Source organism: Sander vitreus, chromosome 7, assembly GCF_031162955.1.
Source record: "Sander vitreus isolate 19-12246 chromosome 7, sanVit1, whole genome shotgun sequence".
NCBI lineage: Eukaryota > Metazoa > Chordata > Actinopteri > Perciformes > Percidae > Sander > Sander vitreus.
Genome location: NC_135861.1, coordinates 25,968,436 through 26,094,694, shown reverse-complemented (window position 1 = coordinate 26,094,694; position 126,259 = coordinate 25,968,436). Strand labels below are relative to the sequence as shown.

At 39.2% G+C, this 126,259-nt stretch overlaps 11 protein-coding genes across 14 annotated transcripts; 2 read left to right on the top strand and 9 right to left on the bottom strand.

Moving 5' to 3' along the window:
* Positions 1-3,532: 3,532 nt before the first annotated feature.
* Positions 3,533-20,304, bottom strand: spats2 (spermatogenesis associated serine rich 2). Of its 2 annotated transcripts, none has more exons than XM_078255658.1 (13): positions 20,194-20,304; positions 17,542-17,828; positions 16,794-16,873; positions 15,900-16,008; positions 15,283-15,332; positions 14,923-15,145; positions 14,220-14,399; positions 13,893-14,028; positions 10,627-10,685; positions 6,670-6,779; positions 6,301-6,403; positions 4,361-4,506; positions 3,533-4,251 (listed from the first exon to the last, which is right to left on the bottom strand). In XM_078255658.1, exons 2-13 carry the CDS (start codon positions 17,564-17,566, stop codon positions 3,994-3,996), a joined length of 1,479 nt encoding a protein of 492 aa, XP_078111784.1. In that variant the 5' UTR covers positions 17,567-17,828; positions 20,194-20,304; the 3' UTR covers positions 3,533-3,993. The 2 variants fall into 2 exon arrangements, with proteins under 2 accessions (XP_078111784.1, XP_078111785.1); XM_078255659.1 differs by lacking the exon at positions 20,194-20,304 and adding an exon at positions 18,665-18,810.
* Positions 20,305-21,635: 1,331 nt separating this feature from the next.
* pym1 (PYM homolog 1, exon junction complex associated factor) lies at positions 21,636-26,152 on the top strand. The gene is made up of 3 exons (XM_078255662.1): positions 21,636-21,957; positions 24,472-24,565; positions 24,781-26,152. Exons 1-3 carry the CDS (start codon positions 21,879-21,881, stop codon positions 25,283-25,285), a joined length of 678 nt encoding a protein of 225 aa, XP_078111788.1. The 5' UTR covers positions 21,636-21,878; the 3' UTR covers positions 25,286-26,152.
* LOC144521228 (transmembrane protein 198-like) lies at positions 25,658-38,249 on the bottom strand. Its single transcript, XM_078255661.1, has 5 exons — positions 37,988-38,249; positions 36,009-36,314; positions 32,419-32,994; positions 32,168-32,295; positions 25,658-31,993 (listed from the first exon to the last, which is right to left on the bottom strand). The coding sequence occupies exons 2-5, from the start codon at positions 36,166-36,168 to the stop codon at positions 31,850-31,852; spliced, it is 1,008 nt and encodes a 335-aa protein (XP_078111787.1). The 5' UTR covers positions 36,169-36,314; positions 37,988-38,249; the 3' UTR covers positions 25,658-31,849.
* LOC144521227 (matrix metalloproteinase-19-like) lies at positions 27,246-30,388 on the top strand. Its single transcript, XM_078255660.1, has 9 exons — positions 27,246-27,362; positions 28,245-28,333; positions 28,481-28,611; positions 28,710-28,922; positions 29,087-29,332; positions 29,425-29,523; positions 29,656-29,820; positions 29,939-30,066; positions 30,149-30,388. Exons 1-9 carry the CDS (start codon positions 27,246-27,248, stop codon positions 30,386-30,388), a joined length of 1,428 nt encoding a protein of 475 aa, XP_078111786.1.
* Positions 38,250-51,465: 13,216 nt separating the features above from the next.
* LOC144520362 (thyrotropin-releasing hormone receptor) lies at positions 51,466-53,823 on the bottom strand. Its single transcript, XM_078254040.1, has 2 exons — positions 53,047-53,823; positions 51,466-51,861 (listed from the first exon to the last, which is right to left on the bottom strand). Exons 1-2 carry the CDS (start codon positions 53,821-53,823, stop codon positions 51,466-51,468), a joined length of 1,173 nt encoding a protein of 390 aa, XP_078110166.1.
* A 1,822-nt stretch (positions 53,824-55,645) lies between these two features.
* On the bottom strand, positions 55,646-61,377 carry ocstamp (osteoclast stimulatory transmembrane protein). The gene is made up of 3 exons (XM_078253886.1): positions 61,340-61,377; positions 59,086-60,085; positions 55,646-58,996 (listed from the first exon to the last, which is right to left on the bottom strand). Exons 1-3 carry the CDS (start codon positions 61,375-61,377, stop codon positions 58,649-58,651), a joined length of 1,386 nt encoding a protein of 461 aa, XP_078110012.1. The 3' UTR covers positions 55,646-58,648.
* A 1,451-nt stretch (positions 61,378-62,828) lies between these two features.
* slc13a3 (solute carrier family 13 member 3) lies at positions 62,829-72,685 on the bottom strand. The gene is made up of 13 exons (XM_078255656.1): positions 72,127-72,685; positions 70,612-70,877; positions 69,208-69,386; positions 68,273-68,342; positions 67,571-67,750; positions 67,358-67,483; positions 66,882-66,974; positions 66,670-66,774; positions 66,425-66,522; positions 65,202-65,314; positions 64,657-64,818; positions 63,830-63,967; positions 62,829-63,746 (listed from the first exon to the last, which is right to left on the bottom strand). The coding sequence occupies exons 1-13, from the start codon at positions 72,232-72,234 to the stop codon at positions 63,564-63,566; spliced, it is 1,821 nt and encodes a 606-aa protein (XP_078111782.1). The 5' UTR covers positions 72,235-72,685; the 3' UTR covers positions 62,829-63,563.
* A 5,015-nt stretch (positions 72,686-77,700) lies between these two features.
* Positions 77,701-85,100, bottom strand: LOC144521224 (uncharacterized). 2 transcript variants are annotated; one of them, XM_078255654.1, is made up of 6 exons: positions 84,997-85,100; positions 84,701-84,838; positions 84,345-84,567; positions 82,869-83,035; positions 82,598-82,734; positions 77,701-78,433 (listed from the first exon to the last, which is right to left on the bottom strand). In XM_078255654.1, exons 1-5 carry the CDS (start codon positions 85,021-85,023, stop codon positions 82,642-82,644), a joined length of 648 nt encoding a protein of 215 aa, XP_078111780.1. In that variant the 5' UTR covers positions 85,024-85,100; the 3' UTR covers positions 77,701-78,433; positions 82,598-82,641. The 2 variants fall into 2 exon arrangements, with proteins under 2 accessions (XP_078111780.1, XP_078111781.1); XM_078255655.1 differs by lacking the exon at positions 82,598-82,734 and having other exon boundaries at positions 84,997-85,099.
* Positions 85,101-86,979: 1,879 nt separating this feature from the next.
* On the bottom strand, positions 86,980-93,381 carry tcf15 (transcription factor 15). Its single transcript, XM_078255651.1, has 3 exons — positions 92,905-93,381; positions 92,111-92,326; positions 86,980-91,459 (listed from the first exon to the last, which is right to left on the bottom strand). Exons 1-2 carry the CDS (start codon positions 93,379-93,381, stop codon positions 92,264-92,266), a joined length of 540 nt encoding a protein of 179 aa, XP_078111777.1. The 3' UTR covers positions 86,980-91,459; positions 92,111-92,263.
* An 18-nt stretch (positions 93,382-93,399) lies between these two features.
* srxn1 (sulfiredoxin 1 homolog (S. cerevisiae)) lies at positions 93,400-103,469 on the bottom strand. Of its 2 annotated transcripts, XM_078255653.1 has the most exons (3): positions 103,161-103,469; positions 101,752-101,995; positions 93,400-93,492 (listed from the first exon to the last, which is right to left on the bottom strand). In XM_078255653.1, exons 1-2 carry the CDS (start codon positions 103,392-103,394, stop codon positions 101,786-101,788), a joined length of 444 nt encoding a protein of 147 aa, XP_078111779.1. In that variant the 5' UTR covers positions 103,395-103,469; the 3' UTR covers positions 93,400-93,492; positions 101,752-101,785. The 2 variants fall into 2 exon arrangements, with proteins under 2 accessions (XP_078111779.1, XP_078111778.1); XM_078255652.1 differs by lacking the exon at positions 93,400-93,492 and having other exon boundaries at positions 101,260-101,995.
* An 11,634-nt stretch (positions 103,470-115,103) lies between these two features.
* Positions 115,104-119,538, bottom strand: scrt2 (scratch family zinc finger 2). The gene is made up of 2 exons (XM_078254039.1): positions 119,385-119,538; positions 115,104-115,903 (listed from the first exon to the last, which is right to left on the bottom strand). Exons 1-2 carry the CDS (start codon positions 119,536-119,538, stop codon positions 115,104-115,106), a joined length of 954 nt encoding a protein of 317 aa, XP_078110165.1.
* Between the last annotated feature and the right edge of the window lie 6,721 nt (positions 119,539-126,259).

The window sequence follows — 126,259 nt, the reverse complement described above, 5'->3', positions numbered from 1 at the left end:
TGGTTTAGAGACATTATTATTATTGGTTGTCTCAGTGCAACTTTTTGCAGTTAGGCTACCAGTTAGGATAATAACATAAGCTGGAATGGACAGTAACTATTACTTTATATTACTCAAGTACTGTACTTAAGTAGTTTTATGGTAGTTTGAGTATTTATTTTATGATATATACACATTTATATTATACATTTGAGGGAAATTGTATATATTCTACTCCACTACATTTATTTCACAGCTATACTTTTCAGATGAAGATTTGACATAGGCCATTGGACTAAACTACCAAACTCTATAAAGTGCATAGACTAGCTCTACATTGACCAGCTACAACTGCAAAATGCTGCTCATGCATCCGTATTAACAATTATGTAATCTATCAATCCCAGGAGCCATTTTTTTTGCACGAGTACTTTAAATACATCTGCCGTTTTGCTTAAATAGGATGTGCAGACTTGTACTTGTAATGGAGTACAAGTAAACATACACTACATTGTTGTATTGGTTATGAGAAAGATATGAATAGTTTTCACTATTGCTGATTGATGAGGTCCTCCACCAAACCTCCCTCTAAAAAAATAAATAAATCACATTAAACATTGTTCTAAGAGTAATGGTGCCCTCTGCTGGCTGTTTCAATAGTTCAGATTGTTCTAGTTAATTCTCGTTACTGCATTTAATAATAATTAAAACTCAAAGTGATAGGTCACGTGCAGCACATAAGCAGGAAATATGTTGATAAATTACTGCAGCTGTATACCTCCATATCCCACTATTGTTTACCTTGTTAAACATAAGTGTAAAACATTGTAACCTCTGCTTCAGCTCCTGGTTTGCTTACTGACAGACCACTACATCAGAGTATAGCTATAAACATTTAAAAAAAAACAAAAAAAAAAAAACACACACAGTCAGTATTGCAAACTGTTTATTCGTAGTAAATAAAAAGTGTGCAATTCAGTGAGTGGGGAGAAAGAGAGGAGGGGGTGTTGGGGACGTTCGATGTCTTTGGTCCATACTCTGGTGGAGGGGACGTCAATGAATCAGTGGGAGACAAGAAAAGGCACTTGAGTAAACAGTTGTCTCAGAAAGGTTGTCTTGAGAAGGAGGACACAAGGTCTACTGGAAGAATGAATTAACTAAATGTCTAACCTCCATTATGCCTAATATGAATATCACATACAAAATGCCCCATGTGAGCACAAAATTATATAGCTACATATATGTATATACAGTAAGGAATCAGAAAATAAAGTAGTATAGGAAGAAAAGGTGAAGTGTTGGATATATCCCCTTTGGAATTCTTCACAGGCCGAGCAAAAAAACAAAAAAAACAACTAAAACGAACAGGACGAAATTATTTCTTTGGCGATAACCCAATATTCCTACAGTTTGGAATGTAAAACAAAAAAAGAGGTTAAAGTGAGGCAGACACAATCTACTCTCTTTGAGTCACGATTGAATAAATCCAGCCCAGAGATATACTGGAGTAAATGAAAACAAAACGAAAAAACCATCTGCAACTACTGACGATGAGAACCGCAGGTGTAGTGGGCGAGCCCAAAGAACGATGCTCGAAAACAAACTTCTACAAGCGACACAAAAAAAAAGAGATTTATGCTTTGTCGGAAGCGTTTTCAAACTGTAAGAGAATACGCGCATTTCCCAAAATGTCAAACTATTCCTTTTAGTCCAAACGTGCCATTATAGCATATATTCACCCAAGACTGCAAACAAGTTAACGCTCTTCTCCCCACAGTATTAACTAATAATTACTGTTTTTTTTTTTTTAATCTCTCAAATAAGAAGAAAAATCTCCCCATCATATGAAAACCCACAAGGAAACAAAAAATGTGTGTGTGTGGGGGGGGGGAGAACATGTTATAAATTCATGTTTTCCAAGTCTGCTCAAAGGAAGACCACATTATGGAGGAAAAAATGCAGCAATTATGTAACAACCAACCAGTCTGACATTACAGCCTTGCAGCTTCACATGCTGTATGTACATAACTACAAGAAGAGGCATCACAGGGGGTCCCTGTCCCTTAAATAAGAGCCCACTGCCAGAAGACAGGCCATGTCATATCATCAGCACTGAGGTACTCACCAGCTTTCTGTTAGAAGCCGTGGACACTACTCTGAGACATAACCCCAACAACAAACCTTAAAGCGTCGACTTGGCAGCCATAGAAAAAAGGAAGAAAAAAAAATAATATATATATTCTGAGTTCAATACAACCTTCTAATTCATTCATCGGTTTGATCAGTTTTACGTTCATGGATGGGATACACTGAGAATATAAAAAACGGGGAAGAACAGATCTTATTCTCACACATAATTATAAATCATCCGCTCTACGAGTACCATCGGTTTAGAAAGCCGTCATGATGCAGACATCTATGTCTCTAGAAAGGCAAATGTGAAGTCTCTCTGTGACTAAAGGCAAGCATGTCATTAATATGCCGTCCATGTGCATATAACAACGCAACAACACAAAGGAGAAACTGTGTGTGGAAGAAAATCCATTTGAATAATTGTCAAGGACTAAATATAGAACAGCATGTAGACAGTTTCCTTTGTTGTGAGTTTTGACATATTTTTTTAACAGTATTTTACAAAAAGTAATGAGCCCTCTCTTTGTTACAAAATAACAGACAGCAAGCCAACAACAGCACACACACGATAGCCATTGGCCAGTGGGAGGGCGACGCATCACTGTCCTAGGCAATATTTAAAGGAAAAGCTCCTCATTTTGAGAAATGTGCATCTTTGTTTTCTTGCAGAGAGTTAGATGAAAAGATTGATACCACTGTCACGTCTGCACGGTAAAATATGAAGCTATAGCCAGCAGCCGCTTAGCTTAGCATAGCTTAGCATAAAGACTGGAAACAAGGGAAACAGCTGGCTTTGCTCTGCCTGCCTGGCACATAGCAACCCCCCCCCCCCCCCCCCCCATAAAACCACAACTTATAGTTTTTACACTTCAGTTTTTGTATACAAAAAAAAAATAAAAACAAAATAGAAAGTGTTGATTAACTTTAGCTGCTGGCAGGCCGATTTTGTCATTGGTCAGGTAACAAAGTGGTTTGCACCTTATTCCAGTCTTTGTGCTAAGCTAACCGGCTGCTGTTGAAAGCTTCATATTTATCGTACAGACACGAGGGCGGTATCCATCTTCGTATCCAAACTCTTGGAAAGTTAGGGAACGAGCCATTTCTCAAATGTCGAACTATTCCTTTAAGGCGGCAACCTCTCTGTTCACAGAGTTACTCTCAAACACCTAGTCCTAGTGTTAACAAGTCCCCTATGGTTTGTAGCAGCCATACGAAAAGCTCTGGATTACAGTTTTGATATGCTTCATTTCTTTTTTTTTTACATTGTAAAGATTAATGATAGTCTGTAGTGTTGATTGCAGGTCTACTCTCATGATGACAAAAATCTCTGTAAATGCTAGAGCTGCTTTTGCACTTACACTACGCTTTCCACGGTGAAGGCATTGAAATGGTTCTGGGAGACGAGAAGATTTATTAAAAAAAAAAAAAAATAAATAAATCTGACGTGCAAATCAGAGAGCTGACATAAGCCACCGCAAAAATAGAAATAGAACTAAGAGCTCAACTTCAATAGTGCACAAATTGTTGCAGGTAATCATGGCGGTCTCTGGCAGACAGCTTAAATGTAGAAAATAATAACAGAGACTGGCAATAGCATAGCAATGAGATCTCTCAAAGGGAGCCTAAAGATAGAAGCGGTTACCTTAACCAGGATAGAAGAAATGCAAAAAGGACGAGCGATTACAGGACAGTGAAAGCGTTTCAAGTTTGATGTAGAGAGGTGGCACTACAGCTCGACTCACAGAAATATGTAAACTTGTATTCTATTCTTCATTGAAAGGAGTTAAGTAGAGGGGAAGAGTGTAGAAGGCATGGGGAGGCTATGGGGAGACGAGTGCAAGGGTTAGTAGATGGGTTTGATTAAGCACGGGGTTTCCAATGTCAGGGGCATTGCGTCCGCGGAGGCCTTTGGGGCAGCCCGTTATGAGAGGGTCGGTCTGGGTTGTAGGAGGATGTGGAGAAATGCTGGGGACCTCTGGAGCTGTGGGAGTGCTGCGAAGGACCAGAAAAGCCACTGTCACTCTGGTAGCGGTGGTTAGCACGAGCGGCGTTCCGGTCATGGTAGGAAGCGCCGTTATACCTCTGAGCACCCGAAAGATACCCTTGTCCCTGGAAAGTACGCCTGTTGCCTTGGAAAATCTGAGACGAGAATTGAAAGTCAGTGAGCGACTACGAATTACGCACATTGCTGAGGTAAAGTCAACTTCTTTGTGGTCTGAATGAAGACACAATTGCTTTCGCAGCTGACCTGTTTGTTTGGTGGAGGGCGGTGTTCACTGGGGGTGCTTTGGGTCTGGGTGGGAGGGGGCGTTTCCAGCTGGCTCGGGCTGGTGACAGAAGAGGATGTGGAGCTACAGCGGGACCGGTGGGAGTAGCCTGTATGCGGATGGTAAACTGTAAAAGAAACAAGGTCAATCACTAACAGTACAAGCTGGGTTAAAGTCTCTCAACTTTTGTCCAAGAAATCTTGCAGCGACAAAAGACACGCTGCGTCAACATTTATGAAATGAAGCAGAATGAAATGACATCTGAAATGACTCCAAACTGATACTACAGTATGAGATGATCATATATTAACGATCTAAGTGCACGGAGTGAAGCGCCTGGCGCAGGTGCGTTTAGGGCGTGTCCAAATCCACTTTTGCTAGTTTGACGGCGGAAAATAGGGTCCGTGTGGCGGGCGCATGGTTCAAAAGGGTTGTACTTAGTGTCTTCATTAATTCATAGGTGTTTTGGGTGTAACATGCAATAAACCAATCAGCGTGTCATCTCTATTTCCCTTTAAAAGCCAGGCGCGTTTGTACATTGGCGCATTGCTATTTATGATGGAGGATTTGCACCGTAATATTTTTATTTGTAATCTTTTGCATGTTTGTGTGCTGCTGCGCTTCCCTGTGTGTGTAACAAGCATAGTGTGTGCGTGCTGTGCACAAGCCTAGGGGCATTTTACTAATTTGCTGTTAAAATAACAATGAAATGCTGCGTTATTGACTTTAGACCAGGTTTTTGTTGGTCAATGGTGCAATCACTTCTCGCTGCCTCAAGATAGCAAGACGCCAAGAAATCACCTGAACACACCTCCCTGTAAGACCAGCACGCCCAGGGGCGCAAAGATGGGCGCAGGTGCATTTGCTATTTAAACGGCGTGGGCGCTGGACGGGAAATTGACAACTGCGTCGGTCTTAAACTAGCAAAGACACTTGCGTCGGGCTTTGCACCGCGCTGGGTGCAAGATAGGGCCCAGATTGTATGAGAACAGTGTAATAAAGGTTTGGTCAAAGTGTGACATGCAATGACCTATGTATGATATGTGGTCCAAGGACAAAAAGGTGGAAACAGAACCGTTTGCTCTATTAAAAAGGCTGCAAATGAATCAGTGTGCTCCCGTTTTTAACTTGAAGTCGGTCTGAGAAGCACCTGACAACTTAACAATCCTACTTTATGAGACAGATCCCTGCTTTAGTTCAGCTACGTTGTATCAATTGTACATTTGTTTGTGTTCCCCATTAACAATAGTGATTAACTATTGATTGCCGTATTACTTCATGACACGTTTATATGCAACCCAGAGGAAGATCAGTCAGACTGAAACATTGCTGAGAATATTAATAATTCCGTGGACAATATTTTGTGTGCCCATGCTTGGCATGTTTTTTTAAATTATTTTAGGTGCCAAAAATAAACCCTAGATGCCTGCACAAATGTAAGATTAAATTGTACCATTTATACATCAACCCTAAATGTTTTAAGTTTGGATTCTTATGATCTTCTGTTGTGGTGGGAAACGTTTCACCACAGAGAGCTGGCAGCTAAACCAACACTGACGCATTTGAGAAGATAAAGCATTTTTAAAAATTAAACAAAAAGGTTTCTGAAGGAAAAAAAAAAAAAAAAAAAAGTGTTTTATGTGTCTTTTGGTATTTTCAGCTTTAGCTAACATTTTGGTCTCGTTTTGACATCAGTGAGCCACTGTGAGTGTACTTCCAGTCTGCTGACCAATTGTGGACATGAGCTTATAAAATGCTGAAACTGAGCAGCTGAAAGGCTTGCTTTAGTGATTTGTGGGGAAGGTGTATTGTATCATTCAGGATTAATAAATAGAGATAAGGAGTATTTTTCCAGAGGTTTTCACTTTGAACCCATAAAAAAAAAAAAAGGTAAGCTAAATGGATGAAAATCATACTTTACCTGATCCAAACCCTAAGATGCTCGCCTTTAGCGGTTCAAGATCAAATGTAAATCTTACAGCTTTCCCAAGGTCCTCATCATATTTACGCTCACTCACAAAGTGCTGCAATAAAAAAAAAAAGAAGAGACAACGAATTATATTATATAAGCATGTCCAAAAATGCAGCTAAAATGTATTTTAAATTGAATTAGTTTTCTGCTTGTAATTCACCTTGAAAAATACAACACCACCACTGCTACAAATTAGCTTTTTAATTTGCTTTCAATTGTGGGTTCGACAATCGACGCCCGTTTCACATGTAGTTGGCTGCGAGTCAAACATTGTGAGAAAGAAACAGAGCGGCTGTGTTGTAAAAAAATAAAAAATACCTTGATGTCCGCACGTAGTTCGGTCAGCTGCTCCTCAGACATGGATGCTGACTGGTCGGTCAGCCGTCGGAGCTCCTCCGCTCTCTTCTGCCGGGAGTCCAAAATCCCCACTGAAACACAACAAATGTGATCTTTAACAGATGTTAACAAAAGGTGAACACGGTTTTATGAAACCAACAAGAAGACCTTCCATCTTTCTTGCGCATGGTGTCTCTGCTTCAGAGTGGAATACAAATTCGGACAGATTATGTCCAATTAAGGGGCTCTATGTAGGCTAATAATGAAATACCCTCATGTGCTATGTCTTCTACATGCCTGCCAGCGAGCTTGATTATGTTCATTAGCGATTAATCTGCTAGCTATTTTCTCAATTAATCGGTTGGTCTAGGAAATGTCATTAGCGGTTTCCTGAAGGTGGTGCCTTCAAATGTCTTCTTTTGTCCAAAAAAATAGTCCAAAACTTAAATTTACTTTTTTGTCACATAAAGAGAAAATCAGCAAACTGAACAGAACTGGCTTTAGAGAATATTTGGTATTATCCTTGAAAAGTGACAAATGATTAATCAATTGTTTTTAAAAGCTGCAGATTATTATAATTCTATTTTTTCCCCGTCCGTTTCTGTACTACTGATTTTCCCTGCAGTCCCAGTAGGTTTCATTTTCCCTGTCAGAACTCAGCTGTACTTTTTTTGATATGACCAGTTCAAAGTACAGTTGACTCAGCATCTAAAAAAAAAAGGTAAAACAAGGGTCAAAGATACAGCTATTTGCACATCAAGATACCATGCACACTGTCGTTCAAAAGTTTGGAATCTCCTGCCACAAAAGCTTGATTGAGTCAAGTCGGACGGCTGAGAGGACAACTCTACGTATACTTTTTAGTAGTCTTTCATGTTTTTAGGTTGTAGAAAGTCCTCTATACAAATAGGTTATTTAGCATGAAGGGTTTTTTTGTAACTAGAGAACAAATGCTGTACAATAGTTCCCTTTTCAAAAGTGAAAAGGGCAGAAAGAGACAAAGATACCTCTGAGCAACAGTTCAATAAGAATAGAAGCAATCACTAGTCACTGGTAAAAGAAACTGGAAGCTTAGCATCCAAATAATTCACTGTACTCGAGTACAGTACTTGAGTAAATGTAGTTACTTTCCACCACTGATTATGAACATGTGATGGGCATTTTTTCACTATTTTCTGACATTCACGCAGAAGTCTCACGGTTATATTTGATCATGCTATGTATTTTGATCAACATATCAAATCATTAACCTGTACATGTTTCTTCCAATTAAGAAACCTTCCCAAACCCAGGTCTGCAGTGTGACAATCTGAGCTAGATATGACCATTCACGCATCTATATCATCCCATCCTATAGCAGTTCCCTTTTCACCTGCCTCAGCAAGTGGACTAGGGTTGGGCATCGAAAACCAATTCCTACTTTGAATCGTTTCAAAAATTACGATCATTTCTTTATTGGAATCGTTTAGAGGATTTGGTTTCAAATCCGATCATCGCTTCCCAATTTAATATGCGCAAGTTTTGGTTTCCGAAGCGGCCAGGCGCCTTGGAGCACAGTAAGCAGCGCTCTAGTGTGGCTTTATTTTACGTTGAAAAAGCCCTGTAAAATTGCAAACCACCATTGAATCAAAATAAAACTTTACTCTTATTTGTGAAAATAGGAATGTGACCCGTTTCAACTCCACCCCTCAAAGAATCGGAATAGAGAATCGACAAGAACCGGAATCGAAAGGAAGAATGAGAATTGTTAAAATCCAAACGATGCCCAACCCTACCCTTGACCGTCTACAAGTTGTCTGTCTCAGCTCGACTCAGGCCAGCTGATGGTTTCGCTGCGTACGTAAGAGACGTCACCCGTTTCAACAGCCAAAAGAAATGTCAGCTGCTAAAGTCAGCTATAAACTATAGACATAAAATGATCCATAATCCATTTTATTTTTATGTTACAAACAGCTGGTCGAAAAGGCAGAGTTTTAGGCGGAGCCTCAACGACCGCCCGAAAGCACGGTAACGTTATATGGTCGAGTAACGAGTGTGACTGAAGAGAGAGAGAGCGCCCAGCGGCGTTCGAACAAGCCGTGACTCAGAAACAAAAAATGAGTTTTCGCCGATTCATCACTAGAAATGCAACTGCAGCAAGCATCTCAATATCACTAACGTTATCCACATTCATATTTAGACGAAATAACATATCCAGCTACAAAAAAAAAGCCTAAAAGTCGGAAGTTAGAACAGAAGTACAAAGAGGCGTTGCTATGGAGATGATACACCGTCTGGTCTCATAGTATTGGTGTGAACTGGCAGGTTTCAGAACGCTGCAGACCAGCTCGTTGCAAGTTTCAACTCGTCTAGTCACGAATCTTTGTTCTGAACTGGGCTTAATACATCCATGGACCGTGCCTTTAAAGGGGTGATAGAATGATTATATAGGGTATTTCACACTGTTCCTTAAGGTCTCCTAATAGGGTATGTAACATTGATTGGGCTGAAAAATGGCCCAGGTGCTATTCTATGGGGCCTAATGCATCCCTGTGGAATGGCTCTATTTGGAACGAGAGTTTTTCTTCCAAATATGGTATGCTCATGAATATTTAGATGAGCTGCGCACTGATTGGTTGAGCGAAGCACATACACATACAGTGGAGAAGAGACAGCAGGTCTCATATTTCTGCGAGACCTAGATTCACAAGACAAACTAGTCCCAGATCAGTCAGTGGCCTATGTAAATTTTGGGGCGTTACAAAGATAGAGCCAAATAAGGTTGAGGAGTTGACATCAACTTTTAGCTTTGTTGAAATTTGCCCGTTTTCAGCAGCAGTTTCCAAATTGTGAGATTTGCAGAGGAAAGCGGTGTCAATGGGACTTTGAGGTTCTCTGTATGTCCTTTTCACCCACCGAACTGTCGTAATTCAACTATGACAAGGTAAACTCGGTTTTGCATTCTATCACCCCTTTAAATAGGGACACTGTGGAACACCCTTCCTATTGTCTTACGTTCTGTGGTCTCTGTTGACACTTTTGAAAAGCAGCTCAAGACTCACTTCTTTAAACTCTCTTTACTTGAATTACAATATGCTGAACGATTATTATGAAAGTTTTGCTCAACGACACCAAAAATAAAGTGTCTACCACAGCTTTAAATAAACGCATTATCATTACTTTATAGACCAAATTATTCATTGATAAAATGAGATTTGCAGATTAAAGCGGTAATTAAAATAATCGTTGGTAGCAGCTACAGTACTCTTGCTTAGTAACACTGGTTACAAGGAATGGACTGCACTAATCAACACTGAAAACATCCTTTTTGTGGGGTTTGGATTCTTTGATTTTTGCCATTTCTATATCTACATTATAAATTTATCAGTTATATCTTTTCCTGCAGGAGATCAAAATGTTATAAAAGAAATGCATCAGTTAAACAAGTCTAACACAGGAAGGGGGTAGGTAGCAGGTACATTTTGAGGAAACCTGGCTTATGTAATGTCAAAGAAATACTAGTTTCTTCGCTTTCCTCTCAATTCCCCAATCACCTTGCACAAAGACAGCATTGAGTCTCCCTCGACACCTGACACTATTCACTTTGTCCAGGCCTGGAACACACAGCACTATACAATTGACAGAAGAAGACAGAATGGCCTACTTGTACAAATATGCAGTCTTGACTTGCTCTGTCATGACTGACACACACGCACGCACACGAATGCGCACGCCTGCACACACGGTATATCAGGACCCTGGGGGCACCACAGCAGTTCTGTAGAAACTGGGACACAGCTATCCCTTTTCCTACCTCTCCGGAAGTGATTCAGGTCATATTCTCCAGGCCCTCGAGTGAGGTCATAATTATATGTGAAGAATACTAACAGCTCCTGGGTGGTAAATAACAAGCTAAGTTTTGGTTTAGTCTACATAGTTAAAAAAAAATACAGTACTTACTGGCCTCTGCTTTCACTTTGTCCATCTCTCCCAGTAGAGTCACTTCTCGGTCCATTAAACTAGAGAGGAGGGGGTCATTTTTCATGAATCACTCCGAGATAAGAAGAAATATTATGAACACTAACTTTGAGCTGAATTTCCAATTACCACAAAACATCAGAAATACAGCAGGGTCAGTGAATAACAATGCAAAACAGCCAAGTGCAATACAATTCAACAGTTAGTTATTAATACATGAAAGGAAGTTCTATACTGTGTGATATTAGCAGTAAAGTATACTGCAGCTCTCCCTGGTGGCATATGAGTGCCATTATCAAATGATAAATCATAACCTTGAGAATTATTGTTATCATACCAATTTGATTTCTCAGCAGCTAAAAAGATACAAAAAAATTGAGCCCATTTGACCGTGGAATTCAGGGGTTTGCATCTGACATTTTCAAAATTTTCCAAAATAAGACAATATGACAACCACACCTATTTACGCAACAATTGGCCAGGTGTGCAGAGGTGATGGTATGCAGGTATTGACCTTCTCCCTCAGGCTCTCTTCCCCCTCCCCAAATTCTTTACACAAACACCCGTTCTTTCTTGCGTGTACAAACAAGTCAAACACCATGAATGGCTTTGATTATCCTAATTTCTTACTTTTTTTTGATCATGTAATGCAGCCAGAAGAAGGCTTCTCTATGTGGAGTGTTGTGCAACCGCATCTCAATCCGTGTGCGCGCAGATTTGTAAATCTTTAAATGCGTACTGAGATTTTTGAAAGTATACAGAAATCTGCAAATGTGTATTCAGAATCTCTGCATACATAATCAGATTTGTATATGTGTAGACAAATCTGTAAATGCATTCATACATCAGTAAATACAGACATATACACACACATATACATATATATATATATATATATATATATATATATATATATATATATATATATATATATATATATATATATATATATAGTGTGGCAATTAAGAACAGATATAAACCATGCATCTATTAAGAGAACTGATCCTGGTGCGGCTACTGGTGTTTCAGGATAGCACTCCATTTATACCAATAAAAGCTGTTCACTGGAAGCCAAAAACTTTTTCCACACTTCCTCAGACCTATACAGCTTTTTAAGACTTGATTAATTTTGGACCTGATTATACAAAGACCACTTTTGAGGTGTTTGACTCAGAAAATTCACTTCTTTTTGTAATGTTGGGGGGGAGGGAAGCATTTTAGGAAAGTGTGTGTGTGTAACATGATCCTGCTACCAACTGTGGCCACTACACCAAAATCCCCTCACAGTCCACAATGGTTCTTGGGAGGCTTGGTAGAAACACTTTAAACGGTGGGATGACACATTATTTGACCTAGTTAAAGCATGTTGAGCTTTTATCAGCCATGATCTCTCTCTACCTCTGGTGCAGCCTTTCTGAAGCCACAGCAGATACCCACGAGCGATGTCCAAAATTCACTTTTTTTAAATCACCAACCAAAAGGACTGGTGGATCCAAGGTTTTTTTTTTTCTTTTCTTTTTTTTAATTGGCCAAAATAGATATTTCCTTATTGTGTCACATTTACATTTGTTTCAGTACGATTCATTGAGATAATGACGTGTTATGTTGAATACAAACTAAAAGAAGAAACCAGCGCAAAGGTGAGAGAGAGAGAGAGAGAGAGAGAGAGAGACCGAGAGAGAGAGAGAGCCCCTTGCACTGTGCTGGCTTAGAAGTGAAAACAAAATGACAACAGTATTTCTTCAGTTTTATATTAATGGTTATAATAATAATAATAATAATAATAATAATAATAATAATAATCTACACTGTAGTTAGTCTATATTATTTGACTTGTCACATCAGAGGCGTCATAAAAAAGGTACTGGAGGTTCAACATATCTATCTATCTATCCAACGTCTGTTACCTATTATGCAAAGCAACCATCCCAGTGTCATCAAGTAGGACAAAGGTAAGAAAAATGCCCTTTTACACACTGATGTAACAGCAAAACCTACAAAAATGCAACGACATCCATAACGCTTTAGTAAACAAGCAACATGACCTAAAGAAAAAAAAATACAAGACAACTAGGCTTTTTCAACCAAATAGTTGCGGAAACTACTGAGCCGGAGGAACTAAGCTCAGGAATTTTTGCGCCTTCTTTAATCATTAGTAATCAGGGCTGGCCATCACTCACTGTTGCTTACACACTTCATAGATAACTACTAGCATATGTAAGAGAAAAATCACGGTTCACCTCTTCTTGGCTGTAATAATCAATTTAGGCCATGATAAGTCAGCAGGACGAGGACTCGACTCCAAAACCTTAATTTAGCCTCAGAAAAACACAAGCTTAAAGAGAGATGTCTGCATTCGTATGCATTCCTCAAATATATAGTTTTAATTAACTATAAAAAAAAAATTTTCAAAAGTATTATTAATACGGGTTGTATTTCATGTCATAGTGCCCAAGTTTCTGAACATTAGAAATACTAAAACATTTTTAGCACCTTGAACTATGATACAGGAACTACTGTAAATTCAGTGCCATGAGTTCCTTAAAAGCTTCTTGCAGTAGAAATGCCCTACAAGTGTTTGTGACTCACTTTAACATGCTTTTTAGAGCACTTGCAAATGACGTCATATGGTCATTTTCATATTGGCAACATTGTCACACAATTATTTACATAAAGCTCAGAGGTTGTTGGTTGCAGAGAGGGAGAGGTCAGTAAAGCAAAACTTGGAGGAGCGGCTTGTCACTAGAATGAGAATACGTCCATCGTTTATTCACCGAGAGATAAACCGCACACAGACTACACTGCTACGTTCACAGCTCTACCCATGTTAGATTATGGTGACTCTATATACAGGGTTGCTTGCAAGACAATTCTTTCAAAACTCAACACTCTTTACCATTCCGCTATCAGGTTTGCCACAAATCCCCCCCCCTTCAACAATACACACCACTGCACTCTATATTCACACTCCCCCCACCCTCCCCAACTCAGTCGCTTACATTTGGGCTGCAGCTGCCACTGTGTGCGCAACATGCAGTGTGTGTGTGTGTGTGTGTGTGTGTGTGTGGCTGTGACACTGTTTGTGACCTATGTACGCGAACCATCATGCAGCCCGTGTGCAGAGGACAACGAGCGCATGCCCGTCCTGCGGTCGGCTCACTGTCCAAATGCCCTCCACGTTGTTCTGATGCTCATACGCTGCGCTACAGCCATGACCAGAGGCACATTTTAAAAAGACATGTACTCACGAGCTCTGGAGCTCAGCGAACGTCTGCTTCATCCTCTTGATTGAGGAGTCCATCTCCTCCTTGACCACTATCCTGTAGCGAGTCAGTGAGGCGGTGCATCTCTGCAGGTCCTTCACAGAGCGGTCAATGTTGGGAGCTGAGGGACGGACATTAAACATGACTTAGGCACACGCTGAAAAAGAAGTGCTACGACACATTTTGTCCCAGATTAGGTTTAACACGTGCCTTGGTAACAGGTCATTGTGCATCATTAATCATTGTATTGTGATAAACTAAATGCAGGACCAGATCATTTTGGGAAGGTAAGAGGTATAAAAGGTGTCTAACCCATCTTCTTGACTCCTGACGATCCGTGCTCATCAGCGTTGGGTGGAAATGAGGAAGGGAGTGGATGTGAATTGGAGCCTGGCCTGTGTCGGTTCTTGTTGCCTCTGGGACCCTGGTGATTCCTCCCTCCTTGCTGTAAGGGGGGACTTGGAACGCTACCTTGACTTTCTGCTTCTGCACCTGTGAGAAGATGGATTAGTAGTTTATAAACCAACTTTCCCCAAATAACTGCTTAAAATAGAGATGAGCCAAAGTAGTCCGCAAGTCGGTCAGCAGCAGAGTATTAGACCGTTTCTTTTAAGATTCTCCAAGTGCAACATAAGTCATTGAAATACAGCAACAAAAGAGAAAATGGCAGGATTTGATATATGCAGTTACTAAAAGTAACCACATGGAAAAGCATTGGGCCTCACTGAAGAATATTTGATCCTTATTATAATCGATGGCCCCAAACTGCTATATAAGGCCACCTGTTCTGAGCAAGTTTCAGTCACAAAAATATTAAAAGTAAAGGCAACATTTTCAACAGAGCTGAGCTTCAACTTCTGCTGTGGGAAATCAGAAGTCATATTAGGGGGCCAAAAAAAATGAGAAGCAATGTACTCTGACAAAAATAAAGAAGGAAACATTTGATATAGTCAAAATGGGACATGACGTAACCCTGTCTTCTTTTGGCTTGATCATTTATAAGAGCTGAGATTACCGGTGGTTTCGGATGTAGCAGGTTCAGAGTCCAGCTCAGCTGCATCCAGGGAGGCAGAGTCCAGCTGTTCACTCAGAGAATCAAGTGACTCTACGTCCATTACTGATCCGTTGGCATGAAAGCCGTTGACCTCATCCTTGCCCTCCTCAGGCGATGCGGCCTCAGGTGGAGCAGGCTCGGCTGAAGCCTCTGGCTGAGGCTTGGGCTTCTTTTTCTTCTTGGGCTGGACATGAAGAGATATTAATGCCACTTTGAACATCTAACTTTAATAAGTACAGTAAATACTTTCAAATCTAGGGCGGACATGAGTATGCTTACTCAACAAAAAGGCATTCAAGATGCAGGCTTTCAGGTTCTCACCTTCTTTTTGCCGGTGACATTCCACTCCTTCAGGATCTCAACTGCACTGCCTGCATTGTAAATCAAACAATGACGAAGGTGATGCATGACAGACTCAAACCCTATCTCGATATCGGAATGCCCTGAGGTGGTGTTAAGATGCCGCTCAATAAGGAACAAAGCAGTTTGACGTATGTGGTACAACCTTCTTGTTCTAATTTTAAGCCTGCAAGTGATACAAATGACGCAAGCAGGCTTCTGTATGCAAATGACATGGCATGCACGAAAAGAAAAGGTTGTCAAGGTCACATAAAGCACAAGAAATGTGGGCGGCATGCCAGGTCCGACTTAAGTACAGTAAACAAGGTAGGGCTGGAAATTACAGTAACACCATCAGAGTATTTGCAGAAGTATGCAGGTAAAGTGCATCAGACAATACTAGCATAAAGGTTCTCTTAAATCTTTTCCTCATGTGGTGTGATTATCTACTTTTAAAAGGCAAACTTGTATAATTGTTCTAAAACATGCAATACTACTAGTTGTTTGGGGAGATCATGTAACTACAGTCAGTCACTTTTTAAGCAAGCTTTGAGGCCCATAATTCACATTTTTGAAGTCAAGCAGCAACATTTTCATACCTTCTAAGAAAGCTTGAACGGCCTTGTCAACACAGTTTTCGAAATGCTGCAACACCAGCACTATCTCATTGTTACTTTTGTTGGGCACAACTGCCCTGACGGCACTGATCTGTAAAAATAGAAAGAAGAAAGGAAAAAGTATGAGACGAACATCATATTGAATAGCTCAATGTGATTCAACATTCATGATTCCTCATTTAGTAATGTGTCTTTTTCTCTCTCTTTTTTCTTATATTATGTGTAAACAAACCACCAGCTCCAACGCAGATATTAACAATTTCATTTCTATTATTATTTGTTTTAAAAGAACCAACATATTTGTTAGCAGTTTGTGCTCTACTTTTTTCACTGCCACTTAGGTTCAGTGTAACTCAAAATGTGCTTTAAAGCATGGAAACCCCCCCACACACTGTTTTTATTTTTTATTACACTGCAGCCCCATTTTCTTTAAGCAGTTCCATTATAGATTAACAGCTTTAAAGAGGACAATGCTCGTCATTAGATTACATAATGATTTACCTTAAGCAAAATTATTGTTGAGCTAGTGAATATCTAAAATACTAGACATAGTGAACATCTAAATACTACACTTATAAAAAACTCCCATTAAGACTGGCTCTAAAATGTTGGATTTTTCCTTTAGCAATACTAGAACTGTTGCTCATGCTGACATCTTGTCCTCTTGCGTTTACTGGTTCCAAAACTGCTGTACAGAGCCCACAACTAATGAAACTGAATGTCAAAGCTTAGGAGCAACTCCCAACGACACAACATTTTTTTGACTTTGGGAGCAGATTAGGATCATGCATATTTCGATTTTATGTTTCAAAACCCTTTACTGAAAACCCCTGCAGTCTCTCTGTGTCAGTCACGTGCAGTGTGTATACGTCTTACCTTCTCTTTCATCCTCTCAGCTGTTCCTCCCTGGGACATGGCCATTTTTGAGCGTGTGTCAAACACCACCCCTGACGTATCTGAAAATAATATAACAAACTCCATCATCTGTTCAGGCCTTGAGTCCAATTTGCAACCCACTGTAGAGCACCATTTGCAAAACAAATGGGGGGCGGCCTCTAGCTCACCCTTTTCTGCGTGTCATCCCCTCTCTTTCTCTCCCCCTTTCCTGTCTATCCACTGTCACTATCGAATAAAGGGAAAAGCCCCCAAAAATAATCTTTAAAAATATATATAAAATAAAAGCCTACAGCCGAGTATGAAAAGGCAGGGTAAAGTCCGCAGTTAATCTACGGCCATTTAAAGACAAGACGGGGTGGAAAATAAAATGCTGGCAGAGCATTCTTGAAAAAGAAAATGCCTTGTAAAAGTTGTTTTTCCCGTGCATGAAAGTAGGTTAATGTCACTGTAAATGTCCACAGCTTTTCCCTTAACAGCTATTCAAATTCAGTGTAAAAAGTATTGCCAGCTGTTAGACCACCCTTTTGATTTTAGGACTAAATTAATTAACAGATATGCACAGGTTTATTTGTTATTTTATCTTAAGCTATGGTCTACCTGCAACTTAAACCTTCAAGCCATTAAAACAAACAAAACAAGAGAACAAAACAAATAAATATACAATACATACAATATAGATTTTTATTTTTCTAATTTCTTTAAAACACTTCAAAAAGTCAATACATACCCTTTGGGCTGTTTTTCTTTGCCATGTTGTCACACAGAGGTATCCAGGAAATGTTTGGTTGCGTACTTGCTCAAGACAGTATTAACGCTTCAAATGTGTTTAAGATGGTGGTCAAATAAGGGCTCCAAGAGTGGCCACTTTCCCACAGTTTTTCTTGTTAGACAAGATGCCAACAAGGCTCACAACTGGCAGGAGGGTTGGACGAATGAGGTTCCAATCAGTCCTCCATTCCCATTTAGGAAAAGATTTGGGGTTTCCTCTCGTTTCTCTACTAAGTTGAGCCAAATCTGTAGGGGGGGTCAAAGGGAGAAAAGAAAATTAAAATGGTTTTGCGCCGTGGACTAGAATGTAAAAAAGAAAAGAAAAATCCAAGTAATCGTCGCTATGCTGTACGAAGCAGAAAATAACAGATGGCAAATCTCCACTTTTGCAACATCTGAAAATATGAATGCAAATGAAATCCATTTCCTTTGGCTATGAAATATAAATGAAAAACAGATTTCAATAAGTTACTGTCCGTCTGGCAGAGCATTCTCAAAAGAAATCTGCAGTTAATTTTGTCCTTGGCAGAAACACTGCATGTAATAGTAGTTATTAAGACTACAGAGAACCCCATATCTGAAGGGGAGTTCCTTGTTCTCAGGTCTCTGTAGGAATGGCGGGTGATAATGTTGTAAGGGCTACGCAGAATATTCACAGTCTTGCATGTGCAGATGACAAGACAACTGTGTATCTAAGAATTTGACACATAGACAAATGCTTTTAATAGGCATGATCAAGAACCTTTTTTTTTTCATAGCCAAACTCTTAACCAACGGCACAAATGGTTTTTGACTATGTGCCTTTGGACACCGTTTCGCCTTGCAATGGGATTTTCATTTTTTAAACTGAAACTCTCAAACTGCAAATTCAAATGAAACTGAGAAAGATGACTAGCAGTCACACTAATAAGACAGAAAGGAGCGGTTTGTTTTAGGCAAATGTTTCAACCCAAAATTCAATAAAATGCAACTGTTGCCATTTCAGCACTTAACATAGCCGGAAAAGTAATACACCTGAAAGTCCCAAAACGTCTTGGAAATGATGCCATCACACTGCTGATTAGTCAATATTTGACTGGTACCTTAAAATCTCCTGCTGACTGCTGCTGCCCTGTCCAAGTCTGCTTCAATTATGTCCCCTGTAGTCTTAAAAATGCTTCAACCAGACCTGCAGCAATCTGGATTCATTTTATGGGCCAGCTGTTTCCCCACTTTTAGGTTTCTCTTTCTGACCCTGGTTCTCTAGAAAGGGAAACTTACAAGCTGTACAAACCCACACCCTGGTGATTAGGACTTTGCGTGCCAAACAGTCCTGATTCCACCACACCTCTACGGACGTCAAACTACACATCAGCACAGTCAACAAGTGACACTGCAGCAACCACTAGGATGCATTATGTTTATCAAGAGGGATGGTGCTTGAATCTTCAAGAGAGAGCCAGGTGTACTTGTGATGCAACACAGGAAAAGTGCTAACTCAGCACTCAAATGGAACTAAAAAAGCTGTTAGATAAATGAAGAAGATGGCACATTTAAAAGGTGAATGTGTAGACATCTAGAGGGGCTTCTTTCCCAGTAAAAAAATAGATAAGATACACCTTCATGATCCCCAGCTGTTGTTGCAGCAGTACAACAGAAACACCATACATTAAAACAGATCTGCATAGATATGCATAGAAAGTAAGTAACAGAAATAAATAAGGAGGTACATAAACTACAATAGAGTAAATGGCAGAAATGATAAACCATACAGAACATTTGGAGACAGATGACGTGTTAAAGTGACCGTGGTATGATTAATAGCAGCAGTCTTAATATAAAATGGTCAATGAAACATTAACTTAGTATAATATGGTACATTGTGAAATAGTGAGGGGAATGACACATAGTATAATGTGCAGTAGTGTTATCATATGAAATAGCATAATAAGCATCTTAAATAATATAGTAATTCAAAGTCCGTGCAATCCTGCTTGCTGCAGAAGTCAAATCAGCCTCCCGATTTTACTGCAAAATAGCTGTAAAAACATATCCTAATGTCCAGTTTCACTCAAGCTCAGGAAAAAAATACTTTAGCTTCCAGAATAACCATCAATTATCCAACTCCGTGTTAGCTAACTAACCCTATTCAATTCCTTATGAAACATCTGTTTGCAGCTTAACCAACCTTTACATATATTGCTAACTTCTAAGTGAATTTCAGGCTCTCCCGTTCAGTGTTTCTCATTTTACATAGCTAGTTGGCTGAAGTCCGGAGGTAATGTTAGCTTGCTAGCAGTAACAACCGTTATGTGCTTAGCTTTGCGGGGCTCTGGGTTAGTGACCGCGGTAATTTGCCATTAACGTTACATTCTCACAACAACACTGACAATTACTAAATGCAACATAAAGTATAAGCGCTGTCTTTAAGGACGGTCCTTTGAATGCAGCCTTAGCTAGTACGCAGCTAGCAGACTGCTTTTATTATTCAATGCTATGTTGTAACGTTAAAGCTAGCCATCCCTTAGCTACTCAACTTTGACGTTAAACAGCTAAACTAATACTAAATCATTAGTTATTAGATTAGTGACTGGCTCAATGTGTTAGTAGATAAACATTATTAAATACGTACTTGTGTTGGCAAGAAAACTGAACAGTAGATTCTGGAAACAGGTCACCGCAGCTTCCACAGCCAGCCGTCTTTAATGCCAAGTAGTCTCTAGTCTGCTGTGGGCATATTTTCCTCCTTCGGGGTTGCCAGGTTGGATTCAAAGAACCCCCCTTTTAAACCAAGAGTTTTACCAAAGGCTTGAGACCACGGTACTTCATTTATACAGTGGGGGAAGAAGTACGCATATGTTTTACTTAAGTAAAAGTAGCTATAACACTTAATAATAACCATCACTAATATATGGTAAACTGATTAAATGTGAGTTGTTAATTACACTTGAGTTAGTTATTTTACTGTTAATGTTACTAATTATGAGTGATGTTATAATTGATGGTATTTTTAGAGTTTATTGTTGCACACATCATACATTTCTATATATCATATTAGGCATTTGTTAATGATTACCAAATGATATGTAAACCTTTAAGAAATTATTTGTAAACCGTCAATAAACATTACATGGTTGGATATTATAAAAGTTTGAAATGAATGGCATCTATAATCGTGCATAATAAATGGCTGAAGCTAAAATGCTATAATATGTCAATCAGTGGGGGAGGAAGTATTGAGATATTTTACTTAAGTAAAGGTACTAATACCAGTACTAATAAAAAAAATACTCTGTTACAAGTAAAAGTCCTGCACTTAAAATGTTACTGAACTATCAAAAGTAAAAGCACTCAATGCTGAAAAATGTCCCCTGTGACCGTTGTACTATTATAAATTCATTCAATTATCATTACTTGTGCAAAAGCGGAATTTCACTGTTGTAGTTGGCTGATGTGGAACTATTTTGTAAGGGACTGCAACTAATGATTATTTTTAATTGATTGATTGGTTAATTAATTGATTGATTGATCGGTGAAAATTCTGCCACATTTACCCAGAGCCTAAAGTGACACAACAGTACAAACCTATACATTAATAATAATAATAATAAATTATTTTTATTGGTCTTTCAATTATTTTTTCCTTGCTTATTTTCTGTTGGATCCTACTGTATTTTTACAAATGTTTATCTTGTGAAGCACTTTGTGACTGGTCTGTAAAAGGTGCTATATCAAATAAACGTATTATTATTATTATTTTTATTATTATTTGTGAAGCTGGAATCATGCATTATTTATTATAAGCTCTCTCTATATATATATTTTGTGTGCACAAATCTTAATTTGTATGTATGCATGTAATGAATTTAAAAAGTACAATATTTCCCTCTTAAATGTAGTGGAGTAGAAGTGGAAAGTAGCATGAAGAAAAAAGGCTTAAGTAAAGTTCAAGTACCCTTAAATTTGTAGAACTTGACTAAATATACTCAGTCACATTCCAGGGCAATGCTGTCCACTTCAACAAGCTGGCAACCTATAATCCACGTCGTCATTTCCGAAGTTGAAGAAAAGGGTTCGCACGATTTGGCTTCCTTTACCGCCCGATTATACACACACTAGCTCTACATACACAGTTCAGCTATCGTTGGTTAGCATTAGCTGTCGTGCGCTTCGTCTTCACTGTAATAACCGTCTGTAGAAGCTGCCATGACAGCTCTCTTCTCGAGGGAAGCAAGAGTTGAAAAAGTTGTATTTCGCTGCCGTGTGGTATCAAAGTGAGCGAGGGGACGTTTTGGTGGACACCGCAAAGCTAGGTTAATGTCTAACGTTACCGACCGACCGAGTGAGGGGAGCGGAGCAACCAAAATGGCAACCCCCTATGTCACAGATGAATCTGGTAAGGCTGCTGCATGTGCCAGACCTTTGTCTGCCTAAAACAAATCGATCTTCATTTAACAAAGCAACTACAATTAAGTATTTATTAACAACAATAACAATAACATGTTGACGTTTTTATTCAGATGTTTTGTTTTGCAGCTAGCTAATGCTAAACGGCTAACATGATACTACCCACTCTTTCACTTCATTTAGTTATTGATGTAGCTTTATTTAGAGTTATAAGTGGTTTAATTAGCTACATTACCTTTTTGCGTAAACCTGTTGCCCCATTAGCTAGCAATCATTAGCTATTTAACTACTGTAACGTTACCAGGTATTTCTGCTGTAATGAGTTCAGAATCAGATTTATTACCAATACATTTTACAGTAACGTTAGCTGTAAGATAAGTTTAGAATGTTGTAACACCCGCCTGCATTAATTAGGACCAAGTTAGAGTATATATGATTTTATATCATGATATCGATTGAGAAACAGTTAATGGATAAAATAACCAGACATAAATAATTCAAGGTAAACGACAAACAACGATACTTAATTACATTGATGCATAGGTTAGGGCTGGGCGATATGGAGAAAATCAAATATCACGATATTTTTGACCAAATACCTCGATACCGCAACGATATTGTAGTGTTGACTATTGGTGCTTTCACAAAATATTTACACAATGAGATTTTTGATAAATAATCATCAGTAATGTGGATATGTCTAAGTGGGTAAAGGCAAATAATAGACGGTCTGGTAAGTTCAGAAAATGACATAACTTTACTGTAATGCAGCCTTTAAAACCAGGAAAAGACAACACTTATGCCATATTACGATATCCAAAACCTAAGACGTTATCTAGTCTCATATCACGATATTGATATAATATCGCTATATTGCCCAGCTCTAGCATAGGTTATATAAAACTTCAAAATGTCCCAAAGCAGTCCTGCTTATTGGTCGCAATATTGCCTAAAATGGTCTAACACAGTGGTTCCCAACCTTTTTGCCTTAAGACCCCTTAAAATGAGGTAGTATTTATTTACATGCACACCTTTATCATATGTCACAAACATCAGTGGTGAGCAGTGCTTTTCTCCTCTTATTTTCTTGATTTGGATTGTCTAGAGGACTGAAGAGGTAAAGCTATTGAGAATGTCACAAGAAAAAAAGCAAAGACTTAAGAAAGAAAACGAGTAGCATTTGTGTAACAAAAATAGTTTTTTTTGTTTCCTATCTTCAGTCATCTCATAATCCCTCAGATTTATCTTGTGACCACTCGGAGGGGTTCGACCCCAAGGTGGGAACCACTGGTCTAAAATACCGAGACATATTGAAGGGATAGCTACCACGGTATGTATAGTATCACAATAGACGGTTGACATCGTCTCATGATGTACTGTATATCGTCACCCTCACTATGTAAACATATTACAATAATCAAAGTCATATAATGCTTACTTTCGAACAACGTTCTTATCCGTTTATTTCCCAGCTGCAATACACAAAGCATTGTTCCTGTGCCCACTAGAGTGCAGATCGGGCCACATTTGTCTGTCCGAGCCCGGCCCGCGTCCGACAGAGCAGTAACCGAATCCGGCCCGAGCCCGACACAGTTAAAATCTCTTTTTTTTCTCCTCATACTAATGACACACACGTTTGTTTGTGTGGAAAGCCCGCTTTTATTAAGCAACTGTAGGAAGGCATTCGGAAATGTCAACAGATGAACATCAGCACACACGGGGCAACAAGCGCACGTTGACACAGGCTCACCTACATAATAAGCTTTTTTTAAATGTTCAATGCCTTATCGCGCTGATGTGACCGACCCGAACATCACTATGAACTATACTTATGATTATGTCTTTAGTGTACTTGGTCATATGTTTAATTGACCAGAAATTCCCTGTCTTGCTAACAAAATGTGTATAAAGGTCATCTCTCAAATAGCAATAACATTGCCTATACACCTTTTTCACAGCAGACATGTTGACATGTCATAGTAATGATGGCTGCATTCCACTTAGGAGAGGCCCAGGTATTGTGCATGCTGACTCACTGAAATAGCTTACTGGGACACTTGATGGAACTGAGCCATCGTTAAGGTTATCAATTTTAGCTGTGCTTTTCCTACTATGACAAGTCAAAACATGTCTGCTGTGAAAAAGGTCCATTGAGTGCAATTCCAACTAATAGTTAACAACACAGATATGGGGTAATTTGGAGTTTAAAAAAAAAAAAAGACTCGGACAGTACACATTAATGTAGGCAAAAGGTTATTTTTCATCTGTAGTCATTGGACAGGAAAAAAAAAAACATACGACAGAGCAATAATGAAAGGAGTAGAGAATGCAGTTTTGACAAACCTCCAAAGGATTCGAGTGAGCGCTGAGATATTTTCTTGGTCCTGATAACAGTCAAAGCCAGCTCGCAGCTGACATAAAGGTCTGCTGGCTCCAAAAAATGTGCACTTTTATTCATGCCAATATACCAGCACTCTAAAATGGTGTACCTGTTGCTCTTCAGGGAAATACATTGCTGCCACTCAGCGACCTGATGGAACATGGAGGAAGCCGAGGCGGGTGAAGGATGGTTATACCCCCCAGGAAGAAGTGCCGGTGTAAGTGGCGTTATTTCCCTACAGTTGTACGCAGAATGTGTAAATCCTAATGTTATTGAGAAAGTAGCGGGGGATTGCAGCAAGTAGGGATGCTCTGATAAGTTAGAATGGGCCCATATTTGTTAGAAATGTGTTTAATATTTCTTGAGCAAAGAGTCATTTTCATCCCCTCACCTCAGTTTTTAATCCTGTGTTTCTGTTCCTTGCTGTTTCAGCTACGAAAACAAGTTTGTGAAGTTTTTCAAGAGCAAACCTGACCTGCCACCTGGGATGAACCCGTCCGATGGAGCTCTGACAAAGCAGCAGCAAAAGATCCCCGGCTGCGGGGACAGTGAGACAGCCGGTCTCTCAAAGTCTGCCAAACGCAACATGAAACGCAAAGAAAAACGGAAACATCAGCAGCACCAGGACGGCGACGGTGATGCGGATGTGGACTCGGTGGGCGACGCTGTCGAGAACGTGTCCATTTCAGACAGCGCAGAGTCTTCAAACAAGACGAAGGCGCCGGCTTCCGTCTCGTCTCCCAAGGATTCGACGGCAGAAGCAGCCGAAAAGGCCAAGAAGATCAAAAACCTGAAAAAGAAGCTGCGGCAAGTCGAGGAATTGCAGCAGAAGGTGGACTCAGGGGAAATAACGGAGCCAACAAAGGATCAGTTGGAAAAGCTGGGTCGGGTTAAGATCTTACAAGATGAGTTACAGCAGCTCGAGCGTGACTCTTGAAGCAATAAAGAAAAAGCAGAAGAGTTGAACAGACTACACATACAAACTACATATTACAAGACAGGGAAGGGACCCTTGCAGCTTTGTGATCATGGCTTCCATTAAACATATTCTACCTATTTGATATTCATGATGAACTCTGGAAGTGAACACAGTCCCTGCGCCTTTGAAGCAGATCATGACAGAAAGTCCACGTAGCAGGCACCACATCAAAACTGACCGGCCTCTTTTCTAGATTCAGATCTCCAGATAACAATACGACTCCTGCTCATACACTTATCGGCCAGGCCACTCATTTATAAATATCTTTTAAAGACATTGTGAATTGTTTTGTGCGTGTCTGTCCTTTCCATTTTGTACCTTTTTCGTCACAACAGGTATTACTCACGTATAAAATATTTTCTGTTTAAGAGAATATAGTTTGTTGACTTGTCTGCTCTAAAAATTAACACATTTTTGTCAATGATCGGATGGATTGTTGGATGTTGAGCCGCTGTCTATACAGTCATTACATTAATTAAAACTACATGCATAAAATGTTTATCTCATATTGGTTATTAGTAGTAGAGTGAACCATTACTCTGTGAGTTTCCTGAATGGAACAGAAATTATTTTGGCAGGAAAAACATGGTGTCATGGGATGTTTTGGAAACAAGTTATACACTTGGTGATATTGTATAGTTTTCCTATTGTCAACAAATCCCATTTAAAAAGAAAAAAAAAAGACCAAAACCAATAATTAATTGTTTCTACCGACAAGTATTGTCTCTGTAGCCAAAGTGTATTCCTCTGTGCCATAGAGCTCCATTGTTAAAACAAAAAAAACTATTAAAAATACAATAAAATGCATCAATGAGCCACACTGTTGCACCTGTTGACATGTTCCTTTATTATGATGAACATGGACAGTAGTTACTTTGAGTTGATCCCACATACATGTACACCGTCCTGCTTCCGTAAATACTCACTAGACCCAGGGGTCTTCAATAACAATCAATTGTCAGGTTTAAGTTGGCAGAAGAGGGGATATGCCTGAACCTAGGGCAGGAACACCCCTTAATGAGAACTAAGGGGTTGTCTAGTGTTTGTGGCGTTAAAATTGAACCAGTGGTTAAATTTAGAAACTAATTGTTTTAAACATGTCTGAGTCTTGTTCCCATCTGTCCACTCACGTTTTATGAGCTTCTCACAGTGTTAAAGCAGAAAAATGAGGCGTTCTCTGTTTCCATTCAGAGGACGATTTGTAGCGATGGTTACATGGGGGCGTCATTGTTTTTTCTTGAATGGGCTCCTACATTGTGAACAATATAATTAGCTGTTGTCTCAAGGAGGAAGTGTGGTTAGTTGTTTTCCTCATACAGCTGTAACCACGAAGTGAAAAATGTTAAGATTTATGTGGAATATTGTACATGTTTCACCAACATAACACAGTATTTCTGGTACATCTGTTGCACTTTCATGTCGTCTGAAAAATAATTGACCTACAAAGTATAATTAAATATCAAGAAAGTGGGATTTTCTTTCACCACAATGACATAACTGGTTATAAGTCGTAACCTTTAGTAGATGGTGGGCGAGTTAATACTTAATTTATTTGCTTCCTTTGACGTAAACAAAATTAAAAAAGTTATTCTTAAACTCTTCGAGACAAATGGCTCTAAATGATGGTGCAAGAAGGCGTGATCATGCTGGTGGTGTCTGAAATATGTTTTGGTTTTTGTCATCCACACATCACATTCCTTGTAAAGGTTTATTATGTGGCTTTGAGGCAGGTCCTGAACAGACACTTGATGGTATAAAAACCGAAATCCCTAAACTAAAACACCAGCTTCAGCTCTGCCACAGGGAGGACTAATACTCAGAGGATGGATGCAGATGGCGGAACTGCAGTCTTCAGCGATGCTTAGAGAGACCCAAAACTTGTTTGTTATCGGTTGAAAAGTTATTATTTGACAGTGTAATGGAAAAAGACCCAAACTGGAAAATGGAATATAGGCTGGAGTTAATGTTGCTTCTAGTTCTGCTGACACCAGCTTCATCCGTTGCCCTGAGCAGAGAAGAATTTACAGAAGCGGTGGTAAGAAAATGCAGAACATGTTGAGATGCCGAAACATACATTTACTGAGAATTTAAACCAACAACATTTCACACAAAAAAGAACACTATCCGTTATTTTGAGTCTTTGAGCTGTTTGTTTTTTTCACAGTTTAAAGTTGCCTGGTAATACGGAAGAGGATTAGGGCCACGTGAAATTCGGAGTTCTGACTTTTTTTTCTCAGAACGCTGACTTTTTTTTATCAGAACTCAAAGACATTTTTTTCACATGGCCCTAATCCTCTTCCATATAGCAACACTGATTGTGATTATCGAATATTATTTAAGCTAAATTGTGCAATCTGAAGTCCATACTGCAGTGAATTATTTTGTTTGACAAAAAGAGGAAGACATGTTTTCAGTTGTAAAACATATTGGATACAAATCGTTGTAACCTTTCATTTAGATGGTTCAAATTGATTAAAACTACCTTGGGATGATTTTGGCATGACGTACTTATTAGGGAGTTAAGTAAATGTTCACCAACCATTGGCTCTGATAATATCAATGCTGCCCAGGTAGTTAGCGTTTCATTCAGGGAGCAAAAAAATATCCCTGTGATAGTACTGGTTGACAAAAGTCTTTCTACATGTATGCACCACATTAAGTCGACATATAGTTACTTTTCTGATTATGATTTTACAAACACATAATAAAAAAGGTTGCATTACTGTAGATTTAACTACAGTTACAAACAGTCTGCTTATTGAGTAAATTGTGATGCTAAAACTTGGTCCTTTTCTTAAAAGTAAAATGTTGAATGCCGGACTTGGAGTATTTGTTTAGTATGGTATTGGTACTTTTATATAAGTAAATGACCTGAATACTTTTTCCACCACTTTTAAAATGAGTGCTCTTTCTTTAGGTGTATTTAAGGCAGTATGACTATCTGAACATCCCACTGGACAGTGAAGGCCAAAACCATCCACCTGAGGAGATAGTGGAAGCCCTAAGGTGACCATATTTCATCCATTTGAACTATTTGTAAAGGTAGTTTAACATGTTCTCCTCTGTTTTATTTGTTTACCGTTACCCCAGGTTTGTTTGTTTATTTGAACCAGTGCAAATGTCATATCTTTTTGTCTCTTCTTTGTATATCAGAATCTTTCAGAAAGTGACAAACCTGCAAATATCAGGTAAACTAGATTCAGCCACTCTGGCGATGATGAACAAACCTCGATGTGGACTACAGGACACTTTCAATAACAAATCTCTTAAATATCGAGTCCTGGGTGGGTAACTTCATATTACATATCCGATACTAATTGTTAATGTAGCATTGTCTGATAAATGCATGTAAAATGTCACCTAATGTTTCCTAATTGAACAGGTTACTGGCGCAAGAAGATGCTGACCTACCGCATCTATAATTACACCCCTGACTTGGGTCAGGGAAAGACCCGTTTGGCAATCCAGAGTGCATTCAAGTACTGGAGCGATGTGTCACCTTTAAAGTTCAAGGAGCTGCAGCAAGGAAGAGCAGACATCAAAATCTCCTTTCACAGAAAAGACAAGACGTGTCCAGTTCCCTTTGACGGACGAGGTAGGAGCAACTTTCTTAAAATGTTTCACTTGACAATCTCTGAATGTCTCAAAGAAACCGTGGAAAGTTTTCTGATCTCGGTACTTTCACACATGTTGAATTGGAAAACCTTTGATATAAGATGCCACTTGATTGAAACAAAAGAGTTCTTGCTTTATCTTAAGGTCATGTTTTGGCTCACGCTGATGCCCCCGAGTCAGGCATTGTGCATTTTGACAACGATGAAGTGTGGACAGAGGGGAAGAGCTCCGGCTCCAACCTGAGGATTGTTGCAGCCCACGAGATTGGCCACGCTCTCGGCCTGGGCCACTCACAATACTACAGCGCACTGATGGGACCTGTTTACAATGGATACCGCTCCGACTTCAAGCTACATCCAGATGACATCCAAGGGATCCAGGCTTTATACGGTAAAGTCAGAATAGAGTTATAGTGTCAGGGTGTGTGTGTGTGTGATTGTTAAAGTACAACTTATGCTATATGCAGTGTTGTCCCTATTCAGGAAAGCCAGAGAAGACTCCTCCATCCAGAAATCCAAGTCAGTTATTGCCAGGAGTTATTCCAGATCCTTGCAAGGCCTCTGTGGATGCAGTAATGTTGGGTATAGAGACTCTGATGCTGCCACACTGCACTCAATAAAGAAAATAGCCTCTGTATTTTGATATTTAAACAGTAATTTGGGAGTTGTACCGACTTACAGCTGTATGTTGTCTCCTGCATTGTGTCCCTGCAGGTCCTTTGCGTAAGACATATGTCTTCAGTGGTCAGTATGTGTGGACGTTGTCCAGCTCTGGCTACAACACTCCCATCTTAATCTCTGCACTGTGGAAGGAGCTGCCAGGGAGCCTCAATGCAGCTGTTCACTCTCAGCGGACCAGCAAGTCCTATTTTCTGAAAGGTGGATTAATTTCATAGTTTCTCACAAGGGTATGATGTACAATGCTGGCAGGATTTTAACATTTTTAAAATGCAGTGTTTAAATAATGCATTTCTTCTCTTCACATGTTCTTTTACAGAAGACAAAGTATGGAGATACACTGGCTTTAAACTTGACCAAGGCTTCCCCAAACGCTTGGCCAATATCCCGGCTGATATTGACTCAGCCTTGTACTTCAATAAGAACAAACAACTTGTCTTTTTCAAAGTAAGTGCAAAACACAATATTTCCTTCTATCTGTTTTGAGAGTTTTTGTTGAATGTCTCGTTCATTTTCTGGGTTATTTCAGGGCTCTGGATACTGGCAGTGGGACGAAATTAGTACGACAGACTTCAGTTCATATCCCAAACCTATTGGAAAACTCTTCCACGGGGCACCTAGCAACCCTAATGCTGCATTGACATGGACAAACGGACATATATACTTGTTTAAAGGCACCCAGTACTGGCGTGTAAACCAGAACCACCAAGCAGTGGAGAAGGCCTACCCTCTGAACACGGCCACGCACTGGATGCAGTGTGACGACTGAGCCACCAGAGGCCACCGGGGATTCAACACAAACTTCGTCCTGCACAATGATTCAGTATAAGAATTGGGGGGGGTTGGGTAGTCTGCATGAAATAAACACCAGAATAAATATTTGTGTCTTATGATGTTTCTTTTTTTGTTTATATTATTATTTAAAAAGTAGCTATTGACATACATGAAATTTAATAAGTCAAACTAAGACTTTATGGTGTTTGTTTCAGTAGGTTTGGACGTTGTTATCCACTAAAAATAAAGCATCTACAGTATGTAATATTCCTGAAGAAAAAAAACATACCTGCAGAGATGCTAAGATGCTCTTTTATCACCAGAAATTTAGACTGTTATAGTAGGAAAAGCACAGGTGCTGCTAATAACATTATGGCTACACACACACACACACACACACACACACACACACACAGTTCTCCTGTTGCACCTGTTAGTGTGAAACAAGTCACACCTTTGTCATTCTTATTAGAACCTACTCTTAAAGTTTTTTTTTTTTTACAGCTGTCAAATCTTAAAATGATGGATGCCGAAGTCATGACCCACCCTACTCTGCCTCTGATTGGCTAGTACTAGTTGCGTTGGTTGGTTAGGTTTAGGCATGAGGAGAGATTTGTTGGGGTAATCCAATCAGAGGCAGAATAGGGCGGGTCATGCCTTCGCCATACTGGGAAATAACTCTCTACTTTTGCTAAATGTTTTTTTAGCATTTAGCATTATTATACCATAACTGCCAGTGAATTATTGCTGTTTTTTTTTTTTGCTTTAACAGACATTTATATAAGACAATAGACACGTGCTACATAATGTCATGGTTTGGAATTCCTGTTTGGTAATTCACCATTTTGTTTAACTGTTTATATTTCTTTCCCACTCACCTGTTCTCTATTCCCTCATTAGCTCCCTTGCCAGTCACTTCCACTAGCCCTCTGCCAGATTGTCTTTGTGCTTTATTTCTTTCCAGCGTTATGTTTATTGTTCGATGATTTTTTCATCTTGACCCAGTTTTGACCCAGTTTTGTCTCAGCCTGCCCCGTTTTTGCTGTTGTCTGCCTGGATTGTTTGCATCCTTGTTAAGTAAAGACTCTTTGCTTCTACCTCTGCCTCCTGAGTCGTGCTTTTGGGTTCTTTTTGTCTTAGGACTGCGTGTGACAACATAGTATTTTGAGAATAAAAGATTATTATTCCATCCTGTGAGATAAACTGCTGAAAGGAAGTGATGATCACAAGTCTGATGACTGTGTATTTTGTGTTGTCATCATTCAGGGGATGATCTCCGAGCATCTCAAAGTCCACTGTGTGCATGTTGATGATTAGGCTATCTGAAGAAGCTGGTTAAAGCTAGAGTGGACAATGTCTGTAGAAAATGAACATTTCAAAGTATGTTTAATTATCAGTACATGGTAATGGATTATTCGGATATGTGCAGGTTGCAGATATTTGATGGCGGGTTCCTTCAGACTGTAAAAACAGGGGAGGCAGCAGTCAGAGGCACCATGGAGCCCGTCTCAAAGTCAATCAGAGTATGTGTGATGGTGCTGACGCTGCTGGTGGAGGAGCCTGTTCCCATCTGGCGCTCCTTAAGGCTCTGGAGATAACTCTGAAAGGCAAACAGGAGAAAGACTCATTGTTATTGCACTGACCATCTACTATCATTTTAAACGATGATTACTCATACAATCAGAGGGAATTGAGAAGATTGATTGTCAGAGCTAGACTCTGTTTCTCTGAAGAAAAGAAAGCTGAATGATCAATTTGAATCCCGGCCACTGACCGGCGCCAGGATGTCCCCAGCGTAGCGTTTCAGCGGTGGAGGCCTGCGCCGACGGTGTGGTTGAGGTCTTCTCCTTGACTCTCTATATCTGTGCTTCTTGGAATGTTTCTTCTGTTTTTTGTGTGCAGCTGGAAAGCATCCAAAGGGAAGTAAAAAAAAATAAAGGAAATCATTAGTCTATAACATTACAGAAGAGGATTTTGAGCTCATATTTAACACGAAAACAGCCTTGAATGCATCAGTAAACTCACCTTCTGTGTGTGATACTCCTTTGGCGGTAAACCTCCATTGCACCAAAACACCTATCAGACCCATAACAGGCACTATCCCAGTGATCCCCCAGTTAAACCAGCAGAGTGGACGTGGGGTGACTTGACAGAACAAATCATACACCTGATCTGGCAGCATAAACGTCCCCACCAGGTAATCCACACACAGCATCACAGCGGTGGCTCCAAACACAGATGTGTAGATGATGGTGAACAGTTTCTGCCACTGGAGTGTGAAGAGAGCAGTGACGATGCTTGCAGCCAGAATAACGATGAGAGGCAGCCACACTGGAGTCATGCTGTGAAACTGTCCGATGACTACCAGGATGGCGAGGGAGAGCAGGCTCCCCAGCTGTAGGCTGCTGAGGAGGAGTCCCATGGTGGACACCAGCATGGTCATCAGCCCGCAGAGCACACCCATGCCCAGGCCGATCCCTGCCTTTGTCTCTGAGCCCAACTGGGCGTCCAACAGGGGCTCCTTGTGGTACACCAGGAGGACGGCTGCTGAGCCAATCATGAAGCCAGAGAAGAACATGACCATCTTGAAGCAGCGGTATCCTGAAAAGTGGAATAAAAAAAAAAAAGGTTAGACTTGATTTTAAAAACAAGTCCTGTCTACTATTCCATAATGTATACAAACCCAAAAAATGACTAACAGTATTTTGCAATTGCTTTGACTGTAACTCTTAATGCAGAGAGCCAAGCTGACTTGTTAATTCTTCCTTTTAAACTCAAAATACTGTCCTCACAAAGTGCAAAACACAACCATATGCGCAGCCCTAAAATAAAGCCACAAGTTTTACATTAGCACAAGTTTTGATGCTTATTTCAAAGCGTACTGAATACTGAATCAGTGCAATGCCTTGTTTGCGAGCATTTTATTACAATATTACCTTAGCGTACTGTACTTGAAATATCTAAGGTGTGGTGTCAAAACTGCAAAAAGCTAACTCATGGAGTCAAGAACAATAACAATTATCATTTTGTCTTTTTTAATGTGAGTCAGACTCTGGACTACATCATCTATTTGCAGTAACGCAGCGTATTCAATAAATAAAATGCTTTCAAAGGTTATTCTTACTCTTGATAATAAAAAAAAAATGATTTCTACATAAATTGCACATTTTCCTTTTTTTAATGAGATTTTACATTGTAAATGTGTTCTAATCATAAGGTAAAGTGGAAAAACTTTTTGTTTTGATATTAAAGGGGACATATCATGAAAAAACTCACTTTTTCAGTGCTTGTGAACATTCATTTAGGTATCTGGAGTTCCTACAGTACCAACCCACAAACTGTGAAATAAGACAACCCAGTCAGTTTTCTGTGGGCTGCCAAGATCAGAAAACATGGGATTCAATTTCCTCCAGCCTCATTAGACTATACCGCCCCTGATCTCAGTATCTCCACCCACGGCTTGAGAACTGCCTTTGCAAAGGTGCGCCCATACACTGTTAATATTAATGGACAACGCATCTGGTTCGGCAAAGTGCTGCAAATGCGGAAGTGCCTTAAACCTGCATTCTTTCTGAATTCCAGCAGGGGGCGACACGTGTGGTTGCAAAAGGAGGTCGGTTTCTGTAGAAGTCTATTTTTTTTTTTTTACCTCAGTAAACATTTTCATAATGAGTTTATGGTCTCAATAGTTTTAAGTCTTCTGCACCACAGAATGATGTTCATTTTTTTTAATTATGGTCTCGTTGATTTTAAAATCAGCGATAAAGCAGGGGGTGTTTTAAGGCGTGACTATGACGTGATTGCCAGTGAAAGTGTGTAACGTAACGTAGAGTGTAAGCAGTTCCTCCCTCACTCCTCCCTCTCGTATAAAATCGTCACATCCGCAACCAGGATGGCTGCACCCGTAACGGCAGACAGATAGCAGATCTCCACAAACCAATGGGTGACTTCACACATGTGCTGTCCATTAATATACAGTCTATGGGTGCACCATATTTTTCTCGCAAGCCAATCAGAGCAAACTAGCCTTTTCAGGAGTGGGGCTTAAAGAGACAGGCGCTAAAACAGAGTGTAATACAGTTTTTTACATTAAAGCATGTAAACATGTTCTAGTAACCCAGCATACATACATTCTGTATTAACCTGAAAATGAGCATTATAGGTCTCCTCTAAAAAAGTTACAATTTTGTGGCATAAATTCTAAACACACAAACATACAGTTGCATACCAGCAGTACTATAGTACTTTCACTGGTTTCTTGCTTGAAACCAGCTTTTGACTGAAATATCACTGAGATGCTTGGAAGACCATGCTGATGTCAATGGGTCACACATTGCTGACATTAATTTTATAAGTGAATTTGTTCCAGTTTTCATGTCCAGCTCCAACATCTGTCATTAACATTTTTTATGTGAGAAATATCAGTTCTCAGAGCTCTGAAAACTGACAGTACTGCCTTTGGCTTCACTATTGTAGCTGCTGCTTTCCTTCAAATTATTAATTATTTACAGTCATAAAATTCCTTGCAGGCAACACTGTGAGACTTTGACAGCATGTGTGTTTGCATAATCTCACATGTTTTAGGTCTATAGGACACACTTCTCCTAATCACGCTCTCAGTTTGTGTTTATTGGATTTGTGTTCAAATATTTTCTTAGGGTAAACAGAGACAGAAGCAAAGTTGAACTCTTTTGCGTCACATTGCTTTTTTTCTTTTCTTCGGGTAAATCTCCCTCAAAGCATTATTACTAAACATACAGCTCTACAAACTGCTGTTACCTGGAATGTAGAAGGTCTTTGTAAAAATGCAACATCGCTGTCAGAACTAACATGAGCTTGTATCAGGTGTAACGCTGTGAAACCACTGAGATGTCAAACAGTGCAACAGGTGGCACTTCATTAATGCTGCCTGTGTCAAATTCAGAGAGAGGACAGAGGACTACCCATCTGCCTCCTCCAGCTTTGTGCTTATCCACCCTAAAACCCTGACGGCTTTCAGACACCTGCCACTGTGGGTTTAAGCCATCATCAGGTGAGCTAATAAAACATTAAAGGTATGAGAACAGTGACAGCAGGGACATGTTGAACTCAGGGGCGGAGCCAGTCGTTGTAAATATCCGGGGCTCAGCCCAAACCTAGGGGGGGCCAAGGGGCATGCTCCATTTACAGCAGCGATAGGAACTATTTGATAATAGAAAGCCTAACAATCTGTACATCGTTTGGGAAAAACATGATAGTTGCCAAGGAAAAGAATCATCCTGTAGAGCCAACATCCTATTTTATATCAAATTGTTCCCTAACTGTCTTCATCATTTTGAAACCAGAACACAAGAAATGAGAATTACTAATTTTTACTTATGCCACCTAAAAAAAGGCAAAAATTCATACTATTTTTAAGTTACATAACATAGGTAGGGAAGGAATTTGACATAAACAGCATTACTAATCTTTCAACGAAGGCAATCATTTTCAAGTAATAGCACTTTACTTTAAAAACCTAAAAGATTCGGGGCTTTTGAGGGATGAAGCCCCAGAAGCCACCACGTTGCCCCGCCCCTGGTTGAACTTTGTGTAGCCTGTTCTTACCAAAATAATTTGTGACCATGAATACATACCGAAAAAGATGTAGATGAGGCCGAATGAAATGCAAACAGAGCAGACGATAGATGGGATGACTTCATACTTGATGTTAATCTCAAGCTTACAAATGTCCACCTCAGCTAAGCCAGCGCTAGGCTCCTCAGTAACAGAGTAAAAGAGTGACGTGACTGCCATCTTGGAGGATTATTATTACTTCTATTACTGTGTGGCTGGTCTTTGTTCATTGAAGGTGGGAAACCGGAATGTCCTGCATGTGGCGTTCAGGAAAAGAGGAAGCTTGGGAAAGAAGAACTTGTACTAAGCTGTTTCCTGTTGTGCACCTGCAAAAAGAGAAGAATGTTTCAGCATTCATGGCAACATAAAATCAGCTTTTTTTCCCAGTTTATTTTCCTGGATGCCAACTTGAGAGATATTCAGTCATCAAGTTGTATGAACACCCTGAGGAGTAGTCCTTCAAAATAGTACTTATAAACTTTTTGAAGTTGTGATTTAAGTGAATATATGAGAGAATATGACTATTTTCCCATGTACCAGTTTCCTGTCCAGAAATCAGGGAAGGAAGCTGGGGATCCCCTCTGAGTTTAATGTCTTTCTTTCTTTTTCCTGGTTCTTTTGTTCAAGAACAGGACACAGATGAGGATATGGCCTTGTGGCTTGATGCCATTACCATACAGGTTTATTGTTCTGAGCATGAGGTTAGATACTCTGTAAACATATCCCACCCCATTCAGTCTTCTTTTTGCACTGCTTTGCATTTTTTGCACTGTTTAGTTATGTATCTTATGTTTCTTATATGCATTTTTATGTCATTTGAGCTGAAGAAGAATTTCTGTCACTCTTGATGGACATTAAAGTTTTTCTTATCTTATCTTACTGAACAATATGACAAAAACAAAACAGCTCAACAATAGGACAAGATATTCTAACATCAATAAAGAAAAGTAAGTGGTGGTAGAAATACTCAGATATTTTACTTAAATAAAACTAGCAATACTTTAGTATAGAAATACTCTGTACTGTTATACTGTTACAAATAAAAGTCTTGCATTTCAAATGTATTATTTAAGTACTAAAGTATTAGCATCAACATTTTCTTTAAGCACCGAAAGTTAGAATACTAATTATGCAGAATGGCTCATTTCAGCATAATATATATTATTGAATTATATTTTTTGTTGCATTACTTTAATGTTACAGCCGGTGAATAATTTTAAATAATGTAAATACTGCTATCCCTGTGGATCAATAAAGTCTTATCTTATTTTAATCTAATGCTATCTCAATTTATTTGCATATAATATGTGAATAAATATACAAAATGTGCTTCTCGTTGTAGTGGAATAGAAGTTTGAAGTAGCAGAAAATGGAAATACGTGTAAGGTACAAGTATACCTCAAAATTCTGAAGTACAAATTACTTTTCACCACTGGTAACGGGTTTTCATCACTTATAAAATGAAATGAATCAATATGAACAATTCATTTTTTAACTGAAGACTAAGAATCTAACTGTGTAAATGTGTGAATCCTGATTTGTGTTGCGTTGGCTCATAGTACAGCTGTCTAGCTACAGTGCTGAATACTGTAAGGACCTTATCAGCTGCTCAGGCAGATCTCACGGTCAGCAAATGGAATTAGAGGAGCTTTAGCAGGTGAGCGATCCTCTTGCCTGTTTATCTCGACGCTGTGTCCTCTCGTAAAGGAGAGTGTGAAACACAAACACTTACACTTTCTAACAGGCTCCTAATAAAATACAAATTACTGACTGCTCTTTGGAGGACGAAAAACTACTGAAATAGTTCCATTTTTATTGGTATGATATGCTTTGGTGAAATCCCACTTCATGAACAATTTTTATTTCTTTTTTTTCTTTTATTCTTTCTGCAATAAGTGACTGTCAATATCTACAAGATCAATAACACAATGTGTAATAAAAACAGATATAGCTCTAAAATAAAAGCATGAAATGAAGAAGTAATATTGCAGTGGCCTACCTGGGATTATGCATCTCTTCACAGAGTAAATGTGAGCTTCAACAGAGAAACAAAAAGTATCTTCAGTGGTAGTTTGTCATGTTCCAGTAAGCCCGTCAGGGAGCGAGCTGTCAGGAGTCTGTGTTGTTCCCTCTGTGAACTGTGGGCGGCCGACCTGTGCTCATGTGAACAGCTGACGCCTGGCTCTGAGAAGGAGACCATCTGCTCCCAGCGACAGTATAGGCGGCTGCTGCCAAGTCCAAGGCCGAGCCAGCTGAGAGTCCAAGCTCTCACTGCCCATGATCCTACTGGAGCCTCCACTTTGTCTCTGCATCAGCACGTCACAGCTTTTTTTTGCCCCATGGCACTTTAAATTAAGGTTAATGTTGGCTTGGGGTAAAAGGGATACTGGACTGTTTCGACGCCTAAAATGTCTTTTCTTCTGGGACTTTTCTAAAGAATCTCATTTAATCCCTTTTGTTATTGGATGGAATTTATGAATGAATGTGCATGGTCTGTGTAGAATAACTCCAGCTAATCTTCACTGTTTTCATGGTTTTAGGGGTCTAGGGTCGTCTAATGGATTGTCATGAAATTTGACCTTTTCAGCCATTTATGACCTACAAAAATAATATTATTTATATCATACTTTGTCTGATGCCATTTAGAAAATTGTAGCTTGCCAACCAGTGGTGGAATGTAACTTTGTGCATTTAATCAAATATTGTATTAAGTGAGGTACTTCTACCTAACTTGAGTATTTCCATTTTATGCAACTTTATACAGTACCTCCACTCCACAACATCTCAGAGACAAATATTGTATTTTTTACTCCACTACATTTGTCTGACAGCTTTAGTTACTTTTCAGATGATAATTTGTCATACCCTTCCTTTCCAATGAAAACCATGTAGGCCTGTATTCATATGTGTTGATTCAGAATTTGAATGTTTCTGATAAACTGAAGGATGAAGTATGTCTGACTCCTTAAGCTAAATAAACTATTAAAAAAACCTTGAATCAGCTGGAAAATGCTTTGTCACAAAGCTGACAACAGGGCTGTTTTTCCTGACACCATAAGTTGACTTTCTAGAGATACGTGGTTCTCACAGGACAGCAAAGCTACAAACATATGATGATCTTATATAATATGATGCATTGCTGTAGATTAAACTACCCAACAGTCTATAAAGGAGTCAAAATGAGCACAATCGTCAACATCTAGAGCAGTAAAACGCAACCCATTAATGCAGTAATACAACAGGACAATTTTTCTACATGACAAGTATTTTTACTTTTGATACTTTAAGTACATTTTAATGATAATACATAGCCTACTTTTACTTAAGGTTTTGAATGCAGGACTTTTTAATTCTTTTTTTTTAAGATTATTTTTTTTGGGGCATTTTTAGGCCTTTATTTCCACAGGACAGCTGAAGACATGAAAGGGGAGAGAGGGGGGAATGACATGCAGCAAAGAGCAGCAGGCCGGAGCTGAACCAGCGGCCGCTGTGGTGAGGAGCAAACCCCCACACATGTGCGCCCGCTCCACCAACTGAGCTAACCCGGCTACTGATGCAGGACTTTTACTTGTAGTGGAGTATTTTTACATTGTGGTATTAGTACTTTTATTAAAGTAAATGATCTGAGTACATTTTCATACTTGAATTTCCCCTTGGGGATCAATAAAGTATATATATATATATCTATCTATCATACATAAACATCAACATATTAGCGCTGTCAGTCATTGTGCGCATGTTGGCACACTAAAGTTAGCATTTAGCACAAAGCACCACTGTGCACTAAAGATAATTAGTCACCAAATATCAAGCAGGGGAGTGCAAAGCAACAAGGGAAACACCTAAATGCAGGTAGACAGGAACAGTTCAGTGATCTATTCAAGTGAAGATACAGGCAGCTAACATCGACAATCATGACTGGGACAGGGAGGTGGGGGGGGTCTGGGGGCATCTGGTGGATGGAAGAGGAAATGCAGGGGGCTGGGGAAGTGACAATGTGGCTGAATGAGTGGTTGAAGAAGAGATCTTTTAAGTAAGTAAAAGTAGCAATATTACAGTGTGAAACTACTGTTTTACAAGTTAAAGTCCTGCATTCAAAATCCCACTAAATACAAAAAATATACTTCAAGCTTTAGTGAGTAACTTGTTTGTAATAATGAAGCCATTGCCAAATGAGTTGATACAAAGCTAAATAAGACTATTAGCTCCACACAACTCTCTCTGTATTTCTCAGTATGGCTTTGTTTACAAAATGGTGGCGTCCAGCAACTTTCCCGCGCAGAAACTCGAGTGAAGATAATTACATCTTCTGAAGAGTGCATCATGTTTTTTTCTAATCCTTCGTGCCCTCCTTGGATACAAGTACCTGTGTGGAGGAGGGACGGGGGTGGTGCGCGATCACGCAAGGCTTGTATGTACTGTAACGACAGTGTTGTTGTCATTACTTAGAATTCCTCATGGGGGAGACAGAAACTACGCACTATAGCTTTAAAGTACCGGAGATAAAAATGACCCGTTATGCAGAATTTTAGAATAAGATATATATCACTGAATTATAATAGTGCTGCTGCAATAATGTGTACATCACTTTAATGTTTCAGCTGGTAAATGTGGGGTGAATTGTATTTACTTTACATACTACTGGGTAGCTTAACCTATAATAATATATCACCATTTATTAGTTGATTTAAATTGTATATGATCTCTGCAGAAATCTGAATCTGCAATGTAACTTTAGTTGTCAGAGTAAAAAGTACAATATTTAATTATTAAAAAATATACTTGAGTAAATGTACTTATTCACATCAGAACTGGTGACACCATTAGCTATGGTCATATCAGACCATGTAAAGTTGTAGTAGCATAATGCCCAAGCATACTCATTTGTACCATCATGCATTTAATTGATTATAGACCAAACTTCTCTGTTATAGACAAATATATATAATATTTTTTCAGAAGTCTCATTTAAACACTCAATCAAGAGTGAGATGCACTTGGAAGTATACACAGTTCATTACAGTATATTTATATTTAAGGCAGATAAGCTAAACTCCTATTTATACAGAAACCAGAAATCTCTGTCTATAGTCTGGAGTTGAAAGCTGATGTGCGGAGTGATCAAATATGTGTGTTTTCAAGCAGAGCATGAAAGACCTCTCATCCAGTCAAGGTTTGAATTATGGCACAAACACAACATCAAATGGGGGGGTGGGGGGGGGGGGAATTAATAATGAGAGCAGAGATTGTCATAACTGCAGGGTCATTGAGCTGCAATAGACAGAGCCGGTGAAATGGAGCTGTCTGGAAGAATTACGCTCCACCAACCAAAGACAGTACCAGCTTGTAGTCCTTTCATCAGTCACATATGTCTTTCTATTGTCTGCTTCAGTAGATCAAAGGGGAGTTATGTATTTTAAAAGTTAAGAGGTCCTGTAAAATATGACAAAAAGTACTTTGTGAGAAACGTTGGAGGAGTGATTTGATTTATTTATAACTACGCTGGCGGCCGTGTTAGTCGGTCAGTCAGTCCAACACTTTGGTCCAGACTGAAATTATGTTTACATTGATATATATACCATGATATACCATGACATTTTTTACAGGTATATGTATGGTCCCCAGATAATGAATCCTATACTTTCTTTGGTGACCCCTTGACTTTTTCTCTACCACAACCATATTTGTGATTTTGAAAAAAAATTCTTAACAACTGTTGGATACATTGTCATGAAAGTTAGTTCAGACATTAATGTTCCCCTCAGGATGAATTGGAATCACTAAACTTTCCATCTAGCGCCATCATGAGATCAACATTTTAATTTGTCCAATACAGGTATGACCAAATACTTACAAAACTAATGCCATTCCCATCAGCCTCTTACACATACATACAGTACAGCCTCATCGAGCTGCTAGCATGGCTGGGACTCTTGTTTGCATATCACAAGCTTGAATAATTGTATTCATCTTTTGCAGTGAAGTGACTCTTATTTTATTGTGTTGTTTCTCTATTGAACTGAAATTAGAAGCAAAGTGTAGCTTTCCTAAATGATTGATGTAGTGGAGAGTGGAGGCGATAATAAAATAGCTTATCTTGTTGTTATAGGCTACTTCTCTGTATCTACTATCCACATTTCTCTATTTATTAGAAACCAAAAATACTCCCCTCTGGGAACATAAAGTATACACTGAGCCTATAAACACACTGAAATATGAAAACATACAGTTGATGAGCGATTCATGAGACATCTCTGTGTGCAATTCTTTATGACGTTTTTGATTGCAGAGCAGAAAGTATTGATCGCTACGCACCATGAAATGTGTTTTTCACCTGAATAGCTTACAGAACCATTAAAGGGAGATTGTATTGCTTCGGTCAGAGAGAATAAATTAAGTTTGATGATTTAGATATCTCGCCCTAGATTTTTGGCGAAATGAAAACACACATACACACATATATATAAATAATAAAAATAATAATAAATAAATAGACCCATCATCTGTGTATTTATGACATTTAAAAAAAAGTAACCCATCGTTTTGCATTGCAGTAACATGGCAGGATGCTGACCAGTAAAACATGTCCTACTGTGGCCCACTTTTGACATTTGTATGAAATATGTATGACAGTAAAATAGGAAAGAAATTCAAATGTTATGGAAAAATGTTACTCATTTTATTCCAGCACTCTAAATGTTCCCTATTTTCCATGTCAGGTTTGCTTAAAATACATTTATATCATATGAATCATTCTGAAATGTTTGCACTTTTATTAGAAACGACGATACAGATGTTCAATTCGTGATCTTTACAAGAATTACAACACAATTCTTTAGACATTTTAGATAACACTTAAAAGGTAGATACAGTACATATTTAAACACAGCTTTTACACAGTGGTGACACTATAGAAATAGTCAGTCTTAGTAACACAGAGGAAGTATGCATGAACACTGTTGCAAGATAATCAATCTATTGGTCGCAGTAATTAGTATTCAAGGAGCACTTCCATTTTCCTCTGATTCATATATGCAGCAGTAACATATAGAATACATACTGTATATACAATCATACAGGCAATTAGATAGAATTGTGGAAACATGCAGCACATACACCGCTTTTTTCTGACCATCTCAGCCTGTTTTAATCAATACGGTTCTCATACATGCTTATTTTATATCTCACACAGTTTGGGTTTTCTGCACACTTGATACTTTTAATGACTCTTAATGTAACATCTGAGATAATAATATTGACTGAAAACCAAACATGCAGTGAGGCCTCGGGGAAGTTCAAAGTACACTGATAAAAACGAATCAATATAAAACTATTTGCCTTGATGAAAACTTTGCACATCAACTGAAGCATACATTCACATGTGTTTTATGAAGGACCCACATATTTATGTTCCATCCACATTTATAAATTAATACAAATCCTCTGACATCCTTAAAATGCCTGGATCACACTATTCTCGATTGAGATATGACTGTATTTAATGTATGGCAACAAACATTCAGCTCAGAGCAGTGGTGAAGATAGTAGGCTACTCAGATATTTCCCTTAAAGGGGAACTCAAATCTGTGTAAAAGGTCTTAGAGAAAAAAACTGTATAAAGTAATTTGTGGCACCAGAGCGAGCTGTGTGAAGTTTGATAAATTGCCTCAAGTGGTGTCACTCTTCAGTTCTGCAATAAATTTGCAGAAAAAAAAGTTTTTTTAATGAACTGTCTGTTGCAAGACGTTTTGACACAAGCAGCTTTAATGTTCCAGTTGAAACGATTATTCAAGCAATGACATAACGTCTCAATGGTTCCTATAAACTCATGTAGGTTTTTCTGGAAAGTTTGTATCTAAATAAAACTGACATAATCAAAAAGCACAGCTCAGACATGTCGACTGTTTTTTTTTATGATACCCTTGTGATGGGCTGAAATATACTGCAAATGTCAGTGAACAGACTCCAAGGAGGTTTGCACAAACAAACACACATTCACTCAACTCTTGCATGTGTGTAAATGTACATTTACTGCAGCACACATCTTCTCCACTATCACTTCAATCTACGGCACAGGATAAAAGCTTGGGTCGTCTCATAGCAACCTCTCCTTAACCTTCACATTGCAGGAGGTCTCTGATGCTAATAACCCTCTCATTCTAAATGACTGCATATAAAAGGTTCAGCAGGGAAGAAAAAAACTCAATATGTGGTATTGAGTTGAGGAGACGCCCTTTAGGATTAAAGCCTGGATAGTGGTTGTTTGATGAGGAACATTAGCTCATACTAAAGTCATAAATGTACTGTATGTGGAGGGTTTTGTGATGCTTAGTGTCAACACATTTGAGAGTGAAAAAAGGAGGATTTGCTCTTCCAACAATTGTTGGTGAGTAAACTCACATGGACAAAGTGTTTTGTGTCACACATTACTACGTCGGCAGAATGTTCATACTCACAAAAAGATTTTAAAGAAAGAAGCATTCTTAAAAATGGCAACATTCGTACTAAAATGAGTGTGGTGCTGATGGGCAACACTGTCACACAATTCGACCTGCAGCAAAAATGGCGGAGCTATTGATGGCTGGAAGAAGTTCACTCATTCACTACTCCCCAGTTTACAATAAGCTTTAAGTTGAAATTTCATACACTTAGGAATCACCACAATTTTGTGTCATTGTTCTCTGGTGTACAATGTTTATTTTTGCATCTATAAGATACACAGCATTGCATCGTGGGATTGTTGGCTAAACGCAGTGTTCATCTAATATATCTTTCTTTTGTGCCATTGTGGAAATTTTTGAGGGCCGACAGTAAATAGAATGCCAGAGTTAGATCACCATCAGCACACAACAGAAGTAAAATCCCAAAGCCACCATGTTGGATGCTCTTTATTACCTTGGGTGTGTCTTAATTGTCAATAAAATCACAAACAGGTGAGGGGATCCCTGTCATACACCAGGGCTGATTCTCAGTTATCTTATTTGATAGCGCCTCGCTCGAACCGGAAGTTCTTCTAGCCCTCCTTCGTGAAGGCCGTCATTCCTGCCCCGAAGAGCGCAGATCGAGGATCAAGGAGCGAGGATAGAGCATCGAGGATCAAGGAGGGATCTCTGAGGAGCTATGAGCGAAGATACAGAGAGCAGCCTTCCTGGAAGCTGTGCAGCTAAAAGCCGTTGCAAACTCTGCCCATACAGCTATTCATGAGACGCATCAAAGGAAAGGACATCTCATCCCTCTAAAAACCAATTTGCTCGCTTCCTCTCTTCCCGCATGATTTCCTCGGGAAAGCAAGTGAAGGAACTGCGGATGCAATTTAAGATAACTGAGATTCAGCCCTTTACTTCGTGAGTTCAAAGGCCCCCTATGGTCACAGCCACACAGGTGCTATCAATTGTTCAGGCTGATTAAATCGCTGCTGCGTCACAAGAAAGCTAACAGGGGAGTGAGGGAGGTGTCAATCAAGCACTGTGTAAGCACACCCACACAGTCCTGAGAGGACTCAATCAAGCTCGATAAATGAAAAAACACCTGTGGGGCCTTTCAACAACTCCAAAAACTATTTGAGTGTACATGTAAGGGATAATCACGGCTTCGTCTCGGGCGGTAACCTTCCACAAGCCGGGCATATCAAACTGTTTATTGCCCTGCCTTGAGGTGATTATCCCGTTTATTCTACTTCTTGCTTGCCAGTATAATAAAACAATTCAAATACTTTAATTATGCTTTTTCTTATTCGTATTGCATGCTTATTAAATGTATAGCCTACTCTGTTTGAGTTCATCTCCCTCAAAAAGTAGTCCCCTTTAGAACTACGGTGAACAACGTTAGCTCAGCTGTAGCTAATTAGTTTCTATAGCAACCACAGTCCGGGTCAGTTGTCACTGTCAGTCTATCCTTCTGGTGGCTCTTCCACTCGGTGAAAACCTTGATAGCAAAGGCAGTTGCCTTTTTTGTGTTTGATTCAAGGGCCCCGTCTTCAATTGTACGCAGCTCCTCATCTGAAACGGGGACCCTGGGCCTCGTCTTTTTCTTTTGTCATTCCGTCGTCCTCGTCGCTCTTTAACCAGTCCTCAAATGTCTTCCCTCCTCCGAATATAACTGACAATGAATTCGTCCATTTTTAAAACACTGTACTGTTTAGAACTACGGCGAATAACGTTAGCTCAACTGTAGCTAACGTTAATTAGTTTCTATAGCAACCACACAAGGCTGCATCTGATCACTAACGTTAGTTTAATAACGCAGTCGCTACATTGTATCTCGCTTGCGAAACTATGTATCGACTGACCCTCCGATAGATTTCCGACACATTTTAGAAACTTTTTTAAACAAGGTTTATTTTTACAATGGACCTCATGTTTGAAATTTCTGTGATAGAAAAAAAATACAAGCGGCGTATTGATCTATTTGATGACGCTGTGCTCAGTCAGCGGGCAACCTGCCGGGTTAATGCCCTCCTCCCAGCCAATCAGAATCATGCATTCTTAAACGAAGTAGAATAAGTTAATGTATTACAGTTGGACTTTGATATTTTAGTTATTCAAATATTGAATATGTGTTAGTATAATGGAAAAGGAACATGTTGCAGTTAAATAAGTTATTCAAGAAAACACAATTTTACATATTTTTTTACAATATTCAAATCTGTGACGCTCAATCTTTCTCCTGATCAATCGTCGAAATAATGAGAAAAATGAGTTCCTGACCGGGGAAAATTCACGTGAACACCCCCTCAACTCAGAACAACAACTTGAAAAGTTAGATTTGTTAGTTTTTAAAGATTTGATACTAATTGATACTAATTGTTGAGTCCCCTGTGCTTTTTTTGAACAAATCAATGAAAGAAAAAGACAAGCTTTTCATACTTTTAAAGGATATTTAGTAAAAAGAAAAATGCATATTCCACAGATTAATACCTGCTTCTGAAATAAAATATTAGATGTGGTGTAACCATCTCCTGCCTCCCTGCTTTGTGCCTGCTCTGTGGGATTTTACTGAAGGAGCCTTAAGATTAAACATTCATTCAAACACGTAAGGATTAATGGACATAAAATAATAAACAGTCTCTCAACGCAGCGTAACAAACTCTCTGAAACAACTCGAAACACTCTGGCTACCCTTTGATTATTTGTGTTGAAGAGCTCTTGACAGATGCAGTGGCTAAATTATTCAAACAGAAGAACAGCTCTTTTGTTCTATTAAATTAAAACAGGATTCAAATATATTATACCAGCTGTTACTTATCGTATGATTTACCTGTGGTGTATCTGCTCTTTGAGATTCATCTGTGATTCACATTCAGTAGTTTTAATTTCTCAAAGACAGATATCTCAATGATCTCAGGCTGTTTTTCTTGCATCAGATGTGTTTGAAGATAGTTATCAAAGATGAAAATGTAGCCAAAGATGAAAATTAAGATAAATATCACAGTGTAAAAATGTTGTTGGAACATTTAACTGCTTGATTAAGGTAAAAGTAGCAATACCACACGACAAAAATAATGTAAGTAAAATATTCATTAGGTGGCAGGATGGCCCCTGTCAGTGTAAAATAGACAATTCAGCATAGATTTTGAAGAGCTGACAGAGAGGCGACTGGAAAGTTTCAGTCCTAAATCAATTGTGCTTGATGTGGTTGACGTTGGACGGTGATGGCATGGAGGTTGTCGGTTCAATCCCTAGACCGACAGGATAAAATCTGGATGGGGAAAATGAAAGAGCAGCGCTTGTCCCTCCCTCATTACCACCACTGAGGTGCCCTTGAGCAAGGCCCTTAACACCATCGGCTCCAGTGGAGCTGCTCAGTGGCCAGCAGATCAGACTGTGGTTGTACTGGGCAGCTTCCAGGTATGAATGTGGAACTGTGTGAATGTGATCAGGGAGTTCTTGCAAAAGAGAGGCTTCCTCTCAGTGAACCTTCCCTGAATAAATAAAGGTCAAAATAAAAAAAAATGGGTCCAATATTTACTTTGGTGAATATAGGGCAAAATAATCGGCCATGATCTGCGCTTATGTTCACTACTTCCATTGGAATCAATACACTCAGAACCTGCCGCTAGTCTTCTAAAGAGGTGTGGCAGTGGTGAAACCCACGTGACACAGATATGGGAATTACTCTGAGTTGGGGCTTTATGGTTCTAGAACTCTAGTCTCTGGCTTCACTTTTCTGACCAGTAAGCTCTATTATTTTTTGTAGTCTATGGTCTGGGCATTTGAGTTTAGGTTCCTACCAAATTTAAAGCACCAAACCAAAGGAAGGTGTTAGGACTTTCTTTAAAGGAAGTTTTCTGATGGAAGTCTTGAGAAAACATATTGAATTTTGAACAATTGCAGGACTGAAATAAACATCAGTAAAGAATAATACTCAGCAAGCACAAACAGTCCTTCAGTTGAAGCAACAGGTGTTCTTCTATCTGACATGCAACAAAACAAAACAAGACCGCATAAAAAAGAATATATAAATATATAAATATATTATCGATCCATGTTGTCTCATCTAAGAAAGAGCTGAAAAGAAAAAATATATATGGCTGCTGGAGCCACGAGCAACATTTTTGCTGCAGGTCTCTGTGTATTTCTGCCTTCACTGATTCTTTCCTCCAAACCTATGTGGCATCTCTTTCATTATAAAAACATGGCTCCAGCATTAGAAAACACAAACATGTTGATCATTGACAGTAACCTCACCCGACAGGTGCCAAACGTGATATGAAGCTGCATTTAGCTTTTACTAACTGCTTCACATTTTCCTTAGTGGCACACGTTTTGCTAATCATTGTTATTTATGTTATTTGTATGATCAGGTGTAGTCTTCAGTATGCTTTTATAGTTTAGAACTATAGGAAACTGGAAAAACAAGCAAACAAAGGTGGGATATGCTCAGTCACACATGGTAAGATATACAGTAGGCTACAGTAAATAATGCTAATTAAAGCAAAACAGAATTATAAGTGTCCTTGAAACGATCCGTTATTCTCTAATCAGCGTCTGTACTGATGCAAATGTGCTAGAGCTACAGTCCCACTTCAGTTAATGGAAATCTACATCAAATCTCCTTTTCCAAAGGAAATACTGGATGAATAGTGTCGAAATTTATTTTATTCGACACACACAACTCTTATGAATAACGACAATGTACGCATGTATTAGATGTATACATTTACATTTAAGAATAGATATTTAAAATGATTTGTTAATCCACATTAAACTCCAAAGTCTGTTTACAAAATGTTAAAAACACAAGATCAAACATGCACAATACACAGAATAGATAAATATATTGGCCAAGCGTGAAAGGGATTTATACACAGGTCTGTAGAGATGGGCATGTTGAGATGCAGAGCCATGCAGTAATGATGAAGACAACAGCAAGAAGACAAGGGGGACAGCAAACTCGTTGGCAACAACATCCCATTTTTTTTCCCCCATAATGCACTTGCTGTCAGTTTTGTTGCCCGTCAAAAGGACAACTTTATTTTCATTCTCTGACTTGACTGGCCGATATGTTGAATTGGAAATGATCTGTTTCCATGATTATTACCTTCTGCCTCACAGTTTGGCAGACTGAAAATCTAATGATACAAACTTTTTTCCACAACGTAGAATTTCTTTGGAGTCAGAAATAAACTCAGTGGAGGGATTGTTTTCATTTTAGTTCTTTAGATTGCAGAATAAGTAAATTCTGTGACAATTTCAAGGAGTGAAAGAGGAGCATAGTTGGTATATGAAGAAAAAAAACATTCTTGCGACGGACTTAGACTTCAAAATACTAAAGGCCCTGCACACCCACACAGGTGTTTTCAATTACATGGCTAATTAGACCTCTAGTGAAATTAGCTGGAGCTATTCTGAGCTAAACTTTATTAATTTATAAAGAGTCAAGGTGACAACCATAAATCCCATCGTCCTCTGTTTGTATCTGGACCTCATTCTGTCGTTCCTCATGTCTCTCTCCACTCATTTCCTGCTGTCATCTTTCTACTGTCAGCAATAAATGCCCAAATAATTATAACAATTAAAAGATTTGAAATGCTCCCTTAGGTGTAACCACTCGAACAGGAGAGTGAAGGAGATGCCAATCGAACAGTCTGTACACGCCCACACAGGTCTGGGAGGCGGTCTAATCAGGCAAGATGAGTGATAACACCTGTTTAAGTGGAGCATGGCTGTGTAGAGGCTTGTGTTTACTTAGCCTAGCTGACCTTCCAAATAAAACCATGCCAGCCTACAGCTGTCTATAGAAGCTGGTTAGCTATCCTGTTGACTTATATACAGTATGATCATGATGCTTATGAATGAATAAATAAATAAGACTAAGTGAAGCTGTACTTATAGGCACAATGATACTTTGAACTAAAATGCTAACGTCAGCATGCTAACATGTTCACAATGCTGATGTTTAGCAGGCATAAAGTGTAGCCTACCATGTTCAACATCTAAGTTTAGCATGTTAGCATCCTTACATTTGCTAATTCATCCTGAAGGGAACATGAATGTCTGAACTAATGTCTATGCCAGCCAATACAGTTGTCAAGACAACATCACTCCAAATCACAAATGTCAACCTCATGGACTCGTGGTGGTGCTAGAGAAAAAGTCAGATCACCAAAGCCTGTCATCATCTGGGAACAAAGAATATTAGTCCAAGATGTCACGAAAGTCAATACAACAGTTGTTGAGGTATTTCCATCAAAGTGTTGATAATAGCTTGGCAGGTGAAAGTCTGCAGATGACGTTCACCAATTAACCTTTTTGATTAAATACCAAAATAGTTTGGTAGCTACAAGTTGGATGTGATGCACTCAGGGCCACAGACAGAAACATACAGCACCGTTAAAACTCTCTCACACTCTCTGTTGTTGTTGTTGTTGTTGTATGTACTGTTAATATTAAGTGGGGTTTAAAAAAAAAAGAAGGAAAAATCTGGACTGTGTTCATAAGTGCTGTCAAAGAGTGTGGTCTCTCTGAGTACACTACAGCCAGAGAGTGTCACAATGAAAAGGACAAGTGCAATTGTTATCAAGAGACGCATTATGCTGATAATGTTATAGGTCAGTGTTGCACATATGTAACAAGTACTGGTACTAGTCAAAACTAGTCAACATAAAGTGTGGAAATTCAGAATATGTACAAAAATGCATTTAACACGTCACATAAAATGTCCATCTTTCCTAGTCATTCTATTTTTATGTGCATTAAAATAGTGAGTCATTTTTGTGCAATGGCAATGCACATTATGATGCACTTTATGTCCCACTAAGCAGTGTGAAATACACAAAAGCCTGGTCTCACATACTGTGTTTACAACACAGTTACAATACTGATGCAAAAGTACCACAACTAGCTTACTACAAAAACTAAAATGTGTACAGATCTCAGCGTCAGTAAATCATTTTTCTAACAGGTGGAACTGACAGCAATCTTAAACACAAATAATGCACCTATCCTAATAGAGCCAACAAACTCATCAAAGCCTTTATTAAGAAATGCTGCGAGTGCTTGCGTCATCTTCCATTTGGTTGAGCCTTTTGTTGGTTTGACTCACTTCCTCCTGCTCTGTGACCAGCTCATTGCTCTCATGGGAAGAATCCTTTATCACGCTGTAATACATTGGCACATTATACTGTGCCGCCTTCTCCTTGTGTCGCCAGTTGCACTTGCAGAGCTTTTTGAATGCGACGCGAAACTTCTGAGACATGAGGTTGTAAATGATGGGGTTGACGGCACTGTTGGTGTAGATGCACATACGGCAGAAGAGCAGGAACCAGGTGTTGTGGTAAGGCGGGTCGATAAAGGAGTTGACCACCACCAGTGTTCGGTAAGGCATCCAAAGCAAGGCGAAGAGGACGACCACCACAGCCAGCATCTTTGTTATCTGTTGATGCAGAGAGAGAGACAGATGTGCAAGGAAACAAGGAACAAAAATAATGTAATTATGTGGCAATAATGAGGAAGAGTTATAACTATAATCACAGGCATGCTGTTTGACATCATGTCAGTATTGTAGAAGATGTCTAACAACAAGAGTCTGTGGCTATGCTAGTAGCTCTGTGAGGCTGTACCTATGGACAGCTGTTCTAAATGCTAAAGTCAGCATGCTAACATGCAACAATGCCAGGTCATGCTACAGCGGAAGGGCCTATAGCTCTTTTCCGAACGACCACACATGAGGGTTGTGTGAAAAAGTGGCCTTCATAGAGAGGATGGAGGTGCGTTAATTGTTTAAAGGTGCCGTAGGTAGGATTGTGAAGATCCAGGATTTAGCCAAAAAATGTGAACATCGACAACTTCTCAGTCCCTCCCCCCTTTCTGCTAAAGCCCAAAACGGTCTCCTAAGCCCCTCCCCCCACAAGGGATAATGACTGCGTGTGCATCAGCAGTGATTAACACACAGTTAGACACCCCTCCTGGTCCTGGTTGGTGCATCTGAACAGGGAGCGGTGGAATCTTCACCTAAACTATATATTTTAGGTTTGGCTAAAAAGAGATTTCTTAATCAGAAATTATTCATGAGATTTTAATATTTTCTAATAAAGGTGGATTTTTTTCCTACTCTTTACTCTATACCAGAGATCTTCAACAGGGGATCCTTGACCCCTAGGGGGTCCTTGGAGTTAGTGCAGGGGGGCCGCCAAATTATCTTTAAAAAATATTTTTTGGGAAGTTTATTTTTTTATTTTTTATTTAAATATGTCTGAAAATATACATTGATATGCGTCTAAAATATTAATAGCAAAGATAAATTGGCCTATTTGTGAAAAATAAATAAATAAATTACATATTGAAGATAAGCTATAGGTAAGGTAGCCACTATGGCAGCTATACAGTTAGGCTTAAAGTTTCACTGTGCCTACCACATGTATGTTTACGGTTAAAACATGATTTATAAATAATTATACCATTTATTTTCGTCCATTCGGCCCAGTTTAATATGCAACTCAATTGTTTACAATATATGCAGTAGGGGGTCCCTACTCGGTCTATCTTTGAGCTAAGGGGTCCCTGACCTAAAAAACGTTGAAGACCCCTGCTCTATACTGTGTGTCAGCCATTCCAGTACCTGTTTTCTTGCAGAGACCGCACCCTTGTTGGCCTTGTTAGTGGTGTTGGAGTGACCCTGGTGAACCGAGCTTCCTCCGGCTCTGTCGTTCAAATGCGAGGACAGGGGGCTCATGAACAAAATCCTGGCGATGAGCCCATACAGCACCATGGCCACAATAAGGGGGATCACATAGAACAAAGTGAAGTCCAAGAAATAGATCGGCATGTACAAGCTTCTGGAGACACGGTAGCCACAAGTGACCACCACTCCGTTGGTGTAGACGGTTTCTTCCGTGTCCACTAAGAAGAACCACATAATGCAGTAGAGCGAAGTGAAGACCCAGACTGCAGCTATGATCCTCTTGGCCCGGGAAACGGTGCATATGAATTGAGCCTTTATGGAGTGACAAATTGCGATGTATCGTTCGATGGTGAAGGCCGTGATGGAGCAAGACGACACGTTGATGCCCAGGTACTGAAGATAAGTTATACACAAGCATCCTGTGTATCCATATATCCAGAAGGCTACAACATCAGAGATGTTAGGCAGCCCTGCAGCCAGGAGCACGATGAGGTCTGCGACAGCCAGACTAACGAGGTAGCAGTTAGTCGGGGTCACCATGTGTTTAGTGCGCAGCACAACCAGCACCACCATGATGTTCCCAGCAATCCCTACTACACAGATGAGCATTGTCAAAAATATTGTAATGGCCTGCTCTTCAAGAGGGTTCAGAGGTATTTCTGTCAGATTTACAAATCGAGCGACTTCCCGAAAGACGGTTGTGTTGTTCTCCATTATATTTAGGTCCTGTGGCCACAACTCAGTTGAACTCCAGAGGCACAAAACAAGAAGCCTAAATGCAGAAACGTGAGAGAAACAATAGAAAGGGACTGTAAGAAAATGGTAGGGCGGGGCCAGGAGAGGGTTCATTTGCAAAAACAGATGTTTGTTTGTGTGCAATCCAGAGAATATCAATCAAAACTGGTGTTGGTCAAAAGTGGATATGTCAATGTTATGTTCACAACTTGTTTCCACTGCCCCCAAATGGCAAAAAAAAAATCTGTCCTTGCAGGTTTAATATATTAATGACATAACAGGAATCAGCAAACATCACCTAATTATGAATAGTTCAGCCACTCTAGTTTAAAATAAAGAGATATAAATAAAAGGTTAAATTGAAATCTTAATATAGGTCAACATTATTTAACTTTCTGTTAATCACTAACATCCATAAAGATGTGTATCCTGTGTTTCTCATGATGGATATATTTGTATCAGCCAGTTGACTGTGAAAGGAAAGGTTAAGCCCACACTAAAGCCATTATGTTGACTGATCCGTTTTTTTTTTTTTTTTAAACAAATGAAGAAAGCCAGAAAAGACTGACTATCCTCTTAGAAAAAAATACATAACCCTCCCTCTTTATATTCCTGTAACCAAGGAAATAACAGAAATAAATCGTTAAACATTTAGAGTTGATTCAGGTTAAGAAAATCAAAGTGTGGGAGAGTAAACAAATATTTTTAAGAGAAGAAAATGGGCAGCTTACCATCACTTGCAAAAGGCAGCTCTCACTTTCGCGTGGTAGCAGGTGCAATCAACCAAGAAACACAAATGAATGCTTAGTCTTTCTCCAGAGGCGCTCTAGTCGTCCACATATGTCTCCCTATCTCTCTCTTGCTCTCCCTCCCTTTTTCCCAGTGCACCCCTCCCTCTCTTTGCCATCACACACCATTACATCCACACTGCAACACACTGCCTTGCACAGCCACCAACTTAAAAATCAATTCCACCTCCCCATCCAAGCTCAAAATGCCATGTCAACCATTGAGGCCATGGCTGTGGCCATAAATCCTATAATTATCAAAAGAACAGAGGAGGTAGCCTGCAATTTAACACATCATCCACTGCAGTGATCGGCCATTGAGTTTAAATGGCACTAATTAGGAAGTAGACCTTTTGTTTTGTTTTTTGCCATAGCAGACATAATTTAGTTAACATCTTCTGTGAAAAACCACATTTACATCTTTGGATACTCTGGTTTTGCACAGATTCAGGAGTGTAGAATTCAAAAAGTATCTTGAAGGACAAACATTCACACACATCATAAGATTAAGATTTTCGCTATTCCTTTGAGGCACATTTAGGAATGCTTTCACAGCCACTGGCACTGTGTGGTAGATACTGATACTGTTTAAAACCTGCTCCCAATAGCTGAAAACATTAAGACACATCAAAACCGACCCACAAAATCCTTCTCACAGCTGCGGAAATAGATTCAAACAAACCTCTTTAAACCTCTTTCTGTGGACAAGACTGTCAGTATGAATGCTAATGCATGACAGACACTTGCAATTTTATCATTTCAAGTAGATGCCAATCGCAAAGCACTCAGTCCACCAGGCTTCCTCTAATGAATAGATAACAGCTTCACAGAAGAAGAAAACATAATCCTGCAGAGCAGTTTCTTTCCAGGTAATTGTTTGATTGAACTGCTGCATGCTAAGAAGTCCATCCTATATTGCGTCTGAACAAATGAACAAATGTTAGCCTGCTCGACAATCCCACAGACATTTATTTTTTAGTTCCAGTTGAGAAAGGTATCAAAACATGCCAGGCTACATTTTAGGGTAATGTTTATCAAATGTAAGATATTAATGTAAACATTGTATAGAATCTTCAGTGAAGAGCTGGAACAAACATGTACAGTGTGATACTGTCAGATAGTGTAAAAATTTTGATTTTTCCACCCGCTACTTAAAGAGAATGAAAATGAGAAAATTGGATGTTAAGAGCTACATTTGATTTGCATTTTTAATAATCTTTCAGTTCACTGCCTTTCCAACAATAAGCCCAGAGCTGTGACACACATAGTAAGCACAACATACATGAATAATTTATCATTTCTGTCTATCAACTTTACACAGATTTGATGAATTTTGAGACAATCATGAGTGGACAAAAAGTCAGAAAAAATAGACTAAATGATAAAGAGGTATTCTATTATTATTCTGGGATGGTGTCTTAAAATAAACTCCCGAAGGCTCATGGGAGTTTTAAGCAGAAGCGTACTGATAAAATGTGAAGGACCTGCAAAGGAAGTGATTTTTTTTAGTAAGGCCATACTGATTAAAATAGGCAGGTGAATTATTGGATGTGCACATAAAACAGATTCATTTCATCTATAAAAATCATCTAGGTCAATAAAATATTCAAAACATTGTAAGATCCAATCTATTGCTGTTCATTTTCTGACAGGAGGTACTGTATTATTCGCTATCCTCATTTATCCAAAGCACCATAGTGACATCTAGTGAGGCTCAGGGGTAAAAAAAAAAAGAACTAGAACAAGAAATAACAGGTTCACACTGAACCACACACGAGGTAAAACAACATTGCACACACATTACAGAAAATATACAGTAAAATATAAGCTCTCTGAAATTTATGTGAAAAAAAAAACAACCTGTTACCATGCAGGCAAACACACGTGGATGCAAAGTTAGCAGATGTGGTGGTACATCAATAAAAACCACATCAGGTTTGAGTGTGAGCGCCTAAGAAGACACGTTGAGTGGTGACATGCCTGAACAGGAAAATGTGTTGTTACACAGGATGCTCTATCAGTTTATTTTTTTTGCAAAATCAGACTCTTAGCATAAGAGCGGAGAATGTTGTGTTACAAACCTTAAAGAAAAACTGTAGCCTACTGTAGGTGAGAAGACTAAGAGAGTCTACATGCAGCCACACTAGCAGCTCTGTGATGCTACTTAGGCCCAGCAGTGGTTTGAGGTAAATGCTAACATCAGCATGCTGACATGCTCAGAATCTTGACCATGGTCATCCTATAATTTGTTAGCATATTGATAAACAATAAACACAAAGTACAACTGAAGCTGATGGTAATGTCATTAGATCTGCAGGTATTCGGTCGTAAAGTATTGGATAATGAAATTTTGACCTGATGATGAAAAGCTAAGATATGAGCAGAGTTATTAGAATTCATCCTGAGGTGGACATGAATGTTTGCACCAACTTTACTGGCAATCCATCAGTTATTTGTTGAGACATTTCACTCAAAACCACAAATGTCAACCTCTGCACTAAAGGGAAAGTCTGGGGATCATTAGATAGGCTACAGTGTGTAGGAGCCATGAATCTCTGTAATCATTTTTGTGCCCATGCATCAAGTGGATGTTGAGATTACACTGGACAAGTGAAACCTTTGACATGCTGGTGGTGCTACATGACAAGTCAGGGTACAACCAGTCATGAGGAGTCATCCTCTGGGCACCATGAATGTCTGTACCAAATTCCATGGCAATCCACTCAGTGGTTGTTGAGACATTTCAATAAAACCCCCAAATATCAACCTCATGGTGAGACTAGAGAAAAGGTCATGGGATCACCAAAGTTAGTAAGATTCATCCTCTGGGGACCAAACTATGTCTGTAGAAAATATCATGGAAATCAATCAAATAATTGTTGAAATATCAAAGTGGTCAATGGATTATCATCAACACATGTTCGTTTGATTTCGTACGAAAATGTATGCACTATTCTAATGATATCTTTTCATCTATCTTTGAAATTATGACAACACCGTTAGGCCTATGCGACAGTTTAAGGTTTTCACAAAAACTAGTTAAGATTACAAAAAAGTTTTTTGTTTGGGTTAAAACACCGGTCCCCTCAAGTAGTAGCCTGGCTCCACCCTCCTACGTACTTCCGCTCAATTTTCATTATCCTTTAGTAGTAGGGTTTGCGGTATATTCTTGGGTTTTCTCCAGCCAAATATTTGGCGGTCCAATCAGCGAACAGAGGGAGTGGCTGAGAACGATGACGTTGAGGTTGTGCGCTAATTTGAGTTGTAGATCCGTAATGGCGGCGGAGAAAGATGCAAGCGAAGCCATTCAGTCCGTTGTGGTAACGCTGCCGAATATCCAGAATTGTGGTAACGTTGCCGAATATCCAGAATATAAAGCCCGAGCAAGAACAATCTTTGCTGAGTTTTGTTGGTGGCCATTATGTTGTGGCCCTCCTCCCCACGGGGTTCGGGAAAAGTTAGATTTTCCAGCTCGCTCCGTTAGTGGTGAAGGAGTTGGCTAAGGCTAACGCTAGCGATGCTAAGCCGACATCACGACCAAACGTTAGCGATTGGTTATGGCAGATCCAGAGTGGCTCTGGGCAGATTCAATAGTTTTAAACTTCAACAGAGTACCCGCCTTCAAGGAAGTTAACACTTGTCAATGGAGAGAGGCCAGACTCTCTGTACAAATGAAATGTACGATAGTCTGGTAGGACTAAGCTACCAATCCACCACCTCTACCTCATCCCTACGATATACAGTCCCATACTCTATGTTTTGGTTATAATTACTACAGATAGTAGAGGGGACTGCCTTACAGTAAACATCAATGTGGGGTTTACACTAATAAATACGTGGAATACATACGGATTACAGTGCATTACTTTTTGAAGCTATATGTATGAATAGTTCATGAGAACAGCCTGAAGTGGTGGACCGACACACCGATGTTGCCATCCCTAGAGCAAAACAGCTAGCATGGATAAAACCATCTTTAGAAAAAATTGACAAACAAACCATTGACCTGTAACCATTCACCTAACCTTAACACAAATAGTCTCTTTTTGCTCTTTTCTACTCTGCTTCTCTTGTACTTTCTTCATCATGTAAACTATTCTCCTCTCCTCCTGCTCTCTGAAAAAAGATGCAGAGATTTTCCTGCGCAGCCGTCTGGCGTAAACCTCGAGGAACACCAGAGAGTAGCTCATCAGCCAGAGACATCCCAGCAGGAGTGTGACTCCCAGATTCGGAGCTGAAGTTGTCACATCACAGAGCGATGGCTCGGGGTTGAAAGTCCACTTGTAATCCCGGTGGAAGTTTGTGAGCTCCCGTGTGACACAGGATTGTGGGATGATACAAAAGGCAGGGGGGAACCACTGAACCTGGCAGGAGATTAAAACAAGAGCAAAACCTTAAAAGTGAGGAAGCAAATACTGCAGGTAGAATAAAAGGAACTGCAATAATGTCTTACCTTATAATTGACACTTATGCTGGCAGATGTTGGTGGAAAGTCCAGTATCCATGGCACAATCGCCTGAACTATATGATACACAACATGATCCAAAGCCACTAATAAAGTTATTGCAATGAAATATAATGTTACCACAACCAGTGATATGAAACAGGAGGTACATTCCTGACTTGTTATGTTGCAGCTTTTGGGATGAGTTTTATTTTTAGCAGCATGAGTCACTTTTTGATGAAGCTCTTTGGAGATGTAGCCAGTATCAAACTGAACTGATGCCAGATAAGATTTTAAGTAGCGAGCAGATTCAAAGATTAGTAAAGCAACAAAAATGGCAGCAAGGATCCGGTTTGACAACAGTTTGTAATCATTTAGCAGGCCCCTGGCATGTGAGAAGTTGACCTCTATCTGTGCAATCATCTTAGTGAACCTGCTTTTGACTTCTGACACATCAACATGTGTGAAGTGATCTAACTTCCTCAAGTTGGTGACAATGCTCAAGTCTTCCCTTCTCACTTTGATGGTTTCCTCAACAAGGTCCCTCTTTGCTTTGTTCAAAGGTTCAGATGAGTTCAATAAAGTCTTTGTGAAACCCTCAGCGGTGCACTTCAGGATGCGAGCGACCACCCCTACGTTCACTGAAATATTAGGAATGACGTTCAAAACTACAATCATGACGGAGGCTGTGATGAGGAGTTTGCGTCCCTGTTTGGTGCAGACTGTCGGCAGAGTCATGGTCAGCACACAGCGCAGAGGGTGACACAGGAACGAGGCCAGAAATATGGCCACACTGTAGATGCAGGCAGTCTGAATGGACGCTTCATGGTTGTATTTCAGAGTCGTTGACAGCCAGCGATGAAGCAGGCCGCCAGTGATGATGGCGAGTGTGACACAGAGAGACAGCAGAGTCAGGACGTCTCTGCAGACAGGTGCAGGTGCAGAGTAAACATCCCACAGGTAAAGCAGGACACATTTTAAAACCTGTCTGCAGGATCCTGTTCTGTTCCTGAGGAGAGAAAACACAACCTGAACAAAGTTGAAGTTGGAAATATTTGCTTTCTTGCCCGAGAGTCAGATTAATTGAAAGTCATAAATTAAAACCTTTCCTACATCCATTGAATGTAAACTACATCAGCCAGCAGACTGTTAGCTTAGCTTATCTTAGCATAACGACTGGAAACAGGGTTAGCCTGTCGAAAGGTTAAAAGTAATCTGCCTGAACAGCAAGAATCATACAGAAGAAGTAAATTAGCTTTAAATAAGCCAAAACTACAAAGTGCCACATTTATTTTATCACCATCATCTTCTTAGCCAAGGCGCAGTCGGATTTTTAAATGCCGTTATCTCGTGATAACGAGTTATTGATCTCATCTCGTGTTAATGTGTTTTATACTTCTTGTGAATATAATTCAAGTAATCTCATTTTCCATGGATGTTTATACCCTTTTTTAGCATTTTATTTTTGAAAACCAGATGTCGTCACACGGGTTGTCACACGTTTATCATCAATCAAGTCCGTCACCATCAGCTCAATCTGACCTCTAATAACCAATATGAGTAATAAAAAGGATGGCCCTTCTCAGCTTCCGTACTTATCAACATCTGTAAATGTAACCATTTTTTAAAATCTGTCCACAAACACAGCTACAATGTTGCCGGGGTTGGATCAGTGGGTAGAGCAGGCACACATACACTGAGCGGTTTAAGCCTCGACACAGAGGTCCAGGGTTTGAGTCCGACCTGTGATGATTTCCTGCATGTCTTTCTCCCCTTTCTCACCTAGCTGTCCTGTCAAAAATTAAAGGCAGAGAAAGCCCAAAAAATAATCTTTAAAAAAAAAAAAAACAGCTACAATAATCGAATCTGCCCAACTCTTCTGTACAGTATATTCACTGTAAAACCCAAATTTGACTTTTTTCTCATGTAACTCGTCACGAAAGCAAATAAACTTCTTTCCCAAAGTGTCAAACATGTAACTAAACTCCAAAAAATGAAGGATGGGGGAAGGAGAGTAGGATCAATTCTGCGAAAGATAATCTTCCACATCTAACTGATCTCTATAAACCACAATAATGAAAACTTATTAGTAGCCTAATTTACTTCAACATGCAATTGCCAATTATGTACCTGTCCTACAGTGGATACATTTAAGAATAAAAAAACGTTGTACTGTATATATAAACCACATAACGTTACATAGCCATTATAAGATTAGATAGATTGATTGATAGATTGATAGAAAATAAATAACAGTTCTTACCTGACAGGTATAATAATATTCTCTATGAGGAACTGCATTCTCTCTGTGACAATATGAGTTTAAGAAATAACAGGGTTGGGAAGTGTTCTGTTCATTGACTGTGAAGGTTAGAAGAGGAACTTCTCAGAACAGTCACAGTCATGTTGATATTTGTGGGTCGCCTACAAGTTCCCGCGTGGGAAATTAAAACTGATGACTCTTCTCCATGTAAACCAAACATGACACAAAATCATATGGGGAGGCATGATGCAAACACATACACACACACACACACACACACACACACACACACACACACACACACACACACACACACACACACACACACACACACACACACACACACAATGTGACACAGGTCACACTTTTTCAGTGACATACAATTTGGAAATATGCAAATTGTATTGTTTGTTTCAGCCAACAAACACTCACATTATTTAGAAATTGCCCTCCTCCATTTCATGTGTTTGACACTACAAGATGTTTTTTGCTGAAGCTGTACGAATATGTAGCTGTTTGGCTGCATTTAGGCTCTTTACTGACGCTTTCCTGTTGAACTACTGTTGGTATAACTGTTGTGTATTTTTTACTCTTTTTTTAACTTTTAGTCTTGTGCACTTTATGTGGATGTATACTAGACTAATTTGACAGGTATGCGGTCTATACTTTTGGGAATTTGGTTTCCTTGTTACCGTTCTTATTCATTTTACAACACCTTTGGTTGTTGGTCTCTTATATTGTCATCATTGAATTTGCTGTTCAATACTGTTTTTACAGTTTCACATTTGCTTCAAGTCAATATTTCAAAGGCAAACCGCAAGTGTTACTGTGCAGTGAGGGCAGAAGAACGTTATTAGAGCCTCACAGGACACTTTCTATTTCATACACTTTCTCCACAACACACATAGTATTATTAGTCAAGTGTAGAGGTGAAAATGTCATATAAAGACATATTTTGTGTCACTAGAGATACATGGGATTTAGTGTAAAATTATAGTTCCAGTTATCCTTGATACGGAAATGCCAATTTTTTTTTTTATGAGTAACAACTGAATAGAAAGATATTTATAATCTGTCTTTGGATCTTCAAAAAATATAGGCTAAATCAGCTTTTGTTCAAATCAAAGTTTGTTTGAGTTGTGCAGACAGTTGGGTACATTCTGTTCTCGTCTGGTTTCGGTTGTTTTTTTATAGTTTTGCATTTAAACACCATGGGTCATTTTGCAGTGACCCTGGTAACACTCAGTAACAACCAAAGCCTTGCACTGGTTAACCATTGTTGTCGGGCCTTGTGATTTCAGACAGACAAACACGCGTTGATGATCAACAAACACTGTAAGTACTTTACAACTGTGCACTCTTTCTGGCTTTATTTGTGTGTGCAAAGGCCACAATGTGTTAAACTATGTGTTAAACCTGCAGCAGTACAGGCACAGCTACTCAAAACCTGAGGATTGAAGGTCATTTTGGGATAAAAACTCAAACACAATTTAGCTGTTGCAAATGCTCTAATAACAAAGACATTTTCTTAACAATAAGCTTGCTACAGTATGTGCAATCATTACAGGCAAATACAGAGATTAAGTGCAACTAAATTATCATAATACAAACTCCAACAATTTGTTAGTTAGTTGTAACAAACAGCAGTTATATGAATGCAAATCATCATTTACACGTTTATTAGTCAGGATTCGTACCCTAATGTAGAAAAGATTTAAAATACTGTTTATGTGCTATGGCTTTAAACACGCACCATATAATACATTAACAAGAAACATGATCTCTTAGTGATTTTAACCAAAAAATATATATCTAAAAATAATTATTTACAGAGTGTCTCTCATTCTTCCAGCGGAGGTCAGTCTAGCACTGATACAAACAGCACAATCAGCTGTGGAGTTTCCTAAAATATTTTAAAGAGAACTCTTCAGAGCTCTCGCTGTCATTGTTGTTGAGGTTAAATGTAAAAACATTTTTTAACTCGTTTTATCATCTTTTAACTTAAAACTTGGAGTATGCCATGCATACCAACAATTCCCACCCAGCATAAAATGTTGGCACTTGAGAGACTAAAAAGACACTTGAGTAACAAACTTATTAAATTCATCACTGAAAGGTAACAGCTGAAGCTCCCAGAGGCTTCTGACATTTTAGTGACACAAATGAAGACGTCTATAGACTGACAGATCTTTACACAATCTTCTGATACTCTTTGGGTGAGTGATCAGAGCGTAGCATTGAGTGACTGGACAGGTGATAGCTGCACATCAGTAACAACAGCGGACGTGTTGATGGGGTGAGCCCATTCTGGATACACGTTCAAGTCAAACATGGCAACGCCCCACGTATTCATAGCCAGAGAGACCGAGAGGATACCCAGGATGTTCATCACAAAGCCAGTTTTCACCTGAGAAAACAGGAGCAGAAAACATGAAGCTATAGGTGATGAAAGGTGACAATAGGTTTTAGTGTCCGATGTGAGGATCTTACCATGTCTTTGACCATGAGATGTCCCGTTGCAAAGGCGATGGAGTTGGGTGGTGTGGACACTGGCAGCATGAAGGCATATGAACATCCTACTGTTGCAGGTATCATGAAGTACAGAGGGTTCACTGAGACACGAATAGCCTGCAAAGACAAAGTCGAAACAAAGTCATCACATTTTTAGGATAGGATGTAAGTCATTTAGTACTTTCATGACCCCGTTATTGCAAACTTATTTCATATGAAAAAGCGTTGTTCAAACCCACACAACTTTATATTCTATCCAAGATCTAAAGTGCCCAAATATCTCGGGCTCAGCTGCAAAGAAAAGGACGCACATGACGTCTAGATTCTAAACGGTTGCATGTAAAGACAAAATAAGTTCCAATGAAAACTGTTCAAATAAGATCATTTTAAAACCTGGGCAAAAACAACCAAAATGCTGCGCATTGGCTGCATTTCATAGAGGTTAGTATGTATGGGTGAACTGACCCTTTAAGGAAATTGGGTGGTCATGGTTCAAATTTTAGGACAGAGTCACTAGCCTCCTATACATCCTGTAAACGATTCTCTGAGTGTGTGCAGATAATGATTACTGACAACAGCAGTTAATGTCCAACAGGCTACAAACATAACATCTATTGCAAGTCTTTTACAAGCACACAAAGTCTTTGAGGAACATTAAGAACCAAGTCAGCAACAAACCATGTTCCTGTATAATTCATGAGTTGCCGTGCCAGTTTGTCCACTGTACTGTCACCCTAATGGCCATTTCATAACAGGAACACAGAATCCAACCCAATTTATATCTTTAAGTTGAACACCAGTCTTACCAGTTCAGCAATGACGGGTAGAAATATGATAATTGTGGCAGTGTTGCTGGCGAATTCAGTGAAAAGGGCCAGGAAAGCAGTGATCAACATCACAGCTGCAGCAGGAGGGACCTCGGCCAAAGGCTGGAGGTGGCCTCCGATCCAGGAGGCCAGTCCAGACTCCTGCCAAAAGCCACAAAATCGGGGTCAAAGGTCAAACATCAAATCTCAACACAATGAAGCAAAGAGAACAGAACCCAACAGAGCAGAACAGCAAAGAGCCAACAGAACAAAAGAGATGCATTTATTACACAGACGTCTGACATGCAAACTCTAAAGTCACTGATCTTGCATTCAGCTGGAAAGAAACTTTGAGTTTAGATGAGAAGATTGAGACATTCCCACTTCCACATTTATATATTAAATATAATGCTACAGCCAGCAGCCACTTAGCTAGCCTGGCTCTGTCCAAGGGTAGCATAATCTACCTACCAGCACCTTTAAAGTTCTCTAATTAACACATTATATCTAGTTTGTTTAACCTGAAAAAAACAAAAAAATGTTACCTCACAAGCTTTAGCCATAGCGAAGCCGCCTCCGAGCAAAAGGATGATATTCCAGGGAACAGAGTCCTGAGCTTTCTTCCATGATAAGAGTGGGACATAAGGAGTATTTGACGCTAAAGGGAAGACATGGAGGGAAACAATCAATTAAGGACTCCAATTCATCCAACATCACTGCTGTCAGCTGATTCCATAAAAGATTTATGCAGTTCAAACTTCTAAATCACAACTGCATACAGTAAACAATGTCTTGTTTACTTCCTGCACAAAAGGGTGCATTTCACAGCTTTAATCAAGATTTTAATCAGAACAGAAATATTAGCTAGAATACGAAACTCTAAAAGAGACTCTGGGGCACTGTAAGGTGCCTTTGGCAATTCAAAATGTTTTTAGTAAGTCTATAAGTCCAACTGCAATCCGAATTTAAAATCTAGAGCTTATTATATCTAGTTTATTTCATGTTTTATACATTGATGATGATCTTTTGTTACTATATCCTACAGTTTTGGTGGGGTTAAGAAAATGTTCCACTCTAGTTGAAAAAAAAAATCTATTTTCTTTTATTCAGAACATCTGACCTACACTGAAAGGGACAAATGAGCCCCATGATTTTCTTTTTTTTTTTTTTGCTTGCGTCCAGTGGTTTATTTGATCAGCTGAAAATAATACACACACACACACACACACACACACACACGCACACACACACGCACACACGCGTCTCCAGCACACACAAAACACGTGCATACAGTTTGTACACATGTTCACACAAACACACATACACAAACAAAAACCCCAAAGTGTGACAACATAGCATTAACAGATTATTCTAATCACAGAAACAGAGAAACTACAGTTTCAGCTCCAGAATCTCTAATCTACATTATTAACATTCCTCGGCTTATTTACAGTATTCGCAATAGTTGTGCCAGAGACACAGACCGAATGTCTTTAAATCTTTCACAAATATTTGGTCATTAATATTAACTTCTGACTCGCCCCAAGCTGCTAACTGGTTGCTTCCATTTGTTATATCTCTTTATTAGATGATATTCTCCCTTTTTTTCCAGCACAAATCAAATCTAATCAAAATAGTTTATTTATACCATAACTTAAATCACATTATCACAGTGATTAAATTAATAGGTTAGATATCAAATATCGCTGAAAGTCCTATGTCCGCTAAATGAAACGTTAATAGGTGTGTTCTTTTAGAGCTCACTGACCGTGAGGGTCGAACCACCAGCTCAGAGAAGGTTTCTGCGAGGGGAAGAAGAACAATACGGACACAATGATCACACCAGTGACTGCGTCTGAGACGTACCTGCAGGACAACGAGAAAGGGATCTTTACTGTAGAAAGATAATGAACAGGCTTCTCAATACATACATTCCGTGTTCATTTCCAAACAAGAAATGACATAATAACAAGCAAACTACTTTATGTTTGTCATCACATGTGCCTCTCTTACCCTTTTTTAAAAAACACAGACCAGCCAGTGACGAATTTGGGATCTCTTGTGAACAGCAGAACAGCAAACAATACAAAAAAGAAAGCGATCGCTCCCTCAGCAAAACTGAAAGTGAGCAGGTAAAGTTAACAGTCAGTAAACAAGGCTTGGTGATATAAATGTCCTCCCTCAGCCTGTATTGCATGAGATTTGAAGACATACACAATCCTCACTTTATGGGCCCCAGATTTCTGTAATCATCGTCTATTAGAGCCTTTGCTCTGGCCTCTGCTTTGGCTCTCCGGTCGTGTTGTGTGAAGCACAATCTGCACAAAATAAAAACACACTGTGTGACACATGGAAATCTACAAATGAAAATGACTGTACTCAAGATCTACAAAGAGTATCTACAATTAAAAGCGTTTTCCCTCATATGAATATAAATCAAGTGAGTAAGTAAAGTTTTTTTATATATACTACCCTTAACGGATACAAATCTCAAAGTTCTTCACAATAAAATGAAATACAATCAATAAAAGACATAAGAAGGAAAAATCAACCAGCCAAAAAAAAAAAAAACCTCGTCAAACTAAAAGCATGTTTGAATAACAGTCTCCAACTGCTTTTTAAAAGAATCAAGAAATTAAGAATCAAAATCAGAACTTAAACAACGTAATCTGCAATAAGCAAATGTCTGACACCACATTACCGTGTATTCAATCCCCCGTGGAGAAACGCAATCCAAATCCATCCCAAAAACAGGAAGAGAAGCATGAGCGGGAAAGCGAATGCAAACCAAGAGCCAAAATTGATGAGGTCGCAGTCTGGAAAGTAGCTGTAAAACAAAGTAGCTGATTACTTTTGATGATGCAAAGTTTTCACTGTTTAAACGCGACACAAAAAAAGAAAGAAGAGAAGATACCTTTTCAGCTGTCCAATCAGGATGAGGTTGGGCGCGGTGCCTGTCAGCGTGGCGGTCCCTCCGATACTGGCTGCATAGGGAATACAGATCAAGAATCCTTTCCACACCTTCAGCTGATACGCCGACTCTGTTTGGATCTCCTTAGCCGTCCTCATGTCACTCTGCTCCGTCTCATCTGCCCTTTTGGTGTTTAAGAGACATGATTACTTCAAATGAACCGTGAAGGAGTACATTCATTCATTTTCATCAAAAGAGTTTAACACGGGACTAAGACATTTTAGGATATACGCTTATTTGCTTTCTTGCTGAGAGAAAAATGAGAAAATTGATACAGCCGGCAGCTTGTTAGCTTAGCTTAGCTTAGCAGAAAGACTGGAAACAGGGGGAATCAGCTACCCTCGCTCTGTCCAAAACTAATGAAATCAACCTAGCAGCACCTCTAAAGATCACTAATCAACACATTATATCTGTTGTAGTTGTACGCGAGGTTATGTGCATTGTGCAAGACTATTTCTTGGATTTTATTTTAACTTTCGGACAGGGGAAGCTGTTTCCCCTTGTTTCAAGCTTTAATGCTAAGGTAATGGTCTCCTGGCTGTAGTGTTATATTTACCATACAGGCGCGAGAGTATTCTCATTTATTCTCATTCTCATAGTATTCTCATAGGCTTGTGTGAAACGATCTCAGAGTTTGTTTCTTACCCATCTATTGACAGCATTAATTTTTCTGAGGGAATTGAGGGCAGTGACTGCAGCTTTACAGCAGACTGACCTGAAAAAAGGTGAAACAAAGAGTTGCTGTCATGTAGTAATATAAGCAAGAGTTTTTGCTCTTTGTGTGTGTCGGGGGCAGGTTCATATATACTGTTCATATATTTAATATATGACTTTATGTCCATCCAGCATCATTTATCACCTACCAAGTGGATATTCACTAACTTTGTATCCCAGGACTCAGTGTATTGGAAAATCTGTACAAAGTTCACACCTTAGATTACATATTAAAGGCTAGTAAAGATAAGGTTTTCTGTCATCTGGGGTCAGCGGAAAATGCTGTAAACACAACATTGACATATAATCACATTATAAAGTTGGTTTTCCAACGCACATTTGCTTATAGTTACACATCCAGCAGTTACAGAGCAACATTATGATTTATTTAAAGTTGGGATTCTGGCCATTGGATGAATGTAAGTTAAAATATTCTCTTTCTTTTTGCTTTGTTTTTGGTCTCCACCAACTCTTGAGAAAAAAAATCTGGCTCTTTGGCTGCTAAATGCTTCACTATGTTCACCAGCTAGTCTCTAAGCTGTCTGTCTGTTTGGGGCTGAGTAGGTAGTGTACATGGATTTATCAGAGCTTTTGAGCTGCTTGCTGCGGATGCAAGGTTTATGAGAGCAATGCGACTAAAACAGTAAAGTTGTGGGCAGGAAAACTTAAAAGATGAGCTAAAAGTTGTTAAGATGCTCAGTAGCACTGAGGGAAACTCAGAGTTGGTGATTATTCTCGATGGGCTCATCACTACACCTTTCACGTTATAGATAGTAATTTCATCCATTGTTAAAATAAAAATTTTGATTAGAGCAGCTCCAAGTAAACAGTCATTCCCCATATCAGGTAAACAACATGAAAAGTACCATTTATTAGGTCATTCTCAGGATCCTCTGTAGACTTGCTCTTCTTTTTCAGGGTCTCCAGGTCTCCAAACAGACTCTCTAGGATGGCATTAGCAATAGGGAGCATCATGGCTGTGGTGGCGGTGTTGCTGAGCCACATGGACAGGAAGGACGAGGTCAGCATCATTCCCAGTATAAGCCTAGGGAAATAATTAAATCTCAAATGAAATCTCAGATGTTCTTTTTGGAATAAGGAGCACGTTACCTTAGAGGGTAAGGTTGGCGATATTTTTTATTTTCTTATTGTCAATAAAATCCATGAAGACTAAAAACCTAAATCTTTAAAATGGGTCACAAATACATATATATATATATATATATATATATATATATATATATATATATATATATATATATATTAAAACATACAGTATATCATTTCCTTAATCATTTCTTCTCATGACTACTATCAGCAGAAGGATGGTGTATGATAGATCAACTCAAAATAAGCTACGGAGCCCATGTTCATCATTATTAAAGAAGATGTTGCACAGTAGGTGTAGGCTAAGTGTTTTAGTTTTTGAGAGAATAAGAGAATATAAAAAACAACAACATTGTTGTGCTTCTTCTGCCTCCGGGAGGGGCATCTTAAGATTTCCAACGGCTTCTCCTACAGTGCAACAGTGTAGCTCACTGAAGTGTTTAAAGTAATATTATGCTTTTTTGCTTTTCCCCTTTCCTTTATTGTGTTATATATCTTTTTTGTGCATGTAACAGGTTTACAAAGTGAAAAAGCCCAAAGTCCACCCCAAAGGGAATTACCATCTTCCAGAGAAAACACTGTTCACCAACTGCTCCAAACAGCTCTATTGTAGTCCAGCCTTTACTTCCGTGATGAACGTGCGTCACTTTGTAACACACGTTATAATGCTCGCCTAGCTGCTAGCATGGCACGACCTCATGCTCTGCAACGGACTAGCTAGCAGTCCTTACCTAGGTACTGCGCATGTGCGACTCCCAACAAAGATTGAACAGAAGTGAGATGTCTCACTCTGTAGCTAAAACAGAGAGCTCAACACACAGGGTGAAAAGAGGAGCTGCAGCAATGTGCAGTACAACAAGTATGTTTGACAAATATGGTGTTTTCTGAAAATTAAGCCATATAAACCTATTCTGATATAACCTCTAAATATAATTATGAACCTGAAAATGAGCATAATATGAATTTCTTAAATAGTTTTGGAGCTCTATGGCACTATATAAGATATATAAGATATATCAGGTTTTGGCTACACAGGCAATACTTGTTAGTAGATCGATTTATTGTTGGTGTTGTTCTTTCAATGAGATTTGTTGGGAATAAGAGCAATACAGAATATCATCAGACGTCTCCTTTAAAATGTTTTTCCTGTAAAGATTTCTCACCAGGCTGGTTTTACTCCGACAATAGTGAGGACCTTTAGGGCGATTCTGCGATGCAGGCCCCACTCCTCGATGGACGACGCCATCACAAGACCGCTGAGGAAGAGAAAATTGGTTTCCAGGAAGTACTGAGGACAGACTGTTTTGGATGGAAGAATTCCCAGTGTTGGGAAGAGGCAGACCGGAAGCATTGCCGTGACGGCCAGAGGAAGGGCCTCTGTGCACCAAAACATAGCCATCAGCACCACCACATAAAGACATTTTCCCTCCTAAAAGATAAGCAACATGTGGGCGTTAATGTTTAGCCAACTTTAAAAAGAAGAAAAAGATGTGACAGGGGAAAAAAAGGAAGAAATACAGTGACTTTGTCAGAGAGAGAGAAAATGCATCCATGTGTACCTGTGTGTATAAGAGGCATGCTTCTGTATAGTTAAATACAATGCATAAGGAAGAGTGTACAGTGTGTGGCATGAATATAATTGCAGGGGGTGGCAGTAGCTCAGTCAGTAGGGAGTTACGGAGTTGGGTTGGGAACCGGAGGGTTTCTGGTTCAAGTCCCCATATGGAACAAAGTATGGTGGTGGACTGGTAGCTGGAGAGGTGCCAGTTTACCTCCTGGGCACTGCCAAGGTGCTCTTGAGCAAGGCACCGAACCCCCAACTGACATCTCTCCATTAGTGCATGTATAGGTACTGAGCATGTGTGTGTAAGTCAGGCCAGTGTGTAATGTGTGTAATAATAACAGAGTGAAAACATTGTAATTTCCCCTTGTGGGATTAATAAAGTATACATTACATTACAAATCAATACAGCAATGGCTGGTTTAATGTAATATAAACATAATAAATTAATACATTTTTTAGATTTAGGTTATTGAGACGGGGCTGCAGCTAACATTAGGCTACTTGTAGTATTTTTTATTAAAAGTAGGCCTATACTTCATAATTCTACTCCACTACATTTAAAAAAGGGAAATGTTGTACTTTTACATCTATCTGACTTATATTTTTACATAAAAACATGATTGAAAAACATGAAATGCTTCTTAGATATGATATGATGCAGTAGGCTACTAATTCAGTAGTATACAAATGTAAAATATAACATGCTCTTATATGTATTTGTTAGTGATAGAACACAATAAAACATAATTGCATAAAATTGCATAATTGCATAATTGCATAAAATTCTATAATAATAATAATAATAATAATAATAATAATAATAATAATAATAATAATAATAATAAACCACTTTGAAAGGAGCTATTCTGCAAGTAATGAGTTTACTTTCCAGTGCATTTTGCTGATAATACTTCTGTACTTTTACTTAAGTAACATTTTCAATTCAGGACTTTTACCTGTAATGGAGTATTTTTATGCAGTATGGTATAGGCCTACTATTTTTATTTAAGCAAAGGATCTGAGTAAGCTACTTCTTCCACCACTGAGCCTCGGTGTGATGATTTCATTCATTAGGCGTGACCAAAAAAGACGAGAAATAGCTTAAATCACTCACCTTTTCCGGCAGAGTAAAAAGTAAAGGTAGAAACACCAGTGGAGTGAGCAGGATAATCAGCTCTTTGTGGATGCACCACAGCTTGTTGGAAACAACTGATATTTTCATCTCCGGAGTGAACTTTAGCGCCGTTTAGAGGGAAGGGAGCTCCAGAGTGCCTGAGGGGAGCCTGTTAGGACGTACTTTGAAGACTCTGTCCGAGTACAGAGAAGATTAACTACTCGCCACTACAGTTTAACTCCTCGTAGGGTGGTGACAATGGCTGACAGACTTCAGTGCGACGTCTGATAGACCTTTCGTGTATAGAACGACGCTGTGCTTGGCTCCATATTCAAATTTGCTGTTGGTATTTATAGGCTATATTTTCATTGTAATACTTTTGTACTTTCACTGAAGTACGATTTTGAATGCAGGGTTTTTACTTGAGTTGTGGTGGTAGCTTACTTTTGTGAAATATGTAAATTATTGTAGCCTAGATGGGTTTTTTTTTCCGAAAATAGACATAATTTCGCAATCCATGGCGCTAAACTTGGCTCCACATTCGTTCTTGTTCTCCTTAAGTTTCGATTCCACTTTAAAAAAATATGCCTGTTCAGCCATTATTGTTTCCTGTCACTTGTTTGTGCTGAATCGGTCTGAATAAAAGCCAACAATCTTGTAAATTATATTTAAAAAGTCACAAATTAAATGACCTGTAGCCTACCACACTGTGAGGTGTAAGTGTAATCTTTTTTTATGTCCATATCTACTGTGGAATTATGGAGATAATCCAGCTCAAAAATAAACATTTTAACAATTATATTGCCACAATTGCTGACTTTGCACTTCCCCCAAATGGCCCAATATGGTTGTCCGTTGAATTTCTCACCTGATTCACATACTACAGTTCCTAAGAGGAGCATTTCGCTGCAGCCTGCGGGAAGGCGGGGCTTGACAAGTCAATCATTTTTTTGCCTATGTCACTCCCCATACGCTCGAACGGACCAAGACGGTAGCGAAGCTGATATATCCTCTTGTTTCACATTAAGTGATAGAAACTGATGTAGGCTAAACACAAACCACATTTCATGCAACAACAGTGAACTGTAATTGGGCCCGTGTACGTTTTCGTTCATTTGATTTCCGATTTTGAAACGAAAAGAGTGGTTCGGGAATAACGTAAGACTGCTCCGATGAAAGCCTTGTTTTTATGAACTTCTGGGGCTAGCTGCTAACTAGCTCGGAAGCTAACATCTAATGGCAGGCAGGTTGCTAATTAGCCAATGCTAAAAAGTTTGGAAGTACTAGTTTCCCCTGCTTTCTTTCAATATTCCTTGGTATTTGTCTCTGTTTTCTGAGGGTTTTCATAAACTGTAAGCCATAATCATCAAAATTATAACAAATACAGGCTTGACATCTCGCTTTGCATGTAATAAGTCTATATATTAGTTTTACCTTTTATAAAAAGTACACTGGACCAATTACATTAACTACATGAAAACTTCACTGTTGCATGAAATGTCGTTTGTGTTTAGCCTACATCATCAGTGTCTATCTAATGTGAAACAAGAGGCTATATCAGCTTTGCGACCAGGCCGACTTTTTACAGTACAGATAACATCAACACATTGAAAACATTAAATTCATACATACATACACACACGAAAAAGGGGCGCATGAAATTTACATTAAAGAGGTGTTAATTGAAATGTTCAGAGTCCAGATGGCTTTCTTATTTGTCAGTCGTTTTAAAGTTTCAAAATATAAGTTTCAAAATTGGTGAATATTCGTTTTTCTTTCAGATCATTTACATTTATGGATACAACATTTTCAAATAAGATTAAAAGATTCAAAATGAAAACATGGCATTTATCCAAATAATTTCCTTTATAGTAAAAAATGCTACCAGGCTGTCTTGGTCCGTTCGAGCGTATAAAAATGACTTGAATGTGGACTTCCCGCAGGCTGCAGCGAGATACACTTGGTTCCTAACGTTTCCAATAATGCCCCATATGTCCATATTTACTGTGGAATTATGGAGAAAATCAAGCTCAAATATAGACATTTTGACAATTATATTGCAACAGATGCTGACTTTGCACTGCCCCCAAATGGTCAAATATGGTTGTCCGTTGAATTTCTGATTCATCTGATTCACATACTACAGTTCCTACCGTTTCCTATGATGCCCCGTATGTCCATATCTACTGTGGAATTATGGAGATAATCCAGCTCAAAAAGTTTGACAATTATCTCAAGAGTGTATGGCTGCAGCCTGGATACCTCCTGTCTCATGCTCCTCCCATCTCATGCCTTTGTGGATGTTAATGTTGTCTCCCTGATGTTAACGTTTGTTGTTTATTTGATGAAACCTGCGATGACTTTAAATTTTTTTTAATAATGCTTTATTTGCAAGTTCATAACAGTAAAAAAAAAGGACAAGCGTAACATAAAAACGTAAGCCAAGTGAAAAAAGTATAGCTCAACAATGAAGCCACCCACATAATACTAAAATGAATACTCTTTAACATATGAGACCACAGAAGAGTAGGCTACAATAAAAAGGTTTTCATGCCTCCCATTAGAAGGATCTGATATCTAAAATTTAGATAAGAGGAGGTTAACTAATATTTTATTATAGGCTAAATCTTTTTAATCTTCTATAATTTCGAAAGCTGCATTTATGGATCTGAAATTTGACAACAAAAATTAGGATTAATATAAAATATTGGTTAACCTTCTCCTTTCTGAAATCATAAAACATTTAAAACTGCATCAGCGTTTAATGTTGACATTTGTTTAAGCCATATTACATGAGAGGGTTTAATTTCGAGGTCCGAAAAGCGCATCACTGAAGTGTAGGCCTCCTCAAGTGTAATATTGTGATTATACAACAACGGTTACCAACAAATAAGTGGTAATCAATCTGTATTCATATTGTGGAGCAATTCGCTCTTGAAATACAAAAAAAACATAAACAAGACAGGACAAGATTTCTAGTCACTCCCTGTTTAGTCAGCCAGACAATTTGAGCTTTGTAGAGACCATGGGATTTCCCATTTCTATTTGGGGGCAGTGCAAAGTCAGCATCTGTTGCAATACAATTATCAAAATGTCTATTTTTGAGCTGGATTTTCTCCATAATTCGAAAATAGATATGGACATATGGGGCATCATTGGTGAGAAATTCAACGGACAACCATATTTGGCCATTTGGGGGCAGTGCAAAGGCAGCAATTGTTGCAATAGAATTGTCAAAATGTCCATTTTTGAGCTGGATTATCTCCATTATTCCACAGTAGATATGGTCATAAAAATAGATTATACTTAATCCTCACAGTGTGGTAGGCTACAGGTCATCCCTTCGCAACGGGAAACAACAACAACCTTCGAGCTAGCAAGCTACACGCTAAAAATGGCGAGGTGTGAAGAAAATAAGGCAGGCCTGCTTGGTTCTTTTGGTGAATGATTGTAAAAATTTACAAAGAATATGTTTACGGCATTGACTATCTAACTGGGACATTTTGGGGCCGATTGGTGGGGATTGCTCTGGACAAAGTACACACGGCGGAAATCATCTTTTGTAAATTGATCTTAATGCCTTAATTAAAAAAAAAGAGGAAAAATCCAACCTTTAAGGACACCAATTTTCTTTGTAAATGAATAATGTATCGTGAATAAATAAATGTTCTTCCTTAAAATACAGGGAGCATAAGTGAGTACACCCCTATGTTAAATTCCCATAGAGGCAGGCAGATTTTTATTTTTAAAGGCCAGTTATTTCATGGATTCAGGATAATATGCATCCTGATAAAGTTCCCTTGGCCTTTGGAATTAAAATAGCCCCACATCATCACATACCCTTCACCATACCTAGAGATTGGCATGGGGTACTTTCCATAAAATCATCATCAACTTTATCAGGATGCATAGTATTCTGGATACTATGCATCCTGATAAAGAGATGATAGAGAGATGATTTTATGGAAAGTAGGGGTGTACTCACTTATGCTCCCTGTATTTTAAGGAAGAACATTTCTTTATTTACGATACATTATTCATTCACAAAGAAAATTGGTGTCCTTAAAGATTGCATTTTTCCTATTTTTTTAATTAAGGCATTAAGATCAATTTCCAAAAGATGATTTTTGTATTCTTCTTTTTAGTCAAATGTAGCATGGGTGTACTCATTTATGCTGAGCACTGTATTTGAAGCTACATTGTGTAAGAATTTCTCCCATCTAGTGGTGAAATTGTATATGACAACCAACTGAATATTACTTTCTAGCCCTTGCCATTCCAATCAAGTTTTAACTTCTACGGTGGCCAAACACGAAATTAGATCTTAGTTTCTCCATCGTTTACACGCAGCTGTTCTAGCCACTCCAATATTAACTCTGGTCTCGTTGCTTTGCCTGTCGCGTTGTCGTTTTTATTCTCTTTTTTGCCTCTCTGGCGAGTAATCTCCCCCTGGCATTCGTCACGGTGACACTGAGCGTAAGAGGGGCGAAAGGCGGAGGTATGTCCCTCTTTGGCTAATGTATTTTAAAGATGGAGGCGCAACATGGTGCCCGTCATTCAAGCGACTCGCTCCTATGTATTCTGAATGATTCTGAATGGCAGATTCTACGCGTACGAGAATACTTTGATTAGTTGGTGGAAGTAATTACACATGATTGAGCACACATTTGTGAAAGAACAAAGGTTTTTTTTGCTAAGAATCAAAAAAAAAAATGACACAATGTAGGTTTAAATATACATTTAAATCCATTTATAAAAAATAGAATAGCTATGTAGACTTCTGTATTGTAACCCTAATGTAAGTGGAACCTGATACTTTCTGTTAGATATTTATTATATACTGCATATTTACTACAAAGAGCATGGTGCTTTACGCTGCTATTTTCTAGTGTCAATATAAAAGTAGGACAATACAAAAATTAAGATTACATTTTTATTAACCCAAGAAACATAGTTGGCATGAGCCATTATAAAAAACATGAACAGCATTGTTCTGCATGTTTCTAATTTGTTTTTGTTGTTGAAATTAAAAAACTCAAGTTAAAGTGTATGTACTCTACATTCAGAACATTAATATAGTAGCAAACAAATATTTGCTATGTAAAGATCTTCTTTTAAACCCAGTAGTGAGTTTATACTTACTGGCTCACTCCATGGTGCATCAGACCAAATACCAAATCTCAATAATTTAAATTATGTAAAGCCTGTTTAAAAACAGTTCAACTCTGATGATTCAGTTGATGTCTGATTCGGTCTGAATGTGGTGGTGGTGTTGTCTGAGGATGTGCCAGTAGGTGGGGATCTGTGCACATTTTCCTTCACTCTGTGCCTGCTGAGCTGCTCTCCGTGAGACACCTCGCCTCCTCAAATCAACATTTTCGTATTATTTTGACTTTCTAAACCAGGAGGAGAACTCACCCGCTCCCTCACTGTGACGATCGGTGGGTTTTAGTGTCTGCAGGATAAAAGCTGCTGGATTTCTTTACATCCCCAACAGGGAGGGTTGATACAGACAGTCTGAAACTCATAGTGAAAGAGATTTTTAAAGATAACATAACCACAATATACATCTGATAACGGCTTGTTGATATGTTTATTGGTGTTTGTGGTTCTACTCATTTCAGATTGGTATCATTTTCTTTGAGCAGTTGATTCATGACAGGAACTAAATTATAACATGTGGTGGGTGAGTCCCACAAGCTGTAGGATACAGTTTCTCTAGTGAAAAGTAAATGTATTATTTTTCATAGTAATTAACAGCACAATTAAAAACACAAATAATTAGCTGAGCTTTGTCATTTAAACTCTGTTAGCATATCCAAAGTTTGTTAAAATCCCTGTACACAGATACATTCAATGTTACAATATCAATACAATACCAACAATACCAGCTATCATATACAACAATAAATGCTGTTTACACCTGTAGAAGTGTGTGCATGGTGTGTGTGTGTGTGTGTGTGTGTGTGGTTTTTGAATCACTAAATAAGTCTTACATCCTCTCATGTCTGTTCTGTTTAGATATGAAAAACCTTTCTTGGTGAGTTGACCTCTATCGTGCCAATAAAAAGACCACACATGGTTTGGTTCAGCAGAGTGACAGATTTTTACAAACTGAGGATGCTTTACTGGAAAAAAAAATCTCTGAAAACAAGTGCAGTACAGTACATAAGAAATGCAACAATAAAATCACGTGTAATAGCTGACTTTGAAGATTTATCCACTATTTACATGATCTCCTCACAGGTCTGCTTCATCGCTAATGTTGCCATTGTCTTGAAGACCTCATACGAACAGCTTCAATAACCTGAACGACCAAAACAAAGAGACAAACGGCACAAATCAAATCAATTCAGTAAAGTGTTCAACGGAAAGAAGCCCACTCACTATGCATGTAAGAAAAGAAAAACAAAAAGATAGAGACAGGCTGCTGTTAGAGGAAATGGTGCATCAGAGCAGGAGTCAGCTCGCCTACGTCCTGTCGACAAACTGTAGTTGTTTCACACTAGATATATACAATTTTTTGCTTCATAATGTTCAGTGGCAGGTGGAATAAGCAAATGTCTTATCATAATGCATCTAGTTATGTGTATTTCCTTTAAACGCCCCCTCCATACGCTGTTACAATCAAATGCAATCCAATAAAACAGCTCAGACAAATTCTACCTTAACAAAGATAATAATTGCTCAGTTGTTCTGTTGTTTCTAATATTCCTTCCCCACTCATGTTTGTAAATGGGACAGCAAATCATTAGAAACACCTCTCAATATAATGTAGTCCTGTTCAACACTACTGCAACACTACTGAGCTGTTGTATTGAATTGCATTCGATTTTACAAGCCTACCTAATAAAGTGGCCACTGAGTGAAAAATAATTTTTTGTAACTGTAGCATGGACCAGCAAGTCCTCCAAATTGATTAACAAAATACGTTGTTTTTTCTATGCCCTCTAAAACGACACATTAAAGTAATTAAGCCCACACCTGCAGTTTCTGCTGTTTTGTTCCTCAAGGCTCCATTTAATTTAATAAAATGACACCACAGAGGACTACTTTAAGAGAGCACTGTCATGTAGTTGTACTTCCCCTTCAAACCAGGTGAAGTCCAGCAAAAGAGAAGCAAAACTTTTTCTTGCAAAACAGAAGCAAGACACATACAGTAAGTCCTAATTTCTAAAGCCTCAACTCAGTGGTTTAACTGCTGTTCTTGGATTTGCAGATGTGAACATGCAAAACAATCTCTGTCACTTTGAGTCTGCCTTAAAGGAGACATCATGAAACTCACCTTTTCAGTGCTTTTGCACATACATTTGGGTATCTGGAGTGCCTACAAAGCCACTGGGCTGTCTAGATCAGAAAACATGGGAATCAACAAGCCATTAAGTTTTGGTTGCCCTCACTATGTTACATGCAGCCTAATTAGAATATACTGCCATGAGTATTTTCACCCACAGCTTGAGAACTGCCTTTGCAAAGGTACGCCATATTTTTCCTGCAAGCCAATTAAAGCAGACTGGGAGTTTTGGGAGGGGGGCTTAAAGAGACTAAAACAGAGTGTTTACAGACAGAGGGTAAATACAGGTATATTTAGACAGAGAGTATGAGAAAAAGTATGCGTTTCTTTAACGCATGTAAACATGTTCTAGTAGAAACACAAAATACAAGTATGAACCGGAAAATGAGATTGATATGTCCCCTCTAAATTTAACAGCTTTATAGTAATTTTGTCTGTAAAATGGAAAATTGAATAGACTTCAGACTACTACAACTACTATTTCTAGACACTGTTCCATTATCTTTATTGTGACTATTATTGCCACTGTTCATCATACCCCCAACTGGCACCGCCAGACACCGCCTACCAAGAGCCTGGGTCTGTCCCAGGTTTCCCCCTAAAAGACGTTTTTCTCACCACCGAGGTTTCTCCCTAAAAGGGAGTTTTTCCTCACCACTGTCGCACTAAATGCTTGCTCTTGGGGGAATTACTGGAATTGTTGAGTCTTTGTATATTATAGAGTGTGGTCTAGACCTACTCTATCTGGAAAATGTCTTAGATAACTCTTGTTACGATTTGATACTATAAATAAAATTGAATTGAATTCAGACGTATTGCGATAATCAAATATTTTGTTATTGTTTTCAAAGCACTACATTGATTAGTACCAGCCCCTCCACTATTCCACCTCCAGACATGACAATCTTTTTGATCAATTCCTCTTCTCCATTACACATTCCATTTTCATTTTAATTATCTATAAAGTACGGTGGCTGACAGGGGCAAACGCCCTGCAACTTAAGAAAACACAAGCAAATAGACAAAACACAAGCAAAGTAAGAAAACAACTTCATTGCAACACATGCGCAGCATTCAGAAAACGCGATGCAAATACCAAAACAAAAAAAAGAGCTTGATTTTCAACCCCACGGGGAGTGAGGGAGAGAGAGAGAGAGAGAGAGAGAGAGAGAGAGAGAGAGAGAGAGAGAGAGCGAGAGAGAGAGAGAGAGAGAGAGAGAGAGAGAGAGAGAGAGAGAGAGAGAGAGAGAGAGAGAGAGCGAGAGAGAGCCAGGACACGTTCAATCTCAGAACGGTGTGCAACTGTGAGACGATAGACTGTAAATATTAAGTCTATGTTTGAGATAGGTTTTCTCTCGTTTGGTGGGTGTGTCTCGGCTCAGGTAATAAAACATTTAAAACTGCATCAGCGTTTAAAGGACAATTCCGGCGCAAAACGAACCTAGGGGTTATTAACAGATGTGTACCCACTCTGTCGCTCTCTGGGACATGTTTTCATGCTAATCGAATAAGTTTGGAGCTTGAAAGGCGCTAGCGCGGACCGCTAATTAGCTTACAACGCTAGTTTTCGGGGCACAGGGAACGTAAAAACAAATCGCTATTTATACCACTAAAAAGGCTCAAAATATCACCAAACTTCAACGGTTGCATAATGAGGGTCCCTAAATGTTAACTGAAGCATTGAGAACTTTGTAAGTGTACAGACAGTTTATTGAAAAGATACATTATAAAGACACTCGCGTTCATGTTTACATGCCGCCGCCATCTTGAAAACCAGTCATGACTTACAGCTGGCGATGCAAACTAAAATCAAAAGCAATTTGCTCAATATATCTGAAATAATCTCACTCTCAAAAAAAGTTTCAAAAGTACAGCCCTGTTTATCAGAGAGGGGAAATCTTCAGACTGTACAAAACACTGCGTCTCTTGGGCATCGCGACGCAACAGGTCCCACTCCTTGCAACACAGAAAACAGACAGGATTTATAGTCCCTCCCTGTTCAGTAAACCAGCCAATTTACCATGGGGTTTATCAATCTGAATAAATCCTGCTCGCACATATAAACACAAAACTGCTTTTTTTTGCTCCATCGTGTTGTAAGTAATACATCTGCTGAAAAAGTTATTGTATTCATTAGCATGATTGCCGTTTAGTTCAAAAACATCCAAAACACCAAAGTACGAAGACATAGCGGACCACAGCGAGCTTTTGTTTTGAAAAGTCGAAGCTCGGGGACAGCACCAGCCTGGGAGGGCATGAGACGGGAGCATAGACTGTATATTAATAATATATTATGTTATTAATAATAATAATATAAATTTAATATACAGTCTATGGACGGGAGGGCATGAGACGGGAGTTCTCTTTTTACTATGCAGCCATACCCGACTCTAATAAAAAGGCAGAGCGCTCCGCGTGGGGTTGAAAACCTCTGCTGTTCCACTAGCTGCTCCCTCTAGAGGTCTGGAGAACTTCCGTTGTGTAATCTGGATCTGCAGCGTTTTTTTGTTGCATTTGTTTTCGGGGTTTGTGTGCTTTTCTTTTTGCATCGTTTTTATTTGCAGTGCGTTTATGTATTTGGTTGTGTTGTGGTATTTGCAGCGCGTTTGCTGAATGCTGCGCATGTGTTGTCAAATTAATGAAGTTGTTTTCTTAATTTGATTGTGTTTTGTCTATTTGCTTGTGTTTTCTTAAGTTGCAGGGCGTTTGCCCCTGTCAGCCACCGTAAAAAAGCATTTCAGCCATGTACTCCATAAATGAATTGAGTTGACCATGTTTGCTTCATAACTTGCAACAAATCCAACGTTATCATGCCAACTACCGCCAACGGACATTAGCTGGGTACAAAGCGGACAAACCGGCTATAATAAGATGGCATTAGCATGTCGACCTGCCAAAATGAATATCTGTGAACGTTAGCAGTTACGTTACGGTCAACGTTAACTAGCCAGCCCAACCGGCCCCATTTTACATTGTGATAATGTTAGCTGGTTAAGTCAGCCCAACCGTGATTGTAGCACGGACGGCGTTGCCATTTGTACCTAGCTAACGTTAACATTACAAAGCGGGCGAACTGGCTAAAATAGCTAATGTTAACTATTGTTAACACACAGGTTAACAAAAGCTGGACGAAGTATAAGTCCCTATATCATAAACAATACATTTCTGAACTTTTACCACAGAGGTGTAAGACAGGCTGCTCCAAAATCCCAGTGAAACAGTTAACTTTTGAACAGCTTCGTGAATTCTTTTGCGCTTTGCAGTGAGTCTTCGTCCCAAGATGCATTGCGCAAAACAAAATACGGGAAAAACACCTGTGAAAAATCATTACAGAAAATTCCTTATTTAATTTATATATAATTTACTAATTAACACAGTATATTAGCCCGTATTTTTACAGACTTTTCTTATAGTGTACAGTACGTGAAGATAAATAGAGTTTATTTACCCAAATGCTGATTAGAGATAAAACGATTTTGCCGACGCCCACTGCCACATAGCCTATAATGCTCCACATGACTGGCAAGTCCTCCACTAGTTTGTGGCAGACTGCTTCGGACTGAGTCGTGTTCAACACAGTTGTCATTGTTGTCAGGTCAGCCTGGGTCACACACGCTGTTTTAGACAGAAGTCAGTGTTTAAATTAGATATTTCAGAGCAGAAATCTATCACAGTAATAAATGTTGTTTGATACAACGTATCAAATATAAAAGTATGTCTTTATCTAAAAAAGGAATTATTCTATCAAGCAGAGGCAACATTTGTCTGTTGGTGGACATTTCATTTGTAATGAACAGTAGAATATATATGTTTGGAAAATGCATAACTGTCACAGTGGAAAGGAAAAAATGTGTTTGAGGACATAAAAAGGTGTTTCCTGCTTTTTGACGTGGCTCGGCACATTCTGTGATGCAGAAATAAGGTTAAAGCAGACAAATTTGAGTCATGAACTTCCTTTTTGTCAGATAAATTATTAACTAGTTCGATATATATATATATATATATATATATATATATATATATACAGATTATATTAATGAAGTGCTCATTTTTGGTGCAAAAAGCTGTAACCAAAAAACTTGAACACACTCTTAATTCTTGAGCATTAGTCATGTATTTAACCCTCTACTATCATATTGGAATATTTTGGCTAATCTGAAGATGCATTATATAACAGGGTTAGGCCGTGTTCATTTCACGGAATTCTTCCGTGGGCCCATCATGGAATGTTTTGCGATTCCGTGAAACTGCCACCGATTTTGAGTTAAGGGGCCATGTTCATTTCATGGAATTCTGTGAGATCAGGTTGAATTGAATTACTTTACCAATTACTGCGCATAAGCTAAAAGTAATAAGTTACTAGAGAAAGTAACTTTTGTATTACTTTTAAATATCTGTTTCAATTCTCTTATTAATGCTATATTATTTTAGTGTTGCTGTGGGACAGTGTGGGACAAGACATACAGTATGTCAAACTATCTATACCCATTATCACCACGATGAAAAGTAAGTAAACACAATAGAATATGCATTAAACTTTAACCAGATCAAACAAAAGGATCTGAGAAGGACCAATCATAGGATTAGGGGGTAGGCTAATAGACAAATACTGCATTTTCTATGTAAAGATGTTGTCTCACTTTAGTCTTTACATGCTTACTTGTACATTATGTGTACTTAAACTAATATTTACTTTCCCTGTCAAGTTAAGTGGCTACGCATAATATTGAGAGGGGACCCCCAAACCAAATCCTGCTTAGGGCCCCCAAAAGTCTAGGGCCGGCCCTCGTTATACCCAACACTAGCGATGAGATATCAAAAACCTTATCAACATACTATCTAGATATGTTTGTAGCTCAGTTCAGATGCTTTAATTGAGTCGTATATTGTGCCAAGTGTGGTGTAAGTTAAATTCATAGCTTACCGTGAACCATTAGGTTGACTGTAAGATCCTGATTTTGACTCCCCACATTTGCACTAATGCAACACTCGTAGGTTCCTGAGTCTTCAGGTGTCACCATGGGGAGCAACAAACTGTGTTTCTCTCCAAAACTGGGTCGGGGTGAACGAGGGTAGCTGTAGTACTGCGTGGTATTGTCATCTTTAGCCTTCCTGATGATTCCATTTTTTTTCTTCTGGTTGTTGAGCTGTTTAAAGTAACAACCAAAAATGAATTTGTCAGATTAAATGAAACTCACTGACACATACGATAAAACAAACTATTATTGTGGCATTTATTGTAGCTTAAATTTAGCAACATTGATGAAGGGGATCACTGACCTTGTACCATGCCACAGAGAGGTAATCCACAGTGTCAGTGTCAACACCTTGATACTCACACTTCAGAACAACATTTTCATAGCAGTTTGCAGTTTGCGTTTCCTGCTGATTCTGGGTTGCATAATGCACCAACAGCAGCTGAGATAATCAAAACACAAACAGCATCTATACACTGACTGAACTACTTTAGTTTGTATAGGAGGAATATGAATCTTGTATGAGGATATGGAGGAAATGATCAATACAATATTATTAAAATCTTACAAGCTCAAATTTTATACTTAAACTTAACTCACCTTAATCAGCAATACCTTCTGTGACATGATTGATGGTACACTTAATCTGTCACTGGAGTTAGCTGTAACAAGGGGTGTTCTCACTTCACTTAAAATTGACTCATTTCCTGTAAATGTGGCACAATGTAGCTTTCAAGTTAGTATTTGGAGGCATTCATTATCTGAGGAAAATCTGCCACCATGTGTTGCTTCACAGCAGTGCATACTGTGCTAATACTTGTTTATACATTTTTCACAAAACATTTGAGTTTTGGGTCACTTCCTTAACACTCGCAGTTCAGTTCCGATCTTTATCCACACAAAATAATTTATTTTTAGCAAGGCAGAGTTATTTGAAGGGCCCCTCCACCAATTGTAGGCTGCTTTACAAAGTGTGCTGTTTAAAATCTGTAAATCTCTTGTAAGTCCACCAACCTTATGGAAGTACAAAACTAAATTGTTGCTCATTTAACAGCACCTGAAAATCTTGTTGTATGCTAGCTGTGGCCTATCTCCCCCACAGGTAGCTGGGGCGTTACAGATGCAACAACGTGAAACGGACCCATTCAACCAGAGACAAACATACAAAAAACAATAAGGCAACAGAATGTGTGAAAACTATACATGTAATACAAAATGCAATGAAAAGACTGCAACAAGTAAGAATAAAGATAAGATCAGGCTGTACAGTATGTTGTTATCTAGGCAGTTTAGCATATATTTAAATTAAATAGATTTGCAATTTGCCCCACATGAAATAGATAAAAACATGAACCTGTTATAAGTATAAATAAGCTGCAATAGGTCTCACAAATTTGCTAAAACAGTTTTTACTTACAGTAGTTTGTCAGCGAGATGTTTCTTCAAGAAACTAACCGTCCAACATACCAAGGCTCACATCAATCAATTGCGCGTGCGCGCACACACACACACACACACACACACACACACACACACATACACTCATGAAGCTGGCTCATCCTGTTGTTTTCATCGCAGGGAACTCCCCATTGTCCCCCTCAAGCATATTATTTGTAGGTGTCGCTCTTGTTGACAAAGGAGGTCGATATATGGTTATTAATAGCAGACTGGCTTTATGGAAAAGGGAAGAGTGAGGTCTTTGGATTCCACCATCTGCATCAAACAATGCATCATTCAGCAGCAGCTGGCACAGCGAGTGCAGGGACGTAGAAATGTACTGATGTTAACGCTGAACATCAGTGGAGATGAGGATTTTTTGGCCGCTTCCTATTGGACACCGGTAACTGCAGCTGTGAGCGAGTTTAGATTTTATGACAGGGAGTAATCTCAGCATGAGAGATAGCAAATACAAAAGCATGATGCTCCACATTTCTTAAATGTCTCTCACTTGTCGGTCACTGCAGGTGTTCTGTGCTGCATTTATTAAAACATCTTAATCAAGCACAAGGGAGTTTCACAGTTATACAAAGTATGTGTTAAAAGGAAATAGTGTCATTAGGAAGGAAGTTCATAAGACTTATCAAAGTTGTGATTCTCTGAAGGTTTACTTGTTGGTGTTAGGGTTAGCGAGTGCACGTGTGATGTGTGCATGTACAGCAATACATGTGTTTGATTCTGGCTCTCCGTGCTGTAGCTAAAGGGTGTTGCACGCCACAGTAAATCCCAGAGGTTGTTAGCACGCCCAGCTGCTAGCGTAGGTCTCCATGTTTCTGTCAGCGAGGTTGTTCACTGCACACTCTTTAGCCTTCTGATTGAGGAAATCCTCTGTTTGCTGAAATGAAACGTCCCAATGGTTCCGCCATCTCTCCCACAGGCCCTGTACACAGAGACTTTCCCATGAAGAGTGTGCATGTTTACTGGGCTTTGACAGATATATAGCTTTTTGATGGACCCTAGTAGTACCAATGTTTCAGTGCTGGAGAGGCTGATAGGTGATACTTGGAGATTATTTGGGCCATTTTTTAATTAACCCAGAACTTAACACCAAAACTCTAAACTGAAACCAAAACAAATCCTTCTCAGTTCAGTCCATATAAGATATTTATTGTCCGACATGAGGAATTCTTTCAGCAGCAAGGAAGCATTCAAACATAAACACAATAAAAACATAATAGGACAACTATAGACTTGTACAGCACATGCAATACAGAATACTCTAAAAGGTTTATGTGATAAAAGCAGAGACAAACTGCTGCAAAAAGAATAGGGACAACCTTGGAACCATGATTGAGTTTATGTTTTTTTTTTTTTTTAATTAAGAGCATTTATTAACACATGGGATAATTGAACATTTTGCACCTCATTTTTAGAGACCTGTATTTCTGACAAGGACAGGATGTGAAATTCCTTAAACAAAGGAAGCTTTAGATTCGGTATGAAAAATGTCTGACAAAGAAACTGACTCTCACCAATGTTTTTACTCGCCACCTTGACAATGTTGCCCATTTGATTTGTGTTTCAAAGGTCTGGACTGACACTGTGATGGATCTGTAAAATAACTGTCAACATTAAAAAACGTCCCCAAGAAATACCCCAGTCTTTGTTGCCCTTTGCATATTGTTGTATATTACCACCACAGCAAAGTAACTATAGCTAATTATTTACTTAGTAGCAGAATGACCAAAGAAACTCTGGAAAACACTACTACCGTAATAAAATAAATAAAATAAAATCACTTACTTTAACAAAGATAATCTAAATAAAGCCTAAAATTGTTGGCGAATTCATATCCATTTTTAAATCTAATTTAACACACACTCACACAGAGACATCTCAAACATACACTATAATAAATATATGCTGTCACGCATGCTAGAGAGGATGATATGATTCTCCTGTTTGATCTAGATAATACATTTGTTCTGAACTGAATACGACTGTAACTGAAATGATTCCTGTGTTTGTGAGGCTGCAGAGCTGCATTACACTCCCTGTTTAATTGTTTGTTTAAGGAAGCAAAAAAAAAAAAATGTCCGTATTACTGGATTCTCACCTCTGCCTAGGCTTTGGCAGGCTGCTGAGTGCGGGAGGTTGATTGTCCAAGCTTGCATCAGAACAGAGCTATGTTACGACGGTCTGTATTGTTCCCTAATTTCTTCTCAGGGATTTCCTTTTTACCAGCTCCCCACACCCGCCCATCCTATTCACTGTACAGCCCTCCATCATCCTCCCTCTGTCTGAAGGCCCTGCCAAACTCTCTGGCACATGAAAAACATTGTTCTTGTATGTTTGAGGAGACACAACCGCCTCCTCAGACAGGATTTTCTCCCCCACCGAGGCTCAGCTGACTGTCGGGCAGACAGAAGTCCTCCTCCTCCGTTTGGAAAAGCAGTCATGTTCAGTCAAAGCGGAAGCAAGGTACCTGAGTCTTGAGCCACAAAGTGAATCAGAACCATTAATATCTTTGACATGCAGGTGGAGCAAGGGGCCATCTCCCCAGCCAGGGAGGGTTTGAAACATGCTGAAACTGACTGTGAGAGCAGAAGCCATTGAAATATTACCATGTGCAGGTCTGTTTCTAACAAGAGCTCTCTGGCAAGACTACAAAATGCTGACATTAAGCACCCATCTGGGAATCGGAACTGCACTCCCAGATGACGTTGAAAAAACACTTTACATCCTTCCCCGTTTCTGGATCATCTATTTTAGCTTTTTCTTTTGGCGAGGCAAGGAGAGGAAGAAGTTTGAACAATCAGAGCAGTGATTTGTGTTTAATCTGAAGAGATGTTTTAATGGAGCCATTGCTCAACAGGAGTGTTTCCAACGTTTCCTCTTCGATTTGTTTAGATCTATAACTATTAGTCAATCAACATGAACAGGCTGATATGTTACATTTTGTCAGTTTCTTCTACATTTACTTTATGCACAAATAACTCTCTGCAAAGGTAGAAACAAGAACACTAAACTGCAATCTGTTACCTACAATAACGCACTGAGCTTCTTAATGGGCAACATAAAGAAGACAAATCTTACACACAATAGTTTTAGGTTTACTCTAAAGTGAGCTTTATTGTACAATAAACTTGTTTCAACTTTATTACTGCAGTACAGCCATCTTGCATCCAAATCCTGAACACATATCTTCTTAAAATATTTGTTTATTTTAAATCTTATATGGTTGCAATCTGTTATAATCTACTCTACTTTTTAATGCTACTGTACATGTAGTGGTGGAAGAAGTATTACGATCTTTTACTTTGGTAAAAGTACCAATACAACAATGTAAACCAACTCCAATTACAAGTATAAGTCCTGTATTATTTGCTACATGTACATGTGAAATGTAAAAATGTAGTGGAGTGGAAGTATATTTTATTATTCTGTTTTATCACTATGTAAAAGAATTGTAATAGTGTAGTTTGTCCATGTGGAGCCAATTTTAGATACTTCATATACTATTGGGTAGATTAGTAGTATAGTACTGCATCATATCATGTGTTTTTTTACGTATAAAAGTAACTAGTAAGTAAGTGTCAAATAAATGTAGTGCAGTAAAAAGTACAATATTTCCTTCTGAAATGCTGTGGAGCAGAAGTATATAGTAGCATCACTATTTGTTACAGATTGTTAAGTGTATCCTTTACTGTTTTTATCATCGTTTTATACAACTAATAGTACAGTGTTTGTGACAGTTTTAAAGGTAAACTGGGTCAAAATAACCATATTTTAGTTTGGGTAAATAACACTAACGATGGGTCAAAACAACCAATTAGTACTGGGTAAAGATAAGTAAGTAGTCTCTGTGCTTTATGTTTAGTTTGGGTTGCAGGGGTGAGTTCAGGCTTCATCCTTCAAAGACATGACATAATATAGCAGACAAAGCAAAGTAACCAAGCGTTTTGTTCTTGTTGTTTTCTTTTTCCATCTTCCACAAAACAATAGACTGTCGAGGTAGTTTTTCATCTCAGGTCATAAATCTGACCGGAGGAGGATCGGCCATCTAGCTTCAGTTCAGCTGCGCTGAAATTCTTCCTGCACAAAATCCCTTTTGGGATTAAGAGATGCGAGCGTCCGAGGAAGAGGAAAAACTCACAGAATCGAAGCAGTAAACCTTTGCAGTGGTCCCCAGGTGGCTCCTCGCCTGTCAGACATGTTAAACACATCCACCCTGACCTTATTTCTCCCTCATCTCCTCTGATGCTCTCTGCCATCAATTTGTTACCTGTCATCTTGAAAGAAAAAAAACCTGTCTACTTCCGAAATGGTGGAAAACTCACTATTTGGTTCGCTCATGCTGAAAAGCACCACCAGAGAGCAGTACATCTGGGCCCCAGCGCCGGATGAAGTCAAGACTGGCGCTGACCCAAAGCTCGCCGCACAGAGAGTTCCTCAGAGAGGTCGGCTGTGCGTTGTTTTCCCTTCCTGTGCCTCTGTGACGTCTTCCTGCCGGGGGGAGCCTCAGGGAGCCATTTGAGGAGGCCCCGGGGACCCAAGCATGGAGGACTTAGCACAGCAAATTCCAATTAGCCTGACAGGGCAGGTGGGGGATGGGGGATAGAGAGGAGCTCGGACCCCCAGCATGCACCTTTAACTGCCCTAAAATTCACTTTCCATACAGCCTCCTGTGTCACCGGGGAGCCTCCCTTCGTCATTTTGAGGATTACATTTGCACGTCTGATTCATAGCGATGCCAGACAGGAACCTGGGCTCAGCTGTCTGTGTGTCTGAGCTGCAATCTGCCTGTTGGACTGATCACAGGCCTGCAGAGACTGGGCTGCTTTTGCTTAGCAGCCGGATATCTCCACACTTATGAAATGTTTCCCAGTGACAGAGGTCTGAATCGTCTCTGTGCTATGGAGACCACCTTGCAAGACAATATAAAAGTAAATAAACTGTATTTACATAGTCCTTTTCTAGTCTTAACGACTACTCAAAGCCCTTTCACAGAGTACAGGAATCATTCACACACATTCATACACTGTGGCTGATGCTGCCGTACAAGCTGCTCATTAGATAAACATTCACACACATTGACACTCCAGTGGCGCAGCACTGGGAGCACTTCGGGTTTCAGTGTCTTGCCCAAGGACACTTCGACATGGGACTGCAGGGCCAGGGATTGAACCACCAACTTTCCGTTTGTTAAACGACCGCTCTACGAGCCACGGCTGCCCCATAGAAGCCTTTGCAGCTGAATGTGAGCAAATGAATAAGACTGTCATGATGACAGTGATAGTAAGAACCTCAATATGAACTTCAGAGGGAATCTTCAACCACTGTTGACACTAATCCATTCATATAAATTCAGAGAAAGTTTTCTTCAGGATCAACGGCAGCATTATATTTTCATCATTTTCCATGATTACACATCAGCAGGGTTTCACTTCTGTGCTCCAGCGTGACCTCCGACCTCTCACCCCATCTCTCCCTGTCCATTGGGCCCACAGCAGTGATTTATCCCTCTGACATACCAACAGCTGTGTTGGGGGCTCCGAGCAGAGTGTGGGCTACTATTTGCCGTGACTAATCGATAACAGACTTCAAAAAACAGCCATCGTGAGATCTGGAAAAAAAATACACCATTCATTGACACCAGAAACCTTGAGGCTCTGTGCGCTTCATAAACAACGTCTTGGCAACATTACTGGAAACAGTGGAAATGTGTGTGTGTGTGTGTGTGTGTGAGACATCTTTCCATTAAGACATAAAAGACATTTTATACCACTAAATTGATCGTTAAGAAAATAGATATTTGCAAATGGAGCTGAAGATAAATACAGTTTGTTATTTGAGCATTTAGGTGTCAGACAAAGAATGTTAAAGTTTGGTATTTGGTATTTTATGTAATTTTCCAATCTGCAGTTAACAGCTTGAAACAGAGAAAGTGTCAAAAGATTGTTGATCCCAGAAATAAACATTTTCTATTTTTTTATTTTGTCAATTTTATAATTTTACTTATTTTATGTGTTGATGTGTTTAGTTTTACATTAATGTCCCAGTCATTAACACAATCTGACTGATATATTTTGACATTGAGTTTTCTTCATTAAACTGTTTCTTGTTGTCACCGGAAAAAACCTGGGAAGCAGGAAAATAACAGCTTTTATTTTGATAAAATATATTTTATTTTAAACTTTCGAGGGGCAAAAAAAAGGACAAAAAAACTCATAAGTTTCAAACAAATGCACTGCATCTTTGAAAGGCTTATGCTTACATTTTCTCAGTCAAGTATAAATAGTCTCTTCTTTGTTTCCATCATTTGATCCAGCATGTGTGTGTTGGTGTGTTTGTGCTAACACCAGCGTTGACTCTTCCCTGAGAAAGTCTTTGAGGATTTTCAGGTTGCTAATCATTCGCTGGCCTTCAGTCAGCGTCTCATTCGCAGCGGACCCAGCCCTCGCATTTTTAAACAGTCTTTGGCATCCTTTATCTGGAAAAAAGAGAAACGTCTCAGTCATATAAAGATTCAGCAATATTAATGTAACTGCACCAGAAGTCATTGTCATTTTTTTTAGGGAAATAAAGACATAATAAATGTTTATTTTCTACAAAACATTTTTCAGCTTCACTGTTTGATGTCACATTAATGTCCAAATGCAAAGTGAAAGGCCATACTCATTATGTTGTATATCACGTTATGTTTTGAACCACAGTGAAGATCTCACAGTAGTAAAAAAAAATAAAAGATAAAAAGAATAACAAAAACATCTGTCTGACTGTGTGAGGAATTTACAGCGAGCGCCAATGTGCCGTGCGTAAAGGCCTTTTTACGCACACACTCCATGACAAAATAATGGAGTTACACAAAAGTGGTCAAGATTGAAAGATAAACAGATACTGCATTAGACGAAAGCTTCTCATAAAAGCATGATCAAGACAACAACTGGCCTATGTTCACTTTGAGATATATTATATATATATATAGCACATTGAACACATCAGTTGTATTTAAACTGCACTGGATTTTAAGCCCGCTTGACTACGAATATGCAGAACAAAAGAATTTACCCCTTTTCTCTGGTTGCTCAAACAGAAGGTGCAGATGGTCCGCGGTTGCTGCGCCCCGCTCTCTCCTCGCGCATGAACCGCGCCGAGGCAGGGCTGTCCATCAGCGCCGCCGTCTCCGAGAAGAAGCACGTTGGCCAGATGGGAAATGTAGCTGGATGCCAGTCGGAGAGTTTCAATCTTGGAGAGCTTTCTGTCCACTGGCTCGGTGGGTATGAGAGTCCGGAGAGCTGTGAATGCGGTGTTGACACTCTGGGTCCTGCCTCTCTCCCTGGCGTTAGCTGCGCTCCTCTGTTTCACCACCACCGGGGTCTGCCCTTCGAGTCGGTGCGAAATCCTTCTGCGTTTTTTGGTGGAGCCACAATAACTTTGCTCCGAGCTGCCGTCGCTTTCGCTGCGGTTTTCATCATCCTCGGACGTGATGGTGAAGTCAGAATAGATCAAGTGTGTCGCCACGGGCCGCAGCATGGCGAAAGTCATCTTCACAAGTTATACAAGTCCCGGCCACAAATCCTCTGGTAGTTAAGACCGACAACAAACGAAGGGACCAATCCTACATCTCAATAGGGCCCACACGCTGCATGTAGCCACCTGCGGAAAAAAGGACGTTTTTAATAAAGCTGACCGACTTTTCACAAGTCAGTTTTTGGACTGGCCTATTTTAGGGATGGACCAGGACTACCTGCTCAACTGGGCTCTTATAGCTGGATGGGAGGAGCTGCAAGCAGCACACACACACACACACACACACACACACACACACACACACACACACACACACACACACACACACACACACACACACACACACACACACACACACAGTGTTACAGTAACCTCTCCAGTGAAAAGACTCACATAATAACTCATCACAAATATACGCCTAACTCTTATAAATCACAAATGCACCAGAATTGCACATGGATATTATAGTAATAGGCCTACACTATAAAAGATAAAGTGAGTTATACATTTATCACTCAGACATATTAAAGAAACATTGGCACTGTGTGATTTAGTAGTGTAGTGTAGTAGTGTTGCAAGACACAGTATCACATTCACGTTTCATTTTATTTAGTTGACGCTTTTAACCAAAGCGACTTCCAGATAAACAGTATTGCAGTTGTACCTGTATTTTGTGGTGGAAGAAATATTCTGATCCTTTTCCTAAGTAAAGGTAGCAATGCAAAATAGTTAAAATACTCAGTTACATTAGAAGTACATCAGTGTTAGCCGCAAAATATATAAAAACTAAAAGTATATGCAGAATTCAATTCTATTTTATTTATAGTATCAAATCATAACAAGAGTTATCTCGAGACACTTTCCAGATAGAGTAGGTCTAGACCACACTCCCATTAAGTGAAATATTATTGAATGAGTAGAATCATAATGCCTGCTGGTCAAGTTGGACCTCATTTTTCAATACTTTATGTAGTGTAGTGCTGGCTAGTTTAAAAATGCATCTTTTTTTTTTATAAACTGATTCAATGTTTTTGTATATGTACATTTTTAATCAGAAAGGAATTTGTATCTATAGCTGTAAAAATACAAGTATTGGAGTAAAAAATAAATAAATAAGTAAGATTTGTCAAACAAAGTACCTTGAAATTGTACTTAAGTACAATACATGAGTAAATGTACTTAGCTACATTCCACCACTGGCTGTACTTTATGTATAGGATGAAGGGAACTCTTGTTTCGTATGAAATTAATGTTTCTGGGCCGGGAGCATGATTATAAAGTTGTAAAATTCAACTGTAAAGGGCTATAGTCTTTTAATGGCATTTAGGGACCAACGTTAGCTTTTCTGTTATTTTACAGTTTACTATCCTGTGTTAGTCTGACATGTTTATGGTGCTGCCACCCACTGAGGTTTGTTTCTGTTGGCTGGTAAACCACAAGACCGAAATGAACTTAATACCTCCACGAGACTTCAGCTTGCTCAACATCTACATCGACCTACTTATAATTGTGCCGGTGGTTGGAAAACTGTATGTAAATTCTCTTTGTCTTGCCAATTCTCAAATTTCCAATGGAAATTGTTGAGTCAAATGTGAGAAGTTCTTTAATTTGAATATCTTTTTCAAGATGTCTGCCTTAATACTTGACCTCGTACCACTATGGCACAGCAACAAACGGGCGTAGATTAGCTGGAGTAAATAATCTGTACTTCTTATGTAACTGAGTATTTTAACTATTTTGCATTGCTACCTTTACTTAGGAAAAGGATCAGAATATTTCTTCCACCGCAAAATACAGGTATAGTACGCGTAGGAGCAGAGCTCAGGCAGCAGGAGAAAGTGAAGTGTGAGTAAATAAACATTGAGCAGATGATCCTGGAATGGCAAGGATGTATTTGCTTGCTGCCCTGAGTTCAAAAAAACAAAACAGTGGCAAATGGACGATGTAGTCCTTCCAGTCTTCTCCAACCACATTCAACCACTTCAGTGTGCCTCAGCTGCATCAACAGTCAGACATCAGACACCTAAACTGTCTGCTGAAAGAGCTCTGAGGTCTTACAAAGGACACGAACCAAACAGGAAAAGGCTGTGTGAATATTTCAATTAGCAAAAGTAAGGGGGGGTCTCCAGAGATTTTACTTCATACAAGTTAATTAAAAAAACATTATGAGCTATGAAAGACACACAAACTGATTTTATGCTATAATTATGCTGCAAGTCTCAGACACTCTCTGCTGCTGCTGCATGGTTTATTATATTTACAAGACGCCCATAAAGACGCAGTATGAATTTATTGTATGTCTTTGTGGGGCGTGTGAACCAGTGTGTGTGTGTGTGTGTGTGTGTGTGTGTGTGTGTTTTGACTTTTTGAATTGGGACTTAAGACAGAAGTTATCTTATTTCATGGAACTGTGAAACACTCCTTTGCTCGTCCGGAAGAAGTAGCTCCATTTGTCCATCCTGATGAGGCGACAGCATGTTGGCTTTGCCACCCACTGAGTCCTGTGTTGTTGTGCTTCAGATAGCTCCGAGGACAGCATGCTCTGTCCGAGGAAAGTTTTCTATCTCTGCTCTGTTCATCTGTCCATCACTTTACAAGATGGACTCTGCCATGACATTTGGTACAGACATTCATGTGCCCCAGAGGATGAATCCTAATGACTTTGGTGATGCTCAGATTTTTCCTCTAATGCCACTATTAGGTTGACATGTTTGGCTTTCAGTGAAATATCTCAACAACTAATTCATTTTTTGTCATATTTGGTACAGAAATTCCTGTTCCCCGGGGGACAAATCCTTATAACTTTGGTGAAATGTCTCGACAACTATTTGATGGGTTGTCATGAAATGTGGTACCGCGTCCATGTAGGGCTGACATCTTCTGGTCGGTTGGTCGGTTGGTTAGTCGATAAGCTTTTGTCTGACCAAATTCTCATTGGTCTAAATAAAAGCTGGAAACCAACAATAAACGGATCCTACTAACTAGTTAGCTAGTATTGCCTGTGTAGCCAAAGCCAGATATAGTATATTACTATATATTACTATTACTGAGCTCCATTGTTGTCCAAAAACTATTAAAAAACACATCAGTGAGCCACACCGTTGCACTGTGTGACATACAAATAGTCGCCAACAAATACACTATTTACCCCAGTTTAAGTCAAGTTTGCCAGAAACTACAGTGCCCAGCTATATAGGAAATTATGTAGACTTTTAGAAAATTGAAATGATAAAATCAGAACCCTGTTTTAACCATCTATGTCCTCAGTAGAAACAAATGGGCTTGAGGCAAAAGAGAGCGACAGACAGGCTGAGAAAGTATTGACAAACGGGACTAACTCACTATTGGTTTGAGTCTTTGAATGGGATTTGGGAGGTCTGTCTCCCCTGACTCTTAGAATAGGTTATGGTCAGGTGTTGCATAGAAAAATGGCTGGGGTTAGAGCTAAGGTTGTGTTGAGGTAAAGCCAAGGATCACATATTGTCCCTCATGCTTGTTCAGCAAAGCATTCGTAGAGGAGATCTGTACTGCGGTTTCATGGTTTACTTAGCGGCGGATTTGTGTTTTTTAAGGTGCTGGAGCCCTGTTGATGAACATCGGAAGTAGACACACATCACCCACCTCCCTTGGCGGAGCAGGTTTGTCTTGCTGTTCTGTTGCATGTGGACTCAGATGTGTGATGTCACAGCAGTGATTTGGGGCTTTGCTTACACCTACAGCTGAAGTTAACAGAGTGCTGTTAGAGGACAAGGCTGATGTGAAGTGCATGATAATATGTTTGGCCACAGACAATGCCTTCTGATGAGTCATCTGGTCCTTTGATAGTGGAGCCCTGTCCAGTGAATATGTTCACTCTGATTGGCAGGGCAAGCTTGAAGCTTGTGTGAAATACAACCTGTTACTATTATACCTCATGTACACTTTCACAAAGCTACATAGAGACGAAGGTTAAGGCACAATGTGTCATAGAGCACACAGTGGTGGAAAGTAACTAAGTACATTTAGTCAAGTACTGTACTTCAGTACAAATTTGAGGTACTTGTACTTTAATTGAGTACGTTCTTCTCATGCAACTTTATACTTCAACCTTACTACATTTCAGAGGGAAATATTGTACTTTTTACTCCACTATAAATATTTGAGAAGTTAAGTTACTTTACAATTGTTTTTTGCACACATAACACATTAGCGCATTACAGCTGAAATGATTAATTGAATAACAGAATATGTATAGGCAACTATTTTGATAACCGTTTCATGGTTACGGCTTTTATAATTTGAGGATTTCCTTGTAGATGTTTAAATGCATTTTTAATCATTTTGAGGTTCAGACTGTTGGTTGGACAAAACAAACATTGTGAGGGTGTCACTTTGGGCTCTGAGTATCTGTGGTGGCGTTTCTCACTATTTTCTGAATTTTTACCAATTTAAACTGTCAATCGATTAATCGAGAAATAATCAGCAGATTTATTCCATAATGATAATAATCATTAGTTGCAGTTATAAACAGTACAACCGCAACAGTACAATCATGGTTTCATATTAATGCACGAGAAATAATAATCTAATGATATAAACTGTTTTTTAACTGTTTTTTATGATATATACAACTGTTTGACAGTCACATGGGGCATTGTTCTGCATTGAGCACTTTCAATCCTTTGAGTACATTACATCATACTTACTTACTTTTACTTAAGTAGCATTTTCAATGTTTACAGCGTAGGGTTAGTACTTCTACTTAAGTAAAGGATCGGAATACTTCTTCCACGACTGCACAGAGCACACAGTGCGGGGGTCAGAGGGCGGATCCGGCATTGCAAATCTGGCACAAATTACACGCCTGCAGCAGCCACCAGTAGTCTGAGGGAATTCCGAATAGGAAGCTGTGAGAAGTCCTCATCGGCTCAAACACCACACACTCTTTCAAGAGGATTTGGTTGTAGTGCCTCCCCAAGTGGAACAACTGGGTGCGCTGGCTAACCAGAGATCGGTTTTTTTAAGCTGTATTTTAAATGTAGACATACTCTACAGGACAGCCAGAATCAAATTCTTGTAAGGTAGTTTTATTCTGCCGCTGGATCATTTTATAGACTCAGCAGTGATTAGAAGACATAGGGAAAGGCTCTCTCTATCAATCTTTTATCACCTTTAAAACAATTATAAATCCCTAGAGAAGTCTGCCATGACAAAAAAAAAAGAAGAAGAAAAAAAAAAAAACAGGCTTGTAAAATTTTAAAGAGATTTTAAACAACTGGCAAATTCATCTGTTTCAATACACAGCTTATTATTTTCAGCCTGGTTACAGTAAAAACTAATAGAGCAATTCATCTTTTAAATGTGTACGACACTATATGGTACAGGCGTAGACGAGACCACGCAACACATAAGTAAAACAATTTGGTGGGATGCCAAAAGTAAAAACAATGTCACCGCGATCCTCTCTGTATCTCCAAAACTGAATTTAAGCATTTATAAAAAAAAAAATCTACGAATAATATGTTGTCCACATCATGCACACAATACATTGCTGCATAGAGCCCCCCAAAGGGTCCCTCCAAATACCATTCAAAAGGGCAAAACATTTTGGAACGACTAGAACTACTTGAACTGTTTGCACATAAAAAAAAAATAAAAAAAAAATAATTCAATATCAATCAGCATTCTTTTATATTCTTTCTTAATTAGTCATATTGTTCTTGGTTACAGCAATTAAAAATAATCTTGTTTTGTAGCGATGTTGCAAGAGAGAAACTATACTGAGCAGAGGAAATCAAACCCTTCTTAGAGCATCACCAAATCTCATCGAAACACAAAGTAGTCACCACAAGTTCATTTTGCTAAGTTATCACTGAGCAATACAAACAACAGACTGCAAGAAAGTGTATGAGAATTGACACAGCTACAAACCATTTGGAAAAAAAAAATGGCCACAAACACTTCCTCTTCTTAGCCCCCAAAACCTCCTTGATCTGTTTAAATCCTCAAAGATAAAAGCGTACAGAACCACCCATGGAAACCTCTCCACGGAGCAACAGGTGCAATATATTTTTTTTCATACCGGTATTGCGTGTCAGAAACCCTTTGAGGATACGGTTACTTCCAGACAGTGAGCGAGCCACAGGAAGTCTTCTCACACGCGACGATTCAGAGGAAAAATTTAGAGTCCTTTAGGGCCGGTCGGTAAAAGCTGCCCTCAGGTCTCCCTTCATTTCCTCGATGGCCACAAAGGGAGACCATCAAGCAGCTCGGAGCTCGCATTGTGAAGGCGCATGACGTCGGAAAAGGCCTTGTCTCTCTGCAATGCCCTGTGATGTATATTTTACTTACATTATTCTGCAAACCTACATTTCCTTCCTCCAAGACAGAGGGGCAAGGGAACTGACTTGATTTAATAAGCCGGGCCCTGTCTCAAGTTCGATACCAACAACCAACATGTACCTTAAGATTATTCATCACAGCAGAACAAACCATTATCGTCATTGTTTTACATGTTTAAGGAAGGCAAAAGGCTGCCATCTAATTTATTTACTGTAAGTGGAACACGTGTACTCTTAAAGCATCAGGGACAGCCATCAATCAGCTTCTTTTTACAAAAAAAATTGTAAAATCATTTCATCTGATGGTACTTTAAGGAAGTGAGAAAAGATTTTGGTTTAGGTAGGTTCTTATATGAACTGACATGGACGACAGCAGCAAGACTGGAAAATGACATGAGGGATCCAGAGACGACGAGTAAGAAAGACTGATGACGGGAAGAAGGGGCAGACTTGGCAAGACCCGACAACATCTTGCATTTTGACACAAGACGTCAGCCTGATGTTCTTCTAACACCTGAGTCATTCTGCAAACCATCTGCTCTACACGCTCCTCTCTATTACCTTCATGTGCTGTCTGAAACATCACAATCAAAGTTGACTGTGCATAAGATTTTATAAAGTGCTGATACCTTGTTGCAACATTTGGTCCTACTTAATTATTAGTACTTTTACAGGCTCGTTTTAGTTATTGAAATAATTCACATTTCCTCCTCACATTCTGATCTAAATTAGTACTAGTGCCACAAAAAAAAAAAAAAAAGACTGACTACAGGCACCTTTTGATGTAATTTCAGACTAAAATAACTCCAACGTGTGACAACATTTAAATCTTTTCCCAGAGCTCAGTAGAACGAGCTCCAAAGGTGCACTTGAAGGAAAGCCACTGGTGGATTCAATAAGCCTTTTTGTTCATAGAACACATTTTGACATGTCACCGCAAGGAAAAGCATGTGTAAGTAAAAAAAAAAAAGAAAAAAAAAAAGAATGATAGCTGAATTCCATTAAGCTGCTTCAGTTCCAGGGTCCTGGTGTTGCACATGCTGGCTCACTGCCACAGTGTACTGGGACACTTGAACGTAACAGATGTAACACTGTTAATGCTTTTCCTACTATGACAGGTCAAAACATCTGCTGTGAAAAGAGCCTCAACATTTCCAACCATCTTTTCTATGTAGTAAGGGTGTGCAAAAAATAAATAAATCGATTCATATTTCTTTTTTTTTCTTCTTTTTTTTTAATTGTAGGTCTACTGCAATCACATGGGAAAAGTAACTACATTACATACTGTGAATTGATTTTTTTTGTAAATCGAGAATCGTTTTTGAATCGAAAATGGATTTTGAGTCGAATCTTGAGCCTAAAAATCGATATCGAATCGTGACATTTTCTGAATCGTGCACCCCTACTATGTAGTGTCACTAAGCCCTTACTAATAATGTCATTTCTGCATTTGCTGTGCAAAAACAAATGGCAGGATGGCGCTGTGATGTACAAGAAAATAACTGCAGGAAAAGTATCATTTAAATTACTTTTTATGTGCAAGAACAACTGAAGATTATTAAGTATTAAATGACCGACTTGATAATAATGTTTAATTTCCAAAAACACAACTTTACACACACATAAGCAACCTTTAAATTACATTTCTGTGGTTTCAAATGACATGTGTTTAACTAAAGAGTTACATTTCCCCCTGCTGGTAAATTCTTTGCTGTGCAGTCCTGTAGAAATATTTCTATATTCTAGATGTGTTATTCCCATTATTATAGTTGTATCCCCTGTATATGTATAGACTTGGGAACACACACTTAGTTAGCTCAAGCTCTGATTACCATATAAGTTCAGGAATCTGAGTGTGTATTAGACTCAGGATACAGAGAAAGTTAGGTTAAGATCTTCCTCTGGCCTTTGGGCCAGTATTTTTCCTTGAATTTTCTTCAGTCCCCAGCTGCAACAGAAGAGAGAAAAAGCTGTGTGTGTGTGTGTGTGTGTGTGTGTGTGTGTGTGTGTGTGTGTGTGTGTGTGTGTGTGTGTGTGTGTGTGTGTGTGTGTGTGTGTGAGCCACCTGAGCCAAGTCTCTGAAAACTGCTACTCCAGCATCACCGCAGATCAGGCATCGAAGCTCCCAAGTAAGTGCTGAGGTCCGAGACGTTTGATTTGATGAGCTTGGCTGGGATGGTCGACATGTTCAACCTCTGATACGCAGCGAACCTGTGACAGCCTCCAAAAGAGTAGTAGTAATTCCCCCCCTCTCTGCCTTTGATCCAGAGCACATCGATGGGAGGAACAACACTGATGTCTGCTGTCTCCTGGAAGGAAGGACAAACTGATAATTAATTTATACTGCAAGTGTGCAGCAGATATTATGCAAGTATTGCAAAGAAAAGTCTTGAAAAAAAACTGTAATGTTACAAAAATATATGATACCCTATACTGTAATGATGAAGAGGGAAACTACAGTATGAGTAAGAAGCTAAATGTTACTACAAACATGATCCTGTAGAAATATTGTAAGAACATTATAGGCAGTGGTGGAGGTAGTACTCAGATACAGAAAAAATACAGAATTATTATGAGCAAATTGTACTTTAAGCTTCAAAAGTAAAAGTACTCATGATACAGAATGGTCCCTTTCAGGGTCTGGTTGATTATTAGATTATTATAACAAAGTTCTAGCTAGTAGAGGTGGAGCAAATTTGAAGTACTTTAAATAATATTGGGTAGTTGAATGTATACAAATGCATCCAGGGTCAAGACTGAACCCCAAACTACCAAACAAACATTACAGAATCTATATTCATTTTAATGTTCATATATATTTTCTGTACATTTTATTTCGTCACATTATGGCCTGGTGCTGTGTATGTAATTATTGTGGAAAATACTAAATATCATCATACATTCATAAATCATTTTAATTTATTCATTCATTTTGATTACAAGCTAAAAACGTTGGAATCTGCCTAAAAAATAGTAATAGACAGATAGAGAGATAGATAGAGTACTTTATTAATTTAACTGTTACAGCAGCTTAGAGTATTAATACAAGATAAAACAGCAACAAAATATACTTTTTTTATAATTATTTTATAAGCAATAATAAGTTATAACAATAACTTAAATAAAAAGTGGGTTTGAAAAAAGTGTTTTACTATACATAAGGTGGACATTAGCTAGTGCAAGTGGTGTTGAGTTGTTGCAGTTATGGATCAGATCATTTAAAGTATAAAATGTGTTCGAAATCCTTGAATGTAAAATCATCTTTATGTCAATATAAAACCTCTACATTGCCATAAATATGACAGTGGTAACGTTAATAGAAGAGGAATGAGATCAAATTCAAATAGCACAAATATTCACATGAACCTGCATAAATATGATTTTACATTGGGGAGCTAATCCACAGCAGTGTTGTAGGCCAAGCATTTTATTGGATCTTAATGCCACCTTAAAGCGCACATAAAACATTGTTACCTTTATTGTTTTCATCAGAGCCTCAACTTTCAGCTCATCCAGTACCGGAGGAATCGGTCTGACGATGACTTCCATCGGGACGTTATGGACCTCGTCGAGGCTGTCCGAGTGAATCGACCTGTTGTTTTTAACGTCCGCCGCGCCACACTGAGTGGGCATTTCCGACATGTTTCTACAGGTTAAAACCGATAGTTTCACTCGAGTTGGTTTAGTGCCGTGCCAAAACCGAAACATTTACCTACCGACAGTAGACGGGATATTTGCATAGACAGTGAAAGGCTCTGTCAGTGTCACTTCCTGGCTGCTAGGTTTGCTGCATTCATGTAGCGTCGGAATATTCGTAATAATTTGTAAAATGTACGTGAACCTCAACTCGGAACAACAACTCGGAAAGTCGGCGAAATTTCTACTACACGACTTGCCGAGTTGGGGTCATATAACGCAGTAGCATGGCAGACTAAAGTACTTGTTAGGTTGATACTAAAATATTTTTTTTATTCACGTATTGCATAATACTTTTTTGTTCACATGTCATTTGTAATATAGTATTAGGTTGTACCCGTTAGTTGCTGTCCAAGTACAGTGGCTTAGATTAGATTAGTTAGAAAAGTTGTTTGTTAGCATTTACCCTGATAACTGTAGATAACAAGTCAGGTAAAGCAATATATATATATTTTTTTTTTGGCTTTTATTGCCTTTATTGATATGACAGCTTAGTCAGAAAAGTGGGAGAAAGAGGGGGATGACACTACATAGAAATACTGGAAACAGCTATTAACGCATTGTTTAAACGCTCTGAGCAGTAAAAAAATAACACATCTTCGTTGTCCGTCCATATTTTTTCCCATATTAGGCTATGACTATAAGCCATGCAAGCCAATGAACACACCAAAGTCTGAAGAACGACTTCCCAACTCGGTAAAGGGGACCATCCAAGGAGCACGTGAATGCAGCATTTGATTACGTGATGCCTAGTAACTTTAACAGAAAGTTTTCATTGGTCCTCGGCGCTGTCAATCACAAATGTAAGTTACAACCATGGTTACAACGCCCTCTCTGATCGGTTGATAGTTGGAACTAGATTACATTTGGCATTCAAAGGGCCGTTCGCAATTAGCATAAATGTTGTTGGACAGCCCTTTGTTGTCAAAATAAGAGATAGTATGATAATGCCTGGCCTACAACACTGCTGTGAATTAGCTAGCTCAGTTAACGTTACCCAAATAATTGCAGTTAGCCTAACATTAGCATAATTCTGTTTGTTTTTTGCCACTTGGGGACAGCAGAAACAAACTGTGTGCCCACCATTGACATATCATCTCATTTTAAGTTGATATGGTGAACTTGTTAGCAAGCTGTTGCTTACACATCCAGCAGTTACAGCAGCAACATTATCATTAATTCCGAATCTTGCTTTTTTCCACGTGAAGAATGTAAGTTCAATATTTACAAGTTTGTTTTTTATAGCTCTTTTACCAACTCCTGAATGAAATATCTGTCTCTTTAGCTGCTAAGTGCTCCACTGTGTTCAGCAGCTAGTCGCTAACTGTGTCTTTCTGCTGTTTGGTGCTGAACAGGTAGGGGTTGTAGAGATTTTCCTGTCTGCTGCAGATGAAAACAAGGCAATGAAAGCGGTGAGAGGGAATTTAAAATTTAAGTTGAGGGTTGGGCACCTAAATAATTAACTGAAACTCACTACAAAGCCATGTAACTTTTTTTAACTCATTGTAAGGCGACCTTGGCTATTTTGAAAGGCGCCCTAAAATGGGAGCTGCTGCTGATTCATATTCTGTAGATTCATCACTACAAGCGACCCCATTTACATTGTTTTCACATTGCCATTTAGTAAAAAAAATATAAATTATAGCCGCTTTAAATATTCTTTCCTTTATTTCTTTTATAGTCCTCAACTCAAACTGTACCTTGAGCAACTAAGTGTTATTTATCTCCTGTAATCAGTGATGCAAAGTCACAAATTACATTTAATGTTAATAGTACAGTACTGGAAAAGACTTGACCCTTTTCTGTTGTTGACAATGGCTTTACTCCCTTATGGTTTGGGATCCCACAGACCGCAATGCTGTTTGTCTCAAAATAATAATAGAACTTACTAAATTAATAATTTCTTTCTCTAAATATGCTGTTTTTTAATCTCTGTCCTGATCTTATTAAAACCCAATGTAGAGAGGTATTACCATGGTATCCCTTCCCTTTGTCACAAACTGGGCTTTCACTTTTGATGAAGGGGACAAAATATGAAAAATCTATTCCTTTTGTTTGGCGGTAGCTGTTGTAGTATTTCATGGCATGTACATGTAGTACCAAATACACACTTTACCCCTTTTGGTATAATTACTTTTTCATTTCATGGCCAAACAAATTCACTCCAGCAATTAGTCATGCAGTTGAAAAGAGTCGCTGCAAGCCCAGAATCCTTTGGTGACAATAGTTTTTAATGAGGTCAGTGTTTTGTACTGTCGACTGTTGCGTGATATAGGCTTCTTCCATCAAAGTGCACTACTTGGTGTTATTCTATTTTTCCAGAGATTTCAAAGAGCCAGCCAGGTTGCTGTGGTTACAAAAAGGACGTCTGGGCCCGCAGCTTTGCACAGGTAAGTGGAAAGCTTCAAAGATCTGTGTTAGCGGCGCGGAAACAGAACTATTGTTGTTTTCTCCAACCCACAGCTACGGCATCTTCTAATGAGACAATTAAAAAGGATTTCTTGGACAGTAGAGGCAGGCCATTATATTGAATTATTACAAATACTTTGAACTACAATGGCAGCGCCTTTTGTGTTTATTAATTGGTCACACGGGGATCAGTTACAACATGAAGAAGGTCTATATATAGTACTGTATATAATCATTAACAGTGGTATCAGTACATTATATATCATTGTGGAATAAAATTGAACAAAATGCACCCTGTAATTTAGGTGCCGCAGCGAATGTTATCTACTTTTTCGCCCTATTGTCAAGTCGTAGTTTTGCAGTAACAGCACCAATCTGTTTATAATTTCCCCAAAACAGCTTAGCTTTGAAATCCACCTTACATTTTCTACTTTTCTTTCTTAAAGAGCATCTTAGTTGACACCAGTATAGCATAAAAACAACAAAAAAACTCCAATTAGACTGTAATATGCTGACACGGCTCGTGCAGCTGGCTGACTTGGTGCTTCTGTTTTGAATAACTGCAGTATAGTAATATAATAATATGTATGGTGACATATCCCCCCTGGGCATTCACTACTTTATACAATGTCAATTTCAACTCGCTTCTTTGCTGTCAATCTGAAACCACATCATCATGCACCAAAGGAAACCAGCATCACATGAAGAGAAGAGAGCCTGCCAGTCTAAGCATATAGACATGTAAATCATCTCCAGTGCTGAGGTGTGTTTGGAGTCCCACTACACTCTGCATGACCCTCTGCTGTCACAGTAGGACTGTATTCTAGTTGCTAACATATCTCAATTACTTAGATTGAGTTAGTCACACAGGTACAGCGGCAGGTCATGGAAGAACAGTTCCCACATAATGATTTGCTGTTAATATTAGATTTCAGTCCCTGTGGGATTGTCACACTTAGAGCAGCTGGAGAAAATTACCTGCCAGCTTTCCGACAGGGAAGTGAGCTATATTTATTTATACCTTCCCCTTTTACACGTTGACATGCTTTTAAAGTGATAATTATTCTGACTGCGATTTTCATTCTTCAAACTATAGCTTTGTGATAGATGAATGTGTCTGAAATCATGACACGGTTTAGCAACAGTGGATGTTGCTCTGTTTGCAGCTGAGTGTGTGGCTGATTTGTTCACTGATGATGTTCACGCTGATTTGTTCACTGATAACTGGTGGCTCTCGCTGCCTAAACCTATGAAATTATTTTCTGCACTATCTCCTTCTAGTACATCTGCCCAGAACGGGATTTCTGCTTAATGATCTTCCTTGCCTTGAAATAAATTTGCTCACCCAGAGATAACTGGTGCTTTGGAGTGAGGTTATTTAGATGTGGATTAAGCTGTACGCTGTCTTTTCATTTGCACTTCAGTTAATTAACTTTACCCTAAAAACAGAGGCCGAATACATTTTGTTTTCCCAGCTTAAATAACACCATAGAAAGCCACAAAAGCATTGTTAAAATGATCTTGTTTATCTTTTAAACAGATGATAAATACACAGTATCACATCTGTAATTCCTTTGCTAAACTTGTTTCTACATGTATTGTATATGAAGAGAAAAAAGGAGCTATTTAAGGAGTGCCCTCCTTGACTTTTGCTTGAGTGCCGATGACAAGTTGGATATCTTCGATGCATAAAAATGCGATTTTGACATGACTTCAAAAAGAGAAGCATACGGATGAGGTGGACCCTCTGCCAACGGGAGACGAGGAAACAGATGGGTTTTACACAAACAGCACAAACATCAAGAACACTGAGTTAAAGAGCTTGGCAGTCTCACTTGATGAAACAGTGAGGAATGGAGGCGCTTTTAATGAGCATCTCTCCTGTGATGCAGAATGTGAAAAGACAAACTGTTAGCTCTTAAAGGGGCAGTTACAGTTGGTTGGCCCTGACTGGTTGAACCGAATGGTTTCACTAACCTCTTGTTGAGTGACTTTGGTCAGTACACATGCAGATTGGTTATAATATGGAGAAAATAAAACGGCCTAGGGCAGAATATCTCCTTCAGTTGGATTATCCAGTTGAACCGAAGGCACCGCCACCGACCATACAAACAAAGGTTGTTGTTGGATTGTTAATGCTGACAGTTGGTGATCAGCCAACAGATGGCGCCAGATGTATGGGAAGGGTCAGAGCAAAGGCCTGCACCAGTTTAAGGAGTGGTGAATCAAGTAATGATAGTTTTTCTAATTACAAAGATGACATGTTGTTTGCTACAGTATGTCACCTGTGAGCAACTGGGAGACACCAACAGAGAAACCAATAGTGAATTCGAAACAGTGAAACACATTAAGAATATATTGTTTACCCCATATTTTTATTGGACTGCATTTTTTTATTTATTTAAATGAATAGATTCATAACTACTCTACTTCTCTATGAAATGTCAAATGAAGCGAAAAATGCCCATCACAAGTTTAGAAAGCTCAAGGTGACGTCTTCAGATGTCTAGTTTGTCTGACCAACATCCAAATTAAACCCAATTATATTCAAGGCCAAACTATGTAAAAGCAGCAAATACACAGAGACCCAGTAAATATTTGGGATCATTGCTTGAGTAAACAACTGAAATGATAAATCGATTATCAGAAATGTTGCAGATGAATAATCTGTTGATTGGCTATTCGATTTCTCAACTAATTGTTTCAGCTCTAATGATATTTCTCTGTGCAGGGTAGCAGATCAGATTTTTCAATTCAGTTCAAATAACTTTATTTATCCCCTGGGGGCGATTTAAAAGCATGAGGAGTCATTCTAAGTAGAAAATATAATAAATACACACAATGCCATATACCAAAATAAATACACTTAAAGTGCGAAGGGCAATAGAGAAAAAGCAACAACAAACTTTGTATGAATCCTAACAAATACTTGTATTATTGAGGATTCATTTACGATTAGAAAACATTTTCTTTATTGATTGATTGATTGATTGATCTTTAAGAAAATAGTATTTACAATGGGATTTACAATCCTTCAGCCTAAAGCCCCAGAGACATTCAGTCCACTTTCACATAAGACAAAGAAAAACAACAAATATTTACATTTCAGAAGCCCCAGAGACATTCGGGTATTCCTGCATAACAAACAATTATTTGATTATGAAAATTGTTGCTGATTAATAACCATCATCATCATCATAATAACTGACTTATCGGTTCAGCTCTAAAATTACATTGTGCTTGCTGTGTCACGTGAGAGCAACTGAAAGACACCCGTTGCAACTAAATTCCACTACTGAATTTGAAAAGGTCAAAAACACCCATTACGGATATAGTTTCTGCTCCATGTTCTTTTTTTGCCTGTCATATTAGCAGGAGATATAATTCGCCTGTGCAGGGTAGCAGTTCATACTTTGAATAAATGCAGTTTTCCTATAAATAGGATGATAATCTGATGTTTCTTTCTCCAGTTTGTGTTGTTGCTGTATATCTGCTGCTAGGTAGGTCTGTGCAGTAAGCTCGTGGTAACCCTCTCACCCCGTCAGAAGGCAGTTATATCAGACAGTCGCTCAGAAGATGATGGTGTTCTCAGGTCAACATCTTTGAAGGGAGAGTGTAGCACGCTCAATTTTGCCAGTTGTTTACTGGATATGATGTGTGTGTGTGTGTGTGTGTGTGTGTGTGTGTGTGTGTGTGTGTGGGTGGCGATGTGAGGCTGTCGTGCTGTAGAGTGTCGCAGGGATATGTATGAAAGGCCACCTTGGTCTCCTTTCCTGTCTTACGGTGCTGATCACTCATAGCGTCTGTTGTTACACGCACAGCTCACCCACGGGTGACGTAATTGGATTGCATGGGTCCCCATTTTACAGTCCACTGGCATGTAATGACATCAGTTATTTACTTTCATCATAAAATCTGATAAGGGACAACATCTGCCAGGGTAAAGTTTGAGTGAGCACCGCACATGAATGTTAATGTGATCTGCAGCACTGTGAGCCGTTTGCTCGGGGTGTAACGATACATCGATCTGGATCGATATACCGATTCAATCCTCAACGATCCAATATTATCGGTACAAAAGGAAAATATCGATACATATCGCCATCTTTAAGATGGGCCCGTATTTTGAAATGCACACTTTATGTTTATTCTTTTTTTTATTAAAAAGAGCAGTTTGTTTTTTATTTAGATGTCTGGAAGAGCTTAGTAATGAAATTGTCGAACCATATTTTAGTTGCTTTTTGTAAATATAGATATATAGTGTTATGGCTTATGTATCGTGTCGTATTGGCCTGATTTAAATCGAATCGAAATCATATCGTGGCAGACTTTGTGATATCAGTAAATACTGTATCCTTATAACCGATTATAATATCGTATGGTGATAAAACGTGTGATTTACGCCCCTACTGTTTGCTGCGTGCACAAGAATCACCACTTGGTTTTAAACCTGTCATTTTGACTCTTCGAAAATGCAACTTGCGAATACAGACACGGTATTTTTATTTAGTGTATCTTCAGTGACATAACTAGCATAGAAGCATGTAACGGCAACGATGGCAATCACTGCTTTCCCACACTGAAGAGATGAGTGTGCAGCAAAGTGTCTTGTTTCTGAGTCCCTGCTCTGCTCTGCCTGCTGTCTCATTATACTGCTGCTGTGCTGCTGGAGGACACTGAAGGACACAAGCGATTGAATTCAAGTGTTGTATATTCCCTGGAAACCAATCAAGAAAAGCCACAGAATAATAATCCCCGTCCGCTGTCATGATTCATTTTTATTTTGTTCCATATTTTTCTCTGGCTTTTGAGTCACTCAGAAAGAGGAGTCCCAGCATAAAATCAATGTTCCATTAAAATTGAATGACCAGGAAGGGCTTAATAGTGGTGGAACAGATGCCTCTGCTTTTGATAACGCCGGTGTCTTTTAGGAACTCTCATTCAAAGCTGTATTGGTGTTGCCGGGCCCTCTGGCCGTTGTTGAATGTTCTCAGCTGCTGTGAAAAATAAGAGGATATTGGCATTTCTGTGCCTCATAGCGGTGAAATTAAAAGTTAGCTAATTGACAGTAGATCTCATAAAAGCCATCAAACATTGACAGAGGAGGCCACAGCTGAACACATTATAGTCATAACTATAATTATTCACTGTGTTAATGTTAACTAAGGGCTATTTCAAACAGATCTAAGAATTATCATTTTTTATCAGTGTCAGAAAAAGGTTTAAGACAGATCTAACAGTAAATTGAATGAACCGGTTGAATGAACACCTGCAGGTTGTGTGTGTCTGCATGTTTTCACAAAATAAAATAAAAACCCCATCCTTTTCTCTTTTAATAAAATCAGTTGGCAATTTTAAAAGAAGCAAGAGTGAGCTTGTAGGTTCCTTGTGCTATTGTTTTTATTAACGTTATCATTGCTATTGTTGTCATCATTGTTAATTTGTAGCAGAACAAGATAAATCAAAACACCCCTCAGCAATCATGGCTTAAGTTTCTTCATACTCAGCTGGGAGAGAGAGAGAGAGAGAGAGAGAGAGAGAGAGAGAGAGAGAGAGAGAGAGAGAGAGAGAGAGAGAGAGAGAGAGAGAGAGAGAGAGAGAGAGAGAGAGATCTTAATCAGTTTTTTGTTTTCTTTGAGGACCATATGGAAGGTTTCAAGCAGCCAACCATATGTTGAAGGCTTTTGTCATGGAAATCATACTTTTTGGCACTTTTTCATTGCGCAGCCAAGCCGGGCACATAAATAAAAGAAAACAAGAACAGAAAAATCATACAGAACATGATCAAATCTTTGAGAATACACAGAGTTTGAAGTTGTTTTGTCTGTAACTTACAACAGATAGCTTTTTAATCAAGACACTCCCTGATTCACACGGCCACCCAGACTGCAATTGGTACCTGTATTTGTCTTCTTTTTAAAAAAAAAAAAAAAAAGACAACATGAATAGAAAAAGAGCAATTAAATGTCTACATGCATTGTCATATTATTGCTGTGATATATTTACAAATATATTTACAAAAATCATCAAAGAGGAACAATGTTTCCCTACATCTAAATCCAGAAGTTTAGAATCCAATTGTGCCTCCCTTTCTCTCAATTCATATTTTCTCTGAGGACGATCTGTAATGCTGCCAGTTTTAGATACAAGCCTACAGTACATTTCCAATTGATGTTTTTAATGATCTCAATGCTTTTATCTGCCTCATTAAAAAGCCGTCCCCAGGTTTTGGAGATGCGTTATATCTCTGTCCTACAGTAAAACATGAAACATATAAAAAATCTATAGGAAGTAGTGAATTCTGCATTAGTTCAGTAATACGGCGACGTGCCAAACTGTGTGTTCTGCAAGTTAATCAGGAGACAGGTGGTTTGGATGCTCTCATGCAGTGATTCAGCTGTAGCACTTAGATGACCATTGACAGGATGATGGTGAAGCAGGGAGGAGAGGGCGGACAAATGGAGCAGAAACTCCTCTTTCCTCTCTTTTCTCCTCAGTTTTGTGTTTTGTTTTGTTTTTTAGGGCGAGCTCAGGATTACTGCGATGGTGTCATCCATTTGGAATATGCAAATAGCTGACAGTGCATTTGCCTGCTGGTGCTTGACCTTCCCTTTGGAGGTCTCTCACCGACTCAATTACGCTCCGTATCTGCAGTCTGTCTGCAAACACCTGTTATCCTCCCACACTCTGCCACCCTCCGCCAATCCCACTTCAACACATCTCATCCTCGGTGCGTCTGTTTAGAGGCAGTTGGGATGGGATGAGGACGGCTGGTTGGGGAGGGGAAGCGACAAGAGGCATGGACAAATGATGGGGGAGTTAGAAGTGCATTACAGCGCTACAGCTTTATTACAACAATCTTTAAAAAACTCTCTCTACCAAGACAGTTCACGTCAAGATAATTTCCGTCAGTGCTGGTTAGGACGTGTATATACCTCCATCCATTCTCTCTTTTGACACCTCAGAGATTTTCTTAACTTTTTTTAACTGCACAGAATAATTTGGGAGCAGTAGTGACTGTTTACTTAACTGTATTTTAATGCTTTATTATGTCAGTGGCCTAAATGTATTAGAATGATTGTTGTGTAACCTTCTAGCATTTCAGTCAAATCACACCTGCCTTTCAGCTGCCGGAAGAGATTTGTTTTTTACCTGGTTTCTTTTTAAAACAATAGACAAGTTAAAATAATAATAATACTATAATACTATTATAGAATAGCAGCCTTTTCCAGTCAAATGAACACCTGTAGCAGTTTTGGACTCACTGCATATAGGATTGAGTGTTGCTCATTGTCACTGCATCACTATCATTATTGCTTTTGCACCTTTTGAAATCTTGGTGTAACTAGATTACACCTACAATTATTATATAACCGATTGTGTTACATTTTCATAGCGATGTGCACATGCGCATCACCGTCGGCCATTTCTGGGACTTATTTGTTGCCTGAGATTTAAAGGCAAAAAGGGCCAAACATCTCCAGTCACGAGGAGGCAGCTGGACTATTGGGAAAACAGCAAGATGGAGAATATTTTAGTGTTTTGTTTTCATCGTTTCTTTTTATTGCCCTAAATCGACTGAAAACAGGACAGCTGTGATTGTTATACATGTCAGTTGCTGTGTCAGTAAAGTTATTGCCACGGAAACAATTCTGCATTCATTCGTTTGAAGTCTCCTAACACTGGTACTGTACATTGTTCCTCTTTAAAAAACTAAGTCCAATGGACTCTCTACAGTTTTCATGCATATAAACATTTTCTTTGAAGATCAGCAGCATCTTACAAGGTCAATGGATGTTAATTTTTTAAATTATAAACAATAAATAAATAAATAAATACATGGTAATTAACAAATAAGCAAGTCTTCAATAAATACACAAAATAAGGTGAATAAATTAATAAATAGGTAAATAGGTAGATAAATAAAGTATTTACATGATAAATAGATGGTATGCATCTAAACCGTGGGCGGAGCCTGGAGCGACATATAAAACAGACAAACAGAATAATTTGACTGTCACTTTGTAACTGAGGGTGTGTTAGTCCATACCTTCACTCTGAGGTAACACTGGCGAGGGGGAGCACCTCAAACACTGGGTGAAGATTGCTCTTTAAGACTGGACGATTCACCATAAAGGCAGCAGAGTTTATGCAAGCCACCGTGGTGGTGGAGGAAGAACAACGAGAGTTTTCATTGCTATAGACAAGTCAACTGCACATGGCACTTATAACAATAGATCATTTGGTCTGGCTCCCAGTGTTTTTGTCCAAGTCTGTACATCAGGGTGAGACTATGAATTTGATGTGTGATAACCTGTTCAACAGGCCTGTTTTAAAACCACTGCTCTTGCAGATATGAATTGAATGACCTATGGCCTATGATCGTGTATAGCTTATTTAAATTTTTTTCTTTTGAATACCCACAGTTACAAAGATGCGTTAGATCAACAAGGGATAATAAGCACAAAAAAATAAATTTAGAAAAATCAAATAGAAAAATAACATCCGTTGAATTGAAACATTGGTGTGGAAAAAAGGGGTTTGTCTTTTTACCTTTTTAAAATGATCTCCCTTTTTTTGCAAATACTGTCATAGTTCACATTTTCATAAAAAGTTCATGTTGGCAGTTGCAAAAGAATTCAATTCTTAGCAAATAAAAAGCAGCATAAAAATACAAGAGGTCATTTTGTCTCTAAAAAACAAAAGAACACTGTTAGTCCTTTTTTACGTTTTTTTTTTTTTTTTCATTTTCTCATTGCTATTTGCTATAAAATATCAGGAATCTAAATATTATTACTATTGATATCAATATCATTATAGTCATTGATAAAAATTCACATGCCAGGCCTCATATATAATTGTGTGTGTGTGTGTGTGTGTGTGTGTGTGTGTCTCTGTGTGTATGTGCATACGTGCGTACATTTGTGTTTGTGTGTGTGTGTGTGTGTGTGTGTGTGTGTGTGTGTGTGTGTATTTGCATACATGTCCGTGTGAGTGTATGTGTGTTTACATGTGCCCACGTCCGTGCAAGCACATGTTGCTTAATTGTGTACAACTATCATCTACAGTCTCTATTTGGGGGAAGGTTGTTTGATTGTATGTTTCTGTGGACGATTAGCTACTGTGCAGGGGAAAAAATCCAGCATCTTTTGAAATTGTCTTTGCCATAATCATTAGAGTTTCTTCACGTAATCTCAGTGAAAATATTGCTTTCTAAAAAAAGGGAAGAAAAAAGGCATGGAGGGCAGAGTGAACAGGGTTATTGGTTGTGAACCTACAACAGGGGTTCAAAATTTAGCTTCTTCCTCATGGTTAGTTTTCTGATCCAGAGTCATCTTCGTCCGCAGAGCCCTTGAAGCAAGCTGACTCATAGTGCTTGTTCAGGTAGGACTTGAGAGCGAAGGTCTTATTGCAGCGCTTGCATCTGTAGTGCTTGAAGGCAGAGTGTGTTTGCATGTGGGCGCGGAGGTTTGAACGGTCAGCAAAGGCTTTGCCACAGTGTGCGCAGGCAAAGGGCTTCTCCCCCGTGTGTGAGCGCATGTGGCCTTGAAGGAGCCACGGCCGACTGAAGGCCTTGCTGCACACGTCGCACTTGTGCTTGAGGTCGTGGGTGAGGATGTGCATGGCCAACGCTGGCATGGACACGTACACTTTGTTACACGTGGGACACTTCCGGGCCATCTTGCTGTCGAGGCTGCGATGCGTCTGCTTGTGTCTGCTGAGGTTGGAGGAGGTGGCGTATGTCTTGCCGCACTCGTTGCAGGAGTGGCGTGCCGTGCCAGCTCCCCTCTCCTGAGCCCCACCGTTGGCACTGCTGCTTCTCGAGCCCCCTCCACGACTCTCTGTGTCTCCCTTTCGCCTTGAGCGCCCGTCAGAGATGAAGAAGGCATCCATGGTGTAACCCTCGGCCAGGGCCTCCGACTCACCACTGTAGAAGCCGCTGGCTGTCATGCCAGACTGGGGGCTGTCGGGGTGCTTCAGGTCGGGGTCACAGTACTCCTCTCCGCTGCTCACCTGCGTGTAGAGGGGTTCTGACACCGGCGAAGCCAGCTTCAGCTCCATCTTCTTCTCCCCCTGGTACACAGATGGCGTGATGTAATCCTGGATGTAGCCTGAGTAAGAGACACACGCAAACACAGTTGGCCAGGGGTTGTGATGGATAAGGACACAGTGACATGCTGGTGATTACATGATTATCATGTTGGATGATTGCCCTTCGTAAAATGGTGAAAGAGTGAGTAGCAGCACAGAGCAAATTGCATTTTTTCCAGAACTCACAGATTGTACGCACAATAGTGCAGTGATGCAGGGAAACATGACGCACACAGCTGCATTTAGGAAGGGTGCAATCTTACAGTGAGGATGTGCACTAGATAATAGCTCATCAAAGAAGTATCCTGTGTAGGAAGATGTCTCAAATGAATTAGTCTCATTGATTAGACCTTTTCTTCATTCAATGAATGTTCATGTTTCAACTCTAAACCTTAACAAATACCTTATTTCTCCAGAATTGTTATTTTGGCAAGGTGTTTGTATTTTTTAATGTGAGTGTTCTAAAAAAAACAAACAACAACAACAACAACAACACCCAAAACAGAACAGGTTGCATCTCTGATTTGAAAGTACTTTCTAAATTAATTACTGGATTTTTTTGGTTTTGGACCAGGTTTTACTTCCTGCTGCTGATTTTATGCTACAGTACTTCTTGAAGCACGTTTAAGCATGATGCAGCAAAGCACAAAGCACCACGAGTGATTTAAAATGTCCCCAAATGTACAGAGCATGATTTCAGAGAGATACATTTTTGTTGGCATCATTCATGTCTTTTCATTTCCCATTGAAGCAACCCAGTGCCAGTGGAGCTAAAAGGCTTGCTGGGCAGCTAAATGCATCCAAACAGAACTCAATACATTCTTATGCTGTGACTCTTTGGAGCTGAATTAATACGAAATGTATTTTACCTACAGGGTTGATATTCAATCGGTTGAATATATGAGTTCAAATATAAAATGTGTTGAAATTCCTTTCCTTTGAGAGAAATAATGCATAACTGCAGAAAAACAGCCATTCCTAAGCACTGTGTGCAGCAAGCAGTGGGAATTAGGTATTGACTGCTTTTTAATGAAATTCAAAGTTTTGAACTGATCAATAGGCTATCATATGTAAAATAGTGCAGCTGTGGAGAAGATAGAAATAGTGCAAGGAACAGATCAAGTATCTGCGACACACAATAATAGTTTATTGAGCACAGTGTGCTTGAGGCCTGATAATGTGAGACACGTTGTTTGGGAAGAGGGGTCACCTGTCTGCAGCAGCAAGCACACTGAAGTGCCTTCAAGAAACAGGCCATTAAGAAATCAGTTGAAGTGCTCTCTTACTACAGCGTCTCCATTCCCAAGGGTTTCTGTTCACACACCCACTCTGTCAAAGACATGACCATGACACCCGGGGACAGAGAAACACCAGGCCTGTGCACACTTTATTACGCTGCACTGCATGGGTTCACTGTTTTAAACTACGCAGATGGTGTTTGTGAGAGAGAGAGAGAGAGAGCAACACTTCAAAAAAAATATATAAAAAAAAAGAAGAAATATTATCTTCTTTTTTTTAAAACTAAATTATTTCAGTTCCAATACAATGTACAAATGCTGCAGCTTCAACAATATCCACCTGTTTTACAGTCACACTATAGACTGTTTGAATATAGCTGAAGGGCCTCTGCACTACGTACGACAACATGGCCCTTATATATATATATATATATTTATTTTTTCAACAAAACATAATGTGTCAATGTAAGCAGAGTTGTTGACTGTATTTCAATTACCAAGGTCAGTCATGGAGCTCATCATTTAGGACCCGCGCTGTATCAGCCCTTACAGCTCATAGGCTCGTTTCTCTAATGCAAAGTAAGCATGTAATTAATGGACCCTCTCAGCCACCCCTCTTTGTTGTTCGACAGACACTCAAGTCAAATGTCTCCACAATGGGGGGAAAGAAAATCTCCTGGCACGGCAGAAGTGCTGATGTTAGGTATTTCAGCCACGCTGTGAATTCTTTTATTTTCCTTCTCTCTTTTTTTGGGACTCAGCACGAAAAGATTCTTTTGTTCAAATTAAATGCCTTTTGTCGACCCCAATGTAGTGCCTTAACGCACTTTTCTTCCTTTTAATATAATGCTTATTTTTCATGGTGTCGAACAATAGATTCAGGAACAATAGAGAGCGGCAATAATTACATACACATGGATAATTTAATAAGAATATAAACTGGTGCAGCAGGAAATCTAAATAACATTCATTACAAGCTACTAAATATGCCTGGTAAATATATAGAAAACACGCACGTTTTTATTTCTTGCCATAATTCCTTAGACTTTCCCCAGTTGGTTATTTCCAATTCAGCAAACCATTATACTTTACAAACCAGTCCAGACATTTTTAATTCCTCTACTCCTGATCCACCTAAAATTCACTGAACCTCGTTATTGACACGGTTGAATAACAGGTGGGCATCATCACAACATTAGGCTGTGGACTGTGAAGCCTCACTCTCTGGGTAAATACCCTAACAAATCATAACAAAGACACAGATATGGCCCTTTAAACGTGGCCACAAAATGGAAGCGGCGAGCTTAAAGCAGAGCATGAAAGTGAAGGTCGCCCCTCGGCTCTGAGTGGAGCTGACTGTGGCCGGTCTGTGTGTTTGACCACAGTGCAGCTATGTGCCTTTTCTTCATGTTTACTGTACAACCTCTGTCACGTGATCAGCCTCATTGCTGCCCCAAGCATTTTTGTCTCCTTTTTCTCCTTCGCTTTGCTATCCCTTCAGCCCAGCTCCCCACCTCCCTCCTGGCTGTACTGTACAGTGTGTTGATGTCTCTTGTGGCGGCGATAGGCCTGCATGGCTGAAACTCTAACCCCTGCTAGTTTTCAAACGCCCGGAAGGAAGAGAAAGATGTAGTGGAGCGATGGGGGTGGGGAGACTGTGCATGCTCCATTTGGATGGGAAGAGGGGGGCAAGGGAGGATCGGACCGTGATGGGAACTCAAGGACAATAACAGCTAAGGACAAATGTATCATCCGATACTCATCTCTCATATTCATGAATTTTTTAGTCCACATGATGACCAGATATAGTCAGCCTATGTGTGTTCAGCCACCACAGGGTTGGTGCAGTCATACAAATATACATAACTGGAGCTTCTCCTGATTATACACACGTTCTGTTCCCTATTTACATAAGCTAATCCGTGGCTGTGACCTGAATTGTGTCTGTCCTTCACTGGAGTCAAAAAACAAAAGTCTGGGAGCAGGGTGATGGGGGGTGGGGTACCACTAAAGAGGATTATTTAGGATATTGATTTAAAAATCAGCTGACTACATGTAACATTAATTTACACACTACGAGTATGTTCTTGGCTGAGGGGGAAAAAAACTAAATCTCACACCAACACAAAAACAAAAGAGGATGCCATCTGTGCTAAGTGTGGAAATGTCAGACATGCTGAAATCAGCACCGGAGCAGTCTACAGGCAGGAGTGCTAGCACATCTTTAAGTGGAGCGGGGCAGACTGGAGGCATGTTAACTCACCATTCTCGCTGAGACGAACCCCAAGGCTGGTCACCGAGTCTGTGATGGAGCGTGCAAAAGTGAACGAGTCGTCCAGGTGGTGGTGATGATGATTGGAAGTGGCCGAAGAGAAATCATCAAGCTTGATCTTCTTCACCAAAAATGAGCGGGGCATGTTTCAATGGATAAAAACACAGAGCTGAGAAAAACGCATGAGAAAAAAATGAAAGACCCTCTGAGAAAGCACACGAGCAGAGCTGGCTTGACGGTAATCCTTGCGTTTAATGTGAAGACAACGGCCAAAAACATAAGATAAGAAAGAAAATGGAAACCAGTGGATAACAAGGCTGACGGAAATGCTGTGTGATACTCTCTGGCTCCCCCAGCTTCCCCCAGAAAAATAAAAAAATAAAAAATAAAAGCGATCCTGTTCAGCACTGGATAGCTCCTGTGATGCAGCAGGCTTAAGGGACCAGTGAGGAAGAGAAGAGATGGAGACAGACAGAGAGAGGAGGGAGAGAGACTGTCAGACTAGCTGAGATCAGCAATCACGCCAGCCTTTATATGGGGCACAGGCAGTGGAAGATCAGGTGGTGCTGCGAAATGGAGCTGCTTAGCTTTAATCCATCAAATGTCCCTGGGGACACACATCAAATTACTACTGAACCGTCTGTGCATTCGCACACAGACAGAGGAGAAAGAACACAGCCAGACCCCCACTGCCCCCACTGCTGCTCCCCCCCTTCTACTCCCCCTCCCTCTTTCACCCCGCTTATGCTCCGTGCTCGGAGGAGGAGTAAAGGAGGAGGGCAGACAATGGAGATGTGCATGAGAGCACACTCAGTGTCCTGTCCCCCATTGTTTTCAGATGAAGTGGCACAGTTTATGTTTGCCTTGTACAGGCGCTGCCTCCCTCATGTCATCTCTGTTGCCTCAAACAGCCTCAAACGTTTCTGTCCCTTCTGTCCCTGTACTTGCATGCTGAGAGCACACATACCACAGCAGAGGTTATCCGAGCGTCTGGGAGTGCTGGACCTTTTCTTTAAAAAAAAAGAAAAAGAAAAGCTACACTGGATTCCAGCACTGTTGACGAGCGGGCTTTTGGGTTGTACTAGTGCTGCACTGCTCAGCTTGTCTCTCTCCCTCCCCTATTACCGCTGCACAGATGTGTGTCCTGCCATGCGTGGCAGTGAATTATCTGATTAATTAATTACATCTTTTTTGATTAGGGTTAAATCTAGAATTAGATCCATGCTAGATACCTCTGGGTTGGTTGGTTGTGTTTGTGTGGACTTGTTCGCTGACTCATTTTACATTACACGTTGTATTTTCATCATTAGAGATCAACATTTGTTGTACCCTTGTTAGAATAAATTAAAGTAAAACATTCATACACAACAATGAAATCTCGTTAAGAAATCAGCAGCGGTGGAATGTTTTTCAAGTGAAACAGAAATGATGCACTTGTTTGATTCACTATCAACAGGAAACACTTGTGTCACATCACTTGTTTGAATAACTATTTCACTGCATTAAATCAACAAAAAGATTGACTGCTAAAGGAAAACTAGCATTATCTAAAAGCGTTATATAAAAGTTTTTTTTGAAATAGTCCTCTTTGTAATATGTGTTACTGGTTACGGTTAGTTTGCCAAGTATTTATTTTATGAATTAAAAAAAAGTCTTCAAAATAGCGAAAAAGACCTTAACAGTTCTCCAGAAACCCAATGTGACATGTTTTAAATTGCTTTGTTTGTGCGTAAAAATCCAAAGATATTTAATCTACAGTCAAATGAAGCAAAGGAAATTAGACGAAACGTGATCTACAAATTCATTTCGTAGACTAATTGTTTCAGCACTGCATCAATTGTACATCTTTTTTATTTTTTTATTTCAACGGTCATAATACCTCTTTGTTGTTGTAATGCTGTTCGATAGATGAATCTTGGATATTCAAAATCCATTTTTGTAGTTGCTTTATCACAAGTCACATTCAACCATGAAATGTTAACAAAAAATAAAATAATTAAATACCACTTGTAGATTCATCTGGAAAAATTCCCATTCAAAAGTCCCCCAACCGTCCATTCCCAAAAGGTTTATCTTACAACCGAATTCATATATTTAGCATTTACATGTTGATACGGGTTGTGTTTAAATGTGTTTAAAGGTGCTATATATTTATCCAGACGTTTAGGGGTGCCCCCTAGCTCGGGTCGCTCTAAATCCTCTCTGCCACTAACAGTGACCCTGCAGCTCGGTCGTGACAGTTTTCAAGAGGGGATGGTGTTAAATCAGTGAGGTCAGGATTTATCACACGTATGTGATTGTACATCACAGCACAAGTTCACATTGCTGTCACCAAGCCAAGCTTGTAGTGCCAAGGCAAAGACGAGAAAGGTCACGGGAAGAATCATTGTCTAAAATGATGAGGGCTTTTTTGTTTTTGTGGTGAATTATCTTTTTTTTGTAATAAACACCCTTTTGTATGAGTCATCTTGTGAAACAACATTTAAGTGAAATGAGCGATTCCAACTCTTTAGTAAACTAAGTGCACCACAAGATACTCGACTCATCCAGCCTTCAACATAAGCTTCTTGGGTTGTTTGGGTTGTTGCAAAGATCATGATTTGTTCATGAGAAAAAAATATTTGAAATAGAAACGAAAATACGTTACTGCAGACATCTATTAAAAAAGGGTACATTAAAACGCATCATACCACATCCGGACAGGACTGATTAAAAGACATTAACATAAAAACACAACACACAATAGAAGCTAGGTTAAAAGGAGCACCAGGTACTCGATGGTGAGGACTGAATCAAGGTTAAATAAATAGATAAAAAGTGCTGTGTGCTGAGGTGGCAAGCTGGCTAAATGAACAATCAACCTCCCTTGACTCATAGTGGATTGAACCTTTCCAGCAGCTTCTCAAACCCGACACTTCTTGAACTACAGCTCACCTTTGTAGCAGAAACTCTCATTATTCGGCTCTTACAGTGCAGTGGAGCGCAGCCAGTTTACCTCTTTAAAGTATAAACATTGCACGCTACCATCATTATGGCGAGTTTTGTGGAAACGCAGTATTTATGTGGTGGTAGTAGGATTGGGCAACAATTCAATTGCAGGCTGCAACTAACAATTATTTTTAATTATGGATTCATTGTTTAGTCTTTAAAAATGTCAAGAAGTGGTGAAAAAGTACTTATCACACCTTCCCTTAACCCAAAGTGACATCCTCAAATGTCTTGTTTTATTCAACCAAAAGTCCAAAACCCAAAGATATTCACCTTACAATTATATATTGCAACCAAAAAAAAAAGCAGCCTATCCTTTCAGTTGAGATGCACTTTTCACTTTTGTTTGCTTGAACAAATGACTAATTATAAAGAAATTAAATCAAAATAGTTAGTTTATTCCCTGATTATTTTTTTCTCTCAATCAACAAATGAATTGACTAATTGTTTTAGCTCTAAATGTGACACTATGTTCATAAAACTCTGCTGTTTTGATGGTTAACAAAATGAGCTCATTAAGGTTTTTGTTTTACATGCGTGTAAGATTTTATTTTAGATTAAGTATTGATATTGGGAAAACACTCTAATATTGATGTCGGCCATATCACGCAGCCCTAGCTGATGATGGAGCAAGCCACCTCAGCAGCAGCAGCAGCAGTTTACAGTAGTGTTAGATTAAATATTCTGATGAACATTAACATAATCTGCAGATGAATTATTGCATCATTCCAACACATTTGACTTTAACTGATTAATTGGATGAAAGAATGCAACAAGTAAGCAACAGGTTCGAGGTGGCTTGTGACAAACAAAAGGAAAACACGCTGTGATTGAAACATCTCACAGGTTACTTGTATCCAGCAGCAGGCCATTTGTTTCCTGCTCCTCCTCCACCTCCTCCTCGCTTCCTCCTCCTCATACCGGAGCTCCGGTCCACTTATGGCCCCCAGACTCCCTCTGACATGTGGCCACTGCCTCAGGACGTTACCATAGCGACTGCCCCCCTCGGGCTGGAGGAATGGTTTTTACTCTGCGGTGCTGGAGCGGAGGGGGGCTCAGCTCCGGTCAGATGGGGGTAGGGTGGGTAGAGGCTGTGATACAATCAGCCTCATTACCATCCTGTATGGCCCTCCAGGGTTATGGAGATGACCTGACCGGCCAATTGAATGAAGTCAATCTAGTTGATTTGTTCCTTTACACTGTTCCACAAGAGACACTACGGACAACTGAACCATTCACATGAACACTTATTTCACTTATCTCCATTCACGCACACATGAAGTCTGATTAATCATTTGACTTCCAGCTAGTTCAAACGTAAAAAAAAAAAAAAGAAAAAAGAATTACCAAAGACTAAATATGATTTCCACTTGGATTGTTATGCATTTAACCTGAAACTTCCTCATCTCAAACTTGGCACTGCTTATATAATGTCACTCTGGGCTTGTTGGGCTAGGTGAAGAGAAGCTAAGAGTCCATTAGGCAGAGCCATCTATAATTTACCTCATGCTTGCTTACTGGGTCATTTCAATGAGGCTTTTTATTTTTGAGCTGCTGCAGCAGGACACTGTTGTGCTCTTTAGAAAGAAAAGAGCTGCTGGTGATGAAAACGTTCAAATTAGAACGTGAACACACATTCGATTCAACAAGTATTTTTATAGAAAAGTCCTATTTAAAGGCATTTTGCGGTAGCGTACATGCATGTGTTTGGCACAAAAATCCTTTTTACACAGACACCGATCAGCCATGGCTCAGTGAAGAAGGTCATGAAACCAATATTTAACATTTTACTGTGGATTTGCAGTCTAACAGGAAGTCTGAATGGACCTTAACTGCCTCTCCAGCCTTACTGTAACGAATGCTGTTTGGCAGATAGTGCAGTGTATCACTCATGCCCTATTTGGCTTGTGTCTGCCTGTTGTCCTGCATGCATCTTGGAGCATGTGTGCATTTGTTGTCCATGGGCAACTGTTCAGTAAATAGGGCAATTAAGTGTGAAAAGCAGAAAAGAGCTAGCATGTTCCTATCTCTTTGGTGGGGGAGATAATTTATGCTAATAACATCTCTACCGCTCAAGCTGCCCAAAAATGATAGCAGACCCTTTTGGCTTCAGAAGAATCTTTTCATCCTCTTGGAGAGAAAAAAAAAAGTGGTTTCTCAACACCTTGCAAATAAGACAGCTGTGTGGCAGTGAATGGGTCTCTCTCCCTCTCTCTCTCTGCCTTTCATCTCCAGATGATAATCTTTTTTCTCCTTCACTGTCTTGCATGGTGCATGTTTGTTCTTCATTTAGCCTGTGGAATACTTGAAACCTAGTTTCCCCTCCGTCTCCCCCCTGCTCTCTCTTGTAGCCTCACACCCCGCACACAATCTATCATCATTTTTCCTTCAAGCACCGTCATAGGAAGTAGCAGCATCTGTGAATGTATTACTGTGAATAGTATCCTATGCATGAGCGATGCTTCTTAATAACACTTAAGAAGAAACTCGAGCTTAGTATGCTGTTCATGTGGCATAAATTCCTCTATCATACTGAGGGGCACAGAGGCATTGGGTGGCTGTGAGAAACAGGGGCCATGATGGCGGTCCAATAAATAACCTCAGTGAAAGTGGGAGCCATAAACCATATGAGATCTCTACCAGCTACCCACTATCATGCTCAGAGAGGAGCTCTCACGTCAGCCATTCAGAACAAATGTGTCAGCTTCCAAGGCTGAGTTCATTTCTTTTATGCATCGGCAAGAAAAAAAAAGAAAGCCAGATCAAAGTGTTGCATCTACCTGCTGAAAGTAAGTCCAATATTCTCTCTGTTTTAGCTCCATTTTTGGTCTTCACCAACTCCTGAGGGAAATATCTTGTCTCTTTAGCTGCTTAATGCTCCACTATGTTCACCACCTAGTCGCTGACTATGTCTGTGTGCTGTTTGGTGCTGAGCGGGTACAGTTATATTTTAGAGCTATGTTATTACACAAATATAGATTGTAGCCATTTTAACCAAGTAGTTTATTTTATTTTTTTTTTTTTGCCTAAACGTAACCAAACATAAACCATAGAGGCGTTAGATCAGAAAACCCTTATATGTGTCATTCTATAGCGAATGGAGGAACAATGCATTTTGTTGTTTAATTTTGAGGATTTATTGTCACTGCCAGAAATTGTACAACATAACCCCCTTATCCCTCCTGGAAGGCACTTTATTGTTTTTGTTTTATCTTTGCATAGAGCCAGGCTAGCGGTTTTCTTCTGTTTGCAGTATTCATGCTAAGCTAAGTTAGCTGGCTGCTGGTGGTAGATTTATACTAAGTGTATAGGCACGTGAGTGATATTGATCCTAACTGGTATCTAACTCTCGGCAAGAAAGCGTATTTCCCAAAATGTTAAACTTTTCCTTTAACTTGCACAATTTTTCTTCTTCGTGGTTTTATTGTCTCCCAAATGTTATTTTCTATTTCAAAAGGAAGCTATAATCATTTCATTCACAGCCAAAGACGTTTGACAGGAGCAGTTCAGTGTGTTCCTAGCAATACACTTTCATTTTCAAATGCTGTAATTAAACCTTAACTATAATAGTCATCGCTGCACCTTGCTCCGATTTATCGAGAAATAATTGTTCAGATAATCTTAGTTTAAATTAATTGGGTTAATTAATCACCACTGTGTCCTCGCCCTCCCTCTCTCAAATAAAGGCATTGTAAGTCTTTTCAAATTATGTTCCATCACGAAGGTCAGAGCAGTGGCTAATAGACTGTCATTTCCAATTTGTACTTCCACGCAAAGGAAGAGCAAATGCATTAGTGAGATGGTATCAGCCCGTTTTAAAATTAGACAACAAATGGACAGATTTGCATGCATGCAGCATGGATGGAGCGGTGCAGCAG

Bases quoted from the DNA above. Each gene is read 5' to 3' on its own strand.
- ocstamp (XM_078253886.1), bottom strand. From the start codon at position 61,377: ATGCAGTTCCTCATAGAGAATATTATTATACCTGTCAG. The intron at 60,086-61,339 runs GTAAGAACTGTT...TTCTCTCCTCAG, and splicing joins AATATTATTATACCTGTCAG to GAACAGAACAGGATCCTGCA. The intron at 58,997-59,085 runs GTAAGACATTAT...ATCTCCTGCCAG, and splicing joins GCATAAGTGTCAATTATAAG to GTTCAGTGGTTCCCCCCTGC.
- pym1 (XM_078255662.1), top strand. From the start codon at position 21,879: ATGTCTAACGTTACCGACCGACCGAGTGAGGGGAGCGGAGCAACCAAA. The intron at 21,958-24,471 runs GTAAGGCTGCTG...GTTGCTCTTCAG, and splicing joins CTATGTCACAGATGAATCTG to GGAAATACATTGCTGCCACT. The intron at 24,566-24,780 runs GTAAGTGGCGTT...TTGCTGTTTCAG, and splicing joins CCCCAGGAAGAAGTGCCGGT to CTACGAAAACAAGTTTGTGA.
- srxn1 (XM_078255653.1), bottom strand. From the start codon at position 103,394: ATGTTTCGGTTTTGGCACGGCACTAAACCAACTCGAGTGAAACTATCG. The intron at 101,996-103,160 runs GTAACAATGTTT...CCTTCCTTCCAG, and splicing joins CTCTGATGAAAACAATAAAG to GAGACAGCAGACATCAGTGT.
- LOC144521228 (XM_078255661.1), bottom strand. From the start codon at position 36,168: ATGGCAGTCACGTCACTCTTTTACTCTGTTACTGAGGAGCCTAGCGCT. The intron at 32,995-36,008 runs GTATGTATTCAT...TCCACTTTTCAG, and splicing joins CCTCATCTACATCTTTTTCG to GATACCGCTGCTTCAAGATG. The intron at 31,994-32,167 runs GTCAGTGGCCGG...TTTGCCTTTCAG, and splicing joins CTGGGGACATCCTGGCGCCG to AGTTATCTCCAGAGCCTTAA.
- slc13a3 (XM_078255656.1), bottom strand. From the start codon at position 72,234: ATGAAAATATCAGTTGTTTCCAACAAGCTGTGGTGCATCCACAAAGAG. The intron at 66,523-66,669 runs GTAAGAGAGGCA...GTTGTCCTGCAG, and splicing joins TCTGTGTTTTTTAAAAAAGG to GTACGTCTCAGACGCAGTCA. The intron at 63,968-64,656 runs GTAAGACTGGTG...TTGTCTTTGCAG, and splicing joins TACCCGTCATTGCTGAACTG to GCTATTCGTGTCTCAGTGAA.
- scrt2 (XM_078254039.1), bottom strand. From the start codon at position 119,538: ATGCCCCGCTCATTTTTGGTGAAGAAGATCAAGCTTGATGATTTCTCT. The intron at 115,904-119,384 runs GTGAGTTAACAT...TCTCTTACTCAG, and splicing joins GGTTCGTCTCAGCGAGAATG to GCTACATCCAGGATTACATC.
- LOC144520362 (XM_078254040.1), bottom strand. From the start codon at position 53,823: ATGGAGAACAACACAACCGTCTTTCGGGAAGTCGCTCGATTTGTAAAT. The intron at 51,862-53,046 runs GTACTGGAATGG...CTGCATCAACAG, and splicing joins CGGTCTCTGCAAGAAAACAG to ATAACAAAGATGCTGGCTGT.
- LOC144521227 (XM_078255660.1), top strand. From the start codon at position 27,246: ATGGAAAAAGACCCAAACTGGAAAATGGAATATAGGCTGGAGTTAATG. The intron at 28,612-28,709 runs GTGGGTAACTTC...CTAATTGAACAG, and splicing joins TCTTAAATATCGAGTCCTGG to GTTACTGGCGCAAGAAGATG. The intron at 29,524-29,655 runs GTATAGAGACTC...GTGTCCCTGCAG, and splicing joins TGTGGATGCAGTAATGTTGG to GTCCTTTGCGTAAGACATAT.
- tcf15 (XM_078255651.1), bottom strand. From the start codon at position 93,381: ATGACTTTCGCCATGCTGCGGCCCGTGGCGACACACTTGATCTATTCT. The intron at 92,327-92,904 runs GTAAATTCTTTT...TCTTTTTTCCAG, and splicing joins TGAGCAACCAGAGAAAAGGG to ATAAAGGATGCCAAAGACTG.
- spats2 (XM_078255658.1), bottom strand. From the start codon at position 17,566: ATGGCAAAGAAAAACAGCCCAAAGG. The intron at 15,146-15,282 runs GTGAGAACCTGA...CTTCATGTCCAG, and splicing joins ATGTCACCGGCAAAAAGAAG to CCCAAGAAGAAAAAGAAGCC. The intron at 6,780-10,626 runs GTAAGTACTGTA...GTTGTGTTTCAG, and splicing joins CAAAGTGAAAGCAGAGGCCA to TGGGGATTTTGGACTCCCGG.
- LOC144521224 (XM_078255654.1), bottom strand. From the start codon at position 85,023: ATGTCACAGAAGGTATTGCTGATTAAG. The intron at 84,839-84,996 runs GTGAGTTAAGTT...TGATTATCTCAG, and splicing joins AGAAGGTATTGCTGATTAAG to CTGCTGTTGGTGCATTATGC. The intron at 84,568-84,700 runs GTCAGTGATCCC...TACTTTAAACAG, and splicing joins TCTCTGTGGCATGGTACAAG to CTCAACAACCAGAAGAAAAA.